At 47.5% G+C, this 109275-nt stretch overlaps 31 protein-coding genes across 31 annotated transcripts; 13 read left to right on the forward strand and 18 right to left on the reverse strand.

Annotated features, from left to right (window-relative positions):
- Window positions 1-914: 914 nt before the first annotated feature.
- Window positions 915-3631, forward strand: Vps45 (Vacuolar protein sorting-associated protein; the record flags this gene model as incomplete). Its single annotated transcript, XM_031147226.1, is given in 4 exon segments — window positions 915-2054; window positions 2102-2739; window positions 2750-2777; window positions 3296-3631. 4 exon segments carry the CDS (start codon window positions 915-917, stop codon window positions 3629-3631), a joined length of 2142 nt encoding a protein of 713 aa, XP_031007845.1.
- Window positions 3632-6981: 3350 nt separating this feature from the next.
- On the reverse strand, window positions 6982-8861 carry CON7 (C2H2 finger domain transcription factor; the record flags this gene model as incomplete). Its single annotated transcript, XM_031147227.1, has 3 exons — window positions 6982-7340; window positions 7690-7870; window positions 8088-8861. 3 exons carry the CDS (start codon window positions 8859-8861, stop codon window positions 6982-6984), a joined length of 1314 nt encoding a protein of 437 aa, XP_031007797.1.
- A 12814-nt stretch (window positions 8862-21675) lies between these two features.
- Window positions 21676-24618, reverse strand: APUM1 (Pumilio-like protein; the record flags this gene model as incomplete). Its single annotated transcript, XM_031147228.1, has 4 exons — window positions 21676-22046; window positions 22096-22651; window positions 22701-24515; window positions 24571-24618. 4 exons carry the CDS (start codon window positions 24616-24618, stop codon window positions 21676-21678), a joined length of 2790 nt encoding a protein of 929 aa, XP_031007796.1.
- A 4855-nt stretch (window positions 24619-29473) lies between these two features.
- LHYA1_G002252 (uncharacterized protein) lies at window positions 29474-30043 on the forward strand (the record flags this gene model as incomplete). Its single annotated transcript, XM_031147229.1, has 1 exon — window positions 29474-30043. One exon carries the CDS (start codon window positions 29474-29476, stop codon window positions 30041-30043), a length of 570 nt encoding a protein of 189 aa, XP_031007795.1.
- A 1777-nt stretch (window positions 30044-31820) lies between these two features.
- On the reverse strand, window positions 31821-37014 carry dbp2 (ATP-dependent RNA helicase; the record flags this gene model as incomplete). The annotated part of the gene is made up of 16 exons (XM_031147230.1): window positions 31821-31873; window positions 31938-32105; window positions 32158-32286; window positions 32722-32829; window positions 32883-33851; window positions 33912-34102; window positions 34182-34518; window positions 35055-35126; window positions 35178-35264; window positions 35309-35729; window positions 35779-35844; window positions 35892-36042; window positions 36091-36250; window positions 36296-36680; window positions 36727-36809; window positions 36882-37014. The coding sequence occupies 16 exons, from the start codon at window positions 37012-37014 to the stop codon at window positions 31821-31823; spliced, it is 3513 nt and encodes a 1170-aa protein (XP_031007794.1).
- A 3048-nt stretch (window positions 37015-40062) lies between these two features.
- Window positions 40063-43264, reverse strand: CSE1 (Importin alpha re-exporter; the record flags this gene model as incomplete). The annotated part of the gene is made up of 7 exons (XM_031147231.1): window positions 40063-40684; window positions 40736-41039; window positions 41090-42494; window positions 42547-42717; window positions 42774-42941; window positions 43000-43142; window positions 43171-43264. 7 exons carry the CDS (start codon window positions 43262-43264, stop codon window positions 40063-40065), a joined length of 2907 nt encoding a protein of 968 aa, XP_031007801.1.
- Window positions 43265-44370: 1106 nt separating this feature from the next.
- tsc2 (Tuberous sclerosis 2-like protein) lies at window positions 44371-49308 on the forward strand (the record flags this gene model as incomplete). The annotated part of the gene is made up of 2 exons (XM_031147232.1): window positions 44371-44730; window positions 44779-49308. Coding segments are annotated over 2 exons (4890 nt in total), but the record flags the coding sequence as incomplete, so codon positions are not given.
- A 562-nt stretch (window positions 49309-49870) lies between these two features.
- andH_3 (Oxidoreductase) lies at window positions 49871-50982 on the reverse strand (the record flags this gene model as incomplete). Its single annotated transcript, XM_031147233.1, has 2 exons — window positions 49871-50541; window positions 50628-50982. The coding sequence occupies 2 exons, from the start codon at window positions 50980-50982 to the stop codon at window positions 49871-49873; spliced, it is 1026 nt and encodes a 341-aa protein (XP_031007799.1).
- Window positions 50983-51981: 999 nt separating this feature from the next.
- Window positions 51982-52784, forward strand: ISCA2 (Iron-sulfur cluster assembly 2-like protein, mitochondrial; the record flags this gene model as incomplete). The annotated part of the gene is made up of 2 exons (XM_031147234.1): window positions 51982-52290; window positions 52359-52784. The coding sequence occupies 2 exons, from the start codon at window positions 51982-51984 to the stop codon at window positions 52782-52784; spliced, it is 735 nt and encodes a 244-aa protein (XP_031007798.1).
- Window positions 52785-53130: 346 nt separating this feature from the next.
- On the reverse strand, window positions 53131-54395 carry rpl-7 (60S ribosomal protein; the record flags this gene model as incomplete). The annotated part of the gene is made up of 5 exons (XM_031147235.1): window positions 53131-53255; window positions 53308-53642; window positions 53694-53860; window positions 54057-54258; window positions 54352-54395. The coding sequence occupies 5 exons, from the start codon at window positions 54393-54395 to the stop codon at window positions 53131-53133; spliced, it is 873 nt and encodes a 290-aa protein (XP_031007821.1).
- Window positions 54396-55027: 632 nt separating this feature from the next.
- On the forward strand, window positions 55028-56113 carry LHYA1_G002259 (RCC1 repeat-containing protein; the record flags this gene model as incomplete). Its single annotated transcript, XM_031147236.1, has 1 exon — window positions 55028-56113. One exon carries the CDS (start codon window positions 55028-55030, stop codon window positions 56111-56113), a length of 1086 nt encoding a protein of 361 aa, XP_031007820.1.
- Window positions 56114-56296: 183 nt separating this feature from the next.
- On the reverse strand, window positions 56297-57925 carry rad9_1 (DNA repair protein rad9; the record flags this gene model as incomplete). The annotated part of the gene is made up of 7 exons (XM_031147237.1): window positions 56297-56317; window positions 56369-56506; window positions 56557-57107; window positions 57160-57375; window positions 57423-57561; window positions 57613-57759; window positions 57812-57925. The coding sequence occupies 7 exons, from the start codon at window positions 57923-57925 to the stop codon at window positions 56297-56299; spliced, it is 1326 nt and encodes a 441-aa protein (XP_031007832.1).
- Window positions 57926-58315: 390 nt separating this feature from the next.
- LHYA1_G002261 (uncharacterized protein) lies at window positions 58316-60308 on the forward strand (the record flags this gene model as incomplete). Its single annotated transcript, XM_031147238.1, has 3 exons — window positions 58316-58460; window positions 58618-58959; window positions 59074-60308. The coding sequence occupies 3 exons, from the start codon at window positions 58316-58318 to the stop codon at window positions 60306-60308; spliced, it is 1722 nt and encodes a 573-aa protein (XP_031007833.1).
- Window positions 60309-60812: 504 nt separating this feature from the next.
- Window positions 60813-61622, reverse strand: yisY (AB hydrolase superfamily protein; the record flags this gene model as incomplete). Its single annotated transcript, XM_031147239.1, has 1 exon — window positions 60813-61622. One exon carries the CDS (start codon window positions 61620-61622, stop codon window positions 60813-60815), a length of 810 nt encoding a protein of 269 aa, XP_031007830.1.
- A 459-nt stretch (window positions 61623-62081) lies between these two features.
- Window positions 62082-62678, reverse strand: YLR281C (putative peptide chain release factor-like protein, mitochondrial; the record flags this gene model as incomplete). Its single annotated transcript, XM_031147240.1, has 2 exons — window positions 62082-62411; window positions 62481-62678. 2 exons carry the CDS (start codon window positions 62676-62678, stop codon window positions 62082-62084), a joined length of 528 nt encoding a protein of 175 aa, XP_031007831.1.
- A 259-nt stretch (window positions 62679-62937) lies between these two features.
- LHYA1_G002264 (uncharacterized protein) lies at window positions 62938-63490 on the forward strand (the record flags this gene model as incomplete). Its single annotated transcript, XM_031147241.1, has 3 exons — window positions 62938-63018; window positions 63074-63122; window positions 63234-63490. Coding segments are annotated over 3 exons (387 nt in total), but the record flags the coding sequence as incomplete, so codon positions are not given.
- A 519-nt stretch (window positions 63491-64009) lies between these two features.
- mis6 (Inner kinetochore subunit) lies at window positions 64010-66465 on the reverse strand (the record flags this gene model as incomplete). Its single annotated transcript, XM_031147242.1, has 8 exons — window positions 64010-64929; window positions 64974-65091; window positions 65144-65410; window positions 65458-65628; window positions 65673-65796; window positions 65849-65920; window positions 65971-66346; window positions 66405-66465. 8 exons carry the CDS (start codon window positions 66463-66465, stop codon window positions 64010-64012), a joined length of 2109 nt encoding a protein of 702 aa, XP_031007829.1.
- Window positions 66466-68549: 2084 nt separating this feature from the next.
- On the forward strand, window positions 68550-70768 carry LHYA1_G002266 (uncharacterized protein; the record flags this gene model as incomplete). Its single annotated transcript, XM_031147243.1, has 6 exons — window positions 68550-68602; window positions 68656-68853; window positions 69011-69085; window positions 69135-70270; window positions 70548-70673; window positions 70722-70768. The coding sequence occupies 6 exons, from the start codon at window positions 68550-68552 to the stop codon at window positions 70766-70768; spliced, it is 1635 nt and encodes a 544-aa protein (XP_031007826.1).
- Window positions 70769-72303: 1535 nt separating this feature from the next.
- On the reverse strand, window positions 72304-74192 carry LHYA1_G002267 (uncharacterized protein; the record flags this gene model as incomplete). The annotated part of the gene is made up of 7 exons (XM_031147244.1): window positions 72304-72850; window positions 72939-73036; window positions 73153-73239; window positions 73325-73528; window positions 73582-73647; window positions 73832-73870; window positions 74043-74192. 7 exons carry the CDS (start codon window positions 74190-74192, stop codon window positions 72304-72306), a joined length of 1191 nt encoding a protein of 396 aa, XP_031007827.1.
- A 4517-nt stretch (window positions 74193-78709) lies between these two features.
- Window positions 78710-79992, reverse strand: TIC32_0 (Short-chain dehydrogenase TIC 32-like protein; the record flags this gene model as incomplete). The annotated part of the gene is made up of 3 exons (XM_031147245.1): window positions 78710-78987; window positions 79054-79680; window positions 79905-79992. 3 exons carry the CDS (start codon window positions 79990-79992, stop codon window positions 78710-78712), a joined length of 993 nt encoding a protein of 330 aa, XP_031007824.1.
- A 561-nt stretch (window positions 79993-80553) lies between these two features.
- Window positions 80554-82479, reverse strand: ksp1 (Serine/threonine-protein kinase; the record flags this gene model as incomplete). Its single annotated transcript, XM_031147246.1, has 1 exon — window positions 80554-82479. The coding sequence occupies one exon, from the start codon at window positions 82477-82479 to the stop codon at window positions 80554-80556; it is 1926 nt and encodes a 641-aa protein (XP_031007825.1).
- Window positions 82480-87614: 5135 nt separating this feature from the next.
- On the forward strand, window positions 87615-88371 carry utr4 (Enolase-phosphatase E1; the record flags this gene model as incomplete). The annotated part of the gene is made up of 2 exons (XM_031147247.1): window positions 87615-87656; window positions 87736-88371. 2 exons carry the CDS (start codon window positions 87615-87617, stop codon window positions 88369-88371), a joined length of 678 nt encoding a protein of 225 aa, XP_031007791.1.
- Window positions 88372-90872: 2501 nt separating this feature from the next.
- On the reverse strand, window positions 90873-93071 carry AVT1 (Vacuolar amino acid transporter; the record flags this gene model as incomplete). The annotated part of the gene is made up of 4 exons (XM_031147248.1): window positions 90873-91421; window positions 91471-91697; window positions 91798-92825; window positions 92878-93071. The coding sequence occupies 4 exons, from the start codon at window positions 93069-93071 to the stop codon at window positions 90873-90875; spliced, it is 1998 nt and encodes a 665-aa protein (XP_031007790.1).
- Window positions 93072-93876: 805 nt separating this feature from the next.
- On the reverse strand, window positions 93877-94746 carry SPAC630.10 (25S rRNA adenine-N(1) methyltransferase; the record flags this gene model as incomplete). Its single annotated transcript, XM_031147249.1, has 1 exon — window positions 93877-94746. One exon carries the CDS (start codon window positions 94744-94746, stop codon window positions 93877-93879), a length of 870 nt encoding a protein of 289 aa, XP_031007793.1.
- Window positions 94747-94953: 207 nt separating this feature from the next.
- RL25 (60S ribosomal protein) lies at window positions 94954-95728 on the forward strand (the record flags this gene model as incomplete). The annotated part of the gene is made up of 4 exons (XM_031147250.1): window positions 94954-94978; window positions 95175-95239; window positions 95296-95588; window positions 95641-95728. 4 exons carry the CDS (start codon window positions 94954-94956, stop codon window positions 95726-95728), a joined length of 471 nt encoding a protein of 156 aa, XP_031007792.1.
- A 370-nt stretch (window positions 95729-96098) lies between these two features.
- On the reverse strand, window positions 96099-96545 carry TIM8 (Mitochondrial import inner membrane translocase subunit; the record flags this gene model as incomplete). The annotated part of the gene is made up of 2 exons (XM_031147251.1): window positions 96099-96268; window positions 96425-96545. 2 exons carry the CDS (start codon window positions 96543-96545, stop codon window positions 96099-96101), a joined length of 291 nt encoding a protein of 96 aa, XP_031007787.1.
- A 551-nt stretch (window positions 96546-97096) lies between these two features.
- On the reverse strand, window positions 97097-99074 carry pi066 (putative metal ion transporter; the record flags this gene model as incomplete). The annotated part of the gene is made up of 2 exons (XM_031147252.1): window positions 97097-97676; window positions 97726-99074. The coding sequence occupies 2 exons, from the start codon at window positions 99072-99074 to the stop codon at window positions 97097-97099; spliced, it is 1929 nt and encodes a 642-aa protein (XP_031007786.1).
- A 1472-nt stretch (window positions 99075-100546) lies between these two features.
- On the forward strand, window positions 100547-100958 carry SPCS1 (Signal peptidase complex subunit; the record flags this gene model as incomplete). The annotated part of the gene is made up of 3 exons (XM_031147253.1): window positions 100547-100597; window positions 100648-100707; window positions 100758-100958. 3 exons carry the CDS (start codon window positions 100547-100549, stop codon window positions 100956-100958), a joined length of 312 nt encoding a protein of 103 aa, XP_031007789.1.
- Window positions 100959-101246: 288 nt separating this feature from the next.
- Rbx1 (E3 ubiquitin-protein ligase) lies at window positions 101247-101777 on the reverse strand (the record flags this gene model as incomplete). Its single annotated transcript, XM_031147254.1, has 4 exons — window positions 101247-101345; window positions 101393-101463; window positions 101514-101592; window positions 101649-101777. 4 exons carry the CDS (start codon window positions 101775-101777, stop codon window positions 101247-101249), a joined length of 378 nt encoding a protein of 125 aa, XP_031007788.1.
- Window positions 101778-102579: 802 nt separating this feature from the next.
- LHYA1_G002278 (uncharacterized protein) lies at window positions 102580-104109 on the forward strand (the record flags this gene model as incomplete). The annotated part of the gene is made up of 1 exon (XM_031147255.1): window positions 102580-104109. One exon carries the CDS (start codon window positions 102580-102582, stop codon window positions 104107-104109), a length of 1530 nt encoding a protein of 509 aa, XP_031007785.1.
- A 2531-nt stretch (window positions 104110-106640) lies between these two features.
- On the forward strand, window positions 106641-108825 carry MTO1 (Mitochondrial translation optimization protein; the record flags this gene model as incomplete). The annotated part of the gene is made up of 3 exons (XM_031147256.1): window positions 106641-106765; window positions 106825-107089; window positions 107164-108825. 3 exons carry the CDS (start codon window positions 106641-106643, stop codon window positions 108823-108825), a joined length of 2052 nt encoding a protein of 683 aa, XP_031007784.1.
- Window positions 108826-109275: the final 450 nt, after the last annotated feature.

Here is a 109275-nt window from a genome sequence, read left to right on the forward strand (position 1 = left end):
GGACCCTGTACATATTGAGCAATACAGTATGCTCCTATGGAGCTCACCGCCAGCGTCCTAACACCTCCCCATAGATCGAAAAGGCCGACTAAATAGAAGGTAGAGACGCTGTAGAGAGTTAGCCTTTAAGTCTTTCCCATTTCGGTACATGCTGCCAACCTGATTATAAAAAGGTTCTTCAAAGCTGGTTTCCCATCTGGAACGCGTTTGAGGAGGCCAGCAAGAGGGTAGGAGAGGAAAAAGGAGGCTACGAGCTTGACTGTATATTGTTTAGCTGTTGTGGCACATCTAGAGGCATTGATCAATGCGCGAGAGGAGATTCATACGGTCATCTGGTGAAGCTCCCAAACTACCAGCAGCATACTCAAAGGCTACTGTGACGTCAGAGTTGGACTTCGGAAAATGTTGAGTTGCTTTGGGTCCTTACGAATATTGATATATGGTAGCATGATGTCTTCTGATTTTGTCGGTATTATTGAGACTCCATCTGCAAAGTTCTGATGTGTGCTATCACAGGAGCGATGGGTGGTTTGGGGAACTTTGTTGATTGAGAGACAGGCACATGCAGTTTTGAAGCGGCTGTGCCCGTCACTAGCCACTCCCAAGTGTTGGACGTAGCCTGGCGCTGACCCTTGTTGGTACCGCACTGCACTGTACCTAGGTACCTAGGTTTAGGTACTGAACGCCCTCACGACATAGGATCGATGACCTTTTACAATAACAAGCAGCTCCAACTACATATTGACCTCTCGAAACCTGCCAATTCCTACACCTCGAATGCGCCGGGTTAGCAAATCGCAAGCCATCAACCGACAGTAAGAGGGCGCGATTGACGAAGCGTGGGGAAATGACCATATCAGCTGGGCCTTGACATTATTGCGCTTCTCAATCCAACCACCAATTAAGAAGGCAAGATGGACGTCGTGCAAGCTGTATCGGGATACATCTCGAAGATGGTGTCGGCAGGGGATAGCGCCTCAGGGACTCCATCAGCGAAAATGAAGATCCTATTACTCGACAGCGAGACCGTATCGATCGTTTCCACAGCTATTACGCAGTCCGCCCTCCTAAACCACGAGGTCTACCTTATTGACCGCCTCGACAACCAAAATCGCGAGAAGATGAGACACTTGAGGTGTCTATGTTTCGTACGGCCCTCCGCAGACTCAATACAGTTCCTCATCGACGAATTCCGAGACCCCAAGTATGGAGAGTACAACATATACTTCAGCAATGTGGTAAAGAAGTCGTCTCTGGAAAGACTGGCAGAGGCAGATGATCATGAGGTAGTTAGGGCTGTGCAGGAGCATTTTGCGGACTATCTGGTGGTCAATCCAGATCTGTTTACATTGGACATTGGATTCCCGCGGCAGCGCATATGGAGTTCCAACCCAGATATGTGGAATACGGACGCGCTGCAGCGTTCTACGGAGGGACTGATCGGGGTGTTGTTGTCGTTGAAGAAGAAGCCTCTGATACGGTACGAGAAGAGTAGCTTGCTGGCAAAAAAGCTGGCAACGGAAGTGAAATATCATATGACCCAAGAAGAACAACTATTTGATTTCAGAAAGGTCGATACACCCCCAATATTGCTGATACTGGATCGAAGAGATGACCCAATTACACCTCTTTTGACACAGTGGACATACCAAGCTATGGTCCACGAACTCCTGGGAATACAAAATGGCCGAGTGGATTTAAGTGAAGTTCCAGATATCCGGCCCGAATTGAAGGAAGTGGTATTATCCCAAGATCAAGACCCATTTTTTAAGAAGAACATGTATTTGAATTTTGGAGATCTTGGTGGGAACATCAAAGACTATGTTGAGCAATATCAGTCCAAAACGAAAAACAGCTCCAACATTGAGTCAATAGCGGACATGAAACAGTTCATTGAGGAATACCCTGAGTTTCGAAAGCTCTCTGGGAACGTGAGCAAGCATGTTACTCTAGTTGGCGAATTGAGCAGGAAAGTAGGCGCGGAGAATCTGCTTGAGGTCAGTGAGGTGGAACAGAGCCTGGCATGTAATGATAACCATGCTAGCGATTTAAGAGTAAGCTTACTTGCTCCAACCTTTTATTATTTACTAATGGGAACCAGAACGTTCAAAGACTTATACAGTCCCCAACTGTCACTCCTGACTCCAAACTACGGCTCGTTGCTCTCTACTCGCTGAGATATGAGAAACATCCCTCCAATGCATTACCAATCTTGGTAGATTTACTAGGCGCAGCCGGAAATGTCCCGCAACGACGCATCGACCTCGTTGCAAAACTCCTAACTTACCATTCATCGCTGCAGCAAACTCAATCCACCGGTGGAATCTCAGATATGTTTGAATCAGCCGGAATATTCTCAGGGGCCAGAGACCGGTTGAAGGGCCTCAAAGGTGTCGAAAATGTCTACACACAACATTCACCTCGGTTGGAACTCACACTCCAGAATCTCATCAAAGGACGGTTACGAGAACAGCAATATCCGTTCATCGAAGGCGGAGGCTCAACTCGGGACAAGCCACAGGATATCATCTTGTTTATAGTTGGGGGTGTTACTTTTGAGGAGGCGAAGACTGTGTCACAGATCAACGCCTCATCTCCCGGAATCAGGATTGTTATAGGCGGAACTTGTGTGCATAATAGTACTACATTCCTAGAGGAAATGGAAGATGCGGTATCAACGTGGCCAGAGCCTGCGCCTACAACTGCTGCTGGAAGGTTACGAAAGGAGACGGGCAGGAGGTGAAATCAGATTAAGGAGTAATGGAGTTTGGAGCCTGGTAGATTGAGGGCGACCTTGTACCAAATATGTCATGAAACTATTAAGATGAAATCCTTACACACCATTACAGACAAATTTTCTTTTGGGCATTTTATTCAAGGATATGTTAACTCCTATGGTATTTTGTGGTGTTCGCCATAAAAAGCCGTTACTTGAAGAAGCCAGAGAGGATAGATATTTGTGCCAGCTCGAGTGATGTTGTCGGAGCTGGGAAGCTTAAAACAAGAGCCGGAGAATCAATTCCTAGGTGAGAGTTTTCTTAAGTATCGACATACCTACAAGCTAATTCTTCAAGGTCACGTCAACCGCCAACCTCTTCTTGATATCAAGTTCACGGACGAGATGAAGCCCCCGCTAGCCCCTTCTCTCTAGTCAATGAATTCCACCGATTGGCTCCATGACTAAATAGGGATTGGAAATGCATTAGCTGGATCCTTCTTATTCCTGATCCATACCGCAACTCACAATTTGCCATCACCTTCACTCGTGCTGATCTTCATCGAAGCAATATCTTAGTTACGTCCAATGCGCCCTATCGTGTCATTGCCGTTATTGGCATCAATCGATACCCAGATTGCCGGGAATATTGTAAGGCCACCTATACGGCTGACTATAATGGGGAGTGGTACACTTAATACATACCGCGATTTTTTGACATCCTTGAGTGTTATAACGCTTGAAGCTTCTATTCCCGAACCTTTGGATGCTAATAAGAAGAGGAATGTTTGCAGAGACAGTGGCACAGCATCTGTTCTAACAGCACCACTAACCTATCAACACAAACCCTTAGATCAAACTTCTTCCTTAACTACCTCCTCTGCATTTGCCTTCTGGGTAGCCACCTTCGCTTAATATAGTCTCGGATCCAGTCAAGAGGGAGATATCTCTTCCGTTTGCCTTGCGGAAAGATCGAGACCGTGAACTTCAAGTCAGGAGAGGCACTCATGTGCTTAAGAAAATGCCAGTAGTGTTTCAGCGACCAGATGAGCTCAATGACTCAGATATTACTAGGCACATCTGTCATCATTATTAGTAGAGGGATATGGGGAAGGCCATAACCTCTTCGCCTTCGTCATCCACACTTAGACTTAGGCACCTAGAAACCAAAACAGATACCATCGTATGAGACAGATTACTAGGCCAGCCGAGTGCACTATGTGATACCAATACCTACACTGCGAGAATTGGCAAGCCCCCCTCAAGCTTCCCTGAGCAAGAACTATTGCTCACAAGTCATGTGACAAACGGATCGATATAAAAGAGCCGCTTGGGCTGGCGCCGTTCTACTGCTCTCCAGACTAGTGGTTTTGCAGTGGGCCATGGGACCGGTGGGTGTATTTTTGAGGATTCAAATGTGCGCTGACATGTAGGTAAGTTGAATATCTAGATCTACGCTTCAGAAATGAGGCCTAGATTTCCGTTTCCTTCACTTTGCTGTTCGTTGCGTATCACTGGTCCGAGTTTGCCTGTGAGTTGGTCTAATATTCACGTATAAAGAAGGGTATACGTGAATCAGCACTAGGATATATATCAACTTGGGGCACTTATACATCCACCGAGATGTATAAGTGAACTAGAGGATTCACGAAATGGTTAAGATTCACGAACAGACCGGAAAACATGAATCACAAGGATTCAGACTGCCCTGGAACACATAAAAGCAGAACTTCTTCACAGGAAACATACCCAGATACCTTTTGACATCCCACAACTCCGGCATCCCTTTGCTTCTACAACCCATCTAACATTTTCAAACCGAACACCACCCATCAAGATGGCGCGCACCTGCAGCATTCTACAAGAAGTGAGCGACTGGCCTATTTGGATCCTCATAATCAAAGCCATGAGCCCAGACGTCTGGCGATACATCGATCCGATCCTCCTCATCGAGCCCCTACTGCCCTCATTCCCACTCAAACCACCCGTACCCTCCCAGATATCCCCCACACCCGATGGCATGGAAATCAAAAACGTGGACTTCGATCTGCACCTGAAGGCTTACGCAGTCCAGTACATGCTGTACAAGGACAAGCGCGAACAAGTCGAGAAGATCCGCGAGAAAGTCGCTAGCGTTCATACGTACATCCTGGCCCATATAGCACCAGTGCCTTTCAAGGTGGAAGAGGGGGGATCCGCGTACCGGCTTCTGAAATCTCTCAAGACGCAGCACGATGCTTTCAAAGGCGAAATGGATGCTCGCATAGCCCAGATCGATGCTAGTGTTGCCAAGCTCAAATAACGAACCTGTCGAGGAAAGACACGGAGCGTGCGAATGTCCCTCTGGTGACATTTGATGAATTGAGGCTATGGAATGGAGGACTTTGGGAAACAAGAAATCGGGAACATATCTGAGACCATCACAGGTGTACTTGATCCAATCGGTCAACTGCAAACTAGCTAGCTACCTTAGCTTTGAAATGGAGAACTAAGCAAACAGAAACTACATCTTAATCCTGCTGCTGCCTGACCTACATAATGCGATCCTCTCTATGAGAATGAGAATGAGAATGAGAATTCCAGACTATTCCAAACCACTCGAATCACGGTTCAAACACTCCCAGGTCACACAAGAATTCCCGCCATTTCATCATCTCACCCACTCCACTCCGCTCTATTGCATGCATGCATGGCAAGAGCAATGAAGCATCTAATCCCAACTTGCAGTTGATATGCGCCTGCCTTCCGTCTACTGTAACAGCGCGCTGTGCATTGAAAAGCGAACAAATGGCATGACATATTATTCATTCAGCGCTCAATAGCATCAATCCGATCTCGTCAAGGCAAACCCAGCAAACCAACCACCTACCTACATACACAACACAATCCACCTCCAAAAAGGAATCCCAAGAGCAAAACTCGAAACTCGGAACTCAGAACCCAATAACCACGACAAAGCTTCTTTCACTTGAAACATCCAAGTCCCCACTACAGTCTTAGGAATGATTAACTAGCAAATATATTTCTTGAACCCCAGCCCGTCCCCCATCCTCATCTATCTCCCTTTCAACCACGCAACAAAAGCAATCCAAATCCAAACCCAACCAATAGTACAAAGCCATATTCCCCCGCACACAAACATTAACAAATGCAAGCAAGCATGGCATCTTCCGAGAAACACAATACAATGCACTTTCACCTTTATACCTGTCTGTCAATCTACAATAAATCAACATAAGTTTCTCCTGCAAAACAGGCTTATCCGATCTCATAAGTTCTTGGAGCTAGATAGCGGCAGCGCTTATTTACTCTTTGTTGGTTACTGGCTTTGAAAGCGTATTGTCACCAAGGGAAATCATGTTAGCTAGCAGTTAACCCCGATCGACTCCGCGCAGTTGCTTTCTTGCCACTTGGCGGCAGATGTTGCTCACTACAAACTCTCATTTCAAATTTAAAACTTTCACAGGAGCTTAGGCAATCAAGCAGGCCGTGACCGACTTCGCTCCAACGACACCAGGCCTCAATGAGTTGCGCATGAATTTCGATTCTTTTGATTTTTGTTTCTCTGGGTACAAAAGGGGTCGAATATGCGCGACATAAGCAGTATTACAACAAACCAGCGTGCCCCAACGCGCCCCCACGCCCTCCATGAATGTGCGTGACCCCGTGTATGCTACCAGATGAATTTTGCAAGAGAACGAAAGGGGGAAAATCATAACCTTGATCAGGCCACGATGTGAAAAGTAAACTACCGGACCCAGATACATGATGTGATGCATGGAAGAGGGTGGTCTAGTAACCACATGCAAAGCAGATGCAATGCATTAACCAAACAACATAATCAAATCTAGTCCTAACACCAAATCAAACGTATTCGTTAACAGTCCACGACGCCGCTGTGAAAGCCAGATAATGCAGCCGACCACCTCCCATTTAGTTCCCAAGGCAAAAGAAGAAACGGAAAGGTCATCAAAGCGTGCGTATCGTTGTCGTTGCCGAGCGCGACTGAAAAGGGAACGTCTAAGAACGTAGAAATTGATATGGACACCGAAGTAAATGCAAGCAGCGACCCATATGGTACAAGTGCGCAAGCTACTAAGAAATTGCTGATTGATTGGTAGTATCCACCGATGCTTGCGAGAGTGACGAGTAATGGAAGTCGTCGCGAAAGCCAGTCGACGAGCAACACCAGACAGACCTAATGCTCATACTTGGATGCTGGGTTATCTATTCACAACATTAGCCTGGTTCTGGAGGGGGAAGGATCAGAGGGTGTAATGACGTTGGTTATACATCTGGTTAGGAGCGCCATAAGGCGAAGCTGGGTAGCCAGTGTATTGAATTTGGGCGTTGTTGGGATACTCCTGGAGCTGTTGAACACCGCCGGAAGGTGCAGCTTGATATTGTCCAGGGACATGTGCGCCAGGTTGGTACCCGATCGGCGGAAGCTGGACTGGAGGACGACCAGCTTGTTGATAGCCAGGGGCGGGGGGGCCCTCGCTGGACTGGCCTTCAGGAGCAGCACCACCGATAGCAGCAGCGCGGTTACGCTCCTCATCAGCCTTGCGCTGGTTCTCCTCTTCCTTCTTACGAGCCTTCCACTCTTTTCGGATCTCCTTGAATTCTGCAGCAGGTGACACGTTAGCGTGTTGACGTTACACCAGACAGACCCGAAGATCTGGTAGCCCCTTGCTAGCTTCGGAGCTGTGAGGGCATCCCCAGACAACTCGCTAGCTTTGACGCCTAAGAAAATGACTAGGGATGCCCGTTGTTCACAAGCGCCTTTGATAAAGTCTCAAATAAACCATCAATACATGAACAATTGCGCCTCCGCCCCCCCACACAAGAAAACACCGTTAATACCGCACAACAATTATAGACACATCTAGCATCCTAATGCGGTCGCACAAGGATCGGGGATCGGGAATAGAGTATCAAGTAAAACAATGTCAAGAGAGGGCGGGAAAACATACCTTCAGGCGTACGCTTCTGGCCATGTGACTGCATCGTGACATGGGCGTTGAGATGGTTCAAAGTGCCATAAGCCTTTTCGCAACCGTTCCACCCACACTTGTACATACGCTCGATCTCTTCGTATCTTCGACGAGGACGCTTGTGTTGCTGGGCACCTGGGATGGGGACGAACGAGTAGACCTATCACAATGGTGGATGATTAGCAATCGAACTTCGGTGCGTTCCGAAAATGGGGGATATGCTCGAGACTACTCGAAAACACGGTCATGGCGTCAGCAGGTTAGAGCAGTTCGCGTACGCGTCGTGCATCGTCTTCGCGACTCTAGTAGTTTGCAAAGAAAGAAAAGGAAGCGCGACGCGTCCCAGGATCCCAAAATATATAATTCTAAAAGCTTACTTGACCAGGTCGTCCACCAGCTGAAGCCGCAGAGGTTGGTGTTTGGGCACCACTCACCGCGTATCCACTCTGCATTGGGTGTTGAGGGTGACTGGCATAGCCAGCCCAGTCGGGTCGTGGTTGCTGGTACATGGCGCCACCAGGGTGCTGGGGAGGATAGCCGTGCTGCATCTCCTGTGGTGGGTATGGAGAGTATTGGCCGTTGTGGGAGGGGTAGGTCGGGCTCGAGGCTGCGATTGATGGATCTATAGGAACATCCTGGTCAGACTTGACTTGGGGATTTTGATGGCTTGGACGGCCATCTTGCAAAGGCATTGACGGACTTGTTGGTTGGGCCATACCTCCGCTACTACCGCTGTGGTTGCTAGCTGGATGGTACTGACGATGTAAATGTTCTGGAAAAGAACCTGAGCGCGCCGAAGCAGGATATACGGCGTACTCGGAATTGGGTGTTGCGGACGAGGAGTAGGTATTCGATCGCACTTCCTGCGCTTGTTGAGGAGTGTAATGGGCAGCAGACGCGTGATCTGCGGAAGAATCTTCAGACTGGGCGCTGTTTAACGCGTGCGGATATGGTGAATGCAAACCTGACTGCGGATATTCGGTGGGGCCTCTGTCCATAGAGCTGTGCTCAGAGTGTGCGAATACCCCAAGAAGCGTACTTAGAGTAGCTTCAGTGTCGTCGGGAGTCTTGGAAGAGTGATTGTCGATGTCGGCGCTCGAGCTTGAATGTAATGAGTTGATGGAATGATGCTGAGTAGAGACCAAGGACATACTACGGCTCCGGGAATCTGGAGTTCGTAAGTCGCTAGCCACAAGCGTCGTGGGCGTGTGTGCGTGCGTTCACAAAGTAGTGGAAAGAAGAAAGCGCGTCGGGGGGGGATCGCTGGAGTAGTGCCTACTGCGTTGGTTTTGGTGTGGTGTTGCCAATTAGGTCAGGACGATTGCGGTAGGGCAGGGTAGGGTAGGGTGGGCAGGGTAGGTGCGATGGTGCGTTGAGGCGACAAAGATGGTGCGTTTGATGGTGGGTGGTGGTGGGCGCCGTTGAAGAAAGTTCGATCAATACTGTTAGACTCAATTCAATGCTTTTGGGTAGTGCGCGACTGCCGATCCGTACGGAGTACTTAGATCAAAGGATTGGACTCGATCTTTTTTTGGGACAATAGTGATACTATGACCGCAGTGGCTGTAGTGTGTCGAGTAGGGTGCACTAGCAGTGCTGTTTTCGTACTCGTGCGTGGCTGGATGGTTTGGGACGAGATGAGATGATATGGGATGCCGGTAGCTTCAAGCTTGAACGATCCCGTGTCGACGGTGGGATGGGTAGTAACGGAGAGCTTGAAGGTATGCAAGGATTCGGGGATTCAATGGTAAAAATACCTTATGAATCTGATCGGTGGGTGTGTGGATAAAATAAGGATTGGGGGCGCGTGCGAACTTTAAGCAAGCAATAATAGCAATAATACTGGGGGAGTGGGATTTCTGTCGTGCGTTTCTTGTCGTTAGATGCGGTCGGTCCGTCAGCGCAGTCTGTCTTTCTATCCAGACCAGAGTGAGTAGTGAGTCCAGCCAGCCAGATTTCTGTACGTACGGTACGGTACGGTACGATACGGAAGCAGCTGATTCTGAGCACAGCACAATTACAATGATGATGCGCAAATCAAATCAAACGCGAGCGTCACCAAAACCAAAGACCAAAGGCCAGACAGAGTCCTTGCGCAGATTCGAAGGTGCGCAGGTTCGCAATAATGGTCGAGTTCTAGTTGAGGATGAGAGGTTTTGGCCGAGAGAGGTCAAGTCCGAGATTTGAGGTACCGTTGTAACGCTTTTAGCTGGCCCAAAGAAGTTAAGACTGCTATCGTCTTGTGCAGCGCCTAACCCAAGAGGTGTCTAGTGCAATGCAACGCGCAGATGCAGCCAAAGTCTGGGTGAGGGGCGGGGAGGAGTAGTTGAGTCTTGACTCGCGCGTCGTGGAGGTTTCTGATGCTGACCGATGAACAGCGTAATAAAAGGTGGACCAATGCTCCACTCGCCTTCTCGACACCTGTCGCCTGTCTGCGCGCCCAATCTAACTACACCGAGGCACTAGCGGTTACCACTCTGGACTCTGGGAGAGTGAGTGGAGGAGTGAGTGAGTGGAGTAGTGAGAGTGGGGATTGTAGGGCACCAGTTGGAAGATCCCGAGAAAGAACTGCGCGTGCGAGATCCAGAATACTCCGTACCCTGCACTGTAAGGTATGCAGGGGAAAAGACGCCAATCTGAGCCTGTGAACAAGCACGGTGCTGTACTATCCTGTGCTGTATACCTTGCTTGCTTGCTTGCTTTACTACGAAAGGCGGACTCCAACAAGTACCGTAGCCCCGCTGCGGAAACCACTGCAAGTGCAGTTTGTTTGCAAACTTTCTACTGTGTACCAGTACTCAACTACTGGTAGCTACCGTCGCCGTCAGTCAGTACGGTTCTCTGCAAACAGATTGTCGGTGGGTGGGTAATAATAGTGGATGTCCAATAGAGTTTCCGGCTTACTTTGCTCTGGAGCCTCTGGTTTGTTCCTTGCCTATTCAGCCGAGGTTGGAGTGTGGGATGGCCTACTTTCTGCTAGATCGGTTGAGACTGGCTCTTGGTCTCCTCTAGTGGCGCGCCTAGAAGCAGTAGTCTGGAATGTGTATGGGTTCTACTTCTCGCCAGTCCACATGCGGCCCAGTCTCGAATAATTCACTACTTACTACTCCAGTAGTTGCCTAGTTGCTAGACTTATCTCTAAAACAGCTAGGAGCGAGGCAGATCTGATCTAGGCGATCCTCTATTCTCGATTAGCTTTCCTGCGAGGTGGATCTGATAGTGGCCCGTCTGATTGGAGATCTGGGGGTAATGTGATTTGAGATGACGGATATATTGAGATTCCGATGATGAGGGAAGGGTCGAGAACACGATGTGAAGACGGAATGGTCGTAGTCTCAAACTCAATTTCCGATTGCGAGATGACGTTCGGCGAATTGAACGAATTCCCCGGCAATTCGAATAGGAAGGTGTTCAGACAATATTGCGAGAGTTCTCGCAGATCTATGCTCTGCGTGGAGGATGTTGAAATCGTGAGGATTTCGATGTTGTGTTATTTCCCGTGTGAAAAGGGATCTAACCGCGGCTTCGACAGACGCTTTGTTTCGGCCTACTTGTATCGTCAGATATGCCTGGTCCGCCTGCACAAGCGCTGCCGTCCTTGACTATGTTCTCTATCCGTCGTATCTTTATTTCGAAGCGTGTTGAGCTGATGCACCGTCTTGGACTTGGTCGCAGCTCCCGAGATAGCTCGTGGGGTTACGAGTATCGCGATCGTGTACTGGCGTTGTTTGCTTCGAAGTCTAGCGGATGACGACGAAAAAAGTGGAAGAGGTGTAGAGGGACCCGGTCCTTTTGATGCCAGTGGGGAGTTAAAAGGGTAGTTTTGGCGCGGTCTGTGTGCGGGAGCGATGCGATAGTAAAATAGCTCCTTTGACAACGTACTGCTCAATCAGATGAGATCTTTTGATATTCTCAAGGCAGGGAAAGTCTCGAGGAGGTATCAAATCACTTCAGATAGTTCGTTTTGATGGATATCTTGCTTTCTGTGGCATATGCCAAATTTCACACGAGTCACTGAGGAGTGCAGTCGGGCTTGGAAAAATCCTGTTGGCGGCAAATTTGTCAGTGTTGGCACGGCGGACGAGTGTGGCAAAGGTCACTGTAGAGCTCCGGGTGAAGAGTCTTCGACACGAGACTCGCAGAGGCTCCTCGATGCGTCTGACGGTCGTTGTTGAGGATGATGATAATGGTAAGGGAGTAAGTGAAAGAGAGCTAACTTATTTCATCAATTACTAGCGCTGAATGTGTGGTTGACGGGCCTCGGAAAGGATTTCTTGGCAGGCCCAAGCCCTAAATCTTGAGAGAAAAGTCGGACGCTTCGCGAGGACTCTTTTAGGGCTGTTGATTAGGCGTTTTCGGTTGTGATGTCTGTCGCGAAGGGTATCTTTGGTGAAGGGACACCTTGATAGATAGTCTTGATAGGTACTGGAGACTGACGAATTCTCCTTAGTGAGCTGGGCCGTTGGTGATGTGTGGTGGTGTTGGACTTGGCCTTGGGGCGACGCTTGCGTAGGCGACCCAGATGTGCGGGAAGGCTAAGATAGAGGCACGGTACGGTAGTGAGGGCTGCAATATGCAAGCAAAGGCGTTGGTTTCCAGTACAATACAATATCGCGCGCTTCGGTTCAATCAAACTCGGACTCTACGATGTGTACTTCAGTAGGTACTCTTTGCGGGGGAAAGTGTTAAGACTGAAGGGACCAGCGCTTGCTCGCTCTCTTCCACTGCACAGGCAGATTACGGGGGTATGGGACGTGGGATCGATCTCAAAAGTGGCGGCCTTCCTTGAAATCGGCTCTAGAAGAAAAACGTGTTCTAGTGAAAAAGATTTAGGTTGGGAAGCATCCAAACCCTGAAGATGCGTGCTCTAGTTGCAGCAACAACAGGTGGGTGGGTGTGCGTGTGTGACCACAGGATCTGACCAGGATTACAGTAAGTCGTCACGATTCGTCGGTGGCTGTAGGAATCGCTCAGGGGTCTTCTTCATTTTCGTCCAAGAGACATCCATTTGAGGGCATTGCTGAGTGAGAACTTCAATACCTAATAGTGGCGGCGGAGAAACAGGGAAGGGCTACGGTGTCTCAAATCAGACGCCTTCTAATTCCGAATCATGACTTGCCTTTCCAAGCACGTATCCAGAACGATGGCATTCCAATAGAATCATCTATACGCAATGGATCCACTCTCACGGCGTTGGGAAGCAGTGAGTCGCCGGTCCTGAATAACTCATGTAGCAAAATTCACGGGGACTCAACAGCTTTCTCAAAATTCATAACAGGATGACGCATAGTATATCTTGCTACATACTTGCATCATATGAAATGAAACATCCGGAAACAAATATGCCAAAAAATCGTTTTTAGGCTTTCTTGGCCCGGTCGAGAACATCCTGTCGGTTATGTTTTGCGCATGAACGACGGGTCAGCCGAGTGATGAGATATGAGGAGTCGCAGAAAAACCAAGGCTACGATGATCCCACCTTCATGTGAACAGATTCCAGGACGCAAGAATTATAAAATACTGTACAGGGGAAAGAATGTTTCTGGTTATTCCAATTTTCCGATGAATACAACATTCGAATGAGGACATCGGCATATCCTCAAAAATGGCCGCGCCCAAAATAATCTACACCTATTTTTAATACAATACCGTGTTGGACCCACGCGGCATGTGGTGATTTTATTTCTTCCTTACCGCTTTTACAGACTCGGAGTGCCGGCGGTCAAGTTTTCTATTCAGCAGGCTTCTGGGAGATCAAACGATATCTACGTACAACTTGCAAGGTGCAGAAACCAATCAGCCACCTTCTACTTTCAGCGGCATCACTTCTCAAATAGGACTTTGGAATTATGCTTACTCATTATTTGACCACTTTAGGATCGTTAAGCTTTCGTTTAACGCTGGACGAAACTAATACCGGCATAAAGTGACAAAAATCAAGATGCATGGAACAGTATCCGTAGTCCTCGCAACTTTATTAGGTGTTATGCTAAGAGAATTATATATACAGTTGATACTCGGTGTCGGGTCTAAGACCTGGACACTCTACCTGATACCGGTAGTATGACCACGATTCATATTCCGGTGTATACTTGAGTAGCCCGCCAAATGCCGGCGGGCAAGTCTTCTCCAAATCCATCCGGGGTAGCCGACCAGACAAACCCCCATCTACGCCAAAGAGCACATTGATGTGGTCCACCTTGCATATTACTCCCCATACATGTATATACTCCACGAATCGCAAGCTCCACCTGATTCAGGGACTTCACCGCACATCTATCTCGGAGAAAAGGCTCTTCTGGGAGGCGACCAAACTTTAAAAGAGGGAAAGATTATATTTTTGGCATGTTTATGAGGGCAGGCAACAGCAGATACGGTACGGGATGGAGGAGCGTTGAAGGAGCCACCAGGGACCCTTCTGCATAAGCGACATAACGGGTCCGCGAAAGTGGGAGCGGAGGTTGGCTCCTTACCATGGAGATTCGCGGCAAGCGCTGAGAAGAACAAAGCCGAGTCTTGAGACGACGTTGATATAGAGATAGAACTATTTTAATGGGCTTGAATGGTGCTGGTTTGGTTTCTTGTCTACGAAAGTATGATCTCTCTTTAGTCCTGGGCTACTGCGGGTGCTTTTAGCACTCCCGCCGTAACGGTCATGGGAATCCGATACAGCGCCTGCTAAGTAACCTGGCATAGGGCCGCTGAGTGGTGAGTGAGATCTTACCTACGGAGTACACTAAGAAGAATCCCATTCTTGAAATGCCATGGGGGCATAAATGGGGACTTTTTAGTCCGATGGCTAGGGGCGATCCAATAAGAGAAAAACAATAATTGCTGGAGAAGAACGATCACTTTCTCGTACGGTTCAACTTGTACCGTACGCGTATCGATTGTTCAATGATTCTTACATACTTCTTGTACCCACCGGCGACTTCTACTCTTCCGTCAAAGGCTCCATTCGTATTTCGTACTGTACGAAGTACGGAGAAACAAAACCAAGCCCCTCCCCTCTTCGTTGGACCCCTGGATCTGCCCTCTAGCGCGATTACCCCTCCAATCAATCCGCCCCCAACTTTTCCCTGGTGGATCAAGAATCAAGATGAGGAGACTTTTTGCTTCGGTAAGTGAAATTTTCTTTGATCTTCACAAGGATGAAGTGAGACCACGATTAGGCCGAGAATCTGGTCTTGGTCCACTTGTCACTTTCCGGCGCGACTGCGTCCTGCGACCAGGGTTGCAGTTGCAGATTGCAGATACCGTAGTCGGTCGCCACATAGATTTTAGGCTTGTGAAGGGGGTGTGTGAGATTCGGGAGTTTTCATTCTTTGATATTGAGATTTGCTGATTACTTACTTGTCCCTTTTTCTCGAGGTCCTGATTATTGCCATATCATCCATCTCGTCTCGTCTTAAACTCCATCGATGGACTAAACGAGCATATAATGAAGAAGCCATTATATAACCCAGCATGATGTCAAAGCCCCTGCCATGTGTAGGGAAAAGGGCACCTAATGCGACAGTGGGGCCTTATCCCCGCAAATGGCTGCTCTATTAGGAGGAATGGCCACAGCTAGGCCGCATGGTCGCTTGGCCGCATGGCCACACGAGTACGGAAGAGGATCTGGGAAATCCACGTCGTCCACCTACCGTCACATCGTTCGTCACAGCGCAGTGAGTGCTAAGATTAAGGTTTAGCAAAGACAGGGAATCCCTGACCCTTCGCTGCTGAACCCTGTTGATGATGAAGTGTGACAGACTGACTGAGCGAGCGTGCCGGTTCTGCGCTTCTCTGCGCTGGCTCCCGCGCACCAAAGGAACAAGCCTTTGAAGTTGAGAGTCTAAGGCGAACCCCGAGTCCTGAGATGAGATAGCTTTGACTTCGACTTCCCTAAGTTGCCTTTTTCTTTCCTTTTCTTCCCCGCCAACAGCTACTGTAAACTAGAATGATCGCCGCGTAGATACCTCCCGCTGATGCGCGACATGGCGTCGGTAGACCAAACCACACAGACCAACCCTATTATGGAGATAGACCAGGTACAAGTCTTTACACACCGAATAATGTACAGTTTACCATTACGGATACAAAAGAACACTTTGCTAGCCGGCTGTATACATAATGTAATCTACTGCCGACGCTGCCCCACAAGGATCAAATTACCATACGGTATTTCCGATTTGTAAATTGTAGCACGGGAAAACATCGTACACGTACGATAAAAGCCACCGAAAAGGATTATCTCCTTTGCAAACACGGCACGGCATTTGATGAGATTAATGAAAGGAAACATTCCGTCTTGTTAATACTTACCTAGGAAGAGATTGTCACCAGCCATGACCTGATTCGTGATAGACAGTGAGGAAATATGGCGCCAATTTCCATGCATAGCTGAAGCTTTTACTCCTAGCAGCAAATCACCAACAAGATCTTCAAGAACATAACATTATCCGTGCAGAGTTCCGCTTATTATTGTCACAAATCACGACCATAGAGCGCTCAGTACTTCGAGGCAAGCCATGTCTATTCTGCGGCGACCTTTTACGAAGTACGAAGGATTTCCACTTACGGTATGTATCGTCTATGCCCACAATTTTCCTCCGTATATCCCGTAAAGTCTCAAAAGTCCATTGTAATTTAATTATGGAATCCCAAATCTTGCAAAGCTGCGAGACCCACCTTTTCAATTTTGTCTCTTTGCCTTCAGGCCACGGAACACTCCTCGAAAGCCTTCCCGCCAAGTGGGATGTATTCGAGTGTGGATATTATCACGTTTTGTTATATGCTTGTGGAGCCAACATCATGCTTTGTAAACCCTAGGCATTTCGAAAGTCTACGATTATATTGGACGAGTGTACGAGTCAATGTAGCATTGAAGAATCATCAGCGCGCTTTGACAAGGTAACCATTTCATGTGTCAACTACTTGCCATTGTCTTGTCAAGCGTGGAGATGAAGTGACAACAGCGGAGTCCTTGACAGCAAATTATCAAGTGGCAATCTGTCGCATTCTCGTACGGTTGTTCCAATTCCACGTTTCCCCTGGATGTAAAACTATAATCTAAGAACTGCTTGAAGTCTTTATAACCTGCTTGCTTTGTAGAATCTGAAGCTTGTGGTGTATGTATAGACGATTACTGTTGTAGAGCCTGCTGATGTGGTGAAGGCATATATACATAGAATGATCATTTTGCATTCCTCGTACATAAAAAGGAGAGAAGGACCTCACTACATGCTTCAAATAATACAATGTACCACCAGGATCCTGCTATCCACGACTTGCTCATTCTGTTTCGACGCATACCGATCCAGAAGGATGTGATCGCATTATGGCAACAGGCATTCATAATCACAACCGCTCCTGAATGCGGAAATAATGCACAGGAAGTACCTTTCTTTTTCTTTGATCTAGGGAGGACCGTCAAACTGCGCATAGTTTGAGAGTCACAAATTATTATCTTTGCAAACGTTTAAGTAGATCGGCTATAAGGTGTAGCTGCTTGACGGAAACGCTTTCTCGAAAGTGAAGCGTCGAGTGACAATAACCCTCTAGCTTGAACTAGATCTATGGCGGACCAGTCTCCCCAGGGCGACCTTTCATAGCTGATGGGCGGTCATATAGCGTTTTTGGATGGAAATATTCCTTGAACATGCCACGAGAGTCCCGCTATGTTAGCGCCTATTAGGTTCTAATGCTTCCTTGGACGTCGAGTTACCAAGTTGGTGAATCTTCAAATGTGTCTTGCATAAACTTTAAGAGTGCATCATTACTGCTTAAACATTCCATGCCATAGCTTTCTAAGCAGACATTTATGGCTCAGCTCGAAGTATATAAAACATTGTCCAAGGGTGATACGGAGACAGCAGATTCGTTCAACGCACTATGCCTTATCGATTATGTGGATGGAAGTAGAAGTCGAAATACGAAAATGTTATATCGATGCATCCTCGGAAACATCCGCGAATATTACAAAGTTAACCCCTGGAGTTGAAGACGGAAATCCGAGAAGTTTCTGTTTGCATTCGACATTGCTGTCATTTATGCGATTGCTGTCAAAGAAATATACACGGTGTTCCTTGATAAGGGACAGGTTACTATGAGTCGTAAGGTAGGACGGTATGCTGAATGGAGGAAGAATTTTGGGGGGCAAGTGCTGAGCAAGCGGCACCTGTGATTGAAACTTGGAAGTGGTACTTGTTGCCAAAAAGTTTATCTTCCCCCAAGTTTGCTTGATCAAGTCCGAGGTTTGTTGACCTCGATTATCTAAGTGAAGACGGAGCTGCTAGGCAGTCTCAAATAAGTTCTGTGTTTCTTTGCCAGTAGGTAATAATTTTACCTTCTTGAAATTCTCTCCTAAGACCCATTTGGTATCAACTTTAACTTCGTCCGACTGCATCTAATCCTTGTCCATGTTTTGATTAAAACTAAATCGAAGAGCGTACAGAAACTCCAAACTCTTTCCTTTCACTCGCATCACTTTTCCCGCTCACGACTTCTATTCTTTCGCCGACAGACGACAGATGAGACGAGTATCAGCATGAATGAGGGTTGGTGCGAATATCGAGGCTGAGAAGACTGCTCCCTCACTTGAACAATACCTACCTTCTGCGAGCCTGAAAGAAACAACCTGAAGTGAAGAACTGCATGTTCAAACTTGATTGATAAATCTCAATTGGTATATATGATAGTCAGAAACATATATATATTGGCATTGGTGCGTGGGGGTAGAGGGAGACACCAACATTTTATCTCAATTGTCGAAGATGTCATTACAATTTCATTATCTTATAAACTTACAGAATCGTATCATGGCAAATTCATGGGCGACACTTACACCCAGCTCACAGGCGCCTACTTACTCACCTATCAGTCATCATGGGGGCAAGAAGAATGCTACTGATACGATTTTGGCTTACTACATTGTAGATACTCCAAATACTCCGAACTCGTTTCTTCTACAGCATATACGTTGAGCAGCTTCAAAGGGGCTCTTTGCTATCAGCATCCAATGTGCTGTCAACTCGACTAAGGCGCCGTATGTGTCACGGTTCGGTAGAGCATCAATATAAGGGCTTTATTGACTAAGACAACTACGAAGAGGAAATTTAAAACAGTATGTTAGGGTAATCGACGAGAGGAAAACTCCAATGTTGCCGCAGGATAGGAAACTCCAATCCGACAGATGCGTATCCAATTACATCCTAGCTCTGACTTATAAGAATCCAGGATAGGCTACACAGCGAGTGACGATATCCGCCAAGCGCCTGCCTGGATAAGACAGGAACAAGACTCTCGCCTTCCAGAACTACAGCCCATGACGAATAAATATGGGGTCGATTAGACAGAGGCAGCAATGACAGATGGCAGGATGCATGAAAGATACAATCTACAGGCGAACAAAAGAATCACCATGCAAAAGCCGCACTCACAATAGTCGGGGCCTTCTACGATACGCAGACGGTGGTTCCTATGGGGGTGACGTGGGAATGAGAAAATAATGAAATGGTAGCAGTTCGTTTATTGACAGAAACTAACGACAACGGACTTCCATACACGAGCATGGAATATAGAGCACATATATATAGCTAGCTAGTTGAACAGAAAGATCTCCTAGTCTGATCTAATGACCGAATCACACAGAGCTTTGTTCACTCTAACCATCTACGGTCATGCAAGGCAGAAAGACATGATGCAAGCATACTTGCTGGAGGGTAGATCTAGAAAAGGCAAATTATATATGATATAATGATAAAAGGAAGTGTCCGAATTCGATTCCGAACGTCTCGCAATTGTCAAGTGAAACCCCGAGAAGTCGATAAACCGACGGACATCTAGAAGTATATATGAAGATGAAGACCCTATAGCTTTTCCACTAGCTACTACCAATTACCTTAGCTACCATATCAGGAATCCAGTCAAAGTGAAAGCGACTAACACTATCCCAACTTCTTAACTTCATGCTCTGTCCCATCAAACATTCACAATTGGGGGACTGTTCTTACCTTCCCAACAACGAGAACCAACTTTACTTTAAGGACGACAGTGACAGCACTTGAAAATTTGACAGCAATGCTTCAGTTCAACCAAACCACAACAAAATGAAACCTCTGCTCACAGAATGCAAAACTATTACATTCAATGACAGGCGCGGCGAGTCTTGTATGAGCAAGCTCACTCGAGCCAGCGACTACGACCACCCTTCCAGATCCATTACTCTATATCCAGACCAGCACATCGGCAGTGTACCTATATTATACATCAGCTAGATAAGTCGAAACTGAGAGAGATAGAGAGAAGAGAGGGAAGATCGTTTTTATTATTGCACAACACCTGAGCCTCAGACAGAATATAAGAGCAGGACAGCCACCACAGAAAACCAAAAAAAAAAAAAAAAAGTCAGTATAGAGCTCCAACGGTAGGTAGTTAGTTATTGAACACCTCACCGCCACGAACTTGTGACAGTATCATATACCCCTCGCACCTCTCTTTCCAAAGCCCCGCTGTTTCCCTCCCAGACAGACAGACAGACAGTCAGAAACGCATAAAACTACACCCGATGCCATCCATTCCAAGCTTGGAAACCCACAGAAGAAGTCGATAGCAACATCACAACATACTTTTCGTTCCAAGACAGACAAGACCATATGCTTACCCACTCCGATAGACATGCATACAGTAGCAGTGATAAATAGCGCTCAAGCTCAAGATCGGAAATTGAATGAGGATTCCCAGATGAAACATACATGACAGCCTGTCAGCATGCAAGAATTTGACAGCAAAGAAGTCTCAATCCCTGACAACAAGCTAAGTCATTCATCGCTACTGCAATGTAATGAAAAGCGGCTAGCTTGGAAATAATATGTCGGCGACATGTTTTATTGTCTTTGAGATGCCGTGCCATATTCTTTCCGAGGTTTAAGTTCAAACTCTTGACGTCGTTCGCAGAGGTCATCTCTGCTTGCTGAACACTTGCACTCGGTGCTGGTCCTAGTGACTACTTTTAGTCATCGAAACGTTTTTTAGGGATGGACTACTCTATCATGCGATTGTTGTCGTGGGCATATATAGCTCAACGCTCTATCATTCCTTCCTTCCTTCCTTCCAAAACTCGCAGATAATCTTCAAAATACTCGCATAGCTGGCGTTAACTAACGACCGACCACTTCCAACGGACACTGCTGACACTCAACAAAGAAGGGATGAAGTAAGAATGGAAGATCTCAAGATCTCAAAAGGATTTGTATTCAGCCAGATAGATGCATGCATGCGTATCCATCCACCCATCCACCCATGCTTCTGACCATGCCATGCCATCTCTTGTGTGCCCAATGCATTGATTCACCCCCAAAAGCAAAACATATCTTTTCATCTTCCCTTCATCCAATCCAATCCAATCAAAATGATATATATCCCGTACCATATCCATATCCGAATCCCATGCTCGCCATATATTCCTCCATAATACTCCATCATCAACAGTTAAAGGTATTAATGAACACGCGAGACGAAAGACATTTGCCTGCATGGGCAGGTAAAGACAAATCAAGGCAAGTAAAACAATCACAAATGGCCAAATAGCTTAAGCCAAGTCAGACCTATCTTTTTTGCTCGTGGGTTTTTGTCGGTGACGAGATGAGATGATGATTCTTCTCGTCCAGAGCCGATCGATTCGTAACATAACAATATTCATGAGGTAGCCATTTCCATATCCATATCCATATATCATCCATACAACTCCATTCTTTTTAAGACAGAGTGGAAGAGCACAAAAACTCCTGGCAATCCAAACCCTTGTGATAATCATGTAGAGAAGTCCGAAGTTTCGCAAACCGAAGAAGCCATTGAAAGATAAAAGTAAATTTTCCCAATCCAATCCATATGCCGTTTGACGCGCCTGTTAATGAGTATTTTTATTCGAGTGATCGAGATTCTCTTGCTCCAAGACATGTGAAACGAAGATCCAGGGCAAGTCTATGCGCCGTTGATGACGACCTCCGGGCAAGTCTTTTCAGCGATCTCCCCGATTGTCTTACCGGAGTTGCTGTCTGTGGGATCGTCGATTGTGCTCACGCTTGTGCTGGGGAGGCTACTGCTTTGAGGGCTGTTTTGTCCGTTTGTCAGCATTGGTGTTGGGGCGCTGGAGTTGATTTCCATCGGCATCGTATGATTGGGCCTAACAAGTGAAGATGGATTGATAAAAGGAGGCGGCCCAGTATAGATAAGCTTCTCGATGGCGGCGATCTGCTTGCCGTAGTTGTACTTCTTGAGCTGGACGAGCTGCGGCTTCATGTCTTCTACAAACGCATCACGCTCGGCACCCTTGAGTTGTGCTAGAAGTTTTTCTGCAAGAGCGTTAGCTATATACAGTGCATTTTATGCGTGAAAACTTACGGATCACATAGTTTCCGTATTGATCCTTCATCATGAGCTGTAGCGGACTAGTCCCATCACTGTGCATGGCAGTTAACTGAGCAACAATGGCTTTTCTTTGTTCATCCGTGCCGAACTGAATGCTTTTCTCAACCACGTTTGATGCGAACTTGTGTTTCGACAGGGTCAAGAGCTGCGCAGTGATAATCTTGATGATCTTTGCTCGATCTTCTGGTTTCCCATGTTGGATGACGTGCTGGGTAACATAGTTGCCGTATTGATCCGTGATGAGCATCGAAGCACATTGATGGAGCTCTTCTAGAATGGCGGCTTGATCATGAGGTTTGCAATATTCCAATATCCGCTGGATGACTCGGCAACCGTAAGGATGAGTGGCGAGAACATGTACTTGACCTCTGAAAGCTTCGATGACAAACTGAATATGCTCAGTGGGGACACGCTCGATGGCTTTCTGCACAACATGGTTGCCATTCTGATCTTTGACACATTTGAGAACATCGGCTTGAAGTTCATCGACGAGCTCAGCTTGCTGATCCGCAAGGACATGCTCTAAAGCCTAAACCGGAGTTAATAATTTTAAATGGCAGAGGAATTTGACTACCGACCTTCTGAACAACACGACATCCATACATCTGCATTGACAACTCCATGACATGGTTCTTCATTTGTTCTGCGAGTACGCGCTTCTGAACTTGGTTACCATGCTCAAACAACTTTTGAATCACATAGTTGCCGAATACATCGGTCATCAACTGGAGAGCATTGGGCTGAATCTCGCGGAAAATCTGCTCCTTCTCATCGCTGTTTGCAGTCTCCAACTTCTGCTGAATGAAACGTGATCCATGCTGGTCCCCACTGAACTCAACGACATGATTGTAAATGTCCTTTAGCTCATATCGTTTGTTTGATTTGGAGTTTGACCGGAATTCTTCCAAGAGAACACTTCGCACACCTACACCAACATCTTGCTCCTTCGGTCTTGTTGGCACGCCCTGCGTTGTTTGATATGGAGGCATTGGCATGTGATATCCGTACGGAACACTCCCTTGCCTGAAGTTTGGTGGAGGATAATCGTACGCATGAGGATATTGACCTTGGAATGGAGGGTATATGTATTGTTGTTGAGCGAACATGAGTCTTCGGTCGAGCTCGCTGGGACCCTGCGGGATTCGTTGTCCCCTCGAGACCGGCCGGTAAATCTGGTCTGACCCTGACGGCGGAGTTCCCGCTGCAGAGAAATATTTTGGGCTGTTGTAGCCACGGCGGTAGTCGCTATCTGCAGGAGAAACAGATCCTCTATCCCCAAAATGAGGTTTGAAATACCCTTGGTCAGGGAACGGCTGTGACGCATAGCGATCATAGGTCAGGCTTTTGGGTCCGTTCGGTACATCCCACATCGAATTTCCATTCTGGGAAAAGCTATGCGGTGCATATTTTGGGTTGTCTAGTGAATCTTCACCAAATGCAAGACCTCCAAGTCGATCACTCAAATCGGAATCATGCTGTGCCGGATCACTATATCGTGAGCTGTTACCTTGGGGAAAAGACACGGCCGGGCCGGAAAACGATGGACGCTGCGAGTGTATCGAATTGTTCGGAGTGTGTCCAATAGACCCAAAAGTGGTCCCATAAGGCAGGCTGCCTCCGTTCAGACCAGAATCGGACGACCTTGAAGGAGGCATGCTGCCATCCCTTGACGCACTGCCACTAATTTGCAGGTAATTTGGTTGGTTAAAATGATCTCCCTTGAAACTTCTGCCTGAATTATCATAGTCGTAGGAATCATCTGGGCCAGGGATATATTGACTCAAGTTCTCCTTGTCATCTGGGAAAACGAAGGATGGCTTTCGGCCGAACTTGAAGGGGCCAGAAGAAGGATCAAGGTTGCTCTTGGGAGTTACCCTAGGGAATGTTGTGGCTTGCCCAATCCGTGATTGCTGGTATTGGTTCTGCAGCTCGGATAGAGTTGTCTGAGAAGCTGTGGGAACACTACTCCGCACATGAGACGGGGACGTGCTTCCGCTATGAGAGGATTGAAGAGTAGTAGGGGATGTGGTATCTGGAGCGTTCCACGGTCCATTCGCCGGTGCCCCCCATGGATCGGCTTGGGATGAGGCTCTCAGGGCACTTGATCCACTGGGCACTGGAAAATCACTGTCGTCCTCTACCGCCGCTACCGCGACATTAGTACGGCCGAACTTCTTGTCATGACATGTAAACGCACCTCGAGAACGTGAAACCTCTCTCTTGGCGTTGGCAAATCCACTACCAATTGCAGTATTACCCCAGATGCCACTCGAGGCTTGCCAGGAGCCGCCATTGCCAAAGGCTTGGGTCAAAGAGGCGGGTTGTGAGTTCCTCTCATCGTTGTTAGGTCTGCCGGGAGCCGCACCAAAATCTCCTCCGAATCGGGACCGCGCCTTTTACAGAGTCAGCAACACGCACACTCAATTACCAGGAATCATGGGCACTCACAGCGTTCGTCATGGCGCCTGATGGTCTATTCGTAGTAGTAGAAGACATGGAGGTGCCTGTGCGGTGGAAAAAGTGTGTATATAGAATTAGGTAGGGCTTTGGAAGGGTTCGTATTATGTTGGAAGAGCCGATATGTGTGGCCGGTAATTGTTCTACCAAAGAACAGTCTTTCTACTAGGTATTTGACAGGTTGTAGATCTATATGACTATAAAGATGGTAGATGTCAGCATGGACGTGGTAAGGCTGATGCGGGCTAGATCAGACGGAAGGGTAGGGAAGAGAGCTGAGCGGCGCTGAGCCGAAGGAAGAAACGGAGGGAATCTCACCAAGGCAGACGGTCGGGGTATGTAACAAGCGACTATGCTGCAAGCTCATTTACAAGTGAAGACGGAAATGGTGAGCGGAAAAGGAAGAGTTCATGAGGTGTTGAGCATCGAAAGCGAGGGAGAGCGAGAGGTAGGGCAAAGCTCTTGGTCGCGCGACACAACCCCTTCGTTTGTCATATGCAACGTCAAGTAGGCGGACCTTGGAGAAGTAGAAGCAGGCACCCGCAGAGCAGAAGAAGCCAGATTTGATCCAAGGGCCGCAGGGTCGAAGATTTGAGTCCCTTGTGTGTTGTCTTGCGCTGGGAGAAACTTTGCGCCGGTGAAGCAAGGGGAGGGAGGGAGGACGAGGGCCAGGAACGTGAGTTTTGCTGAATTGGATCTGGAGATCGAATTCCAAACAGGGTTGTGCTAAATGACGTTCCACAGCCTTTTTTTCACCACCAGGGGCCGAGAGTATAGAGGGTGGAGAGGGTTGAACTTGGGACGGACGGGGCGAGAAGAGAAGTTTAAGTCGTTATCGTTGATTCGTATGCATGCCTGACTGTAAGTACGGCCTGTACTGTACATACATGGGCAGGCTGGAGATTGACTCTGTGAGGAGGAAGAGAAAGTATGAAAAGTGAAAGACGGAGAGTTTCTGAGACCAGACCAGCTTGTGGCTTTTTTCAGATAATGGCAGTAATATGGGGTCTGGTGGTTTTCCCCGTAGGTAGGGGATACATCCACATCCCTTGAAGGGACTACGGTTGGCTAGGCTAGGGAAGGCAAGAGTACGGAGTACTGGACTGGATCCCACTAAGGCCGCCCTAAGATGTTGCGAGTGAAAGGCTTGATTTGACAGGCTTGACAGGGAGCTGAGGGTGCTCCAAGCTGAGGTTGTGGTGGAGAAGAGAGGGACTTTCCCTTGCTGTTTTAAGGTCATCATGCTATTGCTAAGGTACAGAATTTCGAAATGTAACTGCGATGTAGGTATGAACCGGCCCTAGAAACAACGCGGCTGCCCAAAAGGCGGCCCCCCATTTCAGGGTAGGGTGCGTTGTTATTTTGAGACATGACAGCAGTAGAAAGGCCGCTAAAAGACGGCCTTTCCCCTGAAACACCTCGCTACCAGTCTAAGTTCTAAGCCTTAGGTACCTACCTACGATGGTAAAGCAGATGGGTAGGTAGGGTAGGTAGGAATGTGTGAGAATTATTGTCAATTTCATTGCATAGCTAGCTAGCTACCATACCTCGAGAGAATCAGGTCGTTAATAACAATAAAAATACTACACTATAACGCGCGGGAACGTCCCCAAATCTGTTGACACCATCGTCTCCACACAAGATCGCCCGCCGCCCATGCCATACCATGCCACCCACACACCAACACCCACCCTCTCACCATATCCAGAAAAGATCCGGCTTGTGCAACCTCAAAGCCTCATCCGCCTCACTACCTACAGTACAGTACCTCTACCTATACCTTACCACTCCACTACCTCAATTACCAAGTACCATTCCCCACCTCTGGAAAGTCGACAGAAGCAATCATTTCATTCTCATCATTCCAATTCTCCCACCTACCACATCTATCAGAAATCATGATCAGCAGATGCAGCCCTTCATTAAGCTTCTCACCTAGACCTGCTAATGCTGTCCGAGGTCATCGTCCTCGGAATCCAGCATACCGGCGTGAGACAATATCGACGCTGGATGGTGGCACGGATTCTGCATAACAATCACTTCAAACAGAGTATTCATCATTGCTTCACTCGCCCGCCAAGTCCAATCTTCAAGCCATTCGGGAGACTCGCACAGCAACGGACCATCAGATCCATAAGCAATCAACTTGGGCGCACGACCCGAGGTACCGGCGTGAAAGCCTTGATCCCACGAGTCGATGCCAAATCGTCTTTAACAGCGCATACCATACCTCCTGTAGTGGAATCCCATTGAATGGTAAACAAACTCTGGGTGGCTTCCAAGTGCCTCGCCTTCCTGCATATCTCGAGACCATGAACCCTCTTGGCAAAGAGCAGCTTCCAATACATCAATCATCCCAACAAGTACACCTGTATTCCACTCCAGATCTCCGTACTCCCAACCAGCAAATCTCGTACCAGTCAGTTGGTGTCGATGCCTCGTCCGCGATACAGGACTGAGGGCGCAGAAGTCGGATCTGATCCTTTATCTGCACCACCGTTGCGGTCTCGCTTGCGAGAGTCTGTGTAAAAAGCAAAGGCTATGGGTGATCGGACCATCATCCATTGACATGGCTTCACGAGAACCTGACAAGTGACAGTGATTTCGGGCGAGCCAGGACTTGCATAAACTAGGTACAGTAGGTACTGATGCGTCCTCGTCGTCTCTATCTCACCGCTGTTTCTGCCTTTCTTGGGATGTCGATCGAAGAATTCATTGTCGACAATATGCATTTACGCACTGAGTTGAGGCCTACCCATGTTACACTGCATTGGTGTGCCGGATTTAGTCGATATTGGCCAATAAGATGGCCGAGTATCACGTGTGTGTGTTTGGTCAGGGGATGTCGTAGCTAATAGCTATAAGATGCACCAATCAATCTTCTGACGAGGTCATTCGGGGCTATTGTGAGTGGGAAGTATACTGTTCCTCTTTTCCAGAACCCTACATAAAGTTTGTCTTACAATTCATGGTGAGTTGGTCTCAAACTAGAGCGGCGCTTAATCTTTGTCCCTGGTCTTGAATAACCAGCATGTTCTAGACCAAGATCTGTCACATTGATCTTCGAGCGGCAATGAGATCTAATGATATGGAGACGTCTTCTGGAAGAACTTTACCTCATATTACTGGCCAAAGGATTCTGTCATACGGAACAAGCCAGAGAGCGCCACAGACGTGTTACAAGTGAGAGAAGCAATGGGGATTGGAAAAAGAAAAAGAAAATACTGTTTATCATTAGCCTCAGAGAGTGAGCCGTTTCATAAGTGGCTCGGGTGGCTGAAACTAGTGACCAGCTCACTGCCAAATCCTCCGCACCTTGGAATGTTATTTGGAAATTGCCTTCTTCATCAAATCCTGTCTTCCAATCAGACTCGACAACAAAGAAGAAGCAAGATCAAGATGGTAACACGTGACACCCCTTAAACCCCTTAAGCCCCCTTTTTGGTATTTGTGAAAGACCCTCGAGCTCGACCTGCAATACTTGCCGCTGCCAATAGCATCAACCATCGACCGCTCGAAGGACACCATCAGTTTCCACGCCTTCAATCGACTGCCCAAAAAGCATCAAAATTCAATTATGAAGTTTTCATACGCTGACGCACCAATCTCCGGCTCAGGTTCATTCCATAGCATCATTCAAGTCAAACAATAAGCTATCCATCTGAACTTCCCCACACGAACGAAAGACTCGGCACACAGCCCGCACCTCATGATCCGAGCCTGACTCCGAATGCTTCAAAAGTGCGCTTGTGCCTCCCTCAGATTCGGTCTCAAGATCGTCCCTGATCTGCGACGGCATGAACTGATGTGGGAGCGAGAGCTTATTCTTATACTTAACCCGAATGGTGGTTTGCAGTTCATAGCTTATCTTTCAGATCAGATCAGATCTCCCGCGTGAGCAGCAAGTGGAACCGTTTGTGTCGCGTCTCGGCAGTGCTTGTCGTCCTCTACATTACATACAATACGAGCTGGTCTCCTGCCGATGTCCAATTTTGAGGATACATGAATAACTGTCGGCTGATGCATTATCTGATTGAAGCTGCCAGATGTCAAAGGTACAGGACTGTATGGATGATTCGATATCGATAGAAGATCCGCTACCAGAATCAATAATTAGACGCTCTGATGCCCCCCCCTCCCTGGTAGAGTTGAAGAAAGTGAAAGAGTGTGTGGCTTTGCAGAAGATGGAGTGAATTTCATCTCCGAGCTTTGCACAATCCACCGTTAGAGTGGGTCCACTTCGGCCATCTGATGTCCTCATTGGCCCTGGTCCCACTTTAGCCGCTTGTACCTGGCTCGGCTTGACTTGCTTGGGAGTAGCTCAGAAATGGCGCTGCTGGCCATCAGGAGAAGAAGAACGGTCGGTCGCCCTTGCGTCGTTTGTTCGTTCGTTTCTCGCAACAACCTCACAAAAGATCATCACGAACGTCGACGTCTCGCCCTCTCCTCCCCTCCTTCCTTCCCTCGGGATTCTTACACTCATTCCAGGTATCAGCTTCACTCTCTTAGCTGATCACCGTCCATTCCTTCCTTTATTTACTCCGGATCTCCCGCACCTCTCGCGAACCCGTACCTACTCTTGCTCCTTGCGTAAGTGCATTCTTCACGTCTTCCCACCTTTTTCTTCTTGTTGTTGTCTCTGCTGCGACGCGATGCCCTTGACATTGTATCGCGAATTGAACTGCAATGATGGACTCATGGCCGCCACTCAATCGCAGACTCCAAGCTGACCATCAATATCAGCCAATAGTCTCAATACAGCTCTTTGACGACCATCAATACGTGCTCAACACAGCAAGATTCGATTCCCATCACGTCCAGTTACCCGATAATACGAATACCAAAGTTCTTCACGACTCGTTCTCGTAAATAAATACCTACATTACAGATACCAATGGACTCGGTATCAAACATCATAGCCAGAGGCAGCGCCATACTCGCCGTCCGTGACGATTCCAACACTACCAGAATGTCCAACAGCATGATCGATCTCCTGATCGCTCTCATGGTCCTGGTATTCATTGCCCTTCTCCTAGTCGGAACCCTTTACATCGTGCGCAAGATTCGCCGAAACAGAGCCGTTGCACGGCAGCAACTCCCCACCTACAACGAACAACCCGTCAAAGGCCACCACCGTAGCCTGACAATCACCACAACCCCAATTGGCCGTGGCTCAAGTATCTACGTCTATGACGAGAAGTCAGCTATGCTAAACAGCCCCCCAACCACACCTACATCGGCCGTGCCTGAAATCCGCATCACGTTCCCCGATGAGCAGGACGAGTCCGGAAAGCGCAAGAGCGGCCGTGTGGTGGTGGTACGGGTTGGCGAGACCAGCGTTGGACTCGAACCCTTGAAGGAAGACGAGCAACTGCCTGCGTATGAGAAAGAGGGCGGAGAAAGATTCCAATCCATCGACATGGAACGGATCGGCGGCCTGAAAGAAAAGTCAACATGGTCATAGAGCATTTCAAAGCCACGACCAACGTTTTTCCTTTCTCATTAGGCGTCTCTTTTTTCTGCACAAAACTCCTCGTCGATCTCGCCATCACTCATAACTCACGGTTCCTCTTGTACATGACCAACAAACACTTTCGGGACGGTCCAAATCTTCTTCTTCAATTCGCTGTAACGACTTTGCAACCATCCGGCGGCATCTTGTTTATCAGTGCCCTTTTTACACATCCCTTTTGTGCCTCGCTCTGAGGACGGAGTTTATTTTGGTAACTACACTACAACAAACAGATAAATGATAGTTTCGTGTGGGTTGATTGAAGGAAACCTGCTCCGTACATTATATGCGCGCCAAAATACAGAAAGGGGAGGACCTTCTCATCTCCATCTCGACTCGAACTCACAGCAACAATTTGTCCATTGGTTGGCTTTCTTCATGGACGCTTGAAGGAAGGCTGGGTGTGAGGAGGGAGAACGGAAGAAAGGGTCCTTTTCTTATTACCTGTTGTACTTAATGTATTCTACGTAATTTTTCTAAACTCACTTGTTGATAACACGAATTGATGACTTCTTTTCTTGCATCATGGCATGATGTGATGTGACTGACCTAAGTGATTTTGTTTTTCATTACATTGACCTGCATGAAAGGAGTCGGAGATATAACAAGTAGCAAACTGGTCTCCGTGTCGACCGTGAGTACGAGTTTCAAGCTCCTACAAGCCTACAGATCATCATTCATCTAGAATGCAGTGCGTAGTATCCAAGATATCACACATTACATGATCGTTCAACTCCCAGCTTTGTAGACTCCTAACCATGACTTTCTTTCACTTCTACAGATACCGTAGGTAAGTACCGTACCCAAGGAAGAAGGCCAGTAAATAGTTAAAGCTAGTACGGTACAGTACAAGGGATCATCTACTATACGTATTCCACTCCATGCTCTTCCTATTGTACCTGCTATAATGTACTATACTATATTGTATGCATTTGGTTTACAAGTGTAAATAGATGAGGGATGCTAGTTCTTGCACCAGGATGTTTCTTATTTGATTATCTTTCAAAGATCTGCATCGGTGGGTGGGTGATTGGATGCCTGCCTGCTTGATTGATTGGAAATGGGTTTTGGTTTTTGAGATACGGGCTCGAGTATGTGGAGGAGGGATGGCGTGGGAAGATGGTAGGGAATATAGACATACATGGTTTGGTAGAGGTGACGGAAAGAGGATGCGGTAGTTGGAAGAGAACAAAGTCAGAGGGAAAGCTATCTGATGCCTTTCAGTCAAATTTTCAACAATTTATTGCTTGAATTGCTCATCTATCATACTAACTAGCGAGCTACACAGTCTATGTTCCACCGAGAAATTGCAAACCCCTTAACAGTCCATCGAAACCCCAAACTTCGGCAAAGAAGTCAGTGTTTCGAAAACACATAGATGGAGAAAAGCTAAGAGCAACCTAAGAGTCTATGAGTAAGCAACCGCCTAGAGTACCCACGACTCTCTATCTAATATCCCATGCATGTCTGTCCATCCATGTTCCCTGAAACAACGCAATTTTTTGTCAAGATAAAAAGAAAGAAAGGGAAAGAAAAGCCATCAAGATTACAAGAGTGAGCACGTTTTACCCTCTCCCAACCTCTTGAGTCCATTAAACGCCTAAGGGAACCTTTCTGAGAATGCTGCTTTGCCGAATTTCGATTCGATGTTCGATATCTTGTAAGGATCGATATTCGGACTTTCGACGACGGTTTTGTGACGTAAAAGTCACTCGGGTATAATCGGATCTCACCAACGCCGACTGCCTCCGAGAGGAGCAGCATTGGAAGAGGTAAAACCTCCTACCAACGACCTTGTTAGTTCCATCAGCTGATGAACGGGGGGAGGAAAGGATTCTGAACTTACCACCACCGCCACCACCTCGGCCGCCTCCACGTCCACCACGATATCCTCCTCCTCCTCCATAGCGACCGCCACCGCCTCCACCATATCTTGTCATCTCGGCAAGACGTGGGTCAATCTGCTGCTTAGCTTCAGTCAGAACGGAGACGAGATCACGGGCCTGCTTCTGGTCTGAATGATAGAGTTAGCTTGGTTACGTTCGAATGGTTAGGAAGGAACTTACTGTCAGTTGTGAACAGCGTAATTGCAGTACCATTGGCACCGGCACGACCAGTACGACCAATACGATGGATATAATCCTCCGAGTTGTTCGGGTAATCATAGTTGAACACATGAGTAATGTTACGAACATCTTCATTGATGGGTTAGCAAGAACAAGAAAGAGTATAGCAACGTTCCAGGCGGCTAGTGAAGAAGCTGCATTTGAATGCATCCAATACTCTCTCGGCATCTGACATGAACTGTCCATTGCGGGTAGTGCCAGGGCAGGTAAATCCACACATCCTGGTCCTCTTGTTTGGGGGTCTTGGAGACAGCTTGATCGAGTCAAGAATTGCTAATTCCACATCTTGTACCCGAAGAATCACTTCTTCAGTTTGGAATCACGAGGGTGGCAAAAACCATGCAGCACCCTACTTCCAAGACACCCTTGAATAGAGAACCGAAAGATACGAAAGAACCCGGGCATATACGCAATCTAGAGAGGGCCTGAGCATTGAGAGTAAAGCACTACTCGGTAGCCCACTGGGCGTTGCTGTGAAGGGGGAGGGGGGTGTTTTATTCATACCAATACCACGGGAAGCCACATCAGTGGCAACCATGATGGGACTCTTGCCAGTCTTAAACTCATTTAGGACCCAATCACGCTCGTTCTGTTGTTTGTCGCCGTGGATGGCTAGAAAGTGTTAGCATGCAAAACAGGGAAGAGAATGCACATATTAAACTTACAAAGCGCCGGCCATCCATCTTGTCGGAGGAAACGTGTGATATCGTCAGCAACACGCTTTGTACCAGTGAATATCAAAATCTTGTTATCCTTGTCTTCCATGATCTTCTCGAGGTGCTTGGTCATCTTGTCACGCTTTTCAAATTCAGAGACAACCTCGACAATTTGAGTGATTCTATGGTTAGCAGAGAGTTCCAGGGAACCGATGTTGACCTGGATGAAGTCGGTCAAGTAATCGGAGGCAAGAGCACGGACTTCCTTTGGCCATGTAGCAGACCACATGCAAGTTTGTCTGTCAGGGCGAATTTGGCCGAGAATCTTACGGATTTGTGGCTCGAAACCCATGTCCAACATACGATCAGCCTCGTCGAGTACGAGATAAGTGACACGACGAAGGTTAGTCTTTCCGGACTCTAGCATGTCAATAAGACGACCTGGAGTGGCAATGCACACTTCCACGCCCTTAGCGAGGTCGCGGATTTGGCCACCCTTAGGAACACCTCCGTAGACACAGGTGTTACGGATGCGGGAGGATTTGCCAAACTTGGTGATTTCTTGTTGAATCTGAACGGCCAATTCACGGGTAGGAGCGAGGACCAGAACAATAGGACCGTCGCCTTGAGCAAGAAGGGGTTGCGCATTGATGTGGACAATGGCTGGTAAACAGTAGGTCAAAGTCTTTCCGGATCCAGTCTCGGCAATACCGACAACATCGCGTCCCGACAGAGCCATGGGCCAACCTTGAGATTGAATGGCAGTTGGTGCTGGAAAGCCCTGGGCCTTCACTTCGCTCATAACATAAGGTGGGAAGCCAGCCTCGTCAAAGGTCTCGACTGGTCGTGGGACATCGTTGCCTTGGACGGCGATGGAGTGTTCCTTTCTGAATTTGAGGACATCGGCTTCTGAACGGTTCGTGACTTGAGGATCTTCCTTGTAAAATGATTTATCAAACTTTGGCATGGCATTTAGATCTTGACGACTTGTTAGCTTATGCGTTTGCAAATAAAATAGGCTTCGGTGATACAACTTACCCCAGCTTTGCTTTTGTAGACCAGCTCCAAGGTTTGACATGCGGTCTCCGCCTGCACCACCTCCAAACCCTCCACCACCACCGCCTCCGTATCCACCACCTCCTCCAGAGTAGCCGTTGACGCTTCCTCCGCCGCCACCGTAGCCACCGCCGCCACCTCCAGAGTATCCATTGCTTCCACCTCTGGATCTTCTATAATGTTAGTATATGGATCTTGCAGCACGAGGAAAAAAGGAAATAGAATGTTGTTGCCTTGGAAATGATGCGTCACCCGGGGCTCAAAGCTGAGCTGAGCGCCGGCTTTGTCGCATCACGATACGCAAGACAACGAGATGCGTTCGACTTCACAACAATATTTAGACCGTAGGTTTTCATACCCGTTGGAATAGCCACTGGAGTAGTTATCGCGGCTGCCATATGAATCGTACCCATTAGAGTATCCTCCTCCTCCTCCACCGCCACCGCGCGATCCACCATATCCACCACCTCCGTAAGACATGTTGCTGATTTGTTTGGGTCGAAAGAGCGGATTAAGGTGAGTGAAATCGTGATATTACAGTCGGAATGGTTGTACTGTGCAGAGAGTGTCTTGAATGGATGGGAGAGCACTGAGCAGATGTGTTTGCGATGGATTTTAGAAACTTGCGGGAAGGTGGGAAGGAAAAGTTCCTGCAGAAAACTTATCTTGTTGGAAAATCTTTTGGAACGAGCGATGCCGAATGCGGACTACCGTATCCACTAGAAAAAAGACCCTTGCGACGCCACCCTTCAGTGCCTCGAGAGTGCGTGAGGCGAGTTCGCAACATTAAATTAATCTACAACCAGAGCTTCATAATACATACTTCTTCCCCGAATATGGTTTACAAGCTGAGTTAAACTCTTTTGGGCGGAGAAGAAAGGATGGCAGGCAGGGTATTTGGTGAAATGACAAGCGTAGAGACGAAAGCAAGTAGAATCTACATGCAAGGATGGTTTCACCATATTCGAATCCTAAAAAAGCTATCTAGGGACCAAAAGGCTGGTTTGAATATATTTAAAGCTCAAGCCAGCCCAGCTCGTCGGCAGTTTTGCAACGACCGAGAAAATAATATTGCTGTCTACATTGCTGCAATCTTGTATCCGCCATTTCTTGAATTTCTCATACCAAGTTGTAACATCACTGCCCATAAAACTGCTATGTTTGGCTTCCTCCCATATCCCAAAAACCAGTCTCCATCTGTTTAGGAATTAGCAAATACATAGGTCCTCTTGGACTAAACCGGAACACTTACTCTGGTTGCATGAATAAAGATCTTCGCCAGCTCTTCAATACGGCTTGGTGATTGTAAGACGACATGTCTCTCAAGGAGGGCTTCTACAGTCAGTCTCCAGGTTGTCTGATGTAGTAGGGAAACTCACCAGATCCTATTTGCACGGCCTCCGAATAGTCATCCGCAACGTAGTTCTCAATCCATTGCCAATATATGTTCCCCTCGCGTTTTGTCTTTGGGTCCGCGTGAAGACGTTTCGCAATTTCACCGTAGCCGATCAAGCAAGGTGCCATGGAAACTTGCAGAGCAAGCCAATCTTCGGCTTGTCCGATATCGAGGACGTATCTGGTTCTGCAATTAGCTGGATCCCCCATCAGGTCTGAATAGTCTCTACCTTGTGTATGCTGTGCATGCTGCAATTCGTTGTTAACGGCGCCTATGGCTCTAAGGTTAGGCATACCTTGGCTCTCCTCCGTTGCCTCAATATCTTTCTTCGTCATACCGAAACCTTCGCAGTATTCAATGTGTAATGACATCTCGTGATGGATATGGCTCACGATTTTTGCAGCCTAGATTCTTTCAGCATTGATCCGGGGAAGGTGATGTGTCGCATCTCACAGCCGCAATATCTTCCATCGTTTTGGCTTTGTACCCAGCCAGAGCATTGGCTCTTGCGAATTGAACCTGAAATGATTAGCTAAATTCTATATATTTCTCGGGGAATCACGGACCAGGTACAAATAGTCTTGGACCAGATAATATTTGAATGAGTCGACTGGTAAGCTTCCGTCGGCAAGACTAGCTACGAAGTCATGATGGGTGTGTTCTCTCCAGGCTTTTTTGATATCAGTTCTGTCTAGGAGATATTCCAAGAAGCGACCTCTGAAATCATGGTTAAAACCTAGTTAGGAAGAAGGGACATTCACTTACGGTGCAAATGGTAGAGTGTAGGTTGAGTGAAAGTGGTTTATTGGACCATTTCCATGGCCAAGGTCTGTGGCGGTTCTGATTCCAGCCTCGACATATCTACAAGCCCCCTTCACAGCTTGGGCCATTTCCTGGCCACTTCCTAAGTTTGAAGCAATGGCAGCTGCTGTCGTTAGACGATAATTTTATTAAAAGGTAGTTTACTCACATGCCATCGAGCACCCAGTACCATGCGTGTTCTTGGAATTTTGGTATGCAGTTTCTATTCTTGTTACTTCTCCTTCTCCATACAATATATCGATCATAAGCTCTCGCTCCTCGTCAGTTTTGGCCACGGTGCCATCTTTCTTGAATGGTAAATGCCCTCCCTTGACTAGGACGTATTTAGGTCCCAGAGATTGCACAGACTTGGCAATTTCTATCAAATCAGCGACATTCTTGGGATCTTCAGCTGGTTGGCCAGCATCGGAAAGGAGCAGCTTCGCTTCGGGGACATTGGGCGTCAGAATGGTTGCGTGTGGAAGAAGAAGAGTCCGCAGTCCACGGACTGCTTTCGGTGGTAGTAATTGGAAACCACTGGTTGAGACCATGACCTGAATCCGTCAGTTACTTTCGTTTCTTTTTTGAAGTAACGCGTACAGGGTCAATGACCAGAATCTTCACATCATGTTTTTGAAGACATTTTGCTACAACTTCTATAGTCTCCACAGAAGCCAACATCCCTTTGAAGATTAGATTAGTGCACTTCTCATCTCCAAAGAATTATAGATGGGGCAAAAATAAAATATTTTTACCAGTCTTTACCACATCGACACCAATGTCACTGATACATGCGTCAATGAGTTTGCCCACAAAATCTGGCGGGGTGTGATGAATATCCACAACCCCAAGAGTATTCTGGGCTGTCAAGGCTGTAGTTGCAGTCATAGCATAACATCCATGAGCTGCGATCACCTTTTGATCTGCTTCAAGACCCCTGAAAAGTTGAACGTGCCATGTCAGCTGGCGTACTCTTCAAAGTAGGAAAGTAGGAGCAGAGTCTTTATTTGACTTTCGGAGTAACTCACGCCCCCCCAGAACTGTCTGAACCAGCGATTACAAGAATACGTCCTTTCCCCATTGTACAGTGAAGTTGATAACAGTATGATGAAATATATAAAACCCTGCTCGGGAAAACCCCAGGTCAGGCCATTGGCTGATTATGTCAGCAACTTTCATCCACCCTGTTGCACCTAGTACACCCAACACCATGTGCACAGGACTTGGTGCACGCCCCCATTTCAATTCTAACAACACCAAAACATATTATACTACACCACACTAACTGATGGGTCGCATGGCTGGACAGCTCGGGGGGCTCGTGGGTATATGCGCTGTGGCTGTTGTTGCATGAATTGCATGACTCTCTAATAAGCCTCTTTTGATTACAACAGCACTCAACTTTCATCAGAAGACAGCATATTCCACTCAAGATATCCAGAGCTGTTCCTCAACTGGTATCTGTTCAATGGCGACGATATCCACCAATAGATCCTTGTGGGAGCAGTTGCCCACCGAGTTATGGGGCATGGTTTTTGCTTTCCTCACCCAAAGCGACCATCTCAACCTGAGCACCGTTTCTAAGAATATTCATAGGGTTGTCGAGCCAGTCTTGTATTCCGAGTTCAATTGGATCCCGGGGACTGATGGGAAATCCCCCCCACCGCCATCAATCTCTAACTTGGAGGGTGTCGATGTTGCGGAATACACAAGATCCAGGCGAAAAGAAACGGCATTGGACTCCAGGAAAATACGGCCCTCCTCCATATCTTCTTCTTCGAACCCTCTTGCATCGGCCGATACTCGCTCACTACTTCAGACATGCGAAACTACTGGCCGCAATGCCCTGCCATGGATTGTTCTACAGTGCCCATGAAGCACGTGAAGGTGGTCTGAGCTATCAAGCAAACGGTATATGCGGCAGTCTTATTGCGTGCATGGATCACGTCTCGAAGAAGAACTGGTTCGAAGGTTTGGCCAAAGGGACTGTAGATGTGGCGGTTGCCCTGCTACTCTCAAGAATGCACCAGCTTACGACAATCGAAATAAGAGTTCGCTGTGGTCTGTCGCCAGAAGCACGATCTTTGAAGCACTCACGCTCCCCCAATATTTTATGCAAACCGCGACAATTAGGTCAGTCGTTATTTCTGTCGACTTTGATGAAGATGGCAATCTGAGTTTCAATCCTTGGGAGGTAAATATGTTCGATATTGCCGCCCAAGCTATCTGGACTACTCAGCATCCCCCGAGTCGAGTCACTATCTATACCTTGCTTTGCCCCGTCACCTTACCTCTGGAGATATTATAAACCCTATGCCTGGCATCTCAAACAACTTCGCCTCAAACATGGTAGTCTCCGTGAATACCACTTACGCAGCATGCTGAGTCAAACACCAAACCTCCAGGAGCTTGACTGTGACCTGGTCTACGACTGCCGATTAGATCAATTCTTGGACTGCCAAATTCTCCAAGCTGCTCTGAGACAAGTCTCCGGGTCTTTGCAGAGGGTAATAATAGATATCGAAGTTCGCTACAATGACGGCTGGGATGTTGTCAATACCATGGGATCAATGAGACATTTCAAAAAGCTGAAGTATTACCCTATTCCAATGGTATCAACAGCACTTGTGTTAACACCGCTCTTCTAGACATCTTGAAATTCCGCTGATAACACTCATGCCGGACGACCCTAGCGTCTTGGATCGGATCCTACCAGACCAGCTGGAAAGCTTAATCATCTATCCCGACCCTTATAACCCAAACTTGGACAGACACTGTCATGCCGTGAGACAGGTGAAGAGATTCTACCAGAAAAGGCCATGGTTGAGACCAAAGCCCAAGACTTCGTGGATCTAGGCTTAGGAAATAAATAGGCAACGGATCGCTCTATTGGCATGGCTGGACACTAAGGTCTTGGGTTTATAAAACTGAAAGTTGATCTGAAAATGCATGTTGTCTCAACCATGAGCATAAGATGGGCGATTCAAGCCTACCTGGCAAGTCTCGCGAGTTCTCTTCACATTCTACTCGTTAATGATTTCGACATCGAACGTCTAATTTGCGTGCTGCCTCGCGAATCCACCCTCCGAACAAGCTTTACTTGTTCGGCATTGCATTTATACATTCCATTTAAAATGATTCTGGCTTCCGCGGCATCTTTGGGTTTGAAGAGAAGAGCCTTATCTGATTTACCACTAATACAATACTCAATCCACCAGAAAATCTGTCTGTCCCCTCCTCCCTCAGGCTTTTAAGTCGAGAGTCAGGAGCCTTTGAAACAACACTAGCATATCTAGAGAGCATTCGAAATGGCAATTGGTGAAAAAAAGCGTCCAACAACGACGATCGCATCATCTATCAAATACTCCAAGAACCCCATACTCAGGCAAACTAGCTTTCCTCTCACAAACCCCCACCCCACTTGGAGCAATAGCATCTCTCACAGCCGGGCTTCTCGCTGGCGGTGGGACTACCACGTTCAAGCCATCAGCTGAAGAATAGGGGATTGTTTTCGTATTTCTACTGTCTAAAGACGTTGTTTTGATCTGTGGGAGACTGGGGTATCAATTGCACGGTCTCATGATATGTCCCCAAAGACATTCTGCCTAAAGCGCACGTTTTGATCGCTTGACCTCATGCCATAGATGGGATGCTTTCTTTGCTGAAGTATGAGCTTTCCCATCGGTAAAAGGACTTGCTATCTACCGAGGACGCGGATGTAAAGGGACCGGGGAAGATAAGGACCCTGTTTGAAGGAAGCCTGGAGAAAATAACTCGCCATCGCAATCAATATCGAGACTGGAACAACAAATCTACCGCTTTTTATTTTTGCGCTCTGGGTATGTATGGCCCCTAGAGTTACATATATGCTTCTTCAGGCCAATCATCTCAATCATCTTTTCATATTATCTTTTCCCTCGTAAGTTCCCTCATCCCTCACTGCATGTAAGAAACCAGAACGGCCTTCGCCTCTGGTGACAGCCGTTCATTCACATATCCTCCGATTGCGCCTCCGTGTCGCGCATCTGCGGCCTTTAGGTATGAACCGACCCAAGGCTTCACATTCGTCACATCCGGACACTCATCCTTAGGCTGCTTCTTGCAGGTATTCAAGGGCGTAAAGCCCACGCCGAAGCTTAGGTCGTCGACATCTACTTCGACGACTGCATCGTCGGCGGCGACTGGCATCGGAGGGTTTTCAAGCAGCTTTAGAAGAGCTTCACAGGTCTTGCTCCAGCCTTTCAGGTACTTGACCGCGAAGGCCTGCGAATCCGTCAAGGTCTTGGTAAGAGACACAACAGCGAGTTTGCGGTCGGTAGGACGGGCAAGCTGTTGGGTCGTGGGGAGAATGATTGTTAGGTAGATGGGAACGAAAACGCCGTCTTGGACGCTATCACAGTTTTTGATGAAGAAGTCAGCGCCGAGGCCAGACTGATCGCGAGAGGAGATGAGATGATAGAAGCGGACAAATCGCTGCTTGAACTTCTCGGGTGGGTTGCTGTTAAGTCGTGTGAATATGAGGGTGAGAATCGTAGGGAAATATTGCTGGATGACGTTGCTGTAGGGGTACATTAGTGAATTTTTATGAATTTTGGAGCACAGAACTTACGCATCACACGAAATAAGCACAGCTTCCAGGACATCGAAGCTATATATTTCCGAAGACTTCTTCGACAAAAGCTTCTGGAAGATGCCCAAGATCGGCTCAACTTGATTATTCGCAACAATCTCGGCGGCACTTCTGGGGATGATAGACGTCAACAATCGTGCAAGTGCTGGTACATTGCCTCTCGACTCCCATAAAGCTGGCATCAGAATCGGAGTGACCAGCGCCTTGTAGTAGTCAGAGAGCGGACCATGGGGGCGTGCCTCTAGCAGGGCGGCGAACAGCTGGAAGACGTATGGCATGAATTCTAAAGATTGATCAGCATGGAACAAAAGCTCTGTAATTTCTCAGTTCTACCTTGAACGTCGTTCTGTAAGACTCCTGCAAATGGTGGGTATAGGTCATTTTCAAGCTTTTCTGGTTGTGCCGAAGCAGAGTATCTGACCAGCGCACCCATCGCCTCAAAATGATAATAGTAGAAGCGTGGATTACTTGGATTCTTGCCGATAATATCCGTGATATGAATTAAGTGTTGTAGAACAATGTCCGTAAGCGGGATCACTCCATCCTTGATCACAATCAAGACTCTCATAACGCAGCGCATCAAGAATTCGTTTTCTTGGATCTTCTCTGGAGCCGGGTCTTTCTCTACGAGTTGGAATAAATGCTCCAAAAGGTCCTTCGAGAAAGGGGCCACATCTTCCTTGCCAAAGATATGTTCCCCGGCATCGTTGGTGAGGAACAGAACTCGCTCTACTGCAATCGACGCGTAGGTGTAGACGACGTAGTTTGAAGATGCCAAATTCTTGACCAATGGTGGGAAAGCTGCGCTCCACTGTTCCTTGGTCAATTGACTCCGGAAAGTGTAAAGGTATTTGATGGCATCAACTTTGATGATTGGCTCGACTCCAGTATCGGCAACAAGATCACCTGCAATATTATTCTGAAAGAATTCAACTACACTGAGAAGAGAATTTGTGGTCTTGACTCCGTGAGTAGTCGTGATGACACCTTTCGCAGCGATGGCTGAGAAGAGGTAAACCGCAGTATCCTTAGACTTCCATTCGCCCGCGTCTTTCTTGAAAGCCTCCAAGTAGTGGGTGATGTAGCGTCCAACAACCTCGGTGACCAAGCTTTCAAACTTATCCAAAAGCTTTCGCAGAAAGTCTGTCGCCGCTCGTCGTCGAGTATCAGCATCAGAGCCTTCAAGGTCCCTCCGAATATATTCGATAGGCTCATCCTCGAATTGCTCAACATCTGATTCCCGTAGGCTGACATTAGGAAGAATGACCTTCTCCACCACCTGCCCCAGAATTTCTTGGTTGTTGAAGTTTTCAGCGTGTTGTGGAATGCTTGCCACAGCCGTCAAAAATTGTAGTGCTTTACTGACTAAAATGTCGAATTTTGTCTCCGGGCCAATTGTTGTCAACAAACTCCACGAGCTCATGATAAATGGCTTGCACAGTTCTCCAAATGCATCCTCGTATTTCTGCATGTACAGTGTCATAGCCTCGCAGATACCAGCCTTGACGAACTCCAAGGGTCCAGATTCAGATTCATCGTCTGTCGCGAGCAAAGGATTTTCGTATGTAAGGTATTTGTGGAGGAGAGATGTAACGCTGGGTAGATTTTCTTCGAAGATTGGTGGGAGATCCTGGGACGAAAGATCGTAGAAAAGCTTCACTAGCAGGTTCATAACTTCAACATATTGCTTCAGCACTTCCTTGTTGTTCTTGTTGGCTTCAATCTGCTGATCGGTAGTCTGTGTAGAAAATCAGTTCCCAGCCACCATGTAGGATAAATACAGGACATACTTCGAGCAATTGTACGAATGGTTGTCCGAATTTCGACAGCACATGGTTGATCTCTGTATATAAACCATCAGATGCAAACAGAGGTCGCCATCGCTTAAAAATAGAGTGTGCCACTTCCAAAACACCAATATTGACCTTGGGATTGTCAGGTGTCAGGCGCGACACCAAGTCCTATATGCAATCAGCATAAATAACAATATTGTAAGGTGTTTTTTGGAGGGACTAACATCAACCAACGTATCCCAACGTTCCCAGAAATCAGAGTCGGCGATTACGCTGATCGATTCTCCAAGTTGGGATTGGATTGAGGGGGGCACCGAGATCATCAAACCAATAAGCTCCTTCTTGATTGTTACGACCTCATTCTCTGCCAGTTTGTAGGATCCATCTTCGTCCTAGATGCTCAACTCAGTATATGTCCAATCTTCGAAGCCTGAGAGCAGCGCTACCCACCACCCAGTTGAATTTGATAAAATTCTTGAAGCACAAGGCTCCAGAAAGTCTAGTGTTCCGAGGAAGCGATTCGGAGGCGACAATATTCAAGAGGAGGAGGGAAAAACCTGGCTTCTTCTCTTCCTCCAAGAGGGCAGCCTCAGCTACAGATAGTTAGCGGGGAAAGTCAACAAACGGGGAAGCTGGCGAGCTTGCCTTGCTTATGCTGCTGAGGGTCTAAAGTGGCCTGGAGCAGCTGGGCAACAGTCTGCAAATCAGAAGCCATGTTGCAGCAGAGGAGGTGGTCTTGAGTTGGGAAAAAGAAGGTTGAGCAAGCGGTGATGATCCTATTCTATTGTTCTATTTGATACCTAAACAAAAACATTTCAGCCTCACTCAGTCGCAAGGCAGCGCCACAGCGTGAAGCCCGCTAGAATTCTGCCACCCCCCACCGCTCGGAGACCCGCACCGTCACTTCTGTTTCAGGGCATAAGGATAAGTAAGGTAAGGTAAGGTGTAAGGATAACGCAAGCAAGGCTAAGTGGGTTAAAGTTACCTAAGAAAGGTAAGAAGGAAACATACTTTGGACCGGGAGTACTGTATACATGATGATGATTTTGTTATACTTCCCGCTGCATAATGTATAACGTAAGGTTATACTTTTACCAATTGTTTACCAGAACTTTACCTCCTACTCCGTACCCTTCCCTTCCACTCAGGTTAGAAAACGTGGGACCGACTATACAGTAAGCGCGATAAACTCTGTCGATTTTTGTTAGCTTATCGCAGAACTTTTTATTATCTGCGTAGCGCAGGGCAGGCAGGCCGGAAGCAGGGGCAGGGTGGGTAGCTCCGAATCGTATTTGTATGCAAATCATCCATCCCGTCTGCTTCCCACCCACCTGACTTGTGACTTGATCTGGATCAATGTCTTCCGTGTCCTCACGCCCTCTTCAAACTCTGCCCCTTTCGCAATAAATATCCAGCTCTCCGATCCCGATGACAAATAATACCTATTATCCCGTCTCTTCCTACTGCTCGAGTACCCGCACACCAATTCTGCCTATGGACCTGAGAGCTTTCCTGGGCACCTAGTTATTCATCTCGTGGCGGGCTGATCTACATGCACTGCGGACTGCTATGAGCTGCGGAAGCTGCACTTGTTCCTCGCACTCGTGCCCGCATAGGATCTGATGTAGGTTCTGTGTTTCTCGGTGCCCTCCCTGCTGCCATGTTCTTTGGGTTTAAGGTTCTGGGCAATGCCAGCCCCATTTGAATCTGAATCTGAATCTGCATTTACAGGGCGAAGTGCCGTCAACGCCATGCGCCTCTTCCGCTCATAGTTTGCAATAAAAGAATAGAACTATAAAGCTAATGCTCCGTCGTTTCCAGTGGCCTCTTTCACCAGCAAACCCCTCGATCTTTTCCAACCGTTCTCCCCGCGCGAATCGAGCTTCTATGCCTCCGACCTCCGGAGACGCCCAGACTCCTGAGCCCAAAAGCACAAATGGACTTGTCAGTGTCTTCAAGAGTTTGACTGGCGGAAAACAATCCCGCAGTCCCAGTTCGCACACTCCCGCTCTGATAGCTCCTCGACTCAATGGCTTGAGCAGTTCCCCGCCTACAAACTTTGGAGGTCCTCCGAACTATGAAGAGTTATATGAACAGTTGAAGATCGGGAATCCTCTTCCAGATCGACTTGCGGCAGCAGAGGCGATACGCCATGCTGTTCAAGACTTTCCTCTGAGCGGTGTAGGTTCCCCCATGATTTGTGTTTTCGAAGATACTAACAAACTGCAGATAACAAGCATATTCAAAGAAGGGAAGGATCTCATCGAACCGACGAAAGCACCAGAAGCTCGAAATATTGGGTTTCAGCTTCTCACTGCATGCGTTCAAAATACATCCTCGACTGATCCGGAGCGATTAGCTTACTTCCAAGTCCTCACTGCCCCAGCGAACCCCGAAGACTTTCACCTACAACTTGCATCTTTGGTGGAATTGGCGAAACACGGCAAAGATTTGTCGGGCTTCCACTACCATACAATACCACTCCTGACAGCTTGGCTACGAGAATGCTTCAACGCTACCGCGTTGGCCCGTCGCTCATTACCTCGAAACAAAGCGAAAAGTAAAGCTCCGCTTGGCGAGGAATCCAACCTATCTTTGCTCTTTGCATTCATTGTGGATGTCATAAAATTCAGCTTCAACGTTTCGAGCGATGAGACTGCCGGGGACCTTATTGATGTGGTTCTCTACATATGCCTACAAACGCCGGTAGCGACTGATTTGAGAGCTTGTATCAATGTCATTGATACAATCGTCACCTATGGGGAGATTCCAAAGAACAAACTTGTTGACTGCGTCAAAGTTTTGTGTGCTATTCATTGCCTGGTGGAAGCTGTGGAACAAGAAGCATGGCGCTCGATCAGGACCCTCTGCCGCTCGCATAATGGCCAGACAACTGTTAGGATTCTTCTAAATATACTTCGCGATCCACCAGCAACTGGAGGTCCTGGCAAGCATGCTATTCGTGAAATCCGGGGAGCTTTGTCGGTTTTAGAAAAGTTGTTCACGAAGAGCAGTGAAAAGGGATATCCCCTGGTACCCTTCACACTCCTAGTACACGCTCTCAACAAAGTCGTGTCAATAAGACACACCAAAGTTGAGGCGGATGCATTGAAACTCATCCTATCTTTGTTCGGTGACGAAGGCGACGAAGTCCCAGACAATGTGATGGAAGAGGATTGGGCTCTGATGTTTGATGTAGTGGTGAAATGCTCGCGACGAGCGTTGGAGACATCTGACGGTAGCCCAGTTGCTACTAGGTCTCGAATGATAAGCCCCATGGGCCAGGAAGAGATAAGCGATCGAAATTTGGTGACTACTCTGGGGCAAACACTCTACAGTCTCATCGTTCGGGTAGAGCAACTCCTAGTCAGGTTCAAGGGCAGCGACTTCTACCAGCGCGAAGACTGCATGAACTTCTTCGTCCAAGTTCATGCTCACCTACCTGAGTCCTGTGCCGAACTGGTCATTGATTACTTCATGGACTATAGGTTATGCTACCCTACAGATCTAGATTGGAAGAGAAATATTAGGACAATCCTCGAGGCCTTCTTCGATGATCGCTCCCAGCCAACACCTATTCGACTCCACGCGATCGAAGCTGTCACGGACGTCTATCAGGTCGTGGAAATGATGGATGATCAGGAAGACCCTAATCTCATACCTGATTTTGTTTCGGCACTGCTGGATGACACGGGCGACGAGAAGGATATTGCAGTGTTACAGGAGCTAGTTGCCTTCGCCGTATCCGTTGCTGAAAAGGCTGAACGTCCCCTGTTCGACAAGGTCATCTATGCTATTCGTGGGAGCGTCACAAGTGATCGTCTTCAATCCCCGCTTGGATCTCCACCCGCATCTCGACACGGCTTAAGTAGGCCTGTATCTTCAGCTGTGCCCAATCCTAATTTGGTCCAGACTCCATCAAATGTTGTCACGAAAGGCTTCATTCAAATTTTCATGAGAACCATGGATAAATCCACCTTCAAAGCTCTTCGGATGTTCGAGGAAATACTCTCTATCGCCAAGTCTCCTGACTGCGAGACAGATGCGCGTATATCAGCCATGAAGATGCTTTTCCGCTTACGAGCAGACTGGGCGAATAGAGTCTTTTTAATTCCCCAGACTGAATCTGAGGGCTTGGCAGCATCTTTGTATCGAACAACAGGTTCATTAGCCAGAAAGCACGCTGCTGACGAAGCAGCACAGCAGCAGCGCTTGTCTAGAAATGAAGATGCTATCTCTCGTCTATCGCGGAGTACTTCCTTTAGTCAAGGACATTCTCAACCTAGACAGCCTGTCCGATTGGGAAGTGGTGCTAGCAGGACTCTCCAAAGAAATCACCAAATGTGGATGTATCCAGACCCAGAAGCCCTCCCAGAAAGTCCCTCTGACAACTTAAGCTCGCGGCTGATTTCCATCGCCAACGATGAAGATGATCATAAGGATGATGAAGCGAATGAGAAGGTTCTAGAGGATGGTGGTACTGGTGAAGGATCCGAACCCGAAAAAGAGCAAATTGAAACCAGCTCACCCCTGAAGCACCAGGCGACGCTAAATATTGGAATGTACGTTGAGACTGTGACTAGACTTCTGGAGAATCAGTGCGACTGGGAGGTCTATAGCTTCATTCTAGTTCACCTGCCCTCTCAGTTGACAAACCAAGCTCTCTTCAGAAGTCAGAGTGCGATTAAGAAGATCAAGGAATTGAGGAAGGTGCTATGTGATCTTCTCAAGAATGATAGCTTTCAAGAGCCGCCGGGCTCATCAGGTCTTCGTAAAGCCGACGTGGCAATCTGCCTCTTCCAGGTATTGAACATGGTCATGGGCTATCACCACCATTTTTTCAAGAATGACCAAGATGAAATTGTTCGAACGTTTGTGCTAGGAATAGGATCAAATTGGGAGCGAACTGCCAAATGTTGCATCCACGCTCTCTCCATATGTTGTCATGAGATGCCTGGATCGACAAGCAAGTCACTGATGACCATTCTCCAAAAGATGTCAACAATCATCACGCAGTCTCAGGTTGCTGTTCACATTCTTGAGTTTCTGGCCTGTCTTGCTAGGCTGCCCGACCTTTATGTCAATTTCAGAGAAGAAGAGTACCGAACGGTGTTTGCAATTTGTTTTCGTTACCTCCAGTACGTCAGAGACCAACCGGCCAAGGAAGGGTCTTCTCGCAGCAGCTATCCTCATGCGAGGAATTCTGCGGTCATTACAGAGCACAGTGTGTTTGAGAGCAACCTCCAACCGAATACATCAGACGATCTACCGCAATATGTATATGCACTGGCTTATCATGTCATTATATTCTGGTTCCTGTCACTAAAGCTTAATGATCGAGCAGGTCAAGTCAGTTGGATTGCCAAAAATCTCGTCTCAATAGATGCCAACGGCAAAGAAAGAATGGACGAGCAGGCGCAAGCTACGCTTGACTTTATGCAGCGCGTCGCCTATGCAGATGTCGACGATTCGAGAGCAGATCCTACCTTTACGTCTGACCGGTTTGGCGAGATCTTGAAGAAGCGATGGATAGTCGGCCAGAGTGTCGTGACTGTGGAACAAGCAACTAGGGGCGGTTGGGCTCAAATCACAAAACGCCAGCCGTCAGGAACTTCGTGCTACATAATCCGCGAGAAATTCAGCCGGCCTCCAGCACACCAGAGTCCAGTTTCAGCAGATTCCACGAGAGAATCTCAGCACTCTGATAATAACATGGTCCTCCCAAGTCACCTCTTGCTGCAGTTGACCGCCTCAATCCCTCAGGCTGCGGAGTCGATTCGTCCGATTCCATTACCCATGGATACTGCTATGGACCGAGCAATCAAATCATTGGATCGCAACTTCACTGTCGATGGCCACAAAGTAGGTGTGGTATATGCTGGTGAAAATCAAACGCACGAAGTCGAGATTCTGGCAAACATCATGGGCAGTACTGATTACACCGACTTTCTCACTGGTTTAGGCACCCTTACGAAACTGAAGGGTGCTGATTTCAACACCCAAGGCTTAGATCGCTTTGGCGACTCTGATGGCGAATATGCAGTCTGCTGGCGTGATCGTGTGTCAGAGATCGTTTTCCACGTTACGACTCAAATGCCAACGAATCTTGAGCGTGATCCGCAGTGCATTGGCAAGAAGAAACATATTGGTAACGATTTTGTCAATATCATATTCAACAACTCCGGTCATCCATTTCAATTCGACACCTTCCCTTCGGAATTCAATTATGTAAACATTGTTATTACTCCAGAGTCGCGAGCCTCGTTCGTTGCCACCCGGTTTCGCTCGAAAGCAAATGCAAAGAGCGCATTTTATAAAGTACAAGTTATGAGCAAGCCAGGATTTCCGGAGATCTCGCCGGCTGCGGAGACAAAGATCATGAGCTTGGAGGCCCTGCCAGGCTTTATACGCCTCCTAGCCCTCAATGCCTCGGTGTTCTGTCTCGTATGGGCAAACAGGGAGGGAGGAGAGAATGTGTCGTCATGGCGAAACCGGTTACGTGAGATCAATCGACTGAAAGAGAAATACGGGCCGAAGCCCTCTACTTCATCAACCACCACGCCCCCAGGCACCGCGAATGGTGTAAATGTACGAGATAGTGTCACCAGTCTCCGACGCTCGTCGGTCGCGAACTTCCTGACCAACACGAACGAGTCCAGTTCTCAGCGGTCATCGGTTCTTTCAACGGCCGAGACGCAAGTTGGCGGTAGTGGAGGGGATAGTATTGTGGATAGTCTAGACTTTTCGAAATGGGCGTAAAAATAGGTGACTGGCGTTTGTTTGGAACAGCATTTGGGAATTGGGAGGGATAATACCACAAAAGTTTTTGATTTTACTTATTATTCATGCTTCTGACAATCAGTTTTGATTTGGTTGAATTTTGGTTACGCATGTTACGACGGTCATCATGAAGCGTAGGCGTTCAAAGGAGCTTGACTGTTTAGTAGCCGGCGCATAGCCTTTATTAATGTCCATCACGTGGATGTTTTTACGGAGACGATTTCTGGGATAGGATGACCAAGGAATTTTCCTGTATAAATATTAGCTAATCATTCAATCTGAGGATATCAAATCTAATACATCTGACTATTGTGCTTGCTGTGAATGCTTCAGCATCCCGACACTTTCGATTATTCTTTTCTTTGTAAGGCCTTCGCACATAGTGCCCTAAACTTCCCAACTCAAGTAAGTTCATTCTGATCATAGCGGGGCGGTTGTTTACAAAGATTTTAGACCAGACTGAATTAAGATTGACAAATTCTGAAAATACGGTATGACGCTCAAAACTATCCAGACACCGAATCCAATACCAAACAAACTTCTATCCCGACCTCGCAAGCGCCCTTTCCCAAACAGCCAATGTACTCTCCCAAACCGTCTTCCCCACACCCTCATGCCTATACCTAACTAACACCGGCACAGCATCCACACTCTCATCCTTCGCCCCCAGTCTATAAACCCCGCTCTCCTCACTAATCTCCTTCACCCCCTCCGGCAACGGCACCGCCGCCGCCTCCCACCCATCCCTTCTCTTCAGGGGTGGAAACCTCGCACTAGTAGCCAGAAACACCCCTCTCTCCCCAGCCTCCTCAATACTCGTCGAGAAAAAATTAAGAACCGGTAAAATAAACCACTTGACAAAGGTCGCGGGCAGTGCCCACAGCCCCGTCATAGTACCCAGCAAGCGACCCAGGACACCGGTATCCACGAACCCGGGGTATTTGTGGATGAAAGTCACGCTTGGGTTAGTCTTGGCCAGCTCTTCGAAGGCAAGGGTTGTTTGCGTGGTGCTGTTCTTCATGGCTTTCAGACCGGAGAAGTTGGCTTTTACTTCTAGGTCCGAGAGGTCGATGTCGCCTTCACGGCCGCCGGCGAGGATGGAGATTACGCGCGGGTTGGGTGATGCTTTTAGCAGGGGGAGGAGGTTGTAGGTGAAGCGGAGACGGGTGTAGTAGCGCAGGGCATGCGGAATGTCTATCCCTTCTTCGCTTTCTGAGATGTCGTTGTTAGTATACTGTATGTAGTATGCGAAAGGGTGGTTTGGGGGGGGGGGGGGGGGGAGCAAGGAAATGAATTACGATTTCGACCATCGAATGATAGGTAGCCGGGTGAGACGAATAGGATATCTACTTTCGTCTCTTTGGATTCGATCTCGTCACATGCCTTGTCGACGTTCTTCATGAGTGAGACTTCTGTCTCGATGAAGTTCAATACGGCTTCTGGATTTGAGGTGCTGAGTTCGTCTAAGAGTGGTTTGGCGGCACTTTGGGAGCGGCCTACGATGTAGATTGTTGGGCTGTTGGCGTTCTTTGCGAATTGTTTCAGTGTGCCCATTCCAATACCACTGGTTGCGCCGACGAAGACGGCGACTAGGCCGGTGTTGGCTTTCTTGAAGGCTGCATTTGATGCGGCAATATCTTTGATGTTGACCATTTTGAGAGGTAGGCAACTTTCTGAGCTGTGGTTTTTTTTAAGTGGTTTTGAGAGATGAGTTTCTGGAAGGAAGAGAGGAAGGTGGTTGGTGGTGTGTATATAAATCTCAGATGTTCGAGTTTACAATGTAAGGAGAGGGTGGTATGTAAGTGAGACGAGAATGGCTGAGCAGTGATGAAAGTCTTTATACTTCTTCACTGGAAGAATGAGTCACCTACTATATATGTATCTCTCTCTAGCTTATGCTGCTAATCAAGAATGGCAATTCGAATTTAAATGCACCTGCGCCTGCGCCGTACGTGCCATAGTGTTGCCTCAATTCTCGCTGGGATCTATTTGGCGAGCTTGAGTGTGAAGGATGAACGGATCTTCCGTGGGCACTGATTTGTACTTCTGGCGCAAGCCACCGACAACCTTTCCTGATTTTAGCCTTTTGCCTTACAAATATCGCTGATCTCTTCGGAGACTTTTTGGGTCGCCTAGCATGTTCTACACTTAATACTGCAAGCGCCGGCTAAAGTTCTTACTATCTATTAGGTACTTTAGGCCTCAAGGGGCCAGAGGGATGCTAGCATAAAGAAAGAGCAGGTAAATATTCTGCTACAGTCAATAAGGAACGCTGATTAAGTGTAATCATTTTCTCTTTACTCAGTATCTGTCCACTGAAAAAAAAGGTATTCAACTTAAGTTATAAAGAAGCAGCTATATAACCTAGACTACGGGGTAAGGGGAGTCGCTAGAGTAGAGTAGGTACCCTAGAAGGGAAGATGCTAAACATCTTACTACCTTATGCTAGGCTAAAACCATCATAAGAGCCTGCTACAATAATCGACTCTTTGAAATGGGAGAAATGCATGAACTCGTACCTTTGAGTTACAAACAACATATTGCACGTGACCACTGACAAAGGCCGATATGCCGACATATTTCGATGATTATTCAAGCAAGACGCCAACATCCTTCAGCTTTTGTCCCTAGGCACAATTCCAAACAATGATCATGGCAACCCAGTCTCTCTCACGGAACTGCTTACGGATATGCACTTCTGAAGCACCCAACGCAGCCAGAGCTTTCCTCAAACTTGCCCCCACAAGAAGACATCTCTCCAACTTCGCCCCGCCGCCACTCCTAGATTTCCTCCTCCCACCATCACGATGCCTCTTTGCTCGGGCAGGCAAGCCTACAAGAAGCTCTAGAAGAACATTCACGTCTTCTGCTACAAGACAGCATACGAGTGCTATACATAACCCGCAAAAGGATGAGGATGGCAATGAGATGCATATAGAGATTACTCCTCGAGCTTCTAACGTATGATATGACTGTCTCATCCTACGTGGAAGTCTGAAAACTTATGCTAATGGGGATGTATTTTATAGAGACTAAAGGAAATAATGGCCAAAGACTCCAACCCCTCCCTCGCCCTGCGAATCCAAGTCGAAAGCGGCGGGTGCCATGGTTTCCAATACCTGATGTCGCTCACCACCCTACCCTCCCTACCCATCTCCTCCTCTACAATACCCCTAGAAGCGCCTCAGGCACTCAACACGTCCTCCAGCGACCCGAATGCGATGCCACCGGGATCGGCAGTCGAGAAAGGTGTTTTGGGAGAGGATGATACGGTGTTTGAGGCGGAAGATGGGTCTGGTGCGAAGGTGGTTATGGATGGACCGAGTTTGGATCTGTTGAAGGGGAGTAAGGTTGATTTTACGATGGAGTTGATTGGAAGCCAGTTCAAGATTGTGGATAATCCGTTGGCGACGAGTAGTTGTGGTTGTGGGACCAGTTTTGATATCAAGGCTTGAGGGAATGCAGAAATTGGGTCCGTTGCTCATGGATCCCGTTTCACATTCCAACATAGAGGACTGTAGTTTCTGAGGGGCTATATCTTGCTTGTGTTCGGTCGTCATGTAGTTATGAACCGGCAATTCAGACCCTGGAACAGACAACACTTTTAAACACAAATAGATAAACATCGAGAGATCACAAAGAGGATACTAGTTAGGAAGGAATACACTGTGCTTTGTCATGTTATTTTATTTTTATGCTTCTTTACGCCTCGCATGCCAGATAAGTAACTGAAGCAAGCAAAAACCGGAGAAGCTGAAAACAGACCCCGCGCCAGTATGATATCGTCCCATCCACATAAGCTTAGTTCATTTGTCTGATCAAAGCGTTGATCTTGTCCTCACGGTTTCCGAGATCACCACCTTCCACGAAATGACGGAACTTTCTTGTGCGGAACCCACCAGTTGGGTTGGACAGCTTGAATGGCCCTATTCCCTCTCATTAGTATTGTTTTTAACGAAAGGACTCAATTTGACTTACAGAGGAAGTTGGCGGCTTGCTTGAAGTTGGGGCCGACGGTGAAGATCTCGTGGATCAAATCCTCCATACAGACGATACCGTACTTGCCGAGGCTGGTCTCGATGATTGCGTTGTCGGTGAGGGCAATGCGTTGCTTCTCAACCTTTCCGTATCCGCGCTTGTAAATGAGCTCACGGACGGTCTTCAGGTTGGGGTATCCGTAGGCGATCCATGGCTCAACGACCTTCAACATCTCAAGGGTGGCCTTGGTCATGCGGACAAAGACACCGTTGTTGATCTGGAGGAGACGGAGAAGTTGGAGGATCTTGCGGGGCTTGGGGGCGATCTTGTTGATACTGTATAATTGTCAGCTGAATGCCCCCAGAAAATGAGAGATCGACCCTTACCCCTTGATACGGACAACGAAGACCAACTTATCCTCAGCAGGAATGTAGAAAGAACCATCTTGCTTGGAGAGACGGGCAAGACGAATCTTCTCACGCTCTACATCACGGTACTCCTTGACGTACTTCTCGGCACGCTTGAAGATGACACCGCGCTTCTCCTTTTGAGCCTACAGTTGAAGATGTTAGCTGTGATCCAAGTATAAACTTATAAACACAAAGGTGACATCTTCAATGACTGTTTCAGACCCGAAAGATGGTTAATTGGCGACAACATCGATACTTTTGTATCTAGTCGCGAAAATGGTGTTATGCATCATAATAGCCATTGAATGTCACCCTCGTGTATACGAAATAGCCACTGACCTTCTTCTTCTTCTCAAGCTCGGTAGTGCGCTCCGCGCGGGCCTTCTCCTGAGACTTGCGCTTCTTCAAGAGGGTCTCGGGAATGAGGATTTGGTCGGCGGTTGGGACGGATCTGCTCAGGTTAGTCGTTGTCCCACATACAACTTGTGTGGAAGAGCGCCGGGTGAGAATTGCAGCTAGAGCGCGACATTCTCGCAGGAGGCTAACTCGAAGTATGGATTTTATCAGTGAGATATCTCATGAAACCGCTCCTGGGGAGGATGGTATATTCAATTGACATTGCGTCTCAACTGACAAGACCTCGGACAAAGTCCAAGATTGATGCACTGCACGTAACATCTTTTCGTGCCCAGCGCAGAACGCATGAGTAGTACTTAGATTGTGCGGCAATGAATTTTAAAGAGAAGAACGAATCTTCAACCTCAAGACCCCGTGGTACCGATCTCCCCGCGATGGAGGGTGTTTAGGCCTTGATCGTCGAAGGAGAAGAAGTATTTCGGGAAGGATCGAGCTGGCTGCCATGTATCAGAGAGCGCAATGGCCATGATACGATGGAGATCCAGCGAGAAAGGACGGCGACTAAATCTGAACCCAAACTTCAATCAGCTCTTCGAGATAATATAAACGTACGTCTTTGCGACCTGCTCCGAAGAGGAAGTACCGGTTTGCTTCTTGGCAGGCATCGTGTCGAGTTTGTCGATTGTCGATTGTCGATTTTGGTGATGGTCCTGGAATAAGAAGAAGGTCAACCAGAAACTTGCTGAAGATGCAGAAGCCAGCAAAATTTTGTGTGGGCGCGCTAACTAGCCGAACCTAAGTCTCCCAACCCAGCCTAGCCCCGTGCCCCTTGCCCCGTGGCCCGCGTGCCTCCGAAATTCATCCGGATCAATATTACTCCAGATTGTCTACAAGACAAGCAAGCGAGTTTAACCCAGAGTTTCTAAATCTGACCTGCTCACAGAAAAATCAAGATGGGAGTCGTTTACGCAATTGGATCGAATGGTTCTGGTCAGCTGGGCATTGGTCACAAAGAAGATGTCTCTGTCCCAAAAGAAGTCAATTTCACCCCCAGCGCCATTCTTTCAACAGCATCGAAAGTGAAAGTAGCGGCAGGTGGAAACCATACTCTCTTACTCTCATCCGGCGAGATCCACTGCTCTGGTGATCCTAGCAGTGGGGCATGCGGCCTTGTATCTGGTTCTGATTATTCCGACTCTCGCTTTCAGAAGATCCGTCTCTCAGAAGACTTGAATAAATCACGTATCCTTTTTTGCGCTGCTACTTGGGAGGCTTCTATCATAGTTCAGGAAGACGAGAATGGACGTGCTACGAAAGTCTACACCTTTGGTATTGGGAATAAAGGCGAGCTTGCTCAAGGAGAACTCCTCTTTCGCTCTTCCAAGGCCCATTTAGTCAAAAACTTTCCCCCTGAAGGGAACGAAATTGTGGACTTGACGGCTTCTGTCACTCATGTAGTCGCTGTACTGGACAATGGAGCTGTTTATGGATGGGGTAACGGTCGTAAGGGCCAGCTAGGTCAACCGGAAGGCATTATCTACGTTCCAAAGATCATAGATGTTGATTTCAAGGTTCTTCGCACCGTTTGCGGGCGAGAGTTCACTTACCTTGTTGGGGAACCCGAGAAAGGGGAGCATGTTATCCTCGGATCTGATAAATGGAACATTCGGTCTTCCGCTCCACCAGTTATACCTAGATGGAAGGATGTAGGTGCAAGCTGGGGAAGCATCTTTGTGTTGCAGGAAGATGGCAATCTACTATCTTGGGGCAGAGAGGATCATGGACAACTTACCCCTCCAGCATTGCCATCAATGTCACAGATTGGGGTTGGTAGCGAGCATGTATTGGGACTTACAGTGGAAGGGGACGTCTTGGCATGGGGATGGGGCGAGCACGGCAACTGCGGACCAATTACAACAAACGGCGATGTGAAGGGCCGCTGGAATGTAATTGCTTCTTCGAAGTATTTACCACCAGGGACCAAGATCTCCGGCATTGGGGCAGGCTGTGCTACTAGTTGGATCTTCATCAGCGATTGAGTGACCCTCTTGCTCATGCTACCTGGAATTGCCAGTCGTCTTGACGACATCATATCACCTCCGCTGGGCACAATATTACACTCGCTATTAGCGAGTTTAGCTCTTTCGATGCAGCGCTCGAGTTACGTGCATGGCAAGGATGGGAGCAATGGATTGTTTCCGAATATGCCCTGAACGCTTTCATCAATCGAACATTCCCTTGACCTAGTACTACGTTAGACCGCATTCGCAATCAAGAGAGCGCGCGGAATATACCTCTGAAAGACGTTGAGTTGGTGGAAGACGCTGTGTGGGGATTAAATTTGCATCTGAGTCTCCTCCCTCATTCACCGGCGGCCCGTTGATGCTCTGGCTTTGGTTCGGGTTTCGACTTGAATTCATAGTCATCGGATTCTGCAAGCCAAGATTAGCACGTTCGGCTTGCCGTACGGAACTTTGCTTACATTATCTACCTCTCCGGTATCCCAAAGTAGCATCGGTTCGTCATCATCGTCATTGACCGGGTCCCATCTTCGGTCTTCGTCATTTTGAGTCATGAAGAGCTCGTTGGCCTGGATGCTAGGCTGCGGAGGAGGTGGCGACGGTCTCGGGGCCCTTTTGTTTGCGTCCTCTCGTACCCGGCTTGGTGCAGCACTGGCTGGTGGAGGTGGCATCTCTGAATTCGATTTCGCTTCAAGGGGCTGTCTAGTAGCAGGCCTTTTAGACCCAGCTCTAGATGCGTCAGGAGTAGGTGCCTGCGAAAGACCCCGAACCTCCCCAGTAGTCATCAGGATAAACTCGCTTGTCATGCCCTCGTCGCTGTATGTCAGTTGCATTGGGCATTGCGGGCGAGAATACAAAGCTGTCACAATCGTATTGGTGATCCCAGCATGTGTGATAATTGACTTGAAATCCTTGACACTAATAACGATATGAAGTTGCTCTTCGACAGAAAATTCGGCAAATTCCAAGGTATCTATTGCAATTGTAGTACGCAGTGGTTGCTTTAATATCTCTGTACTAAAATCAGTCATTATTTCGTTAAAATTGCAGAGTCAGAGACCTACCGGTTCCAGACATGATCTTCTCAGTGTAACTCGTGAGACTGACACGGCCATCTTCTGAATAGATATCGAGTTGCTCCGTACCAGATCCGAAATGTTCGACGAATTCTCGCAAAGTCCTTGAAGAAATTGACCAGCTATTCCTGGCGATCGCCCTGTCAAAGAAGGCATGCATTGGTGCAATAGACTCAAAAGTCAAGCGGTAAGTCTTGATCACGCCTGTAGACGTCAATTCGCTGCTGGCGAAACTTGACTGGATATCTTACCATGTCTGCAAATGATCTTGATTACGAATCGGCTTTTCTGCCCTTCTCCGTCTTCGACAGAGATCTCACACTTTTCGATTGCAGTGTCTCTCTCCCTGGTGGGGTCGAAACCACGTCCCTTGAATACAGACAATAATGCCTAAAAAAGATGAGAAAATGGAGGAGGCATAATATTCACCAGATTGCTCACCTTGTTATAAATTTTGCAGTAGAATTTATCCTTGGCCTGAGTACCAGACCTGGGAGGCTTGAACTGGTACTTGGAGAAGAACTTATTGCCTGTGAGTTTAAAAGAGGCGTATGCAGATTTTGAGGTGTTGAGAGCAGTCAAAACAAGCTGGATTTGATCAGTACCAATAGTGTGAATTGACTGAAGCATCCCAACTGACCTTGTCATGAGATGCTTCTATTGAAACTGCTTCGCTGAACTTGCCCAAACAGACAAGAGCATCATGCAACTTGCTGAATGATTCGGGGCTGAGAGTGAAATTCAAGATGGCCATGATGGATCCCTAGGGACTGGGCTACTTTCGGGGCATAGCTCCGTTACTTAGATTCATGGTATCATGATTTCACGGATTTGGTGTTGTGGACCGATCCAATTGATTTCCCGTGGATTCGCGATGGAATTTAGGTACGAGTCCAGTCGCGTCGCCAACTGGTGTGACGGATAAAGCGGCACTATATTCTCCCTGCATCAAGCGGAACTCGCGCTCGCGGTTAGAGAGGAGAGGAGCTGGCTGGAGTGCCGCTTTGTCACGTCTACGGCCAGGCGCGTCATCTTTTAGACCCCGCGCCCGCGTTACCTCTGCAAAACATCAATATCAAGACCAAAATCTTAGCAAAACTACCTACTGAATTGCAGCCAAATCAGTGACTTAGTCTCGGATATCATGTATGACCTCAATCTTCCCCAGGATGTCTTGTTCTATATTTGTGAGGAGCTGGCAAATCTCCAAGACTTCGGGACTCTCTTCAACTGCGCACGAACAGGAAGCTCTCTGGCTGGCATAGCTCTGGGATGGCTATATAAAATCCGTAAGCAAACCTCTCTGATCGGCTTTTTTCCCCTTCTTCGAACACATTTGGATGCTTCAACGTCCTTTTGAATGCCTTGGGTATTCAAGAACATTAGGAATACTTAGGATGCCAAAATTCTTCTCGATCAGGCAACACTGACTCCACGGCCATGCAGATCACCTATCACCAGTAATCAGCAGCGAAGGCAACGATGCCGAATTGACGAAGAATCAAGGCCTCGAATATGATGCTCAGGTTTCCAAGCAAAGGAATATGGTAGCAAAATGGGCTTTACAGTGGAAGTCGGTCATCCGCTCATGTCTCGGCCAAACATTATATCCGTATGGTCTTTACATTCGAGTCCTCGACCTCTCGAACCTTTCGGATCTTCTCGATGATACCTCGTTTCGAGATCAGTTGCAGCGGGACTTCTTTGCTGGTGACATGGCCCAATTTCTAAAGGCTCAAGAGACCCCGGTCAAGAGAAAGACAAGAAAAGAACCCAAATCTGTGTACAGTAAGTGACAGGGTGGTTTTCTTTTCCACGCCTCTCAAGTCACATAGAATGTTCCAAGCCAGGTATCACGTTGAAGATGCCTAAGAACTAATATTAACTTTCTTGTCTCGATAGACCGGCTTACTATTCCGCTCATCCTTGAGGCTGTGGGGGAATCTATCACCAGCTATGTCACCGAATCTGCAAGTCAAAGCCACTCTACAGTAGCCCTTGAGGATCTGTCTGGTGATATAAATACAACTTCACTGTCACAATGGACCGGTAGATTGTCCAAGTTAAAATCTTTGACTATATGGGACGGAGGGGCTTTAACCGCAAATGTAGCTACATCTATTGCCAACAATTGTTTTGAATTCGACGACCTGTCGGTCTATAAAGTTGGGGACGATGACGATTCAAGCCTTGCCTCATTTTTTAGCGCCCTGAGGCCGAACACGCTTCGGTCGTTTACCGCTCAAACGGCTGATGGAGTCGGCCCTGAAACCCTTCTTGCCCTAAACCACCATTGCGGCTCTCTGAAGACTTTGAAGCTTCATGGTGTCAAGCCTAATGGTATCAAAAATCTTAACCACCTCCAAGGATGCAATTTCTTAGAAACTCTCGACCTCACTGCTGATAGGCAGGCGGGATTCATCGATTTGAAGGCTACTGAGAATGATGTTTACCTGGAAGTTATCGCCTGGCTTAGAAAGTGCGAGCAGCTCCGCGAACTCCTGTTACAAGGCCTAAATACTGCTCCATCAATTCTAACTGAAGTTTGTCTCTCCAACAACACCAAGCTCCAGAAACTAGTCGTAACTGGGTACCCAGTGATCGACAACCAAGACTTTCACAGGGCACTGTCGCATCAAACGTCTTTGGAGCATCTGGAGCTGAAGGCAGATGCTGAAGGAGGTTTCCGAGACGATATTGATATACTCATTCAATCGATAACCAAATTGCCAAAGCTAAAGCATCTCAACTTGGTACCCACCTCCGAATACTTCCGGCCTCCGGATATCATAAACCTAGCACGTCACATGAGAAATTTAGAAGAGCTTTGGTTCATGGGTTACGATGTTGACGACAGCATATGGTATTCTATTTCGAGTCTTCGTCAACTACGGGTTCTCAATATCCTTTCTCTCTCCTCATTCACACTTGACGGCATTCTAGCCTTCATAGCGCAGCTACAACCAGACACCAATCATGGCCTGCTCTTGGCAGTGATGAACCAGAACCCTGTCCACGCCTTCACCGATATTGAGCAAGGCATCATTCGACAGGCGATTGAGGAAAAGGTCAATGGCACTTTTGAATTTGTACTATTCAGAGAGGAGGATTCTGCTTCCGAGGAACTTTCTGATTAGAGCATAGCAGCCTGAGAGAATGCCCCACACTACCTGGCACATTCTCAATATTTGCTCTCATGGTGCACTTCGCAGCTGAAGGACAAATACGGCCTGTTTTGATATCGCTTGCAGACTGTAGGATAGAAGAGGACATGGACTGAGATTTTGAAACCCAACAAAACTCGGTTGAGATGAATAGCTTTGCTGCATCTTCACTCTTGAAGCAAGCGACGTCAAAATGTAATGATAGCACGAATAAATGATAAAAATGCAGACCAAAGACATAAATCTACGTGATACCATTACCGCATATATTAGAAATATTCCATCGGGGAGACTTAGGACCAGGCCCAGGGCAGAATCGAAGGCGTTCTTGCTCCACACTGCATTTTTACAACAGTCCATTCAAGTCATTCCGGGACCTACTCTACAGCTACTTTGAAGTCTCGCAGATGCGCACTTGAAATGGAACAATCATCCCAATCGATACACTTGAAGTACCCCTCCAATCTCCCAGCCATCTCAAGCCACCAGCTTTCGAACAAACCCCTCGATGAACCCAGCAACAGCCTCCGGTGCCTCAACAGGTAACAAATGTCCCGCCCCCTCCACGACAACCAATTCCCCCTTTACGTTCCCCATCACCTCACTCTTCAACCTCTCCACCGTCTCGACCCGATCCCGATCCCCCCCAACCACAAGCACTGGCACCGAAATCCTCCTCGCATCCCCCGACACATCCTCCCCCATCCCATACCCCGGCCATGCTTCCCTCGCATACCTGTTTCCCCTCACCATATCCTCCACCAGCATATTTACCGTCTCATCGGCCAAAGGTCGAGCCGTAAGTACATTCCTCACAACAAATTCTGCAGATTCAGCAGTACAGAACGCAGTCCGTTGCTGCTCTCTCATTTCCTCGGGGAGTTGGAACGGAATAGGGGGAGCGGGTGCTAGTAACACCACCCCCTTTAGTCGGGAGCCGAAGATGTTTCTTCCGGCGAGTAGCTGTGCTACTTTTCCTCCCATGGAATGGCCTATCAGGATGAAATCTGCGATGTTGAGAGACGGGATGAGAGACTCGATATCTGAAGCGAGGGCGTAGATGGAATATGCGGCGGGCTCTTGGGGCCCGGTTGATTGGCCCCAGCCGCGGAAGGAGACGGAGATGCTGTGGTGGGCGGGGAGGTGAGATATTACTTGGCTGTAGGTTCGGGACGAACCGCCCCAGAAGTGGAGGAATATGAGGGAGGGGGTGATAGTAGGGAGATTGGAGGGGGTGACCTCAAGGGAGGTTGAAGGACTGATGGTGCAGAGCTTGGAGCTTAGCATTTTGAGAGATAAGTGGTCGGATGAGTCAGAATGGACCTGGCATGGATAACAAGCAGAAAACAAAAAAAAGGGCTCTGAATATCAAGGGCCATGGCTCTATATAGTGCTCAATATGATGGACTATCATTGAACAGATGAATTGCGTAGTGGCAATTGCGAGACACTACCCTGTCTCCACCGAGAAAAGACTGAAAATAGAATCAAAGCTTTCATGTGACTGTGATATAACAATGGTTCCAGGGGCATTATTGTTCGGAGTAAATACCGGCTACACTAGAGCCGGATATCGCATCGGAAATGGATGTAGAGGGATATAGGGAGGAATGCAACTTTGTCCGCAGCACGCTGTGTTCGCTTTCTTGTCATACACTCCGCCGATGAGGTCGGTCCTCTCGAATCGCATGGGTATTGTATTTGGAATATTTGGAAGGAGAGTCCAAGCTTGCTCAACCCCAATGGTTATTGCCGCCCCTCTGACCCTTTCGCAGCTTCTGGAGTGTCCTCCTCTACCAGATCATCGTCCTCTGGTCCTTCCAATTCTCCGGATTTCTCCTCTTCCAACCGTCGGTATTTCCTTTTACTCTTCTTCGTAGCACTGCTCTTCTTCTTCCTCTTCACTTCCCCCTTAACAGCAACTCTACTCTCGGATCCCCTTTCCATCACATCCAATCTATCAGCAAGCATCTGCCTGGCAAGCTTCCTATTCTGGGTACGTGAACGGTGCTCTTGGACTTTGAGGACCAGGCCGGTAGGGAGATGCTTCAATTGCACGGCTGAGGAGGTTTTGTTCTAGACTTTAAATTAGATCAGATCCACGTGAGGAAAGAGCAGGAAAATCTGCAGTTGATAGGAACATACGATTTTCTGACCACCAGGCCCACTGCCGTGTAAGAATACCTCTGTGAACTCATCTTCTGGGGGCGGCTTAGGCCTGTCCGGCATCTTCTTCACCCATTTTGCTGAAGTCGTAGTGATGCTACATTTTGTTATGTACTTGGTCAATGCATGATCAAAGACGAGGCTCCTCCTCAGAATTCGAAAGCCTTCTTGAAGCATGGTACATTTTGCGATTGAGACTCTTCTTTTGACGCTGTGTTGTCCCAAGACCTTCAACACCGGAGATTTTAGCCTGACAGCCGCCGCCGAGCCCGCTTGGCGCCAAGCGCTTGTTCCAAAATTATGGGGAGATTCCTGTACTGTAATTTATCGACTGGGCTTCATCAACTGCATAGTTACTCGTTTTCTGGAAACCCGTAACACTACAACTGTATTTGTATCTCCTCGGAACCATTGCTCGATATTTTCATCGGTTCAGAAACAGAAACCCCCCAACGTCACAATCGCCATGTTCGCATCCACGTTTCGCTGGCTGCAGCGCAAGAGATACCAATATGAGGTACTTCGTCCTGGCGAAAGCATTCCGCTTTAGCTATAGACACTGATGATACCAGGTCACATTCTCCCTATACATGTTGACACCGACCGAAAAATTCATCTTCAGTAAGCTCACCATCCATCCCACCTGCGTCGTCCCTGACCTTCCGGCCCGTCCCCTTATCCGTCCTTCTACTCGTGTGCACATCAATCACATCAACTGACTCGAAGAAACAGATTCCTTCCTCTTCCTCTTCTTCAGCATGATTATAATCGCCATGACGCTCTACCTCCCGCAACACATCGCCTTCCTCACCAACCGCGCCTGGTTCTACTACAACGGCGAAGAGAGCGCGAAGCTGGCTGGTGTGGGCGTGAACTCCGTGCTTGATAGTGCTACGAGTTCGGTGCTGGTTGAGAAGGTTAAGGAGACGGTTGCCGTGGCTGCGAATGCTGCTGGCTCGTCGATTATAGGGGCCACGAAGGAGTTATGAAGTGAGAAGAGAGGTAAATTGCCACGATTGATGTAGAAATAAGTTCGGGTTTTTGTTTTTGGAGTTAGGGGCGGTTGGGAATGGGTGCATGAAAGACGATACAGCGGTTCTGAATAATTAATAATGCGGAATGGTAGAAGGGATCAGAAGCGAAAATATTAATTGGAGAAAGAACTCTCACGTCCCATTCCAAGTCCAATATGACAGGCGATAGCACTAGAAGCCAGCACTTGATCAGGCCAAATCGACTGTCAAGATGATTCGATGGTTCAAGTTTCTGGAAGGAAGTAGGCCGACTGAAGTTCCAATATGGAAGAAAACCCTAGTCATGGTAGCACTAGAGATGCTACTTCCTCTCCCAGGGCGCACTAAATAAGTCGAAGACTTCCTCAAGTGAGACATAAATCAGTTTATAGTCATCGCTGGATTCGAGACATCCAGGCACGCTACATCAATTCGATATTTCAACACCTCACTACAACTACTTTCATCTCCTCATAATTTGTTATTCAGTTCCCTCTATGGTTTCTTCGCAGGCATAAGCTGCTTCATCGTATTATACATCAACTCCCCTACCCCCATGACCCCTTTCTTATCCAAATAATGCAAAAACCCCAACCTATAATCCGCCCAATTATACTTCAGCCCCCCATCCTTCTCCAATAGTTTCAGACTTTGCATCGTGACCGGGCCCGCATGGCGGACCTCAATCTCCTCCCCGGCAGCATCTTCCAAATCTCTCACATAAGATATCGAGAGTAAGCATAACACGGGCGAGAAGGACAAACTAAAGAGCGACATAAGAGTCAAGTTCTTGCCGAGACTCCTCACGTATGTGTCGAGGACTTGTGCGATGTCTGGATGCAGATCACACCCGAGCGCGTTCATATCTGCGGTGTTGAAGGCGCGACTTCGCCAGATACAATTACAGATATCCATAAGAAATCCATTGAAACGATTGATATAGTCTTTTGGGTAGCTTTGTGCACCTTTGCTGACCGAGGCCTTTGGGCCTATGGCCATCTCGAAGGCGCGTTTGTAGAGTGCGAGGATTCCGCAGAGACGGCTAAGGATGGTGAGGGAGGGGGTGAAATGTAGGGTGTAGATGAGTTCGGTCGGCGGGATGATTATACGGACTGTTTCGTTTAGGGATGGCTGGGTGATTATGAAGGCGATGGATTCGTAGAAGGTGAGGACTGTGGAGAGTGTAGTGATGCTTTGTGAGCTTTGGACGATACTGAGGGCGAGGGTATCGACGTGTTTTATTAATGCGGAAATGGATTCTTTTGCCGTAGGTGAAAGTTGAGGGTCTATTAGGACGGCTACCGCCCAGTTGTTGAGCAGCTTATTATAGAATGTCAGGAGATCCAGCTTTGACTGCTCGGCTTCGTCATCTAGAAGAGCTTCCTCCATTGCTTGGAAGATAGAATAGTATAGATCTAACATTGTCAGAACTGTATCGTACCATGTTTCGGCTACTAACCTTGGAATGGCCCAAGAGGGGTGTATGACAAAAGATCAAGTATGATTTGACGGCCCACAACACCATTCCAGGAGGTGATCATTGAGTTTAGATATGCTGAACATGTCGGTGGTAGTTTCTACGGATTCGTCAGCATTTCTGAACATATACCCATAGCGCTGAATACGTACCTTGGTATAATGCGTATATGCTTGGATGGAAACCAGCATTTCTAGGATCTTGATCTCAGAAGTGTCGGCAGCCTCCAATTGGTCCTCAAAGAAGGCCATCAGCCAACTGTCGACTCGTCTCGCATAGACCTCGGATGATCTTAATTGCAAGAACTTCTGCAAAAGAGAATCCTGAATCACTGCAACCAGTTGATTGGGAGGTTCAATCTTCTCGAGACGTTGAACAAAGTCATGTACGTCTTCGATCTCTTCCAGAGTGACAGAAGACTATATTTGTTAACATCACGGCTTGAGGCGGGTGAAGTAAAACTTACTTCTTGAGCACGTGAAGTATGCACTTCTGGTACCACTGAAGATTTGGTCTGCCTTGTCCCTCTTCTATTGGCTCTAAAAGTCCGTTGCTCCAGCGGTAAACCATCCTGTGTCTTCTGAAAGTGGACTGTCTGAATCTCCCCAAGTCGCTGCCGCCATTCATGATTCGGGTGCTAAGTTGGTTAGCAAAGGCTTCATGGATTTCAAACCATCCTACCGTAAACACAGATGCTCGTCCAGATGTCACATCGCCAACAATCACATCCGGGTAGTAGTCTTTGAAAACTCTCATCAGTCCCACGAGTGGCGGTTCATTCCCAGCTTGCCGAGTCAACTCCATCCTTATCACGTATTAGAGGCGTGCAATAGTAGGACTCTCAGGGCCTAACATACAAGATCTGGATCCGATATGGCCGTACATGTTTTCGTCGAGTTATAAGAGATAGCACGTGACACAGATGTGACCTGAAGCGTTTAGCATGCGATACTATGGAGATCTGGGGAGGGGGGATAACCGTATTGCAATTGTGTCGAGAAGGTTGAAGAGAATACCATAAAGCTGAGATAATACTTTCGGATTCTCGAGGACATCATAGACCATGACCAGCCACTTCAACAGCGCTGCCTGAGCATTGTACGACGGCTTAGCCCTTCCATGACCCAGGCTGGCAACGACTTTGGTTACAATGCTATCCGAGACCTTGCCAGCGGGATAGAGATTTCTGATCAAGCTATTTATGCTTGCTTGGTCTAGCTCATTGGGGATGGTGATAATATCGATAACCCTACCAAGAGACGCGCTGGAAAAGCCTTCTTCGTATGCTTTCGAGCAGACTTTGTCTACCCTACTCGATATTTTGCTTGCTCGAACCTTTGCTGGAACCTTTGCGGCTATTGCAAGAGTCAGTTTTTACGCGTGATACACGTTTTCAGACGCGTCTTTTCTCACCATTCTCTAAGTCTGTAAGCAGCTCTGAGATGCTCTCGTCGTGCTCCGGAGACGTTGCCATGATTTAAGGTGGACGCGCGATGCACGAATCTCATATGTTGTGCATGCAGAACGGGTTGGGGTTTTCGAATTCCATCTATATCGGCCGATCGCCTGCTTTAGAGAATTTGTGTAACATCAGACGGTGGGGTAGGCCACAGAATAAGGTGGTACAAAATTTGTCTCTCGTACAGTATTGGGATTCGCTAAACTTCAACCTAACAACAACCCAACTCTCCAGTTCGCGCCTCCCCCCACGGAATATATACTATGGGATCTTCTAGAGGGGGAACACCGAAGCCGCCAAGCAGGCGACACATCAAAATTCAAGAGCTTCTTCGGAGTCCTCGAGAGCAAAGTGTGGTTTCACGACAAAATATTATATTCTTCCTTGGGACCGACGCTGTGTCTTGGCCCAACCCGCTCAAACGGCTTATTACCCCGATAGACCCCCATGAAGATGCAGCTGCGACGCCATTCGCGGGCTTGCACGTAATCGTATGATCGATCTAAGAGGAGACCCGCCCGCTTCTGAGAAAGATTCTGTCAAATCCCTAGGCTGATGATCTGGGCAGTCACTTCAGGAATGTGAGGCATTGGAGCGAGGCATGTTCCTCTTGAAAAGACAAGGCGGAGGAGGCAGGCGGTCGGAAGACTCGTGCACTACCTACGATACAGTACCGTCTGCGACTTCATAATCGACGGACTGTTGGTCGGCCCATAGCGAAGGCGGCATGTCGCGGATGAGAGATTGAGAGAATTAGAGAACGAGAGAAGAGGAGGAGACCTTGAGGCATTATTATTTGGAATGGCGTCGTGGTCGTTCATGATTCAACAGCACTTCGCTGAATGTAGACACCGACAGTAGTATGAGGCAAGACCTTGACTCGTGGATGGTAACACAAGGAATATCATGGGGGTCTATATTGAGTTCGGTTTTGCCGGGGAGGATTCAAGAACAAGTGTCAAATGTTTGAGACTTGGTGTGCCCTAACGACTTTACCTTACGGCCTAGCGTAAGTCTTCCATCCATCTAAAGTCTCCATTGGAGAAGGGAACATACGGTTGAAGAGAGTGTCCGTTCCAAATCTTATGATACTAATCAGTCTACAGGTTCAGATCAGGTACGTAGGCCAGTCCTAAACCTGGCAATACCACCCCTCGGACAGCATAGAGTCCATACCTCGGCAGTAGTGTTGTACGACACAAGCTTCTGCCCTTGTCCCCCATGAAAAGAGTCAAATTGGACTTCTTAATCAAGCTTTGTGTACTAGGTACTTTGGTACTTAGCCACGTTGTCTTCGGTACCTAGGCTTCCATTCCATTTGATTTGCTAAAATCGCGCGCCCCGCTGCAGATACGGTGGTGGGGGGACCACACCAACACAAGTTGGCGCTGGAGAAACTTTAGAGATCCCGCCAAATGCCCCAATTACACCGTTTGTCATGGCCAGAGACAATTCTGACACACTTGCCTCCACATATCCAGTTACACAAGCTTTAGATTAATGTGTGTGACCCTCGCAGACCTCCTCAATCCATCGCTCTGGCGAGCGCTTTGCCCGGGTTGCAGTCAATTTCAGGCTCTTTTCACGATACTTCGTCGCCACGTACTACGTACATTACAGACTAGGCCAGGCTCCGATTCCGATCTCTAGCTCCACCTAAGCACGTGTCCGCTAATTAAGATCATATACCTCCATACCTTTCAAGGGCTTAGCCAGCTTCTCTTTTTAAATCAAATCCTGTGTGTGGGATTACATCTCACCAAAATAGCATCATCTTGTATACCTGGAAGGTGCTTAAAATAGGCAGCGCCTCATATACCCACAAGTTTTCTCGCAGAAATTACCATACCCCATTTTCAAAATCGCCATGTCGAGCTGGGAGGGATGAAAGAGGGACATCGATCATGTACTGAATACACTTCATCTTCGAACCTTTTTAGATCTTCATAGACGTCTTGCTCCCGCTCCATACACTGGATAGGGGTGCCGAGTTCTGATCAAATCAAAAGCCGGCCCGTCCTTTTTCTCCAGTCCACTATAGCACGCAATTAATCTTAGCTGTTGAAGGTTGAGGGTAGCCTACGGGTTTTGCTCTGGAGATGACTACTCCGGTACGGCAGTCCACCGGGTCAGACGAGGACGACGATGACATGTGAGAGAAGCAACTAAGCGCTTTTTGTGAAGGACTCTATCTTACTTTACTAGGAATATTGATGAGGGGCAAGAATTACCACATCTTACCGTGGAACAGAATACTACAAGTGGAAGCCAAGGGGCACTTGCTACTGTTCTACGAGATGCGACCAATTGGCTCCCACAAGTCAAATCCCTCAAGGAGACAGACGTCATCATTCTTCTTACGCCTGTGACCATTCCTATTAGCTCTGATCCTACTGACACAAGGTGAGAAAGATGTTCTCTATGGTTCTGCTATTAGATAAATCCCGCACCTCCACCCTCCTTCTCAACCTTTTTGACAACTTTCCGGGGCCTTTGTTACCTGTCTAATAACTTCTTTGAAATCTTAAACGTAGTTGACTAACAAGCCAACCTTCTACAGCGATCCTTTTGAGCCCCTAGGACGCTCGTTAGCGAAGAGACACTCTCGCATTCGGCACGTACCTTACACCCAAAGGTCAGCATAGCTTGCATCACACAAGACTAAAGCTAACCGTTCGAATCAGGAATGGTATTACTTCAACTCACCTTGGGTTCATAAAACGAGGGCATGTTATCATACTTTGTTTCGCCCTGCGACCTGGCCAACATATCCAACTTGAATTTGCAGATATTGCGCTGGCGGTCAGCGACAACAAACCTTGTATCATCGTGGTATGTTGTACTCCGATAGATGCAAACCAAGTTATTCCATTTCCCACCGTTATTCAGACGGCTGGATATACTCCTCCAGCCCTCGAATCCACTGCTGCGTTGATTTTCGGAGAGCAGCAGTCAGCATTTCAAAGTGATCCATCACCAGCAGCCCATTTTACAGACCCGCAGCGACCCAGATTATGGCCAGTCGAGCTGTGGAACGAGGTGCGGGATGTTTCAAGTGTGCTGGAGTTATGGAATGAGAGTATCAATGGGCGCTTCAGTCTCGACCAGACAACACTCGCCTCTCTTCTCCGACGTCCAGGCTACGCCAAACATTACGTTGTTCGAGACACAAAAAATGGTGTGATACTTGGTATATGTGCCACATATCTCTCATACGTTGATAAAGAAGGGGAAAAACTCATCGCCTCCATAGCAGCTCTCCTAGTCCGGTCCACGCACCGGCACTTAGGGATCGGTCTGAGCTTACACAGCCACGCGGTTTCTCAGCTTAAAAAAACACGAGGTGTTATACGTTTACAGTTCGGGAGTACTTTTCCGCGGATTCTCTACGGGCCGCCTTCCGATATGAATTTCAATGAAGAGTGGTTCCGACGAAGGGGATGGCACTTGGATAAGGATGTACCCGGACAGGGGCAAGCAATATATGACCTCATTTTGGACTTCAAAGATTGGAAATATGGCAAAAATATTTCTCCAATGCAGCTGCAATTCAGGCTTTGTGCACAGGAAGATATGATGAGAGTTCTTGATCTTGTTGAGGGATCTTCTGCGAGACGGGGTAAAATGGGCTGGTTCGATCAGTACTCATCTTTAATGAATGGTCCCAACGTCAAAGATATTGTCATAGCACTCGAAAACGACAATATCGTTGCCACAGCACTCACATACACGCCATCTTGTGGTAGCCCAATTCCATCAAATCTACCGTGGGCCGCTCAAATCTCCCCCGATATTGGTGGAGTAACTTGCATTTGCCTCCGTAAGTCGTTTCTTTGTGTATTGATTACCCCTCATTCAATTTGGTTCTTCCAATTTACAAAAATCCCATGCTTCGAGCTCATGAATTACCTGCTCGATGCGAAAATTTGCATTGTCTTGTATCGGTGAATCAAAACCAGGTTCGGGTACTATTCTACCAGACGGTCACAATTACAGACGGAGAGATCAAAGTTGCTTCAAGGGAGGCAAATCCTCATATATGCACGGAATAAAGTGTATCCACGTTATGAATTATATGGAAACTGACAATTATATAGCAATTGAGAACAATACGGTCATGGTTGGCCTACTTGATGCTTGCATAAAGAATCTCCAAAATCAGGGTATGAAGAGAATGTTCATTGACGGAATATCCAGTGAGCTAGATGCATTGAAGCAGCTAGGTAGGTTTCTAGAGTGTCGAAAATAATCTAATCTGCTAATGGCTAAAGGATTCCTGGAATGGGCGAAATATAAAGATGTATGGAAAGATACATAAGCAATCAGAGTATCCACTGTGGGCATGGGATTCGCAGTTGAGTTTTTGATAATGTGCCATCCAGAGGTATTGATTGAATGCCGAATATTAGCCACGAGGACTTCCTATTAGACAACCTCCACCGACATGCGGTCTTTTCTCCACTATTGTTAGTGCCGACAACTCCACAACTAAGAGTTTTCGAAGGCCAGGTGGTTGATAGGCTACCATGATATGTTGGTCATCACGCAGCCACGTCGCCTGCATGATCTCCGGATGTCTTGGCTGCATCGCGCGGGAAAACGCCATCTGCAGCGGTTGACGCAAAGGACGAGAAAACATTCCACCAGACCATTTCACCATATACAGTAATACATATGCCAAGTACGCAGTACATGGGGGTCAATTATGCATACTTAAATTCATTAGTTCCAGGAATCCTGGACGCATGTGTAGCACTATGGCAAAGTCTCTAGACCGACTTTATGCGCTCCTCAGATCGGCGAATATTTCCACCCTCGAAGATCCATCGATCTTATAATCGATCTCCGAGACCTTAAACCTTCAAAGTCGTTCCCAAGATCTAGTCGTATATTCAAGAATTGAAATAGTGTTCTTATCTTCTGCGATTGTACTATCTTTACATGGAGTTGATCCCGTCGCTCAAATTAAATTAACGTGAGATGTGCCATGGAGGGGGAAGTTGTCTCTATGGCGGCAGTAGGCTGCTGGCATTCATCGAATAAAATATTGTAATCACGACTTACGACACCTCGATTCGACACCAACGGAACGAAGAGCACTACCAAGGTGGATGAGTGAATGACTGAAAATAATGTTCGCCAGAGCAACTCGAACTACTAGGACCTTTACTACAGTCTATTCGACTGAACGGTAACGATCCTTCACAAGCTTCTCTGCTTTCAGAATAGGAACCACATCGTTGGTTAAAAAGCACTGCTGAACGAATACCCCACAGGCATTAGGCCTTGACAGCTAGAGCATGAATAATTTCACGGATTTCAAGCCGTTCAGTGCTAGTGGCCAACGCAAATTGTCAACAGCAGAGCTGCTATGGGCAGGGACAAAGGTTACCAGGAGCGTCTATTTGAATGAGTAGGCATTCGCGACTGGAACAAATGTCCCAGATGAAGCCATCGATGAAGCAATACTTTGGCAAATGAGAAAGGAAAGCGTTTCGATGGAACCTTGCAATGAAGACTTCGACCGACATCGAGAAATGTCCCTGCATGTCTATACCAATATAATGTTTGTATATTTCCAGCCCCTTCTTCTGAAGTCGGACATTGAAGAGTTGAGCTGCTGTGATATTTTCCCTTGGTCCAAGCTATCCAAGCGGCTCTGGCTCTTCAGGCCCCGCGGGTGATATAGGTAGTTATCCATTATACTTCAAGTAATGTGACATTAGCTTTTGTCTCTATTCAACACGTTTAGCAGCCATCTCATAGGCAATTCTCCTTGTGACACCAAGTATTTGGTCAATATTTTGATTTACATATTATACAATACTACATTTATATCTCTCCAGTCTCAAATTATTCATTTATATCCCGCTCTTGAGTAGTCATAACCTCCGTCGTCTTCCGCACTTCCCATTCTCCCTTCGGGTTTTGCATTGGCAGGAATTCCTCACTGCTGTCGTCCTGCAAAGGGTCCACACCACGATTCCGACTCGAAGTCCCACTGCTCTTACTCGTCCCCTTCCCACTAGGCCCATCATTCGTACTCTGAATCACCGTTGTAACGCCCACCCCGTTTCTAACATCACTCAATCCAAACTCCGCAGCATCACCGACCCTTGCATTACCCCCGCTCCGAAAATAGCCAGCTCGCGCAGGTCCATTGAAATTGCGCCATCCATGGCTGCCACTGGCCTCTTGAGTGCCCGTTGACCCGCCGAAAAGCCGTGAGCGTGCAAGGAAGCTTTGAAAAAGAGGTCGTAGAGTTGCCATTGCAGAGGCTGTTATGCCGATTCCGGGCTCGACGGTACTCCATATCGATAGATCGGTTGTGCTGTAGAGGAAGTCGTCTTGGGTGAGCTGTGAGATGTATGGAATGCGCACGATTGTTGCTGTGGAGCCACTGGAATGAGATTGTTAGTACCTCAAAAGCTAAATGGGGCTTTGTCTAGGATTTTGCTAAGCTAGGGGCTCAAGCAACCGACACTTACATAGCTCCAAGTGCTAGAATCAAAGCAACCGAGACTTTGATCCGCGGGCTCATTACAAGGTTCCACACGAGGAATATTGGAAGGATGCCCAAAGTCCACTGTGACTGCATTTAGCCAGTGATATAAATCGAGAACATACTGCTAGTTCGGAGCAAACAGGCTTCTGTCTCCCATTCCCTGGTGGTTATGAAGTAAGGGGGTACTTGGTACTTACATCAGCTGCAACAGAAACAGCAGAATGAGCATAGCTCGAGTTGGCGATGACACTAGAACTTACGCATCCACCAGAATCACCCAAGTACTGTGCCATCCAGTTAGTAAATTATCGTCCATGAGAAGTTGGAAGAATATCTCGGAGAAGTTTAGGCGAGAAGAGACTTGCTAACCTGCGTCCAGAAGTAGACCACTGGATGACATTGGAACATTATCAAGAAGAAATAGAAGATGCTGAAAACGATTACAGCCACCATGACAGCCCAGATCACAATCTTCTCGCTTCTCCTGACACAAATTCTGTTGAGGAAAATACAAATGCTGGCTTTCACAACGGCGGTTGACGATACGTAGGTAAGTTCACACAACCACCACCACTTGTTCCGTGTTAATTAGTTGAAAAATTTATGGGGACCAACGTCTCACATACTTTGAGTGCTGTTGGGACGTCTGCGGGTGGGATATTGGCCAAGTGCCTTCCAGTTCCGTATTTAACCTGTGTTTGTATTTTTTAGTAAGGCTACCCACATTAAATGAAATCCCCATTGAATCATAGACTCGAAAAGGGAAGTTTAGAGCTTTTATTGCACGTCGCATTCCCTAGAGCATGCTCCGTGCAACTTGGGAAGGAGGAGAGTTGAAGTGATGCGGAAAAGGGAACAAGAATATTTCGAACTGACCCCAAGTAGGACGAATGTACAATAAAGGGAGAAGAGGATCTGTATGAATTCAAAGATCAGCGTATTGGACAGCAATGACAGGCTTCAAATGATGACTCTGCTTTATTTCCTTCCATGTTGTAGAGATGACATTTCTACAATGCTTTTGGTAGACACCTCAAACAAGTGAGGAAGTGGGGTGGGGCAATTGGGTTCTGAAAGAAGCACTCACCAACGCAAGAACAGCAAGCCAATCATCCGTGCCAAAATTCTTTATCATCACTGCTCTAACATAACATCTCAAGCTGACAAAAACCCATGTTAACGTCAGGAACAAGATGGCAACAGCCTCGACCTCCGGACCTCTGTTTACCTTCCCCATCGATCGAGATGTATGAGGCCGTATGCCAAAGACAAGATTTCAGGGGAAGAAAGTAGAGAAGGAAGAGACTTTAGAATATTATATAATATTATATCCTAAGATGACCTTTTTTCCCGTTCGAACGGAGGTTTTCAAGCCGGCGAATGTCCACTAGGCCTGTTGTGCAGTAGAAAGCTAAAATGTTGGTCACATCAAAAATCTTGGCTGGATTTGAAACCCTTCGTCCCGTTCTTCATGAGACAATAAGGGGAAGCACCGGCTATTATCAGCATGACAAAGCGCTCCCCCACAATGTCGTCCACTTGACCTAGTGGGTAACACAGAGCCAGAGTGTTCATAGCATCAAAAACCTTCCTGAATGTGGAAACTTCCTCCCGCTTCTCATGAAGCAATACTTCGTACTTCGTAAAGCATTGGCGCTATCATTAACATGACGTTTTCACTGCCCAGACTTGCCCTACTGAGGCTGGACAGAATATAGAGGAAGCTAATACCGGCACTTTAGAATCGATTCCCGAGTCTGACTCGCTACTCGTACAGCATCTTGGAAAATCATGAGGCTCAACATCTTTCACGTACATACAGAGACACAACCACATAAACCCCTAAAGTAAGAAGATGCATGAAAGCAGGCCGAAGCTATCAGCTCTTTGCTCCGAAGAAATGGATCAAATAGTTGGGGAACGTAGTTTAAAGGTGTCACCATACGCCACCACCCGCCCCCCGTCCCCTGTTCCCCGCCCCTCTCGGATATTAGATACAAGTAGATTTGGGCTGGAACTTTGCTAGAAATGGACTAAACGCTTAGTGTAAATTGGCGATCTCCCAAGGTTGGCAAGTAGTTCTGGGTCGGTGCTTTGTCCGGAGATAAAAATACGAGTAAGACATGCAGAGATTCACGGCAAGGAACGAGTCCGCGTCTGATAGTGACTTTGATGCAAATGCGGGGTTCATAGGGTGGTGTTCCTAGTAAGTTCTATTTCACCCCTAAAAACTTCCACCCTTTCCTGGATACTCGATATTTCAATGACAAAAAGGGGAGTTCCGTCATGGTACCATGGTACAGAAATTATTCATGGCAGTTCTTAGTTGAACCCAATTCCTCGGCCATAAGGTTTCAAATGTTTTACGCTTATCCGAACTGGAAGGCAGTTAACTAGTCAAGGGGCTGCTTCGCTTCTTATTCCCGCCAAGAGATTTTCTGTTCCTTGCAACTATTGAGGTTCTAGAATTGAATCCCGGGATCCTAACCCTCGGATAGAGAGCAGTGACTAACCATCCCAGCCTGATGATATTTGACCAAAGCACTTCTCCTGCCAGAACTTGAACTCTCACGACATACAGTACTCTGCATCGGCTCCTAGCCCTCCGCACATCACATGGAGACTTCTCCTAGTATCATAAAAAGTTCAACCATAAGGACGCTTCTCTTAACTGCTGCTGTGGCATGCTTAAAGCCACGGATTACCTAGTCTTCTGCTGAAAGATAATTTCAAAGTTTCACTCCTAGCTAGACAGACCCCTCTCCCCTCCAACTATCGGTAAGGAGGGTCTCACTTACCTGCAACGCCTTATAGCAAAGTCTCTAGAATTCGCAAAGTTCCTTGATACTACAGGTTTCTACTCCCGAATTTGCACTCGCTAGACAGCTAATGCGACACTCATATACCTTCATAGCCCCCTAGAGTTAGCGTAGGACAATCCTAGAGGATATTCTACTAACATCTAGACTTTATCCTTAGACAGTAGAGGTAGGTGACTACTTTGTAGCCCTCCTAGGGGTAAAACTAAGATGTGATCACTTTAGCCAAGGGACAGCCAAGGTATGTCTATTTTATATTAGGTTTTTCGGCGTCTAGGGGCTCTTGTTTCTATACTAATTACAAAATCTTCTGCTTTGCTTTTCCTTTTGTCTGCTCTAAGGAGCCCTACACTACGTCTGCTTAGGCGGACTTATTATATAAGATCAATGTATCACAAATCTTACGTCCCTAGGGACAAACTGTATAGGCACTTTCCTAATACAATCATCTAGTGGTCTATCCTGTATAGAGCGGAAGGTCACAGTCACAAGGCCCTCCTAGCTACGCACCCAAGTGTGAAATGCTTTCTGACGGTTGTACTTTATATATAATTCCTTAGCTTAGCACGTCTCTATACCCTTAGAGAGGTCCCCAGGACTTGCGGCTTCGCCTGATATCCGCTAGACGTAAATCAATATCATCATGATTATCATTATCATCACCAAAGCACTTTTGTAAGTAAGGTTTGTCCTTCAGGTACGAAGAGTATCTAGATTTTGATCGACGAGTACCTAGTAGTCAAGCAAGCCAAGCCGAGTCATTCTTACGTTTTGTGGTATACATGCTGCCTATGAACACATCTCCCCTCAACGTAAACTCACCACCATTTGGTGACGAAGCTTACAATGCCATCTTGAGCGTCCTTGGCTCTATTCGTATTTAACACCTGGACCAATACAGTACTACGGTAGCTAAGCACAATAAGTGCCTTTTTGTATGTCCATCACGAGGCAACTCAGGACATCCCCACCGCTGCGCGTTGCCGCTCAAGTTGCGAGTAGCTGAGGCTGAGAATTTCACCGAGTCTTGAAGCGGGAAGCTTGGCTCGTTGCCCCTGATTGAATGAACGAGTAAGTTCAGTCCTTGGTACCACTTCCTAGAAGTATTTGAAGTCTTAGAGTAGTTTCTCCTCATTTAGGTCCTTTTAGTAGCATTGACACGAAATGCTGCAGTGTTCAACCTTTGAGGAGATTTGACGGGTTTCGATCTTTTCCCGAAGTTACTCCATGACTTCACGATAAGCTGGAAGTTAAAGGTTCCCCCTCCCTGCATCGTGTCTTGTGTGAATTTTGGAGAGAACAAGTTTAGCTATAACAATTCTAGTAAAGCAAAATAGAGGGGCACATCACTAAACTGCACATCCATGGGATGCCAAATTTCTGCAGCTATAAGTCATCTAAGTTGTAAAGTTCCATGGAACGTTCGTTCCCTTCCTTCCTTGTAGGTTGGATAACCCAAACGGCAAGTGCGAGTGCACAAGGCAAGACAAACTGGCACCGCTGTGTTGGAGATGGACCATAGCTCAATTGAAAACGCATTTAGGATGCCATCTACAACGCACTTGCTGTCGCATAGATTATCTTGCTATACGAGTGTTTATCACTGGATGATATTTTAAGATTCAAACATATAAGTGGCACCAATTGGTTGAAAAAACTCAAGTACTTTGTTTTGATAATAGACTTCATACTTATGCCAGTCAGTTGTCAATTGTTGGCCCTCAACGTGTTCGAATATGCATTTAGATATTACCTTATATCTCCAATGAGCCACACTTGCTTGATTAAGTATGTTTTAGTGCAAATACCTGTCCAGAACCAAGTAACTAGGATTCTTAAGATTCCTGGCCCAACCACGTGATGCAAGTGCCTAAAAGGGGTAAATTAGGAGCAATATCTTGCAAGGTATGAAGTGGCTACTATCAAACCAAAGTTTAGACATAGTGATTCTTAGTCTCCTCCATCTCCTGATCCTACAAGCCAGATCTCTGTAAAGTCCTCGCCAAATAGTGTCACAATGGCTGGCTGGCTTAGCGAGCCAGGGGGCTGCATTTACGTCGAAGGATCCGAAAACCAGACGCTATATCATCTCACAAAGCCGCATTAAAAAACCCACCTTAATGCCTCTAGCTTGGTACCCGGAGAAGCCGTCTCGACAAGCTGCCGAAAGTGCAACAGCCAGTGCTGCATTTCTGCGAGGTGAGGTGTTCGAATCCTTCACTCAGAACCAACCTTCCAAGTACAGTTACTACACGTCTTCCTTCATCCTAAAGAGAGAGTAATTTTAGTACGAGTGCTTCTTCTTTGGTACTTTTCTATTCTAGATGCAGGAACAGAGACCCGAAGACTGCAGGATGTCGTTTGAATTCTCTTCGGATCGTTGCCGAGACGTCGCAGGGCATTGTCGTTGCTATGGGGTCATCCTTTGAGTATGCTTGAATGCATACATTATGCCTCAATAGTTAGTGGCAGGAGTAATAGCTGATGATAACGCCGCTGCAATTTGATGGTCAGAGTTGTGCGGATTTGGCAAGTGGTGATTCTAGAAGCCAGCGAGGCCACGTGGTTGAGGAAAGCAGATTCCTCCTGGGTTGGAGATTAGACGAGTCTCCATTGTAGGCTCGGAGCGCCCACAGTATGTGCATCCATTCCTGGATTCCAAACTCCCTTTCTTCTGCAGGAGACTGGTGTAGATAGTTAGAGTTCCCGTGGAAGAATTCGCCGCCTATCCCAGACGAATGTCTTTAATGAAGGATGAGTGACTGCAAGCTACAGATAACAAGTTTCATGGGATGAATCAATCATTGAAGCAAGTTACCCCCTCCCAACGATCGAATTCAAAAACCTAGTATGCATCTTCAATGAAATGCTTCCTAAGACCCAAAGATGGAACATCTCCTCTAACCCTTTGAAACAGGAATCGAGATATGTTCCATCACAAACGGCTCTTCACCCCAAGATCAAACTTCTGCGCCACAAGCTCCTCACTTAATTTCCACAATCTCTCAGCCTTCTCAGGGTCAGAAGCCCATTTCGAAGGTCTCTTGAGTTGACAATCGTCCAAATAAACCCCCCTCTCACCATCCAGGGCAGGATCCAAAGCAGCCACAAGATTAGTAGCAACGCCCTGATCCAAGTCCTTCCATCTCTCAACCCTCAACAAGCCCTGCAGTCCTTCTTCATCCAAGCCCCTCACAATACCCGTCCTAATAGCTACACCACATAATTTGATATCAGTATCCACCATTGCGGAAATAGAAAGAGCAACTCAAAACTCACTACCAGGCATAACAGCAAAACTCTTCACACCCCTCCCATTCAACCCCACCGCAAAAAGCACATTTGCCGTCTTACTCTGCCCATAAGCAACAGCCGGTTCATACCCCCCCATGCCCCTCAAAACGCCCTCCCCCATCCCCCGCCTCGGCCCCTCATCTGGCGCCAGCATATCCATCTTCTCCGGATTTTGCCCCAGATCACTAAACCGCACCGGACTAATCCTATGTGCCTCGCTACTCGTATTCACAACCCTAGCCCCGGCTGCCAGTAACGGCAGCAGTAAATTGGTAAAGAGAAAAGGACCGACGTGGTTGGTCGCGAACTGCATTTCTATCCCCTCGGCATTCAGCTGGCGGGAGAATACGTTGATGCCGGCATTGTTGAACAAGACGTCGATTTTCCTGCCGTGCAATGTTCTCGTGATGGTTGAAGCAGCAGCGCGCACGCTGGGGAATGAAGAGAAGTCTACGTGCACGCAAGAGACGTCTACGTGCGGGATGAGCGCTGCTACGGCTTGGAGCTTTGCGGGGGTGCGGGAGGCGAGGATGAGGTGGGAGGGGGAGTGTGCTGCGATGGCCGTGGCGAGCGATTCGCCTAGACTGTTTGGAGAAACACCCGTGATGAGAACTTGAACGTATATGTGTTAGCTGTGCGTGCATCTAGCTATAGTACACATGAAAACATATGTTGCGATCTTTCTTGGTCTACGGGGTATTGGCTCAAGAATAGGGGGTTGGGCTAGTATATCACCTGCCCTATCTGGCCCAAGAAGCACCAACATCCCCTCTCTCCATACAGACAAAGAAAACAACAGAGGGCTAAAAGGAAGAAGAAAAGGCTACTAAACTTACAAACCCCTCCCTCAATCCTCTTCGCAAACCGTCCCGCAACCTCGGTGCCAGTCGTCTCAGCCCCAAATTCCTTAACACTGGCCATCATCTCACGGAAGGAAGAAAGAACAAAAAAGGCCCCAATCGTAATTCAATCCAATTCTATATAGTGCTAGTTGGAATTGTGGATTGGAGGTACAGTAAGAAGAAAGAAAGGGTGCATAAGGCAAGGGGCCTTAGTTACCCCGCTTTCTCACGACACGCCTCACGACACGCTTGCAGTTTCTAAAACAAGCTCACGTGCGAGGCGAATAGTATATGACCAAGGCAATGGAAGAGGGGATTGGATATGAAGAAATGAATTGGATGACAGGAAAGATTTAGTTGCGAGGGCATTCCCTTGAAATCAAATGGAAGTTCTAGCCGGATGCGAAGAGGCCCAGGTTTGAAAAAGGAAACATTTGATTCACATGTTGTAGAACATTAGATAGAGTGGATGATTGTCTGGTATTTGAAGATCCGAAGAATATCTAACACACAGAAAAGCGAGTCCCAGCAGATATCCCTTCCCTTAAACCTGATTGTACCAATCTTGAAAGCCCGTTCTTGAGAACACAGTGAACAAGTCCTATCAATACTGCCAACTGATGGAAGAGAGAAAGTGCCAACACTACAAGTGGATGTCATGAAGACTTCCAACCCACTCTAAATCTCCGAGAAGCTGTTTGTCCTTGCGGACAACACATCGATCTCGGGCCCTATGGCTATCCTTGTTCCATGGGCATTCCCTAACCTTATCCTTAGAAATATTGGTCGCCTTGTTATCCCAAACCCCGGCTCCAAACCCAGTGAAGCCCAATCCAACATTTCGCCGTCCCTTCCACAAATCTGGGGACTTCTCCATTTCAGTACCAGTCACTGCTCGTCGGCGCTCTCCAAGCGCCGACCACTTATCGAAAGTAGATCGCTTGATTGGGGGTGAATAACGAGGACACTGCTCCAAAACGGTCGCCGTTGGTGGCGTATCATGGAAGAAGAAGCCATCCGCAATAAGATCATCATCTATGTCGGTGGCTGCCGCCTGTTGAGCCTCGGAATTCGCCTTCTCAATATTTACAAAAGAAGCACTCTTTGTCTCTAAAGGTCCTCGGCGTATCGTATTATCATCGGACTTGCTCTCATGACTCCAAGTCCTAGCATTCTGGGTTTGGCGTGCCTTCAATTGCTTCTCAGTCTCTTCTTCTTCCTCTTCAATATCTTCGTCCCAAAGGTCACTCCAGCTCTTAGACACCATATCAGCGTTTCTGCCGAAGATGGAGGCCATCGATGGCAGCGGCTTAGGCTTTGACATGGTGATTGGGAGAGAGCCAGAGATGGGAGTGAGGTTTGCCCGAGGAGGTCCCACTTTGTTTGCTCGCCTGAAGGCGAGAGAGTTCATCGACTCGCCAAGGGACGAGTTCAAAATTGATGGCGTCTGTTGGCCAATCGAAAACCAGTCCTTGCTTTCTTCTTCGGAACTTGGGAAGAGCTCTTCGGAAATATAGCTCTCATCGTCCGCAATAGCAGAAAGTTGGCGGTATTGCCGTTGAGGAGTGCTCTGCAATGCCTTGGCCCATGGAAAGGAACCCGTGTCGACTTGCGGACTTTGCTGAAGTGATGGTGTTCGAAGGGGCTCCCGCTTGGCGCTGGCAATAACCCGTCGTCTCTCTGCCGAGTCAAAGTCATCCAAGGACTCGTCGTCGATGGTGAAGCTAACAAGGCGCTCTAGAGCCTCACGAGCACCAACAAGGGAACGTTTACGTGGATCCAAGCTCATGCACTGGGCGATGACCTCGTATGTGTCCTGAGACATTTTTGGGAAGACATCAAAGAGGGATTGTTTGTCTCGACTGAAATCCAAGAACAAAGGATCAGACTCGGTGGGTGTGGTAAACGGGTTGCGAGAAAAGAGGATGTTCAAGAGGCAGATACCAATGGCCCAGATGTCGGCCTGACCCGGCGAATAGCCAGCACCGGCAGAATCATACTGTTCAGGCGACATATAACGATCACTGCCGACCGTAGTTTCGTAAGTCCATGCCTCAGATGTAGCGAGACCGAAGTCTCCAAGCTTCATTTCACCCGACTGGGTGAGAAAGATATTTTCTGGCTTGATGTCGCGATGATACATGCCTTTACTGTGGATGTAGGAGACAGAATCGACAAGCTGAAGCATGAATTCGCGGACACGTTCGGTCTCCCTTGGACTAGTCTTGCTGCGGATGGCTTCGTACAAATCGCCCCGGGAGCAAAACTCGAGAACAATGTAGACATGGGCTTCGGTCTCAAAGGAATGAATGAGGTTGACAATGTTGGGATGAGCTCCGAGACGAGCATGGCAGGCAAGCTCCTCAGATCTCTCATCAATGGCGAACGACATGTCTTGGTCACTAGCAGCGGACTTCTTTGTCAAGCACTTGATAGCAACGAATTCCCCATTGGTCAAATCCTTGGCCATGAAGACCATACCGAATGAGCCATGATTGAGTGGAGATACCGTCTCAAATCGTCCGTCGAGGACAACCCCGTCATAGAACCTGTCCTTGAGACATTCCATGATAGCGAGTGGATCTGATCGGGAGGTGGTGAGGTGGAGTATTGAGGTCAAAGCGTGAAGATTAGGTAGATGGGTGAAAAAGGCAAACGACGAGAAGCGTAGTTGTACAACCGAGATATTTTTGGGCCCTGAAGACTTGTGATTGATGAATACAGCGAGAAAATGCTTTTGTCTTTCTCTAGATAACGTTGTTGGCACAGGAGGCTCGAGGTGGTGAAGGTCGTGTGGTCGAGCCGAAGCAGGGTGACGAGGCAAATAAACAAACAAGCAACGCTATATAGATGTAGTCCACGCCGAAAAGCACGAATGGTAAGTGTTGAAAACTCCGGTATGTATCGTAGGGTGTCAGAGGCTCATTGATGGGTATTGAATTGTAGACAAAAGAAACTTGGTTGAGGTCGTTAATGTGACAGGGACGGAAGGTCTGGAAACGAAAGAAAGGTACGAAGTCGTTACGCTAACATGGAATCAAAGTATGAGAGGAACGAGTGGTCGAGGTGTTGATGAAGCCTCGGTGGCAGTACTGGGAACTACTGCTTGTTGTCGTGATCTGGGTCGATGGGGTAGCCGGATCGAACCAGGATCAAGGCAGCACAATCAACAGTTGTCGATTGTAATGCTGGTGTGGAGTGTGGGTCGTGAATTATCGTAAGAAGAGGGTCGACCAGAAGGAATCAATTAGATGATCAATGGAGCAGGGTGGATCTGTTTGGAGTGGTTTGGGTGACCCTGCGATGTGGTTCCGAGGCTGCCTGCAATCAATCGAATCGAGTTGATAACAGATCAAGGTTATGAAGAAGAGTCTATCTTGAGACAGTCCCGGACTGGCGTTTGGAAATCATGTGTTGTTTGAGATGGATTGGTGGAATAGGAAGTCGAAGAGCTGGCTCTTCGTCTTGCCTTATCCTCGGATGGAGACGCTTTCGAGTATTGTCGGTTTGAGAGGGCGAGGAGGCTGAAGAGATATGCGAGAGTGTGTTGATGCTTTCACAGAACGGTTGCGTGGCTGGTTGTGGAATGTGATGGTTGCCGTGAGCAACTGGTTGTCTTGTCCTGTCTTGTCTTGCTTGATGCTTTCGTTGTCCCGTATGACGCAGAGGCGAGGCGAGGGTGAGGTTGAAAGCAACGATATGGTCGTCGAATTGAGTTCAGAGGGATAGGGAGCGAAGGTAGAAGGAAGGTAATTAGGAAGGCGTAGAAGAAGAAGAGGAGGAGGGAGGAGAGCGAACACGAACAACTCGAGATGCGTCAATCTGGGACCATGCGTAGGTAGATGGGGTTTTGTGCTGGAGAGAGGTGTAGTAGTTTCGAAGGAGCAGAGTAGACAGCAAGTCAACAAGGAGGGTGCAGTAACCAAGAGCAGCGGTAAGGGCCAACTTCGGTTTAGCGTGACCTGCCGTGGCTCTAAAGAAAGGTGTGGTGGGCTGAGGATGGGAGCTGTGAGCCTTTCCCAACGCCGTTGCCGAAACACGATCGACAGTTGACCGCTGCCTCCAAAATACAAAGAACCCTTGCCGTTCTTCAAGCGGCATCCAATCTAATTCCGGTTAATGGAGAGCATCGGGCGGTAAGCCATTTGCGAGCGAGTGATTGTGAAACTATTGAGCCGGATCGGGTTATGTCCCACGCCGCTTTCTATACCTTCCATGGCTTTCTCTCTGGGTGACTCGATGTCTTTCTCATTGGCCCGTTGCCCAGCCTGCGCCTGCTTCGTGGCCGCCTCTCAGACCTCCCCTGAGAGACTGCAGTCTGCAGCACACTGCAGCTGTTAGCTCCTGAGAGTAACGGCGTTGGGTCAAGTGCAGTAGGTGGAGGGTCGAGCATCGAGCATCGAGCCAAATCAACTTTCCCTCCAGTACTGTAGCTGAAGCTATACTATTCGAGGCGCCTGGCCTGTCTGGAACTCTATCCGTAGAGGCCTTTTACGTTTGCGGGCCTGCAGTAGGCGGCCATGTATTAGTTACCCACCTAGGTAGGTATACAAAGTTGACAGGACAGGACAGCACAGAACAGGTCTCTTTGTTTCTACTGTAGTCTGCCGCAACGTCCGCAAGCAGATCAAGTTCAATTGACCACCTGGGCAGTTCTACTCGAGTCCGTACTCCGTTCCGGATTCTAATCTTGTACGAAGCAAGAGGCCACGGGACAGGGCCACGAATAATGAATGTCTAAGCTCCTCCACTAATGTTAGCAGTCACCCGCCACTCAGCCTTAGCAAATCCCAAATCCCAAACCCCCAATTATATGCTGGAACATTCTTGAGTTGAGATCCTTCGCCTTCGGTCAACGGAAAGAACACATTTTTTTGATATAGTACACATGGCCAATAATAATGTCTCAAAAGGGCTCGGTATCTTGGTTAGGTTTCATCGAGTGACCTCGAACACTATTATTACGAGTCCGGAATTGACATAAGGCCATTTGACATGTTGACTTTGTTCATATTCGCCATCCTAACTACATTTCCATCATTTCACTTATGGTTGATGATGAAACCCAATGGTCGTTCAAGCACAAAGAAAGTATCCCCATTCCTACAGGAGGATCAGGTCACTTATGCTCTCTTTCATCATGAACGTCTAACGGATACCTCCGAACCTTATCACCCACCCAAACTATAATATGGCATTCGCCATATTGAAACCGTTCAAGTGAGGGATATAGCTTGCGTAATGGACCCATTGTTCCCATTCCCATTCCTCAACTGCCATCCCTTTGCCGTGAAGATATCATCATGTGAAATGCGGTGCTTCGTGCTGCTATCGCATCGATGTCATCCAAAAGGTGGCCACTCCCCTCACTGTCGCCCGTTCTGTAGAGTAGGCTGCGGCCTTAATTTAGTAAGGCTACTAAGGCATCGAACCAGAAACGCCTCCAAACCTTCCAGGTGCTTCTCACCAGTCATAAGCAAGCGCCCACCACCCTCTTCATTTATTAGATGATTCGTCTCACAATCGACTGGCTGTTGCTGTTGCTTAGCATTGCATCCCACCGTTTCGACTCGCTTCACAGGCTCAATCTACATTCGACGCTTCTTGCACCCATCCTGCTTCAGCCTTCGTACAAGCACAGCATCTTTTGCCCGGCTTCGGCTTGCCTATACCTTACGATAAGCTCATGAGTTGCAACTCGCCCGCTGCAGATCATCCTAATCTTAGGATACTTTACAGGTGCACAGGCGTATCGACTCAATCTGCGAATAACGCCATCCTCACAAATGGTCTCACAGATCAACGTGAAACCCCTCAGCGATACGATACACATATCGACCTCCTGTACATCAACAGCTTCCCGACAACACCACTTTCACTACCTATCGCACCACCCAAGGCACGACGGGCGCGCCATCTCAGGGAACTCGGTGGAACCTCTTGCTGCACGAAAGCAGATGGCAGATGGTCAAGTAGGGCATTCACCTGACACCAGCGCATATCGTGCTTCTCAAACGCTCGGGAGTACTGGTACTGTGTACGGAGACAAGACAGCTTGCTTACACGGCCAGGTAAAGGCCCCATTTCCCAGGTAGGCTCGTAGAGTACGGATGAAGACGTCTGTTGCATGATCTACTCCACAAAGTCCGTGTCTCTCATAGAGTGCTGAGGTTGTTCTACTGCACCCCACCAATGTTTGGTTTCAAGCTGCATACGAATTACAAGAAGGTAGGTAGTAAAATACGGGTGCTGTACCTATCAGCCTGCATTCCACATACACCTACACAGCGGTGAGAATGAAAACTCTTCATGAAAACTACTGCAATAATTTCCATGTTATCGATGGCAGGTACTGTAAACAATAATGCCATCTGGTTATCTCGTGCAAAGTAGAAACCCATAAGGCACGGTCTGTACAGCTGCAGCTAATCGGACGGGGCCATACTTGCATTTCTCCACAAAAACCGCAGTACAGTTCCTGGAGCTGTCCCGTAAGTAGTGGAGATCCCGTGTGCTGTTTTTCCCTTTTGTGCATCAAAGTGGCTTTCTCCATGCAGACGGTATGGAGTTGGTATGGATCTAGAGCTTCCAATAATGGCTGGCAGAATATGCTTAGGTATTTCAAAAGTCCCAATGTGTATCGGTTCCTGTTCACCGCTATCCAAATCTTAAAAAATCTTGCCACGTAGTCGCTCCTTCCGTCAAAATACAAGTGCCGATTATTCATGCCACTGAAACATATCGAGAGAAATGATAATCCAACACACCTTGAGCATCCACATCCACATCCAAATCCACCACTTAAACTACCAGTAGCTGCAGCTTATTCATGCGCTCTACTGCACCTCGTCCCAGGGTCTAGATCGCGCTTTTCCGCATCTTGACGTTTGCGACTGGACAGTTGTGAACGGCGAAGTTGCAAAGAAAAAAAAAGATTTCCGCCTTCACCGCTATCTTGAACCGAGGAAGAACTTTTTTCTTTCTCTTATCGCGCAAGTACGAAGATGGATGTCGAGGTGGTCTTGCTTGATATTGGTACGTACCTAATACCTCCCTCCGTGTTCGTCCATCCATGCCACTCACTGGAGCTGGAGCATGTTATACTCGGACAGTCACGTGGATTACAGCTGACATCTGTAATATGCAGAGGGGACTGTTTGTCCAATCTCCTTTGTCAAAGATGTTTTGGTAAGCATGGTTTTCTCTATCTGTGTTGTTCCCTTCTCTCATCTATGGACCTCCGCAATCTCCCCCCTATCACAAGTTTTCCTCATAGAGCACTACCGTTGTAAACCATCTTTCCATTCCGACCGAAAGCTTTTCTAGTTCATTGCGACTGCCGTCGGGATCTGCGTCGTGTGCAGCGCAAGTGAGCCTGGCTAGGAAGAAGATCTGAAGTCTGTATGTCTGTGACGGGTCAAGTGAACACGCACAAGTGTTGCTCTGTTGGAGACCCATTTGTGATTTGCTACCCTACGTTACAAGTTTCTTCTGAATGCCTATCCTGGAACGTAAAGTGGCACAAGACCTCAACCCAGCCTTCCAGCGCTGCGGTTGGTTGCAGACTGCGAGGGGGGCAGTATTCTCCGCATCACTTTCGTTGGCCAATGCAAGAGTTTGTACCATTGAATGAGATATTGCGGGGAAAACTTAGCATTACCACATTTGAGCATAATCTCCCACGAAACCGTCATTGCCACCAAGATGGCATTACGTCCTAGCCTCACTTCAAAAGCTGCCCACAAAGTCCCTACATTTGCCACGATGCCCCGCGACAACCCCGCCTCACTTGATACTTGACCATAGAGCTAATCACTATCCTCAGTTCCCATATGCCCTTGAAGTCCTCCCCTCAACACTAGCCACCCAATGGAACTCTCCAGCCTTCGCCCCCTATCGGGACGCCTTCCCACCCTCCCACCGCAGCACCCCCGCCGCACTCCTCGCCCACGTCCGGGACCTCATGTCCCAGGACCTCAAGATCCCCTACCTTAAATCGCTCCAAGGCTATCTCTGGCTCACAGGTTACGAGAGCGGCGCGCTCCGCTGCCCACTCTTCCCAGACGTTCAACCCTCCATGTCAGCATGGTACAAAGCCGGCATCGCGATCGTGATCTACTCTTCAGGCTCGGTTCCGGCTCAGAAGCTACTGTTCCAGTACACAAACTCAGAACCAGAGCCAGATTTGAGGCCACTGATTAGTGGGTATTTCGATACGGTTAGTGCGGGGTTGAAGACGGAGAAGGCGAGTTATGAGAAGATTGCTGGGACGAGAGGGGAGCGGATTGGGAAGTGGCTATTTTTGAGTGATAATGTTAGAGAGGTTGATTCTGCGAGGGAGGCAGGTATGCAGGGTTTTGTTGTGGTGAGGGAGGGGAATGCTGATTTGAGCGAAGAGGAGAGAGAGGGGAATACGTTAGTGGGGAATTTCGAGGAAATCAAGCTCAAGGGGAGATTATAAGCCAAGGCTGAAATGATGAGAAGCCTTTCCAATGCGACTGTTTATAATCATTTTCGGGCAAGTGCCTGCTCGAAGTAAGCATGGATCACATCGCAACCTTGTGCTAGATAGAAACAGCGGCACTTTTTATGATCTACTTTCAGTGTCCCACATCTCCTAGCACATTATAAATGGGTGCCGATTTTTCAGTGCGATGCAATTACCATTTCGCTTGCAATGTGTACCCCCTATCTTACCCGACTGCCGCTATTCGAAATGCCAGAACCTTCAAAAGTCCTCCTCACAGATATCCACTCCAAATACCAGCCCTTGTATCATTTCCGATACCTTTTTCCACTCCCTCGAACAATCCTGTATTCATAGCCCGCCCTAGCAGACAAAGATATATATATATATATATATATATATACTCTTCATACTCTCGAGAAAACTCCGAGAACCATCGATTTTTTTGGACGCGTAGGGGGCGGGAGGGAAGTCAGTCATTCAATAGAACCTGTAAGACTGCACTTTTCTTTCTGTACTGAGCTTTCTTGTACTCTATATATATTGGTGGATAGTTGATCTACTTGCTCGTACTTCCATTCCTTGAACCCAGCACGAGCTAGCTACTATAGTAGCGTTTTCTGGATCGAGGGAATGAGGTAGGTAAAAGGTATGATTTTTATATTGAATTGGATGTTGAAGTCACTGTCTATGCTTTCCCAGACACGAATACTCGTAGGTCGTGAAGAGAACATACTGATGGATCCCAGGAGGCGTCCATTCATCAGGATGTTGAAGGTGCCAAACTCAGTCCAGCCTCCTCCTTGTCGGTCCCAAATATTTATCAGTGAATGCCGAGAGATGTCTCATCTCGATTGTATTATATGACTGGATCTTTAATTAGCACCAATGAAGTCCCTTTACATCAAACAAGCACGATCTCTCACATATGATTTCCTAATGCCGCTGAAACAGTCGCAGTGAGGCCTCCTTATCTAGTAAACCTCACTCTCCTACCAAAGACCAGCCTATTTATGCTTCTCGATTGTCATACTAGGTACTGTCTGGTTAATTGGAACCCTCGGTCATATATAAGCATAGTCTACAGATATCAGCACGAGCTTGAATCCCGTCCCATCGGTCAAGTCGTAAAACAGGTATCGGCATCTGATATACAAATATGCGAAAAGTACAAGTCTTCTTATATTCTATACAATACAATACAATACAATACAATACAAACGTCATATATGATATGTATACCTGAGACACCATTTCCTCGACTAAAAGAACTTGAAAGTAGCGTCGCGATTCGAAGTTCAGCTCACCCATAAAACATCTGCTCCAGTTTCGGCCATATGCTATGTGCAATCAGTCAGTACGTCAAGACATTAAAAGCCAAGGATAACAAATATGTAGTGTAGCACAAGATATCCAATCATGTTACACAATAGTAGCTGAAGCCCATCTCAGACGCCAAGAGCGCTTTCGCGTATTGTACAGTTGCTTTCCCTTTCAACGCTTTCTTCATATCGCTCCTGCTATAGCACCCCCTTCCTAATTTCACTTTGGCCTAAATGAAAACACCCTCCAAAGCCATGATCAATGTTCTACCATAAAAGCCCGTCAACTTGCCATACTCCCCATCTTTTACCAATCAGACTAGTGACATTGTTCCTGGTCCCTTTTCCATGGATGTGTTGCCTACAGCAACGTTGGGTCATCCTCGAGTTGTGGTTATGTTCGCTGGGAACCTACATTGCTTGCGGATTCCCCCATTTGGATGAACAAATAGAACTAATTACATTCATGCATGATAGATAGTATCTCGAATTTTCACCGGCGCTTCCCGACCGTCAATTCTATTTGACAATAACACTGCATTGACAACAGCAGCAGCAGGTAGGTTGTCAGTCTGAAGAAGCACATGTCAAGAAAACATCCTGGACTGTAAGGAATTGATGGTATGGCAAGGCGAATTGAGTGAGGGAGGGTGGAAGGAGAATTACTCAAAGTGGACAGAGTGAGAATGATGGAAGTTGCTAACTTGCTAAGGTGAATTCCCAGGCTTTTTTTCTAAATTTTGTGCATAGTAGGTTGCGGCAATGGCGAAGTCTCTATAGTAATGCTGCCAACTTTTCCAGTCATGTGTGGTGCATGTCATTCAACCAAAGAAAAATAAAAAGGCGTATGATGGAGTGAAGACAAAAGGCCTGTGGTGATTTCTGAGTTGTCCTTGTCCTCTCTCTTGCATGACAATGACATTGCCATCACAGCGGTCGTCGACTTCCATTTTAGAGCGTTGACTGCTCCTTGCAATCGTGGAAGCAAAATTATGGGGGGTGTAAGGTTTATAATTCTATTGAACATGACCAGCCAAATGTGTCTGCAGCTGCAAACGAGTCGCTATGCAGATAACAACATGCCACCCATCCCAATGCAGCGCTCTAAATACAACAAATGTTCCACCCATGATTAATCATTTTTTCATCTATCCCCACCCCCCCGAAATTCCTCTACGCAGCCCCAATCATGCTCTTCGGCAAGAACGCAAAGACTGTACCCACAGTCGCTAGAATCGAGCAAACCACAATCAGGAAGTAGTCCAGGATGCGTTCCCGCATGCTAACTTCCTTCCCAAAGATCTTTAGATAAAACAACAGTGGCAAAATAATGCAGATAGTAAAACACAATGTAGATCCCATGAACGCCATGATGCTATCAAATGCAGGAAATACAATCGCAATAATCACAAAAACAACAATGACCAGGATGCGGATTACGCTTTTGAGAATCTTGCGGATCAAGCTGGAGAGCTTGGTTTGAGGAGGAGCATGGGCTTCAGAATGCGGGTCAAGACCGGCTAGGAGTTCCAGGGTCGAGACGATCGGTCGGGCATTTAGCGGGACCTTTGTAAGGGGAATGATGGCGATGAAAATGCTGAGGCAGACGGCGAGGAATTTGGGATAGCCAGAAGTACCGATTATATTTGCTGTTATTTCGTCCATAACCCCGTCGCCAAACATGAGGATGCCGGCTACAGCTGTAGCACAATCGAGGATGTACTGCAAATATTCTTAGATATGGTTAATTGAAAAGGGCAGGATTACTTACGGTGAAGGTAAAGGTGACTTTGACAGCCCGCTTGAACTTGTAGGGATGACGCATGTCTCTATATATATTAGGGAAGACAGAATGCCCACCCCAAGGAGACATGAGAAGACCGAATGATAGAGGCAAGGTGAGCCAGTTTGAGGGGAAGAGGTAAGTCGTAGCTGGCTCACGCAGAGAGCCAGGAGTATGAGGCTTAGAAAAGCCGTCGATGAAAACGATGCTTACAACTACAAAGCCGTTAGTAGAGGTCAATTTCGACATGGTACTATAATGACTTACTGGAGAAACATGAGATTATTCCAACCACACTGCTAAAACTGAGCATACGCAAAGGTGCAAAGTTCAGGGGTATCATGAGAAGACCGCAGATTATTTTCCACCCAATTACACCAACACCAGGGATCAATAGATCCAACGTATCCGCAAAAAGAACAACCAGAGCTACGCATGCAGCAAGTAACTCCAGCGTAAAAAGCACACTGGTTATTATCCGAGCCTTTTGGCCATAGCTGATAAATGCTAGATCTGCAAATGTGATCAAACTAGCATCAACATCCAAACACTTCGCTAGCAACTTGGCTGTATATGCAGTAACCAATGCTGCAAATCCCAGGAACAGCATTCCGCAAACCCAACCGGAATATTTGATACCCATAGGAAGACTCAAAAGTCCAACTCCGATTAGGACATTTGTGGAGTTGAATATCGTCTGATAAAGAGTCGACTGCCCAGCGACTGTAAGAACAACCTTCCCATCCTGTTCCACTTCTTTGACCATTAAAGGCTCCGACGTCCCCTCCGCTCTAGCGACTTGTTGTTGTCTCCATAATTCCCCAGCTCTTAGCATAGAGTTCCCGCTCAGGGTAGACTGTAAAGTACCGTACGATGTTCCGTAGCTTCCTGAAAGTGCGATGGCTAGATGAGGGGGAATAGCAAAACTGGAATCCCTTCCTCTGACACTGCCCTGAACACTGGGCAAATCACTATTAAGTCGTCTCCCACCAGACTCTTTGTGTAGTAATGGCTGGGTGGGAGTGGGCACATCTTCGGCTTCGTAATCAACGGTGTCGTCGTCAATAGCATTTTCCGACCTTCCTGAAGCTTCGAGATGGGCTCTGAGCAACGATGTCCGAGGTATGCGTCCATTTTCTGCATCTGTCCTCCCATATGCGATCGTCTCGTCCGTGTCGTCGGTGTTCGCGGGTGAGTCTGGTTCGGAGGAGATAATAAACGCAGGCCGGTTCGGTGCAACCTCGTGGAACCCTGCAGCTCTTGTCCAACTTCTCGCAAAGTTTTCCATACTGTTTACACCTCCAACTTGGGCTATGGAATTCAGACGGAGAGCGATTGAAGATCTGGGAAACTGTCAGCAGATGAAAGGGGGTGACTCCAGAAACTCAAACTTACCTCCGTCTTCGCAATTCTTGTTGGTTGCCTTCATCGTTCTCTGGCACGCCTAGATTCGCAGAAGGGGTACGTTCTCCTTGCTCGCTGAAATGTATGCTTCGTCCACCATCCGAGCTGACGGAACTTCTATGGGGAGAAGTTCCATACTCATATTCTTCCCAATTGGTGGGATTCCGTGTTGTTCCAGGAGCCATGGTTGCGAACTGGCGTGTCAATACATGCAAATGGGAAGTTGTTGACGTGAAGACTGGCAAGTAAAGGTATATGGGTAACGACGGAATGGACGAGTTTACGTCTACCTTATTCAATCAAGAGAAGACCTTCCTACCTTCAGAGTTTTCATCAGCTTAGCCAGGGGATTAATATCGATGGACTGATTGACTGATGGCCTGGAGTAGGCTAGACCACCTCTCCAGGATTTTCTTTTCCTTATCTCTTATCTGAATGATGTTATTAATCAATCAATCAATCAAAGATTACGCCACAATCTGAAGCAACTGCATGAAAATTATGTAGAAATGAAGAGATAATTGTAATATACGTTGTACAGAGTATTTGGAGGACATGAATGGAATGTATTGGAGTAGGTAACTTGTTACTGAGAAACTACCTAGGTACTTGTAGACAACCCCCGCGAGCCCCCGTCTTGAACCAGAATCTCAAGCTGCGTGGTGGGGCATCCGCTGCAAGAAAAGCCGAGGCTGCGAAATTCGAAATTTTTATATCAACTGATCCATCCATCTCATGCAGATGGGCAAAACTGGGCATACAGCTGATCACTCACATTGCAACCTCAAGACTAGAATATATTTTCTTCGTGCATCCAATCACAGAAAATCGTCCTGCGAAAATTAAAACCCTTTGTTGCCTCCCCTCTGTGCATTACTTCCTAAAGTACCCTCTCAGCACTTGATCAGGCCATATGCAAACCACCCCTTCCAAAAATACCCACGACAATATACTCTTGGCTTCCATATGCGGTGAAATCATCTTGCAAAGTCACCTGAGGACGATAGCGAAATTGTTCCTCGTCTTCCCCGACCTCAACTCCTCTTTCTTGAACCCAAGACTTCGTTTGGTGGTCGGTGCCTGTAGCCTCCAAAGGTAATACACTAACTTATTTGAGAGTTTCTTCTTGACCAACAAGAATCCTAAAGCCTCCATAATAGCCTCCATTTTCTTCTCGTCCATGTACCTCGAGTTGGTAACGCAAGGAGCTGGTAGAACTAGGAAAACACTCGGCAAGTACTCTGCGAGACCTTCAGGATACTTCTTGGGCTTCAGAAACTTGAGAATTCGTAATAACATTTCTCCCTTCCCCACGGGATCTGGGACATAGTTGAGGACCAGAGAGAGACTAATAATATCAAACTGTTCCTTCTCGTCAAGCGGAAGAGGCCGTTCCATAAAATCCTGCTCCGTGATCCCTTCGGCTTGGCTGTTTAAATCGATTCTCTCAATTTCAAACAGATGGCTTTTAGAACAAGCATTTGTGACACTTAAAGCTCCAATTTCCAACATCCGAGTAGGTTGGCCATTCGTAATTTGCTCCTTCAATGCTGGAAGCAATGGAGCTAGCCAGTCCATGAGAATCCTTGAACTATCTCCTCCCCGGTCGTTGCTCTGACCAATGAGACTGGCTCGTTGATAGTTCTCAAGACCTCCCTGTGCTTCAATTCTCTTCTTGAGAACTTCAGCCGTGACATTATCGCCATCCGCAAGAGCTTTCGTTCTCTGCTTCTCAAGGGTGTGATGCGTTCGAATGAGAGTTCTGGTTGCTTTACTGGAGATCGAACGTTTTGTCTTGACCGTGGGAGGGCGACCAGCAGAAAGGGATTTCAGTTTGGTCTTCTTATTTTTAGTTGCCATATCCGTCTAGGAAAATACATGTTGTCGTGGTATCGTTGTAAGTTGAAACAAATCGGCTAGCAGAAAAAGCGAAAGAAGAGCTCTCCACGTGACCATAGCTTAGCTATCGCGCTAGACTTTCCGCACTTTGAAAAGTTTTGAATATTCGACCAAGACAAATCCACGGCACCACCACCTTCACGACAACCCACGACAAAATCAATCGACATGCCTCCAAAGGATCAAAAGAAAGGTACAATCCCCTTTCTAACCAATATGCTCTGCTGCGATTGAAGCGCCATGGTTTCGAAGGATCTGATCAAGTTTGAATTTTTGCGAAAATGAAATCTTTCCGAACCCTCGACCAGATGGGGTCAATTTTTGCGCACCAGCAGCAGCAGATATTGCGAGTTCATCAAGAGCGATTGCTGATGCGTAAGTGTTAATAGGTGCCGCCACCAAGGGCAAGGCCGGCAAGCAAGCCAACGCTGCTGCGAAGTCTGCGTTGAAGGGCGTAAGTTTTCAATCCTCTCACTCCCCTACAATCCACATAGCTAACATCTTCCCCAGTCGCACTCGCAGAAGGTCCGCAAGGTCCGCACCTCGACGACCTTCCACCAACCTAAGACCCTCCAACTCTCCCGCAACCCCAAGTACCTCCGCAAGTCCGTCCCCGCGCAACCTCGCCTCGATGAGCACAAGGTCATCATCCACCCTCTCAACACCGAGAGCGCGATGAAGAAGATTGAGGAGAACAACACCTTGGTCTTCATTGTTGATATCAAGGCCAACAAGAGACAAATCAAGGAGGCGTTGAAGAAGCTGTACGATATTGACACCGTCAAGATCAACACCCTCATCCGGTACGCTTTACAAGGACTATGCTGCAAGGGAACAAGTGCTAACAAAATACAGACCTGATGGATCCAAGAAGGCCTTTGCCCGTCTGACCCCAGACGTCGACGCTCTCGATATCGCTGCCACCAAGCTCGCCATCGTCTAAGTGTCTGATTTGGGACAAGATTATGATGGGATGTACGGGGGATTATGATCTGGTTATGGATTTGCCAGCGGGATTCGTGGTTCACTTGCATTCAAGGCGTAAATGAGATATACCAATCAAAAATGCACAAAAAGTGCTGCCCATCCTGATTTTCTTCCTAATCTAATCGTCTCTTGATGGTGATTCACTCCTTTATCAAAAATGAACAAGCTAGTCGTACAGACCGTAGAGTAGAATACCCTCCATCATCCCAAATCCATCCATATTCATACAAGGCCTCCCTTCCATCAGGCATAGTATACACCTCCTTCCCTCCACCTCGCCCCAACCCCTTCTCCTCACATCCATCCCCTCCCTACAGTATACCATCCTAAGCACCCCCCCTCATCTGCTCCAAATGCTTAATAACCGTAAAATTTGCATCCAAAAACCGATCCACGCAATTCTGCGTACAGCTTTCCTCGCCCTTGTCCAACTTCCCACTGCGAATAGCACCCGTCACGCATTTCTTAAAACACGTCTCTGTTAAACTATGCACAGCTACAATCAATCCGATCATCAGTCAGCAAATGATTTGCTTTTTGAAAGCCCGTTCCCCCCCTCGAACAATTGCTTCTAGAAATAAGAAGGATTGGGGTGCGTGTAAGAATGATGGGATGGGGCAGAGGTCAAGGGAAGATGGGAGAGGAGACACACTTTGCTGGATCCGAGCTTTTTGCGATTCGTTGACGACGAATTGCTGTAGTTCTTGCTTGTCTTTGTCGCTGAGCTTGGATAGGTCGACGTTTTGCTCTAGAGACGAGGTAGGGGAGTCCATGTTTGTTTTGTGATGGGTGTGTCTGAAGGTGTTTGGGGAATGGTGGCGTTGGGAGTCGTGAGTTGTGGTTGTAGTTTTGTTTGTGCTTGTGCTTGGGGAGAGAGCTTGGCTTGGTGAGCTTGAGAAATTTCATGCATGATGCCGATATTGTGACACGTGATGATTGTTGGTAGCAATACCTGCCTGATTTCACTTCATGTTCTTGCATTTGCTTTTCTTCTCAATTGTTTTGATTATTACTACTGGAGTCTGGAGCTGTAGATATTAATGCGAGTCACTATGAAGTGAAGCAAATATGGGGATTGATATTCTTTCATTCACTACGGACTTTCTATGTCTAAAATCTATGGAATTAATGAGACAGCGAAAATCTAAATCAGGACATTCCTATCATAGCCCGCAAATTCTCTAGACATCCACGAAGATCCCCAGCAAGTTTCTCTAGACGCCAAGCTGCAGTGCAATGCAAAATCCAAAATGTAAATTAGACTTTCGACATATAATTTCCATATTATAACATCTCTCGATATAGTCATACCAAATCTTTCCATCTAGATATATCTCATACGTCTTGCAAGAAGCAAAGAGACGGCCGAGAAAAGAGCCAAGAAGCCGAGGATTCCGAAGAACGGGCCAAGACTGTCCGAGTTCTTCCATGGAACAGCAACGTTCATGCCGAACAAACCGCAGACTAGGTTGAGAGGAACAAGAACAGATGCGATCAGAGTGATCTGACTGAGAACTTTATTGGCTCTGTTTCCTTGGGTGAGGTTGTCGATTGAAAGCTGGGCGAGGTAATTGCTATGGGATCGAGAAAGCATCTTTTCAAAGTGTCCCAAACTCGTCATCATTGTAACGACGTGATCCTGGATATCGCCTAGATAGAGTCCAATGTCCATGCGAGGAGTGACCTTGTAATTCGCATTGCAGCGCTTGGTGAAGCCCCTGAGAACATCTGCTTTGCCACCGAGAAGCTTCATAAGACCCATGACGTTCTTGCGAACCATTCCAATCTTTCTTAGGAATGTATACATATCGTTGTCTCGGGAGACGAATACTGCATCTTCAATTGAGTCTGTCTCGTGATCAAGCATGTGAATAATGGGTGCGAAAGAATCAACAATATCATCACTATTCAATTATTAGTATCCGTAAAAATGTTCATGGGGAAGTAACTTACATCAACGCATAGCAAATCCAGTCACTACTCAGAGCAACATAATCCTTCAGTGCCGTGATCCTCTTCCGAACACGAGCAGCATGAGTATTTTGAGAGAAGCTGAAGCTCAAGGTACCCTCACGAAACACAACCACGTAGATATTGTGAGGCTCATATTCTTGTCCATCGTCGACTTCTACCACATTGAAAGATCGGAAACACGCGAAGTAGTAGGAGGAGAAAAGCTCAATCTTCTCACGAGCCTCCTGGGTGCCAATATCCTCAATAGTAAGCGGGTGGACACCGAATGCCTTGCAGATCGCTCGGATTTCTTCTTCTGTAGGGTTGTTCATGTTCAACCACCAGACACCCTCACCTTCCTCTCCTCTTTCTCCCTGAGGGAGCGAGAACAGAGTGCGGAGATCTTCCCCTGGTAGGATAAGATCGCCGAATTCGGCTGCATGAATGGTGGACTCTTGCTGGGAAGAGAAGAACTCAAAGCGATTGACATCGAGACCTTGCTGTTGCTTGATTGACTCAGCAAGGCTTGAGTTTTCGGCATGTTTCTCATCCATGGACGGAGTCTCGAGTGAGGGGACCTCAACCATATCGCCATTGGCCATTATTACAGTTTGATGACCACCAACTTTTGAGGAAGCTCGAAGATCATGGAAAATACGGGCTTGAGGCTGACCTTTGGGTGGCGTTCTTTCACGGTTCTCTTCCTCGGCAATGAACTCCTCCAGTTCCTCGAAATCAATCTGGAGACTATCCTTATTCCCAGTTGTATGCAGAGGAAAACAGACATCTTCTTCGGCTTCAGACTTGACGGACTCTGCGAAACTCTGAGCGTCATTGTCATTTGTATAGCGTCTGCTTCGAAGGCTCCGATGGCTTCGCATGCTACCGCCAGAAGCAGAATGGGTTCGATGGAGCACATGCTCTGCACTAACAAGAGTCTCTGCGCGAGGTCTTGGCGCATGGGATTCACATGTTGAAGGCTCACGCTCGCGGCGCCGGGCATCAGCAAAGGCTTTGACTGAGTTCGGTGGCGACTCTGATCTAGGATCAATAGTGGTTACGGTTCCTCGGCGGCTCCTGTCATGAGCACCTGCTCGGCCGTGGAGAGGAGAAACACCTCCAGCTTCCTCGTCGACGAGAGCCTCTTCGAAGTCTCGAGCCGTGACCTGAAGGAGGCTATGATTGACCATGGACAAGTCAGGGCTCTGGGGATTAACACTATGCATGGTCTCAGCAGTACCACGGCGAGATCTCGGCTTTTGTTTAGAGTGAGACTGGTGTCGGTGATCGTCGAGTTCTGGAACAGGCGTACTGTAGCCAGTGTTGAAGGTATCTTCGTGGTCGGACATTGTGCTAGTTATGTCTGCAATGGTTTTTTGTGGCCTAAAACTGTTAGACTTGGAAAATATGAAAGGTAACACAGCGAATAGCTAACCAAGTATTAACGTGTAAATCAGAGCGCCCTTCAGTTTTCGAAAGTGGGTCGCACCGAGCGCCCACTGCGTGTCGGCGTCAATTTGATAGAAGGTTTTGCACAGGTTGTCCCTGTACAGCTCTTCTGAGAGTAGCTGATCCACCCAGCTCCTACCCCAAGGGTCGTATTGTTGTATTTATATTTGAGTTTTTGTTCGACTTGCCAAGGCCAATTATGGAGGTTTCTTGTCACCTCCGCAGTAGGCCCAGCTCCGTGGGCCGAGAAGCGGACGGATAAGAGAGAACTGGTGAAATACGAGTCCCGCCAATTTGGTGGTTGTTATGTTAAGGGCCGCCGAGGCGATGAGGTCGAGGAATCGGTCGTCTGGGTGTTTTTCGTAGGAAAAGGGTTTTCGTGACAGCAGTCTATCGAGGAGTCTCTATCGTGAGGGGTATGTATGGTGGTGTTTTGGTGGATTGCGAGGTTTGTAAAGGTGGAAAGCGACGACAAGTTGGCACAGAGTTTTCTTTTCTTTTGGGTGGAGGTGGGTTACGGATGACGTTAGTCAACGAGATCAGAGTCTGGTCCCTAAACACGCAAACGCGGTGAGCGGGCAATTACTGTGTTTTCTCGAGAGCGATCAAGGTTGCTTTGAGTCTGGTGAGGGAATGAATTTGTGTTGTTGAGAATTGGGATTGAGGTTGAAACCGTAGCGGTTGGTTAGGAAGAAGGAAGGGAGGGGAGGCGAGAAATAGAAATTCAAGCCCAGCCCAGCCCAGTGCCAGCCAGCCGGCCAAGCTTTTGACAGGCCGAGCCGTGCCCAAGCAGGTAGGTAGGTGGGCCACTCACAAACAAGTATTTCAAAACACGCCAGGGGGGGTGACAGACAGCGACAGCCTTGCTCTCTTTCATTATCTAACTACCTAAGTACAGTACAATCTCCTGATTCTGATGCCCAACAAGAGGAATACGAGCTTCTTTTCCCCGTCCGAGGACATGCTTTCTCCGTAGAATCGCTCGAGGTGGCGATAACACTTTTTACCCGTTTGATATCTTAAAGGGTGAGGTAAAGAGAACCCCTACCTGGATATCAGTCCACCAATAGAGGGCAGTACGGAGGTACAAAGGCGTATTAAGCCGAGCTACAACAGCGTCAAGTATATCATGCGGCATATATTATTCACGATTCATACCGAGTTAGATACGATGTGCATTAGATAAGAATAGTGGTTGGGAAACGATGCATCACCGACAGTTCATTTTTTGAAGCTTTGGAGCCTTATAACTTGTCCGCGAATGGCAATCATAGCCTCATCACGTGTAGGAACGAAAGGCCACCTCGCGACGACCAAGTGAGTTCCTCTCAGACCGTCCATATCCACATCTCTCCAACACCGCATTCGAATCATGGCAGACCAATTGTTGGACCAAGTACGAGAGGCTGCAGAGGGTCAAATTGTTAGTTGCAAACTTTGTGCCTATTCAACCAAAAGGCTAACTTTAAGAAGGACTTCAAGGGGCAGGAGTTAGCGGAACTATTGGCCACAATTCTGCTTGCAGCAGTAGGAGTACGACCGCACATCGTCCATGTTGAACCCAGAGACTGACAACTATATAGGTCATCTCTTTCGTTGTCGGATTCATTAACCAGGACATCAAACTCGCGCTTTACCTTGGCTTGGGTGGAACTGCTCTCACGCTGGCCCTTATTGTACCACCATGGCCGTTCTTGAACAGACACCCCGTTAGGTGGTTACCTGTTGGAGGGGTTGAGAAAAAGTCGCAAGGAATCATGATGGATGGCCAGGTGATAGCATGATGGTCAAAATTGCAGCATAATTACAGGCGTTACGGACTTGCGTGGAGAAGAGTTACAGAGAGAAATGTATCTTTCATTCAGAAAACGCGTCGGAAGGGGCTTTGCCTTCAATATCTATGTCCAGGTGAACGCCGTCACGTAGGAGTATCTTCCATGCGCCCTGTGCTCCAGCTAACGACTAAACGCACTTATGGGATGTAATGTCGTTGCTCAAGGGCCACCTCCATTTCTCAGTTCATATTCATGCTCATATCTCATCAATGCCGTAGAATCCTTGTTTGTAGGGGTTTAGCGACCATACTTCTGAAACTCCCAGTCTCTGTTGTCGAGAGGGCAGACTTGACGTGTCTTTAACCAACGTGAGATGCAGTGGAAATGGAAGGCGTGCTATGCAAAAGTCAGTTTGAGCTGAAGCGGGTTCTCCAAATACTCACGTTGCAGATACCCCATGCGACAGTACATTCCTCACTAGTTGCAGAAGCTTGGTTGGCTTGACATTCGATGCCTGAATGACGTTAGTGAACCTGCTGCCGTGGAATGGCCCATTGTCCATACAAAGATCCATGATGTGGTTTCGGCAGATAGCACAGTTATCAACGACAATATCCCAGGCCCATAAAGCCACTGCGTTCCACTAACAAAAGTCAATAACTTCGTACGCAGCAAAGCTCCAGGCTACTTGTCGCATACCTTCTTCACCTCAAAGCGCTTCTTGCCATCAACGCCGCCCTCGGATGCGCCAGCTTTAGATTTGCCAACAGTTTTCCTTACTGCTGCAGACGATCCAGAAGGAGCATCTGTCATGTCCACGTCCGCCATGGTGATATGTTGTTGAGAGAGTAGAGAGAAGGTGGATGGAGGCGTAGATGGAGGGGTAGCTCCAGGCACCAGAAGAGATCTGGGTTCGGATGGGTTCCTGTTCTTGTGAAGGGACTTCAAGTTGGTCGGTTCTGGGTGGTATAAGAAGACGAGAGTCGAGGCGGTGTTGGTTGTTTGGAAAGAAGGCTTAAGACCTGACGTCCTCGCTCTACAACACAATAATGAATTGTTTGTTGCCTTTGAGCTAGCTTCGGGCGAAGCACCTGAGGTATGATTATATACGGTGGACGATACAGTGCGTTATTGCAAAGCCCCAGTGGGCCGGTCACCATATTCACCGCCGCTCAGCCCACCAGAGCCCCACTGAAATGATGCTTTCCCCTTTTGTTGTTTGGACTGAACGACTAAGTTCAGCCCTCTTCTTTATACCCCATCCGTCCCATTCATCTTCATCTCCATCTCCACCTCCACCTCCATTTTCGTCTCTGTTGTATTCCAATCAACACCCAAACCCCTCCTTCTTCCACCCGACACAGAACAATGAACAGAACACTCTCATCTATCGATCTCGCATACACCAACAATAGAAAGAACTGCTTTTGCGACGCGCCTCGCCTCGCCTCGAGTGACACACCTCCGCCTTGCCACTAGATTTCACCGTGGGCATCACCAATCCTCCACCCCACCTCGACCGTACATACCTACCTACCTTATCTTGTCGCTTGAGCGCTATTCACCTTTGCTTTACTTGTTGTTATCTTGTGCTCCTACTACGGCTGCTTATTTATAAGCCAAGGACGCTATGTCTTCAGAAGACATCACCCAGAAGAGACATCGCCATACTCGAAGCGCTGCCGCCGTCTCCTCCGGCAATACCCCACCACAGAATCCTCACAATCCTCACCATTTGAATCTCCAAGCGCATGCGCAGAATACACACATCGACATGAGCTACCCCGCACAGCCCTCCACTCCACCCCGGACCCCTCGGAGGGACAACCGCAATGGTTCCCACAATACCAACTCGAACACTCATGAAAGCGGCTCGAAACAAAAGACTAGAGGCAAGAACCGCCCGAGAAATGTGACGAGCTCGCCTGCCGTCAAAGGAAATGACAGGAGTACTCCACCCCTAACGAGAGCGCAATCCGCGGGCATGCCATCATCCGCAAAGCCAATAAGCACACCATCTACTGCTGCGTATGCTGGTGCAACCTTTCATGCATCGCCAGCCCCATCTGCGCTCCCTATTCCGAGTTTCTATTCGAAATCTGTTCCCGACTCTCCTGGATTGAAAGGACTCAGATCCGTACAAGAGGCTCCTTCGACGAAGCAAAGCCCATCACCTCCTATACCAGAAGCCAGTTCAGTAAAACAATACCAGCGAGAAGAGTCACCTCTGGATTTCTTCTTCAAGGCAGACAGGGAAGAGAAGGCTAGAGCTCGAAGTGTTAGCTCAAACAACACAACAGGCGCCGCTGCCGGACCTTTCCAGCCTCCAGGAGCCTCTCGAAATGCACAGACTCCACCAGCTCCCAACAGTCAAAACCGGACTCGTCAAGGACATACTTCCAAATCCTCAGGTAGTGGCATGTTTGCTATGGAATTGGATGGCCCTACCAGCCCAGGAACACCATTCGGCCCTGCATTTTCTACACCTTATGCTGAGAGGATCAATGCTGCCAGATCCGGCACCACCCCCACTCGTGAGGTTCCACAGCAACATGTAGATCGCTCTGAAGCTCTCAAAGCATATCTTTTCTCTGGTCACACTCTGTCGCCACCTACCACAAATGGAAGTGGCGTGAATGGATCTTTCTCTCCCTCATCTCAATTTACCTCGAATAGCGCGAAGACGAGTCCTGTATCATCATCACGCCCTCAACAAAATGGGCATGTTTTCAACCACAATGCAAACGGCACAAGCAATCGCCCCAGACCATTGGGACGCTCATCTGGTCTTCGCCAAGAGGTGACACCTACAAAGACACCCACCCGAACTCCCGATCGCAACTTCTTCTATGATAATTCACCTACTACATCTAGAATGAATGGACATCTTTCTCCCTCGAACCAAAACGATCTTACAGCAAGATTCATGTCGCAAAATGCTTCTCCTTCTCCTACATCCCCATATGGCGTTTCATCTGGTAATAGAGGCGCAGACCTCCAAGGCATTGAAGATAGTCTTCGCAAGATATTGAAGTTAGACTCGGCTAGGCACTCGGGCGCTACAGACTCTAGCGTCACGGTCACAACAGCTATGCCAAATTATGCTGGTGGCAGGGTTCCACCCATGGCTGGCATGAATCACGGCGTTATGAGATCTTGAAATACGACGATTTTAACGTCATGAGCTTTGTGACAACGACGGCGTTACGGTCTTGGCTGTTTGTTTGGCAGCGACGACTTGGGGATCTACGACGTTTTGATTTTCTTCTTTGGCTCACGAATTTCTTGTCTATGGTATATTTGGGTTGGGCTAGGCTTAGCTTGGAGAAGCATGGCATTATGGGAAGTTTGATACCCACTACTATATTTTTTTGGTGCTTGATGGCTACGGCGGTTTCTTTTGTATCGTCTTTGGCACCTCACAGCACATTCTGCAACCATTTCTTTTGTTCTAGTAAGCGGAGAAGCAAGCTATAGGCTTATATTCGCGTTTCTGTGGGCTGCATGCCAATCGCAGGAGCTATAGAAAAGTGGAAGCAAACATGGTGTAGTTCTGATCAGCCTTACGAGACATATAACCTGGTTGGATTAATACATACAATTACCCCATAGTCTGCTCTACGTAAAGCTCTACGTAAAGCTTGGTTCTCTGCTTCCAAAGCAGCCACAAGACTTGGCTCTTGGGGCCTGTTTGGTTCACTTTTTTTGGTAAAAATAGTTGGTTTTCATGGTCCCAGATACTTTTTGCCAAACACGACTTGGGTCAAAAATGGTCATGCATTACGTGAATAAATTCGCAGAAATCCAAGCTAAATACCACACTGATTTATTAAGTGAAAACCCGCCAAAATACCCACATTTCTTGGGGGTTTTAAGCAATACGTTTTTGACCCCAAAAAGAACCAAATAGGCCCTTACTCCCCGTGCTGTTCTCAGCTGACTTGTTACCGCGCATACTAAAGCCCGTGATCCGTCTTTTAGTCCACACACATCAAAATTTGAGCTCTGTTCCTTCGAAAATCGAACTGCGTGCTGGTTTTAGAGTCTTAGGAAGGGTCTTACTTCATAATTAAGATACATAACGGCTCTTCTTAAGTTTTCATCTATGAATCTTCTTTCCCCCCTCGTGACTCACTTGCGGCTAGCTGCCTTGAATAGTTTTCGCGGAAGCATGTCGAAGTCCGCAACTACTATTCGCTGATATGATTTACTTGCTCTTAAAGTAGTACGGTCTTTTTGATCTAGAGACTGCCTTTACTGTTAGCCGAATACCAATGCTACTAATTCAACCAGGAGTGATGACCGCCACTCCCTCCCGCTCCTCGGGGGGTACCTTAGTCCTTCTAGAACGCGGTTCCCAATGTTCTTTGAGTATTCTAACGGCTATGAACCGACCTGGAGTCTCTGAATACTCTGCCACCGTGATACAGGTTATTAACATATCCATAAAATCCAGAAGTGTTACTTTCCCACGGAGCCGATTCGTGCTTTGGAAGCCTGTCTTATATTATTATATTGCATCAGATAAATTTATAAACGTTCCAAGCATTATATAAGGCATGCCAACGCTTCCAAATGAGAGGTGCCAATAGATCTGATTAGCTCTTTATTTTAGTATAGATCTTCTAAATTCAAAGAATAAATCAATTTTAAAGTGACCCTACAACACTCAAATTTAAGTTATCTGAGTGGTGCGGACTATATATCTATGTGTATAATTCGGGTAAGGCTGTCAGACTTAAGAAAAAGGTGAGGTAATATAAGAGCTCGTACTCAGGCAATGCTCCGATATTCTCCGCAGGACCGCTTCGCGCTTTGGAAGGCCGTCCCACCATACCGCGTCAGATATATTCGTAAATGTTTCAAGCATTGGATGAGACATGCCCAATGCTTCCAAATGGGAGCGGCCGAGGGCGAGCTAGAATGCCATTTAAAAGGACTTTCAATCCTTTGACGGGCTAGCTCCTGGGGAGCTCTCATTTCGCCATCTCTAGATATGCGTTGTAGATTTTCTTCAGGGTTCCCTTTCCGGACTTGGGAAGGACTCGTTCAATATCCCATGACTCGTAACATAATCGCTGCAGTTCCCGGGTGCCTAAAACGGGTACTAAATTCAAATCTTGATCTGATATCTGAAGCAATACACTGATTTTGTCCTCTTTCGTGTAGGATAACCCCCCTCTAGCTAGGCTAGAAATATTCTATTCGATGAGGAAGTAGTATAGATATGAAAGAGAGAATAAGACCTTCTGAAAGGAGTGACAGGGTTTGTATCATAGGATATCAACCAACATATACCAACATGCTAAACTCACTGATCAACCCAAGACCAGATCTAGAGACTAGTAACCCCAACACGACGGAAGCTAATCATGACAAAAATCAGTAAATGATTTGTAAAAAAGAGACATGAGAAAGTTCTTATACAACTCTTAACCCCCAGCAGCCGCTCATTCGTACATTCCAAGCTCTCTCGTCTCTCTTCTGTCAGAATGACCTCTCCCCCCTATTCCCTCGCTTCTGACCCCCGCTGCTTGGCGGTCTAACCCTCTGAAAGCCACCCGAACGCCCCCCTGTAGCACTAGCCGCGCTCTCGCCAAAAAAACATCTCGCGTAACGATTGTCGACATCTGACGACAACCGTATTGCACTTGCAACGAGTCTTCGAACGTCCAATTTCACCATGCAAATATGAGCAGAGCATTAGTACCTGGCAGGCATATCTCATGGTCTCGCGCCGCACAGTCTCACAGGGCACAGTCTCGATGCCTCCCGCAACAGCGAAGAGGCTTTGCTGACGTCGCTGAAGGCCTCCGGTACGCCTCCTCTCCTCGAAATGCCTACTTCTTCCTCAGACTCTGATTCTTCACGTTAGGCCATACGATGTCGTCGTTATTGGTGGGGGCCATGCTGGTTCCGAGGCATGCGCTGGCGCTGCGCGGTCGGGCGCGAGGACGGCACTCATCACTCCGAAGCTTGATAACATAGGGGTATGCTCTTGCAACCCGAGTTTCGGTGGCATAGGGAAGGGAACTATGCTGAGGGAGGTTGATGCGCTTGATGGTGTTGCGGGGAGAATCATCGACAAGGCTGGTGTTCAATTTAAGGTTTTGAATAAGAAGAAAGGTCCTGCCGTCTGGGTGAGTGCCACCCCTATTTATACATTGCACCAACTAGTCTCTGCCAAAACCACAATGACGCTAATACCTAATAGGGTCCCCGGGCACAAATTGATAGGTCTCTTTACAAGCAGTTTATGAGGGAGGAATTAGAGAGCTATCCCAATTTGTCAATTGTGCCGGGTAGTGTGGCGGATATCATTGTTACACCAGATAATGATAGCCCTGCTAATAAGGGGAAGATCACTGGCGTACGTCTGGAATCGGGCGAGATAATACCAACTAACCAAGTTGTGATAACTACTGGAACATTTCTCGGTGGTGAAATTCATATTGGCCTTGAGTGTTATCCCGCCGGACGTATGGGGGAGGCTGCTACCTTTGGTTTAAGTAAATCCTTGAAAGATGCTGGCTTTCAACTTGGTAGATTGAAGACCGGTACCCCCCCTCGTCTAGCCAAAAATAGCATTGACTTCACATCACTTGAGGCTCAACACGGTGATGATCCGCCTACACCTTTCAGCTATCTCAATGATACAGTGGCCGTCAAAGATCAACTACTTTGCTATGCTACCTACACCAATGCGGCTTCGCATGACGTGGTCCGCGCCAACCTCGATAAATCCATCCACATCCGAGAAACTGTCAAAGGACCCAGATACTGCCCGTCGCTAGAATCCAAAATCATCAGGTTCTCCGATAAGGAAAGGCATATCATCTGGCTTGAGCCCGAAGGCTTCGACAGCAATGTCATCTACCCCAATGGAATCTCCATGACTATCCCAGCCGATGCACAGGAGCAGTTATTAAGGACAGTCAAAGGTCTTGAAAATGTCACTATGCTGCAGGCTGGTTATGGGGTAGAGTACGACTATGTCGACCCTCGGAGTCTAAAAGCAAGCTTGGAGACAAAGGCAATTCGCGGGTTGTTCTTAGCAGGCCAGATAAATGGCACTACTGGGTATGAGGAAGCCGCGGCCCAGGGCATCATTGCTGGAATCAATGCAGGATTGGCATCACGCTCGCAGCCTCCAATGGTGCTGTCTCGCAGCGATGGATACATTGGAATTATGATAGATGATTTGATCACCAAAGGTGTATCGGAGCCATATCGCATGTTCACGTCACGGAGCGAGTACAGAATGAGTGCCAGAGCAGACAATGCCGATCTGCGGCTGACTGCGAAGGGGAGAGAGGCTGGTGTCGTTGGAGATAGACGGTGGTCCAACTTCCAAGACCAAGTCTCCCAAATGGACGGCCTCAAAGCTGTCCTACAAGCAAAATATATATCTCCGCCTAATTGGATCAAGCATGGGTTCAAAGTCGGTAGCGATGCAACACGGCGAACAGCCTTTGAAGTTCTGCGGATCGCTGGCGCCACTGTTCCAGATATGGAAAGAGTTATTCCAGAAGTCTCGCAGTACTCGCCCAATATTCAAAATCGAGTTGGGATCGAGGCAGTGTACGCACCGTACATTGCTCAGCAGACAGCATCTATGAGATCATTTCAGAAAGATGAGAATCTGAAATTACCAGTAGACTTGGAGTATGACCAAGTGCATGGGCTTTCGATGCATGAGAAGTCAGTTCTCCAAGCTACCAGACCGGAATCTGTTGGGCAGGCGCGGCGCATCGAAGGCATGACACCTTCTGGACTTGTCAAACTGTTGGCGTATAGTCAGATGAGAAATCGAGGGTTAAAATTAGCGGTGTCGAGTAGAGAAGGGGCCCTACTCGAGCATGGTGGCTACCCCTGATATTCGTGTTAAGTTAGTCCCCTTGGCGCCTCGCACATTTGTACAATACATAATTCAAGTCACGGGAGACCTTGTCCCACCCAATATCGTCTACATTACATTTTTGAGCACCCCAAAAATTGCACACAAGTGAAGAATTCACATCAAGACATAGTCAGTGGCACAAAAAACAGCTATAGCTGTGACAACAAGACGAAAACAGTTACGATCAAGATTCGACGACCGCGCGGTCCAAAAATATATGTCCCACTCACTCTTTGACGAAGATCGTAGGTCAACTTTCATCATCCATACCCAGTAATTGGCTGACACAGTGATAAGTTCCTCTCGCGCGCACACTACAATTCTTCAACGATCAAAGTCCTTCCCCCTCGACGAAATCATTTTCCAGACCCGATATAATGTCAAACACGGTCTTGACTAACTTGGGCTACACCCACATGTACTGCG

The sequence above is a fragment of the Lachnellula hyalina genome, assembly GCF_007821495.1.
Source record: "Lachnellula hyalina strain CBS 185.66 chromosome Unknown contig00023, whole genome shotgun sequence".
In the NCBI taxonomy this organism is placed as follows: Eukaryota; Fungi; Ascomycota; class Leotiomycetes; order Helotiales; family Lachnaceae; genus Lachnellula; species Lachnellula hyalina.